Source organism: Tiliqua scincoides, chromosome 3 (genome assembly GCF_035046505.1).
Source record: "Tiliqua scincoides isolate rTilSci1 chromosome 3, rTilSci1.hap2, whole genome shotgun sequence".
Taxonomy (NCBI): Eukaryota; Metazoa; Chordata; class Lepidosauria; order Squamata; family Scincidae; genus Tiliqua; species Tiliqua scincoides.
Genome location: NC_089823.1, coordinates 64,299,177 through 64,443,355, shown reverse-complemented (window position 1 = coordinate 64,443,355; position 144,179 = coordinate 64,299,177). Strand labels below are relative to the sequence as shown.

Here is a 144,179-nt window from a genome sequence, read left to right as displayed (position 1 = left end):
AGCAAACCAGGAGCCTCTTAGTCCTCTAACCAATGACAGATGCCAGAGGTTGTGGTTCTGTTGTGTTCCCCTTGCCAGTCACTGGGCAAATTGGAAGTTAGAACAGAGTTCTTTTCAGGTAGAGGGGATGAGTTACCTGCAGCTGGAACTTCTGGCCATGGGGGGGGGCAGCTGACCTCCCCTATACCATGATGTTCATCCTGCAGGGTCTGTGTATAGCCTCTCGGGGTCCTTAGTCCCTAGTGAATATCTCTTCACAGCAATTAGGCATTATCAGGATGGAGTAAAGGATGAACCTGCATATAGAAATGTTTCATTGTGCAGCCTAGCAAAAGATCAGTTCAAGCTATGGGAAAAGGCATTGAGGAAGCTAGCACCCTATGAGAAAGGATGGGCTGTCTCTATGGCCTGGCCTGGCCTCTACACAGGCAGTTTAGTAAGTAAGGGCCCAATCCTATCCAACTTTCCAGCATAAATGCAACCGTGGCACCAATGTGTGCACTGCATTCTGTGGTGGGGGAGCAGTCATGGAAGCTTCCTCAAGAGAGGGAACGTTTGTTCCCTTACCCCAGAGCTGCATTGTGGCTTCACTGGCACTGGAAAGTTGGATAGGTCAGGGCCATAATAATAATAATGAAAAGAGTTGGGAAATGTTGGCTTTGAGAGGGGCAAGAGAAGAGCACTTAATTTCCCCCATTCCTGAGTGTCTAAAAATCCAACTTTGTTTCCTTTTCATCTGTACCAGGGAATCCTCTGTAATCGAAGAAACTTCACTGCTGATCTAACAACTTCTCAGTGCTTGGAGCTTAAAGGTTTGTACCAGAGAGCCTTCCTGCAGGTGGAGTTTCACAAGCCCCTGCCACTGCTGGATGCACTTAGCACAGTGGTTCTCAAACTTTTAGCACCGGGATCCACTTTTTAGAAAGAGAATCTATTGGGACCTACCAGAAGTGATGTCATGACCGGAAGTGACATCATCAAGCAGGAAAATTTTTAGCCATCTTAGGGCCCAATCCTATCCAATTTTCCAGTGCCAGTGTAGCCATTCCAATGGGGTGTGCATTGCATCCTGTGGTGGGAAGGCAGTCACAGAGGCCTCCTCAAGGTATGGAAACATTTGTTCCCTTACTTTGGGGCTGCAAAGCAGCTACACTGGTGCTGGAAAGTTGGATAGGATTGGGCCCTTAGGCTGCAATCCTACTTACACCTACCCAGGAGTATGTCCCATTGTCTATCATTGTTAAAAACATATACAGAGTAACTTGTTAAAAGTACAAGTCTGTAATGTTTCCCCAAATGTAGTTACATACCATGGTAGCATCAAGTCTAATTATGTTAAAAATAAAATATTGAAATGAATGGGGACCCAGCTGAAATTGGCTCACGACCCACCTAGTGGGTCCTGACCCACAGTTTGAGAAACACTAAACTAGCACCTGGATCACTGTTCCTCCTCACACAATGTCCTCTTTTCCCTTCCTTCCAGCCTTCCCTCGAATGGGAACAGAGCTTGCACTCCTCTGATTGATTCTAAGGATGCTTCTCCCCATCCTCTCAACACCTGATGGTGACTTTAACCAGGACATCTCTCAGCACTGCAAAAAACACTCTGGCTGGCCAGGGGGCATTGTGTGCTCCAGACAGAGAAGGAAGAGACTAAGAAAAGTGGAAGGACGATAGCTTCCTTTTTGGGACATTCAGCATTCTACAGGACCCAATGACAGAACACCTTGTGGGAACGGACAAGGTAAGCGCACAGAGGAGAAGGCGTAGCAAATGTGCCTTCCATTTCAAGCAGGGATGGAGAAAGCCTCCCCAGGGACTATTCCCCTTCAGCTGCATGTGGAAATGGAAATCTATGGACATGGGTTATTAAGATATTCAAAGAGAAGGGTTCAACCTCACCTTCTGGTCCTTCTGATCTTGTGTGGGTCTGTGGAGAGGGCTGGCCACTTTTTAGCCCTTACTTACCACTGTTATCTGTATAGAAACTGGGAGCTCTATGCAGGCTGTTTACCCATTGAAGTCAATAGAAGCTTTTTTTTTTTAGGACAAGGAACATGCACAGGGAGGCCCTGATAGAAACTGCAACAGAAGTTAGGCTTAAAACCTCCCTTGCCTTTCACTGCAACCTTTATCTGGATTGTCCTCAGGCCACATGGTATTTATCCATGTGGATACCAATATGTAGGGGCCAATAAAATGATCAAAGTCATGCCTGTTTGGGTCCAGGTAGCAATGTCCTGTCTCCCAAAATCCCAACTGTGCCATAGAACAAATATGGCCCATTCTGAGAAGAATTCACAGCCAGAAGGCAAGTACAGAAGTAGACATTATAATTTATTCTGGGAACCCCAGCACACAACCCTGACCCATCAAACTCAGCCTCCTCCACTTCTCTGGTGACCCCCCCAGCTCCTTTTCTAAATTAAAGTTTAGAAAAGCATAAGTAATTATTCTCTTCAATTCTCTTCTCCCCAGATGACATTATATAAAAAGACATTGATGAAAAAGAAGAAGGAGATATGAGCCAACATCCAGAAGCTGACTGCCATACCTCAGATCTTCCAGCTGGAGTAATACGAAGACTTTAAGTCTACCATCTAGCAAGTAGGCAATTAGGATTTCCTTAAATCAGGGAAAAATTGGGAGTTCCCACAGCCTAGATGTGGCAAGCTCAGGCTCTGTTCTTCCTCTGTCCAAGAAACCAATTCTCCCCATAAGGAAAAAAACCTAAAAAGAACATTGAATGAACTGGAGGACAACTGAAAAAATAGGGAGAAATTCAGAAAGAGGCAGAAAAAGTAAAACAGAATACAGTGACAGAGAGAAAAGGGCAAATGGGGAGAAAAACACACAGGGCTTTGGAAATAAAAACAGAAGAAAGAGAGAAAGAAAGAGGCCATGTCAAAACTTGCAAGAGAGAAAGGAAGAAAAAATTAATTCATGTGAGTTAGAAGGTGGGAAATTAAGGCCTTGGTCATATGAAAAATGGGTAAAAATGCTGCTCTTTTGCTTAATGCCTGGTGAAAGGCACCCTGCTGGCCCCTATGGGGCTGCAGGGCTGTGGTAGAAAGATTTCAATTAAATTAGTGAAATAGTTCACTAAATAAACACATAATAAAGAGGAATAAAGGGAGGCAGATTGTAGAAAATTGAATCAGGGTTGATAACAGTGGCAATCTGTGGCCAACTTGAACATGTGAGAAATAATAAAAGAGGGGGAGGTGGTGGGAAGTTGAAACAGGACTGAAGAAGGAAAGGAGGAAAAGAGCTAAGCAGTGGGGAGCAGAAGCAAAATTGAAGAAGGAAAGTTGAAACAGGACTGAAGAAGGAAAGGGGGAAAAGAGCTAAGCAGTGGGGAGCAGAAGCAAAATTGAAGATGGAGTAAGGAAGAAGTCAATGGGAAGGGGGGAAAAAGAATAATTCACAGGTCAGGAACGGCCAAACAGAGCTTCGTAACTGAGAAAAGAAATGAAGGAACAAAAGAGACCTCATTGTGTCCACACTGAGCTTGATAATGTAGGGCAAAAAGGCAGAAGAACTCAATGATGGAAAAGAAAAATTGAATAAGATCTGGTTAAGTGATGGTCAATTTTGTCTTGGTAATGTCAGAATGAAAGGAAGAAATAAAAGAGAGCTTAGTGTGCCCAAACTCAGCCTGTGGGAAAGAAACGAGGAAGAGCTCAGTGGGAAAGGAATAAGAAGTGGCCAAAACGAGACAGGTAATGCAAGGCAGAAAAGAGAGAACCAGGAGTGGTCTAACAGAGCTTAATGATGTAAAAAAGTGATAAATAGACCCAATTAGCCTAATATAAGAAACAATAAAGGAATAGAAGGGAACTCAGTGTGGATAAAATGGAACCTGGTAATGTAGGAAAAAATGGATCAATATTGGAAAGCTCTATAGGAAATAAAAGAAGACAACAGAGGTAACTGGAGGCACAACTGGTGATAATGGGTGGTAACATGAGCCTGCTAAATGTAAGGGGGAAAGAAAGCCATAAAATAAAGCAGAGGGCTGACACATTCTGCTTAGGAAAGGAAGTAAGAAACAGAAGAGAGCAAAGTGTGATCCGAGCCTGAGAGTGTAAGGAAAAAGTTGGAATAAGGAAATGCTTATTAGGGCGCAATCCTAACCCCTTATGTCAGTGCTTTCCTGCACTGAATAAGGGCAGTGCAGCTCTGAGGTCAGGGATCAAACATTCCCTTACTTTGAGGAGGCCTCCGTGAGTGCCCCCCAACTGCAGGATGCAGCACATGTCCCATTGGCACTGCTATGCTAGTACTGGAAAGCGCTGACATAAGGGGTTAGGATTGCGCCCTTAGAAAGTTAAAAAAAAAAAAGAGTAACACAATCATATGTACTGAACAAATATAGCCTGATAATGTAAGGTCAAAAAGATGGAATACAAGTAGTGGCCAAATTGAGCCTGATAAGATACTAGAAAGATATTGAAAATAAAAGAATAAGGGAGAGGCCAAGGAAAAAAGGAAGAAGACACAGGAATGTACAGGTCTGATGGAGGTTGCAAAGTCTGAGAAAGAAAAGAAGGAACACTAAAGAGACACAGGTACGTCTTAGCAGAATAGAGCCTGATAATAAAAAAGAGTAAAAAAGAGTTAAGTGCAGTGACGTAGACCTCCTGATTTTAGAAATGGGCTATGTCAGAATGCCAATGCAAGGGAGGGCACCAGGATGCAGGTCTCTTGTTATCAGGTGTGCCGCTGTGAGATACAGGAAGCTGGACTAGATGGGCCTGTGGCCTGATCCAGCGGGGCTGTTCTTATGTAGATCCGGATAACATGGGGAAAATATGGGAAAAGGACATAAGGGCTAAGAGAGAGAGTAAGTGGTGGCCCAGCAACCCTGACAATTAAGAAAGAAAAAGCAGAATAAAAGGGACCCACATGTGGCCAAGTAGAGCTTGATATGGTAAAAAGAAGGAATAAGAGTGAGGTCACTGTGGCCAGCTTGATAATGTTGGCAAATAAAGGAAGAATAATGCAGAGCTCAGTGGGGAAGGAAAACAAGGCATAAGATACAGGTAAGTGGTGGCCAAACAGAGCCTGATAGTGTTAAAAAGAAATTAAGGAATTAAAGCTAAGCAATTAAATATAAGCGGTAGCCACACTGAACCATGTAGACTAGGAGGGAAAAATATGGCACAAGCCTGTATTGGCAATTAATAAAAAGGAATAAGACAAAGATAAGTGGTGGCAAAATGAGCCTGATAATGTAATCAAGAAAAGGGAGAATAAACGAGAGCTACGTTAGATCAACTTGAGCATAACCTAGGGCAGAGGTTCATAAACTGTGAGCGGTGGCTCCCTGGGAAGCCATGGAAACTTGCAAAGAGAGCAACTGAATACCTATGAAAAACCTGAAACCAACTGGGAGGAAGCAGGTTCCTTTGGTATTGGGGTTGCTGTCCCAGGGACCAGAACTTGCCTCAGGTCACTGACACAGGCCCCTTTCCTCAAGTGTGCCAGGCTTCATACCACCCCCAGGGCAAGGGCTGGTCACTGTCCCTTCCCTGACACTACGCTAGGTACCGGCTCCTGACTCTGCCAGTGATTGCTGCAGGAGCGATCCACCTCTCCAGTACTGGACCACGGTGAGGAAACAGAATCTCAAATCAGCTGACCAGCCCACTTCCACTGTCACTGCAAGAAAAGAAAGCCTGATAGTTTCTGAACACTCTCAGAGTACTTAGTCCCACAAAACCAATGAGTGGGGAAAACTAATGAAATTAATTGACTTCAACATTCCTGGTGCTCTAACAGCTATCCTTGTCTCATATCATCTCACCAACAAATTCTGGAGCTCTCAACACGCTACCAAAGCCAGGACCCTCTGACCTGGGAAGGATCTGGTGGCATTTGGGCCAGGGCTGCTGTCCCAGGGACCTGGACATGCGTCTGGGCTCTGGCGCAGCCCCGTCTCCTCCTGTACACCGGGATTCCTTCCTTTCCCATGTCCAGGGCAGATCCCTCACCCTTCCCTGGTCACTGAACCTGCTCTTGGAAAGTCCTGGAGATCTATAACCAGTTCCTCCTCTCAGTTTGGCCCCTTGACCATGAATGAGGCTACCGACAGGGTACGAACACATACCCACCCATCTGTTTACAATCTCTATCACTCCTATATCCCAGGAAAATGTGGCAGGATAAATAATGTGTTCTATGATTGTAAAATATATGAACCCTGTGAAATGATTTCCCTTGTTCCACATATAGGCAATGCCCCCTCCTGGGAAGAACCTGATTGCATGGGGTTTGGGTCTCACTCCCAGGAACAAACAATTGGCTTTGGCTTTTAGTGCAAACCAACTTCCTAATCTGGGCTAGGCCGCTTTCCTCCCTCTGGACTAGGACTGTTCACTCCCCATATGCTGACCAGTTCACTCTACTTGCTCTAGGTCTGTTCTGGAGCTCCGTCCTCAGTCCTCCTTTCAAATCAAATGATTTCACTTGTTCCCGATATTAGCAGCGCTCCCCCTTGAGGAATAACCTGATTGCATTGCGGTCCGGGGCCCACTCCAAGGAGCAAACACTCGGCTCTGGCCTTTAATGCAAACCCACTTCCTAATTTGGGCTTGGCCATTATACTCCCCCTGGACTGGGATTTTTCACCCTCCATATGCTGACCTGTTTGCCGTGCTTGCTCTAGGCCAGTTCTGGAGCTCATTCCTCAATCCTCCTTGCAAATCAGCCTCCTAGCCCTATTTCAGAGTTGGTGCCAGATGGCAAATCCACATAGTTTCTGATCGCTCCCCCAGCCCCACAAAAGACATGGGTCGGGAGAATTAATGTGCTGGAAAGCTCTCCTGCTCCTCGCAGTGACTGTAGCCCCTCAAGGAAAGGACCTGGTTGTGTTGGGATCGGGGCTGCTGTCCCAGGGACCTGGCATTGCCTCTGGGCTCTGGCGCAGTCCCCTCTCCTGCTCTGCGCCGGGATTCCTTCCTTCCCCTTGGCCAGGACAGATGGCTTAACCTTCCTGGGCCCTGGTCACTGAACCTGTTTTTGGACAGTCCTGGAGCTCTAGAACTGGTGCCTCCTCTCCATTTGACCGCCTGACCCTTTCTGAGGCTATCAACAAGCTACCAAAACCCATCTACCTGTTTCGCATGTTTCTCACTTCTGTGTATGCGCCAGGAAACCAATGGCAGAATAAATAATATATTACGGTGAAATATTAATATAGTTATCATGTGAAATGATTTCTCTTGTTCCCGATATTGGCAGCTTCTCCTCCTGTGGAATAACCTGATTGCATTGGGGTCCAGGTCCCACTCCCTGGAGCAAACACTTGGCTCTGGCCTTTAACAAAAACCCACTTCTTAATTTGGGCTTGGCTATTATATCCCCCTTGGACTGGGACTGTTCACTCCCCATATGCTGAGAATAAGAGAAATCACTTCACATGATTACTATATTATCCCTGGGTCCCTTTCAGGGAGAAGGGCGGGATACAAATATATTATTATTATTATTTCACCATATTATAACACATGATTTATCCTGCCATTGGTTTCCTGGGGCTTACATAAAAGTGAGCACGAGGTGAAACGGGCAGGTGGGTTTTGGTAGGTTTTTGATTGCATCAGAAAGGGTCAGGAGGTCAAATGGAGAGGACGAACTGGTTATAGAGCTCCAGGACTGTCCAAGAGCAGGTTCAGTGACCAGGGCCCAGGAAGGTTAAGCCATCTGTCCTGGCCAAGGGGAAGGAACAAATCCCGGCGCACAGCAGGAGACGGGGCTGCGCCAGAGCCCAGACGCAAGTCCAGCTCCCTGGGACAGCAGCCCCTACCCCAACGCGACCAGCTCCTTCCCTTGACGGGTTCCTGCCACTGCGAGGAACAGGAGACCTTTCCAACACATTAGTTCTCCCTGCCCGTGTGCTTTGCCATCTGGCACCAACTCAGAAAAAGGGCTAGGAGGCTGATTTGCAGGGAAGATTGAGGAATGGGCTCCAGAACAGACCGAGAACAAGCACAGCGAACAGATGTGCAGTTCCATGTACAACGTTCAATGTACATGGAAAAACTACATCGTTTCAGACTTCTCCCTCAGTCCTTAGCCCCACAAAAGACATGGGTCGGGAGAACTAAAGTGTTGGAAAGCTCTCCTGTTCCTCACAGAGGCAGTAACCCCTCCAAGGAAGGACCTGGTTGCGTTGGGGTTGGGGCTGCTGTCCCAGGGACATGGAATTGCCTCTGGGCTCTGGCGCAGCGCCCAGATTCCTTCCTTCCCCTTGGCCAAGACAGATGGCTTAACCTTCCCGGGCCCTGGTTACTGAACCGGCTCTTGGACAGACCTGGAGCTCTATAACCGGTGCCGCCTCCTCTCCATTTGATCGCCTGACCCTTTCTGAGGCTATCAACAAGCTACCAAAACCCAGCTACCCATTTCACATCTTTCTCACTTCTATGTATGCCCCAGGAAACCATTGGCAGAATAAATCATGTGCTACATTAAGGTGAAGTAATAATATATCAAAAATGAGAAATGATTTCTCTTGTTCCCGATATTGACAGCGCCCCCTCCTGGGGAAAAACTGATTGCATTGGGGTCCAGGTCCCATTCCCTGGAACAACAACAACAACAACAACAACAACAGTATTTATATACCGCTTTTCAACATAAAGTTCACAAAGTGGTTTACAGAGAAAATCAAATATCTAATGGCTCCCTGTCCCAAAAGGGCTCACAATCTAAAAAGATGCAAAGGAATACCAGCAGACAGCCACTAGAACAGACAGTGCTGGGGTGAGGTGGGCCAGTTACTCTCCCCCTGCTAAATAAAAGAGGACCACCCACTTGAAAAAGTGCCTCTTACCCAGTTAGCAGGGGAACAACACTTGGCTCTGGCCTTTAATGCAAACCCACTTCTTAATTTGGAACAGTGCTTGCTCTAGGCCAGTTCTGGAGCTCATTCCTCAGTCCTCCTTGCAAATCGGCCTCCTAGCCCTTTTTCAGAGTTGGTGCCAGATGGCAAATCCACATAGTTCCTGACCGCTCCGCCAGCCCCGCAAAAGACATGGGTCGGGAGAACTAATGTGCTGGAAAACTCTCCTGTTCCTCGCAGAGGCAGTAACCCCTCCAAGGAAGGACCTGGTTGTGTTGGGGTCGGGGCTGCTGTCCCAGGGACCTGGCATTGCCTCTGGGCTCTGGCGCAGCCCCCTCTCCTGCTCTGCGCCGGGATTCCTTCCTTCCCCTTGGCCAGGACAGATGGCTTAATCTTCCCGGGCCCTGGTCACTGAACCTGTTCTTGGACAATCCTGGAGCTCTATAACCGGTGCCTCCTCTCCATTTGACCGCCTGACCCTTTCTGAGGCTATCAACAAGCTACCAAAACCCAGCTACCCGTTTCGCATTTTTCTCACTTCTGTGTATGCCCCAGGAAATCAATGGCAGAATAAATCATGTGTTCTATTATGGTGAAATATTAATATAGTTACCATGTGAAATGATTTCTCTTGTTCCCGATATTGGCAGCTTCTCCTCCTGTGGAATAACTTGATTGCATTGGGGTCCGGGTCCCACTCCCTGGAGCAAACTTGGCTCTGGCCTTTAATAAAAACCCACTTCTTATTTTGGGCTTGGCCATTATACTCCCCTTAGACTGGGACTGTTCACTCCCCATATGCTGAGAATAAGAGAAATCACTTCACATGATTACTATATTATTATTTCACCATATTATAACCCATGATTTATCCTGCCATTGGTTTCCTGGGGCTTAGGTAAAAGTGAGCACGATGCGAAATGGGCAGGTGGGTTTTGGTAGGTTTTTGTTTGCATCAGAAAGGGTCAGGTGGTCAAATGGAGAGGACGAACTGGTTATAGAGCTCCAGGACTGTCCAAGAGCAGGTTCAGTGACCAGGGCCCAGGAAGGTTAAGCCATCTGTCCTGGCCAAGGGGAAGGAACAAATCCTGGCGCACAGCAGGAGACGGGGCTGCGCCAGAGCCCAGACGCAAGTCCAGCTCCCTGGGACAGCAGCCCCCACCCCAATGCGACCAGGTCCTTCCCTTGACGGGTTCCTGCCACTGCGAGGAACAGGAGACCTTTCCAACACATTAGTTCTCCCTGCCCGTGTGCTTTGCCATCTGGCACCAACTCAGAAAAAGGGCTAGGAGGCTGATTTGCAGGGAAGATTGAGGAATGGGCTCCAGAACAGACCGAGAACAAGCACAGCGAACAGATGTGCAGTTCCATGTACAACGTTCAATGTACATGGAAAAACTACATCGTTTCAGACCTCTCCCTCAGTCCTTAGCCCCACAAAAGACATGGGTCAGGAGAACTAAAGTGTTGGAAAGCTCTCCTGTTCCTCACAGAGGCAGTAACCCCTCCAAGGAAGGACCTGGTTGCGTTGGGGTCGGGGCTGCTGTCCCAGGGACATGGAATTGCCTCTGGGCTCTGGCGCAGCACCCGGATTCCTTCCTTCTCCTTGGCCAAGACAGATGGCTTAACGTTCCTGGGCCCTGGTCACTGAACCGGCTCTTGGACAGACCTGGAGCTCTATAACCGGTGCCTCCTCCTCTCCATTTGATCGCCTGACCCTTTCTGAGGCTATCAACAAGCTACCAAAACCCAGCTACCCGTTTCGCATCTTTCTCACTTCTATGTATGCCCCAGGAAACCATTGGCAGAATAAATCATGTGCTACATTAAGGTGAAATAATAATATATCAATCATGAGAAATGATTTCTCTTGTTCCCGATATTGACAGCGCCTCCTTCTGGGGAAAAACTGATTGCATCGGGGTCTGGGTCCCATTCCCTGGAACACTTGACTCTGGCCTTTAATGCAAACCCACTTCTGAATTTGGGCTCCCCCTGGGCTTCTGAATTATACTCCCCCTGGACTGGGACTTTTCACCCCCCATATGCTGACCTGTTTGCCGTGCTTGCTCTAGGACAGTTCTGGAGCTCATTCCTCAGTCGTCCTTGCAAATCAGCCTCCTAGCCCTTTTTCAGAGTTGGTGCCAGATGGCAAATCCACATAGTTCCTGACCGCTCCGCCAGCCCCGCAAAAGACATGGGTCGGGAGAACTAATGTGCTGGAAAACTCTCCTGCTCCTCGCAGTGACTGTAACCCCTCAAGGAAAGGACCTGGTTGCGTTGGGGTCGGGGCTGCTGTCCTAGGGACCTGGCATTGCCTCTGGGCTCTGGCGCAGCCCCCTCTCCTGCTCTGCGCCGGGATTCCTTCCTTCCCCTTGGCCAGGACAGATGGCTTAATCTTCCCGGGCCCTGGTCACTGAACCTGTTCTTGGACAGTCCTGGAGCTCTATAACTGGTGCCTCCTCTCCATTTGACCGCCTGATCCTTTCTGAGGCTATCAACAAGCTACCAAAACCCATCTACCTGTTTCGCATGTTTCTCACTTCTATGTATGCCCCAGGAAATCAATGGCAGAATAAATCTTGTGTTATATTATGGTGAAATATTAATATAGTTATCATGTGAAATGATTTCTCTTGTTCCCGATATTGGCAGCTTCTCCTCCTGAGGAATAACCTGATTGCATTGGGGTCCGGGTCCCACTGCCTGGAGCAAACACTTGGCTCTAGTCTTTACTAAAAACCCACTTCTTAATTTGGGCTTGGCTGTTATACTCCCCCTGGACTGGGACTGTTCACCCCCCATATGCTGACCTGTTCACTGTGCTTGCTCTAGGCCAGTTCTGGAGCTCCTTCCTCAATCCTCCTTGCAAATCAGCCTCCTTGCTATTTTTCAGAGTTGGTGCCAGATGCAAAGCCACATCGTTTCTGATCGCTCTGCCAGCCCCACAAAAGACATGGATCTTTCTGAGGCTATCAACAAGCTACCAAAACCCATCTAACCGTTGATGAAACGTTCCATGGATCTTTTGGATCAGTCAGAAACTATGGGGCTTTGTCATCTGGCAACAACTCTGAAAAGGGCCCGGAGGCTGATTTACAAGGAAGATTGAGGAATGAGCTCCAGAGCTGGCCTAGAGCAAGCACTGCGATTGAACAGGTCAGCGTATGCAGAGTGAAGAGTCCCAATCCAGCGGGAGTAAAATGGCCAAGCTCAAATTAGGAAGTGGGTATGCACTAAAGGCCAGAACCAAGTGTTTCCTCCGGGGAGTGGGAACCGGACCCGAATGCATTAAGGTTATTCCCAGGAGGGGGCACTGCCAATATCGGGAATAAGAGAAATCACTTCACATGATTACTATATTATTATTTCACCATATTATATCACATGATTTATCCTGCCATTGGTTTCCTGGGGCATACATAAAAGTGAGCACGAGGTGAAACGGGCAGGTGGGTTTTGGTAGGTTTTTGATTGCATCAGAAAGGGTCAGGCGGTCAAATTGAGAGGACGAACTGGTTATAGAGCTCTAGGACTGTCCAAGGGCAGGTTCAGTGACCAGGGCCCAGGAAGGTTAAGCCATCTGTCCTGGCCAAGGGGAAGGAACAAATCGCGGCACACAGCAGGAGACGGGGCTGCGCCAGAGCCCAGACGCAAGTCCAGCTCCCTGGGACAGCAGCCCTGACCCCAACGCGACCAGGTCCTTCCCTTGATGGGTTCCTGCCACTGCGAGGAACAGGAGACATTTCCAACACATTAGTTCTCCCTGCCCATGTCTTTAGTGGATCTAAGGACTGAGGGAGCAGTCAGGAACTCTGGGGCTTTGTCATCTGGCACCAACTCAGAAAAACTGAACTCAGGCTGAGTTCAGTGGGAAGAAAAGGAGGAGGAGACAGGTAAGTAGTGAACAAATACAGTCTGAATATGTAAGAAAGAATGCAATAGCAGTAAGTGTGGCCTCATTGAGCCTGATAACAAAAAACAAAGAGGAGGATTAGGAGAGAGCTTGGTGGTAAAAAAAAGAATAAGACACAGGTAAGTGTTGGCCCAACTGAGCCTGATTATGTCTGAAGGAATAAAGGAGAGTGAATTGTGGCCAAATTCAGCCTAGTAATTTAAGAAAGGAAAGGAGGAGTACAGAAGAGGCAAGAGATGGCCAATTTTAATCTGGTAAAGTAAGAAAAAAGAGAAGGAGAACAGAATCTCTCAGTGGGAAAGAAGAAAGGGGAGAGTTAAGTGGTGACCAAATAGAACCTCATAGCGTAAGGAGATGGAATAAAAGAGACGTAAGTGTGGAGAAATGGAACCTCATAAAACATGGAATGAGGGAGAGCTCAGTAGGAAAATAAATAAATAAGACCCAGGTAAGTGTTGGCCTAATAATTGAGCCTGATAAGGTAAGAAAGAAAAGGAGGAATAAAAGAGAGCTAAGTGTGGCAAATTTGAGCCTGATAACATGGGGAGGGAAGTTGGAATAAGGAAAGCTCAGTGGAAAGGGGAAAAGGGGATTGAGACACAGATAAGTAGTGGCCCAATCAAACCTGGCAATGAAAGATTGAAGACAAGGAATAAAAGGGAGTTAACTGGTGGGAAAGGGGGGAATAAGGGAATAAAGGAGAGATAATTAGTGTCCAAATAGAGACTGATAACGTAAAGAGAAGGAAGAAAAAAGAGCTCAGTGTGGCCACTTTGACCCTTTCCTCATTTCATGAGGAAGCTGCTTGAACCATTCACTAATGAGGCTATACTGTATCTCCAAAACTAGAGGTGATAGGGCAAAACAGATGCCATTTTTGGAATTGGCACCCCAAATTCATATCAAACCACCATACATTTTGGGAAAAACTTTTCCGGCCCTCAATTTTGTAGGCCTGTATAATGAGAGACAGAAAAGAAGAAAGAAAATAGAGCCAAGATATACCAGATTGAGCCTGATACTGTAAGAAAGAAAATGCTGAAAGAAGATAGCTCAGTGTGGCCAAGTTAAGCTCATCTCAATGTGAAGAGAGGAGGAGGAATAAAAGAGCATGACAGTGGTGAATTTAGAGAGGAGGTTGGAGAGAGTGGAGAAAAGGAATAAAAATGCCAAGCAGTAGAAAAGTGTGATCATGAAAGCGAGAATGAATAAGACAGAAATGGAAAGGAAAGAAAAAAAAACTGAGGGGGGTGGTCAGAAACTGTATGGGAGGATGAGAGCCAAATTGGAAGGAAGGAAAGAAAGGGTATTGGGGAAACTGAGGCAGAAGTCAGAAGAAAGATTAAAAAATTCATATCTGAGATTACAGAGGCTTTGATAGGAGAGTGAAATGGGGAGGAAAAGAAAATGAGAACACCTTTATGTGCAGAGAAACTTAACACAACTTCAAGATTTTCAATTCTTTCCAAACAAAAAAGTAAGGTGGAAAAGAGAATAAGCAGTGCAAGAATTAGAGCATTGTGAAAACTACTATCATGTCCCATTTCCATTCTTCCTCTATCTTCCTATAGTAATATTGTGGAGACAGAGGTACACTCCTGTTTTCATGGAGTCCTTGCCTTCCCAATTGTGGGAAGGAGTTTGTGTTTATTAAGACATTGGTACTTTTCTTGGACAGAGGCAAACACAGCCAGGCCTGCAAGCCCTACTTATTGGGCCTTTCGTGCCCAACTTCCCCTTGCCTGCAATACAATATTCTTATAGGGTGACTACCATTGCTCCAGCTGGAAGACATCAAGAAGGGCAGTCTGAGCAATCTCTGGCTGCTTCCACCCTAACTTCTTTCTTGCAAAGCTTTGTCCATGCATAGCAGATGAGAGAGGAAAAATTTACAGCAGGTCTATGTGACCAGCATCCATATAGTTACATTGACTCCTCTGATTCGATTCAAGAAAGGCATGGAGGGATTATAGAAATCCAGTCATTCCCATTTGATCAGGAATTGGTTCAGTGCATATTTGAACAGACACTTTCAACAGCGTATTCATCCAGAGCCTTTATTCCTGCAAGGACAACAGTTGTCACATCACACAATCTCAAGTTGGCCTTCTATCAAAGTTAGCAACAGTGCTGTTGGATAAAAATAGACAAACGTACTCTGGTTTAAAATGGAAACTCATGTATTAAATTTTAATAAAAAGTGATTATTTTTTACATTGCTTGTTGCCTTATTAGATTGTTCCTACCTTTCCATCACAGAACACTAACTTCTCCAGTACAATGGATCACTCAAAAGAGAAAAGATGGTCTCATCTGGCATGTTCTGTTCCATTCAACATCTCTGCCCAGGCACACAAGAAGTTGTCATAAGAACTAACTTACCCCTGATACAGAGAAGAGAGCAAGCAGGAGAGGACATGCTTTACGTGGAAGATGTGATTGACTCTTCCTATCTTTGCCCATGGGGCTATTAATCCCACAAAACTCTGGGAATAGAGGACAATGGAGTAAGATCCACAGCAAACTATAGTCAAGTCTGCTTTCTGCCTGAAAGATGATTATTGAAAGAAAGGATTTGTGAAGCCTGGGGTACATATTTCCATGAGGAGTTTTATCAGGGTGTATAAAGTTTCTTTGGGGTCCCTTCCCAAAGGGGAAGCAGGTGAAACAGAACTGGGGGGGGGGGGAGAGGTAGCAACAGCTAGAATAGTCTTTGGAGTCCAGGTCTACCTGCTCCCACAGCATGTCTAGCTGTGCCCTATATATGCTCAGGCACAGTTCTGAGCATCAACCCAATAATAAATAATAATTCATGTATTTATATGCCGCCTTTCTTGGTTGTCAGATTTCTCCTCAGACTTTATTCAAGGCGGTTTACATGGGCAGGCTGTTCTAAATCCCCAAAGGGATTTTTACAATCAAAGAAAGGTTCTATCTTTCAAGAACCACAACGTTTCAGATGGATCTTTTCACTCTGGTATCACATTCTGGCCTCTGGTTTCCTCCCACGCAAGCTGACAAGCAGCTCCTTCATCTCTCACATGGAGGGCAGCCAAGATGCTTCTTTGCTCACACCAAAGAGCAGGTGGAATAACTCGGCTGAGCTTGTTCAGCTGCTTGAAGGTCTCACCATTCACGGTGCCGGTGACCTCGAACTGGCGACCTGCGGATGTTATCTTCAGGCAAACGGAGGCTCTACCCTCTAGACCAGACCTCCTGCCCTGCATATTTGAGCTGCAATAGTTTCCCTCTCTTCCAGATGCTATCTCAGAGTTATATACTGTATGCCTCTGACTGCCCCTTGTAGTATTTCTCTTTCATGGCACCCACAACCTGTCTTGCTGAGAGAAAAATTCTCCATGAAAAGTCATGGTTATGTAGTTCAAAGCTATAAAAATGCCAATGGCAGTTAAAACAGCAAAAAAAATGTGCCCGGTTTGCACGTTCCATTAGTTCTCTCACAGGCGGCATCCACTTCAGGGCTGATACGGACATGCATAAAAGTGGGGAACGACAGCAGAACCAATGACTCTTGCACACAATTCCCTGCAGTGTCCAAAGTTCAATTCATGTACCTTGATTGTGGCAGGATTCATAAGTTCCTGATTCATAAATAAAACTCCCAGGTGTTGATGACTCCATAAAAGCAGTTGATTTTGCCTTGGGTCATCCAATTTCATGAATTGGGTGCTTTTCCCCACATCAAGTACGGCAACACCTCTCCTGATGCAGAGAATCTGTTCCAGAAAATTAAGCACTGTACAAGACAGTGCTATAGAACGCATTGTTAATTTGTGAGGCAGGAAACGAGCTGATTAGCCCGGCATGCACTTCTCCCATTGGCTGGAATAGCAGTCAATCATTCTAGGACAGTGGTTCCCAAATTGTTTAGCACCAGGACCCACTTTTTTAAATGGCACTCTATCAGGACCCGCCTAGGTTTACCAGACTTTTTAAAAAGGAGATCTAAAAAGAAATACTGTAGTATTTTATTTATTTAGAAATAAGAATAACCAGAAAAAAGAACCTGAAACATTTAACTCCCTATATTAACACAGGCTTGCAAACTGCAGGAGCTGAGCTCTTTGTTGGGGTAATTAGCAGCTACAGTATCTGGTTTTTGAATAGCTTCAGGACTTGAGGCAATTAGTTATCTGATCTTTCCATCACCCTTTGGCAACCCACCACAAATCAGGTCACAACCCACCTGTAGGTTCTAGAACGGTTCTAGAACCCACTGTTCTAGTACAAAGAGAGCTGTAATGAATCACCATTAAGGTAATACTGTACATCTCTAAACACTAGGTAGCGGAAAAGTACTGGGGTGGGGAAGAAAGTAGTAGGTAAGTGGAAGGTTTACTCCTCTCTCTCTCGCTCTGTGAGAGATACTGACCTTGAGAATCATCAGTCTCTCAAATGACAGAATATTTCATTTTGTCCAGAATGTGTGTGAGCATGAGGAAAATAAATGTCCAACACCCCACTTCTCATTCTCTCCTTCATGAGTTCCAGCAATGTGTGAAGGGGAGCATATTTGTGCTGGCCAGTCCCCACTGCCTGTCAACATGTGATTACTACTTCCACACCTATTCTCACACATTGGGTCCAATCCTATTCAGCCTTCCAGCACTGTTGCAGCTGCAGTGCACTCCCAAGGTAATGGAACAAACTTACAAAATTTTCTTATCTTGAGGCGACCTTGGTGACTCTCTCACACACACATACCCCACAGGATGCAGTGCGTGCCCCGTTGGCATGGCTGCATTGGCACTAGAAAGTTGGGTAGGATTGAGCTCACTGAGTGGAAGCTGGGAATGAACCCTACCCATGTACTGTCAGTCTGCAGGTTAGGAAACCCATGTGTGAAGAGCTGTACACACATATTATCCATGCTTGTAGTTCACCCACTGTATGGAGGCAGAGCTGGGGTCCAGAGGCCACACACACATCAGGAATGGAACTAGCCAGCGCAATCCCACTTCCATCCCCTGACTGATCACACAGAGGTGAGTATGACATAAGAGCAAGGTGACCAGATCCAATGGAGGACATAGTGTCCATACCTTTAACCATTGCATAGAAGAGGGAATTTTGGCAGGCGCTGCTTTTTAAACCCTTCCATGTTAGCTACACCTGCCAAAATTCTCTTTTCTACGCAACAGTTAAAGGTATAGGCACTGTGTCCTCCATTGGATCTGGTCACCCTGGATAAGAGTGAAAGTGATTTCTACAGACCATAACTGATAACAGATGTAACTGTATGTCACTGTTAAACAGGTTTTCTTCCAAATGGAATGACAGAAAGTGAAGGGTTTTTGTTTTTTTTAAAGACAGCAGCAAAAAGGTGTGAAAATACTTTGCTGTCATGTTGATTTCTTGCAACACTAAGGATACAATCCACTAAGGATACAATTCTGGTTCCAGAATTTGAACTAGAAATTGAAAATAATTCTTTGCGCACGCACAGAAACGAAGAGCATTTGGAACAAATGAAACACAAACTAAATGGGGCCCAAGCAGCATGTTTATTTATTCAACTAATAGTCTGACTGAGGGCCAACATTTTCCCCTTAAAAAAAACAACAAAAACCAGCCAGAGGAATGTCAGAGATTCTCCCTTTGGCAGTCTCTTGATCACCACCATGTTCCTTGCCCACAATTCCTTGGCTGTTGTATAGAACAGAGACACTGTGTTGGGAAATTTTTGGTTGCCAGAAGAGGCTGCCACTATTTTCTTCATAGTAATACCATAGAACGATGCTGGACCTTGTGTATTGGGGAGAATTCAAACTACCAGCTGCTGGGAGGAGAGCTACTGCCACCACCACAAGCAGTTGGGGGGGGGGAATCATAATTTCAAAAAAAATATGAAAATGAATGGGGTGGAACACAATGAAAGAATAACTACACAGAGGTAAGTCGAAATGAAAGAACCACAAATGATGGCTCTTTATCCACGAAAACAAAAGCAGAAATGAAACGAAAACAAAATCCTCGCACACCCTGAGCAGAAACTCATTCTGTATTCTGAGCTGGAGAAGACCTCTCAAGGCTGTAATGCTGGCCTTGTCTTTGAGGCAAGCATTATGCACTTTCCAAACCAGGAAATGCACAACTTGGCGCTATCGCTAATTCCACTGATAAGACTGCTTGAGCAGTTTCTGGGCTTTGCTCGCTGCTCTCGAGACAAGAGATCCTGGATGGTTCTCGTAAATACAAATAAATGTGTTTGTTTTTTAAAATTATGCATGCTTGAAATTCTCTATGAACACTGCCAAAGGGGTTAATAAATCTTAGAAAACAAATCCTCTCTCTCTCTCTTTAAAATAATCACAGCCCTTCTAACTCTGCTTAACATTTATTAGTATATCCAACGAAGAGAGGTTTTCCATTGCCTTTAGCTCTGTAGTTTCTCAACACTAAGGCCTCTTGAATAACACAGTGTAACCTCATTTTTCTAATCTAGGAGGTCCATGGATTTTTGTCGCTGAAAACAGAAGGAGGAATTTTCTTTGTTAATTCATAAGGAAAAAGGTTCATCCAGGAAGCGGAGAGTAGAAAAAGCCAAAACAACTGACACTGAGACAGAAGTGGCAAATGTTATGGCACACAAGATATTGCCATAACATTTGCGGTATGCCGATGAACTTCCCACTGTTTCCATGAACAGCAAAAACTGTGGGCTGGCTAACTGTGGACTGTGCCCAAATTGTCAGCTGCTGCTACTCGCTTAAAGTAGGAAGCAGAATGATTGCCACCTTGCTGTACTTCCTGCTGTCTGCTGCGTACCTTGGCACACAAATCTGTCACATTGGAAGGCTAGCAACAGCCTGATCCACCTGGTTAAGTCAAAGTACCTCCATTCCAAATATACCCATTTTATTCCAATGGCAATGTTCAATGGTCTTCTCTATGGTCCTCACCTCTTGTGATGTCACTTCCAGCATTGGGGAGACTTTGGATTCTGCAGCTCTGTTTTGGGCCACCAACCCCTACTGATACCTTGAATCCTCGGATACTGGGGATGCACTTTAAAATGTGGGAAAAATAAATAAAACAGCCAAAAACAGAGCTTCTCTACCCTCTCTCATTGAAACAGCTGCATTTAGAGGGCTGCAGGCACTCTTCTGAGCTGCCTTCAGCCTCTATCTGGTCACACCAAGGCTCCTATTTTTACTTATCTCAGGCCAGAATGCATTGCTTTCCCCACTTTTTTAAAGTATGTCCCCCATTATCCATGGATCTGCGGATAACTGAAACTGCAGATGTCGGACCTGTGGAAAACAGGGTACACCTGTAGTTAAAACAATTACTGTCTCTGCTCTCTTATTTTATACTAGGACCTTACAACTTATGAGCTTCCAAGCCACATGTGGTGTACCTGGATTCAAGAAACCATCTACCTAGGACTGGAAATATGGAGGCGGGATGTCAACCACGTATCAGTCCACAATACATGGCTGGTGGGCTACATTCAACTTGACAGGTCACCAATTGTATTGGTTTGTAATACGGTTCTTTTTAGAGAGTTCTTCTTTCGGGGCCCTGGGTCACGCATGGTCTGAGGGCACATGAAAGAGCCAACTTACTGAAAAGAAGCAGGTCTCAATGACGTATCACCTGAGAACTCCATGTATGTTGCCTCGAGTTTTGTGATGAAAGACAGAGAAGATATTAATAAATTGTGCTCATTAAGGGGGAAAATGTATCCAGAATAGACCCTGAAGAACATATGAAGACGACTGCCAATTTTATTTTATTTTATTTTATTTTAGCTCCTGACTCTTTCCTTATCTTGTTATAGACACTATTGGATTTTGTGACAGGAAATAACTTTATTAATTGAATGTGAGAGTTGTGCCAAGCACTGAATAATCCAAAAAATATTTTCAATGAAACTTTAATACTACAGGTAATGTAGCCATTATGCATTCATATAATATCCAAAAAGCTCCATTTGGATAAGGTCTGTCACAGCATTCAGCAATTCTCCAGATGGAACACATTTTGTAACTAAATGAGAAATCAGCAGTTGCAGGTATTGCACCTTCCTCCATAGTAGCCCACCCCTGACTAGCTTATAGAGTACCCAGAGAATGGCAGCAGGTTTGTCAGTAGTAATTTGGGGCCATTGTAAAAACTGTACACCAGCAATTTTCAACATAATTCTTCTCATGGCACACTGATTATTATTATTACAAGAAGATACGTGAAGAACTTATTTTCCCTTTGATTGGCCGACTTTTTGGATGCACAGAACAATGTATGTAAGTATTGTTATCTGATTCCAATCCTATGTTTACATATAGTGTCGCTAAATTTTTTACCGCTGCAATGGGCATTAGGAAATGGATTTTAAATATGGATGAACCTTTGTAGTTAGAGTATAGTCTGCTGGATATAATGGAATTGTTTTAGGGGAGATGGCTGGAAGTTGCTGCTGGGTATTTCAGAACTGTTTTAAACATAATTATAAACTGTTTTATTGTTTTAAATTTAATCATAATATACTGCATATTTTTGTATATCTATATATATGCTTATATATTTTGATATTTCATATGTGACTGGTCTTATGACCGTAATAAAGATTTACTACTACTACTCTCATGGCACACTGACTTCTCTGGTCTTCTCTATGACTTTTGTCTCTTGTTATGTCACTTCCAGCTTCCAGGCCACTCTTCCGGGTTCTGCGGCATGCCTCAGGGAGCGCACAAGACAACAGAAGGCCTGCATCCTGATGCCCTCCCCTGCATCTGGCATTCTGAGGTAACTCACTTCTAAAAGTGAGGAGGTCTGGTCTAGAGGGTAGAGCCTCCATTTGCCTGAAGATTAACATCCACAAGGTCGCCAGTTCGAGGCCACCGGCACCGTGCGACCTTGAAGCAGCCGGCAAGCTGCAGCTGAGCTGTTCCATCTGCTCGGAGCGTGGGAGGATGGAGGCCAGAATGTTAAAACCAGATCGGAGTGTAACATCTTGAATGTGGTGGTTCTTGAAAGAGAGAACCTTCTTTCAATTTGTAAAAATCCCTGCGTGGATTTAATAAGCCTGCCTGTGTAAACCGCCTTGAATAAAGTCTTGAATAAAGACCAAGAAAGGCGGTATATAAATACTGTATATTATTATTATTATTATATTATTAAAATCAGGAGGTTGCACATACCCATCAGGGCTTGTAACCTGTGACGGACTTTTCTTCCAGAAATTTGTTCAATCCACTTCTAGAGGCATCAAGGCCAGATGCCATCACCACGTCCTGTGGCAACTTCCACGGCACACCTGTGGGCCTTTCACACCAGTGTGCTGTGGCACACCAATTGAAAATCCCTGCTGTGGATGCTTCTGACAAGTTTGAATAAAATTAGCATAGATAACAAGACAACAAATTAACATGTATATGCTTCAGATAAACATGAAGAATAAGGTGCTGTGTTTTGTTTCCAGGAAATCTAATGTGTCTGAGGAAAGTGGCATGTACAGTTATAACCTAATTATCCACAGATTTTTCACCCGCGGTTTTATCTCAACCTGATGAGAAGAGCCCTTTAAATTAAATTAAAGGAAAAAAGTCATTTAACAATAGCTTCGTTAATGGGGGAGAGGGCAGCCGGCAGATAATCCATCAATCCTTCTCTCTCCAGGTGCTTAGAACACCTTTACTCCTAGGCAAGTGACCCCTCCCTTCTCCTTGAGGACGTGAAAAAATGCTAAGTGGAAGTGATTATCAACTCCTCCATTCTTTCCCCATGCTGCTGCTCCAGGTGAAGGCAAAGGTCAATGCCTTGGAGTGAAGCCTTTCTAAGCGCCTGGTGAGAGACTGATTGATGCATTGTCTGCCTAATGACTCTGTCTTACATTACAAATGTCAGCAAGGCTGTTTTTAAATCACTGAGAAAAGGAACATTGTTTTTTAAATGCATTTACTTTAGTGTGATTTTTGTCATCCAACACTATCTGGGAACAGACCCCTTGTGGTTCTCCACAACACTATCTATAGCTTCAGTCAGCATGATCACTGGTACTTCTGTTCTTGAAGGACACCTGCATGATTTATAGCAAGCTGCATTAACTTAAAAAGAATACAAAGATAAGTTAGGTTGCCCAAGTCATCAATATTGTAGAAAGACCACATTTATCCTTATCCAAGGTCAGGTTAGGCTGCAATGCAAAAAAGGATAAACAAAGGCAATTATGGGCTGTATTAATTTTTTTTTTTTAAACCCAAACTGGTACAGCCAAGGTTCCACTTCCAATTCATTTTTCTTCTGAAGGAATAAAGTATGTTTGGTGGGCAGAACTCAACCCTGGTGTCAATCAGGACATCTCATTGAAACAATTATCACTTGCCCTGGATTTCACTTTGGCCCATTATGTTTATGCAACACAAAATCAGCAAGCCTGCCCACTCAGGTCTTCTGCAAAGAATGGAAAATGAAACTGCCAGCCATTCTGAACCTGCATGAGTTCAGAGATTCACTTTGTAAGAGAGAGGCTCATGCAGTACTAGGATGAAGGGGAAGGAATTTTGTCCTTGACAGCAAACTGATCCGCGCACCTGTACTGTGGTGTTAATTTTGCTCAGTGCTAGTATTCAGAGACCTTATAGAAAGACTGATAAAACAGTGAATGTTAACATTTTCCCCCTGCAACTTCCTTTCCTTCTCATTAAATTCAGTGAAGAAATGTACTACTTCCTTAGATACAGAATCCAAACGCTGAGTAATTTAAATAAGAGGCAGATTGATCTGGACTTTGGACTAGCTATGAGGTCATTTAGAGCAGGCAAGAAGATTAATCGCTTTTCCCAATTTTCAGACTGCATGCAATTATTCCTTCAAAACTGGATGGGTGGTAGAACATTTCAGGTCCTGAGTCAAGGGCTCCACCTGGGCCCCTGTCTGGGGGCGCACACACGCTTGCCACCTCCCTGCTTCCACTTGCCCCAGTTACAGTTTATGGGGACTTGGGGTCTTAAGGTTCAATTCTATACTCCTCCCCCCTCACAAGTGCAGCTGCACCAAAATACAGGTGTGCAGTATCAGCAGGGGTGGACAGGGATGCTTTGGAGGGGAAAGGAGATTTAAATCTCTTTACACTTCTGTAAGGCTCTTGCTTAATGGGTCTCCTCGGATCTGCAGCACCTCTTTAGCTGATGCAAGTCTGAGGACAGAAAGGGGGCAAGGAGGCTGCCCACAGAGGGGATAGGATCTAGCACACACCATTACTGCCAGACCCACCCCTCCTTCAGTATCCACACCCCCATTCTTGCCCAATTTTGCTCCTGTCCTGCCCCTGATTCGCCCTCCACCTCCTTTCTTTCCCATGACATCATGCAGGCAGCCAAAATACTGCTGCCAAATACTGAACACAGGGAGATATCTGGGGATAAGATTTCAGGAACATGTTGGAGTGGAGGTGGGGGCAAATGTGCTTCCCCTCCAATGTTTCTGGGCTGTGTCAGTGTTCATACTATTAGAATTGCACAATGTTTAAAAAGAATAAAGGGTAATTTAAATGATTCTTCCCCAAAATTACTTTAAGTTGCCCCTAGTTCTCTTTGATCATCCTACTAAACTCAGAAGGAGGGCCAAACTACGCATCACATCAAGTTTGTTGCTGACCGTTTGTTGCTGACCTTTGTATCCTGCTTTGCTTTCATTCCTTAAAACAGGATTTGGACTGCAGCACAGCCAAAGAGGAAATTTAACCCTTTGACCTTGAGAAAATTCTGAGCCAGGTTTCTTCCCCTCCTCATCTGCAACTACAGGTGCAACTTATTTATCCACGGATTTTTTTATCTGTCTCAACTTGAATATGATTTGTCTCAACTTGGATTTGTCTCAACTTGAATAGAGTGGGTGGAACTGAAAGTCACACACAGCTTTGCCTCCTTTGCACTGTGCCGGCTTCTCCATGACTTTCCTGGCAGCGAAAAACACTGCAAAAAGGCTCCGTCTGGCACAGGCAGGGAAATAGCCCTGGAAGAGGCTCCCCTTTCAGGAACAGTAACAGTCCTGAATCCCCTGAGGCAGCAAAGAGGCTAAAGAGGGGAAGAGGGGAAGGGAGGCTCCCCCAACCACTGTAGCCAGAACACATGCTGCAAGGTGGAGCATGCTCTCTCTCTCTCTCTCTCTCTCTCTCACACACACACACACAGGGGCAGGTGCAGTAGTAACAGACGGGATTGCTTTAAAAAAAACCCCTTCAGTGTTTCCCAATCCCCCCCCCTTCAGACTGATAATCACTGCCATTTAGCATTTTTTCACATGCTCAGGGGGAAGGGAGAGTTTGCTTGCCTTGGAGTGAAGCTATTCTAAGCACCTGGAGAGAGAATGCTTGATGGATTGTCAATGCTTGATGGAATGCTTGATGGATTGGCTGCCCTTTCTCGCATTAAAGAGGTTATGGTTAAACGACTGTTTTCCTTTAATTTAAAGGACCCTTCTAATCACTGAGATAAAACTGCAGGTGAAAAATCCATGGGTAATTAGGTGATATCTGTACAGTGAAAATGGCAAGATGTTATTGATCTGGGTCTGCATATTACCAATGCCACTTTTTCTGACCTATTACAACCAGCCAGCCATGCCACATGACCCACTGGCACCAGAGAGTTCCTCAGTGTATAAAATTAGTAGGAGAGGGAAGGTCTCCTAATGCTGTGACCAGAGACTTCAGCAAAATAAACTTTAAACTTCTTCATTAGCAGATTTTCTTGTCCTATCTGCATATTCTTATTTTGACATATATTTATAATTATAAATTATTATTTAAAATAAATTATAATTTAGAGTAAGTTATAATTTATTTAAATATTCCATGCCTATCCCTTCATGTAGGCTTCAATAGCTTTAAGACAAATGTACAAATACAGAAAAATTGAAGTAAAAAATATCCCAGATAAATATAAAAGGTATATTTGAGTGCCAACTTACTTATGTTTAAGTTCGACCTACAGAGCAATTCGATACATGTCTGCTCAGAAGTAAGTTCTATTCTATTAAACAGTTTCACTCCCAGGAAAGTGTGTATATAGGATTACAGCTTTAATGTAGCATGGTTACATACCGCTTTTTTCAGGGAGCTCTTGGGAAAGATGATGGCCTAGTTGCACTATCCCTGTACGACAAATTTCTTTCAAGGATCTTTTCAGATTACAAAAGAATCTTACAGCCAAATCCGAACCTGTCCTAGAGCAGTCAAGCTGTTAGGCCCGGCCCATATCCAGAGCAGGGTTGGGGCTGTTGGGGCTCAGCCCCGGGGCAAGGAGAATTCCTTCTCCGTACTCCAGGTAAGGCTGCAGCAGTCCCAATGGGGTTCCTTGGATCTGTACCACCTGAGAAGGTGGTGCAAATCCGAGCAGCCTGAAGCTGCTCCGGTTCATCTGGGACCAGGATTAGGATCCAGCCAAAGTGCCGGATCCTGTCCCTGCTCAACCCCCACGTGCCCACAGGCTGCCCTCCCTCACCCCAAAACCCACCCTCCTCAAGTCCCCGTGCTGGTCTTACTCAGCCGGTGCAGGCTTATCTTTGTGCAGGCCGAACAGGGCTTGGGCCAGTGTCCGGAGGCGGGCACACGTCCATGCACTTGCCTCCCTGCTTTCCCGGAAGCGCAAAAGTGCCTTGTGGCATTTTCGCAGCACTGTTCAGCTGGCACAAGGGACTTGCACTGGCCCATCTGCCAGTATGGATTGTGCCCTTAGATAAATTTCTCAGTCTACCTCCCACCAAGCCTGATACTTCTTCTTGGCTAAGGTCTTTAGTAAAAAATTTCAAAGGGAGCACCTAAGTGTTCCTGTTGATTACATCACTGATCCTGTAGTGAAAGTCTCAGAGCTGTGCTTTGCCCCATACTTCCCCTCAAATACACCCCTCTGCCCCAGGTCCGCTTATAGGCAATCCTGCTTTCAATTGCCCCTATGGGGCATCCACACAATGCAGCCCCCCAGGGTTCCATTGGATTGTCTTCTCCAGTATTTACACCCATGCTTCACTTATTAAGCATTACTAGAACATGATGCTATTTTTAAGTAAATGCAATGGAGGCAGAGAACAAAAAATGAAAATGAGAAAAAATAGTTACTTGGGATAAGTGCAGCAATGACAACTTTATTTTAAAGGTAAGACTAGTCTCTCTACAGTACATTTGAAACTCACACCTTGAAGGGTTAACACATAGGGACAATACATAATAATTTACTCTCTGAACACTGGAAAGTTTTTTAAAAAATGCTTATTGTAACAATGCTTATTGTTACTGTACCCTTCAAGCTCTTACAGCTGCCAGTGAGAGCTTAGAGCAGTGGCGCTGCTAGGGCGGTGTGGGCCACACCGGGTGACACGCACAGGGGGGAGTGATGCACACTGGGGGGTGACATGCTAAAATCACAGTGGTTAGGACTAATACTAACATGTTATATACCGTTGGATGCAGAATTTACAGTAGAACACAATGAAAAAGACTGGAGTGAAATAGCTCCTTTCTGTAAAAAGTTACGGTCAAAAAACTGGAAAACAAAAAATGCATGGAGCCCTATAGAGAGTGAAACTGAGCCATATCGCAAGGTTACTCATGAGTAGGCAAACTTGCCTTCGTCTGTCGGAAAGGGCAGGCTAGAGGAAAACAACAACACCAGAATGGTCCTGATTCATTGAATGCAGCCCCAAAAAAGAACACAAGAAAGAGGTTCCTTCCTCCAAGCTGGTGAACGTATTGAGCCCTATGGAAAGCGAAACTAAGCCACATGGTCATGTTTACTCACGAGTAAGCAAATGTGCCTTGGCTCCTGGTCAGGTCAGGCAAAGGGGAATGTGCGGCCATCAGAATGGTCCTGATCTGATGAATGTGGAGCTCAACAAATGCTCCAGAAGGCAGCCCCCCTCCCCACTAAAAAGGATAAATACAGAGGCTTCAGCTGATAAGGTTAACTTCTTTCTTTTTTAGACTTGCAAAGCCAGGTGGATCCTTACAGTGATATGGTTTAAACAGGTTAAATTGGGCACTGGGTAGGGCTGAAAACCCTACTGATTGGGGGTTGGCAGGCTATAGAGAAAATTCACTTGGTGAAACAGGGCTGGCTTCCCCTTATTTATTTGTTTTACTTTAATTATTTAGAGTTATTTATTTTAATTTGCTTGATGATATCACTTCAGGCCATGACATCACTTTTGGTGGGTCCTGGACAGATCATTATTCTAAAAAGTGGGTCTTGGTGCTAAAAGTTTGAGAACTGCTGCAATAAGGTGTTATTAAATTGACACCTGGGCGGGGGTGTGTGAAGAAAACCTCATAGAACCCTCCATTTTTCCAGATGTTTCTTGTAATACTTGGAAAAACCTCATTAAAAAATGGGATTTATGTTCAGCTTGCCTATGTAAATTGCTTTGAGTCTATGAGAAAGGTGGTACAGTATATAAATACGAGTACTATATATATATATATATATATATATATATATATATATATATATATATATATATATATATATATATTGTACAGTATATAAGTACAATAATAAATACATAAATGAATATTTATGTTTCTCTCGATACCGAGCTAAACAAACGCATCGGTAAAGCAGCTACCATGTTTTCCAGACTCACAAAGAGAGTCTGGTCCAACAAGAAGCTGATGGAACATACCAAGATCCAGGTCTACAGAGCTTGCGTCCTGAGTACTCTTCTGTACTGCAGCGAGTCATGGACTCTTTGCTCACAACAGGAGAGGAAACTGAATGCTTTCCACATGCGCTGCCTCCGACGCATTCTCGGCATCACCTGGCAGGACAAAGTTCCAAACAACACAGTCCTGGAACGTGCTGGAATCCCTAGCATGTATGCACTGCCTGCGTTGGCTCTGTCATGTCGTGAGAATGGATGATGGCCGGATCCCAAAGGATCTCCTCTATGGAGAACTCGTGCAAGGAAAGCGCCCTACAGGTAGACCACAGCTGCAATACAAGGACATCTGCAAGAGGGACCTGAAGGCCTTAGGAGTGGACCTCAACAAGTGGGAAATCCTAGCCTCTGAGCGGCCCGCTTGGAGGCAGGCTGTGCAGCATGGCCTTTCCCAGTTTGAAGAGATACTTGCCCAATAGATTGAGGCAAAGAGGCAAAGAAGGAAGGCCCATAGCCAGGGAGACAGACCAGGGACAGTCTGCACTTGCTCCCGGTGTGGAAGGGACTGTCACTCCTGAATTGGCCTTTTCAGCCACACTAGACGCTGTTCCAGAACCATCTTTCAGAGTGCGATACCATAGTCTTTCGACTGAAGGAGACTGAAGGTTGCCAACATGATGAAATGAATATTATTCTCTTGGATTCCTCCCTTTTTGCTTGCTGTAAATATGATCTTGAATGCATTTTTTTCAAATCTATTTGAAAAATGATTTTTCAATTTTTCAATCAATATGCTATTAATCTGTCTAATTCAGAATTGTTTTCAAATGTTGATTAGGGAAAAAATGTTCTGGAACTTGACTAGTTTACTCAAGCACTAAGGAAAACATCTTCCAGTTGCTACTTGAGGAGGAAGAGGATATATACAGAGACCCCTCTTGTTTAAATGGGAAATTTTGCTAAGCGTTGTCGAGCTTTCGTGAGGCGTTTGATTCTTTCCTTTAGAGTAATCCTCATACTGGAGGCATCATTTCGCTCCTGAAGAAGAACTGCAAACTGATCTTTATCTTGCAAGAGCTGCAGCATTGCATTCTGTAACTTCTCAACATAATCTTGGAGAACATATGACTGAATGATCAAAGGAATTTGGGTACTAAGTCGGTTTCCTGCACTCTGAAAAGAGAATACAAGGTTTGATTGTTTGTTTGTTTAGGAAGACTTGAAACAAAGGCAGACACAACCAGCATTATTTACTTATCATTACAAGTGATATCATGGATTCTTGACCACAAAAAGAAAGGTTGAGCTTCCAAATACACTATGGCAACGCCAAGAACAGCAGTAGAGTTGGTAGTGGTATCTTTAAACTTCTCAATCCACAGAAAGAATTTTACATAGCAAGTAAACAAAAGCAAGTCTATAGACTAACTCATAAGCCACAGATAATTATAAATTTCACAAATTTGTATAAATTATACCAACTCATTTCTTAGTATGATAATATTATATGTAATATTATATTATAATATGATAAACATATCAGTGCTATGAAAAAAGAAGTTTACAAATAGCTGCTGTCCATTCTGATATTTACCATTCCAACAAAGCATAAATACTTTTTTTAAACAAAAAGTCTGCCACTTTGTTTCTTATCACTCTTTTACTACATCATCTTCATAATAAAAGCTATAATTTTCCCCCCAAACCAGTCATATATAGTAGGGGGTTCTAAAGATGTACTATTTTGTGTGTGAGCTTGGAACATATATCCTTGCTATTGGCACTAACCCTTAATAAACCGAAACACAACATTTTTTGGAGGTATATGAGAGTACCATAGATACTCGCCTATAAGGCAATCTCACAGATAAGGTGAGAGCAGGTTTTCAGTCAAAAATCATGGAATGTTCCATGACCCTTGGATAAGTTGGGGTGGGTGGGTGGGTGTTAAGGTGCTCAGAGAAAGGTGCTTGTGAGCTGTACCTTGCCCTGGAGCCTGATTGAAAGGGAGTAAAGAATTTGAACCTTGCCACTTCTTTTAAAAGACATGAACGAGGTGCTTATGCAGTAATCTGTGCCATTTCCCCCTTCTGCGTAATAGAATAGCCCAGAGAGAGGGAGGAGAGAGAAAGCAAAGGGAATTTTTTTCCGATATGCAGTTGTACTCAGATTGTAGATGGCAGGGTGTAAGACCCAGCAGCAGCCTGCCTGCCTGCCAACACAGGTGCTGGCTTCTCCCCAAAAGAGGAAACTGTTAAAAGAGGCAAAGCATGGCCAGCTGGAGTGTGATATTGCTCAATACCCCTCAACTACCCTGATCTACTGAGTGACCCACAGATAGGACACGATGTTCTACACTTGATTTTTTGGTAAAAATTTCTTGCCTTATAGGTGAGTATCTATGGTATATCGTATGATATTCCTCATTCCAGAAGTCTATTACTATCAGGCTCTCCAAGAAAATGTGTAACATACCTGCTCTGGGTGTCCAACAACACCAACATACATTAGTTTGAATGTTGCTTATATGTTTTAAATGCATGGAAATAAAACACCAATGAAATTGAAGCTTATAAAGTATATGAGATAACTTGGCCAGAGCAATCTGAACCTTCAACTGAGAGGCCAGATAGTGGTGCTGAGCCTTTTTCCTTACTATGGAATTCATCTAGCAATCTGTACTAAGGAAGTCCTCCCTTCTTTGATGGCCCTTTGGATAGTTCTTGTTGATATTGAACAGCCTTGAGTCCGCCATAGCTCAAAAATAACATGAAGCTGGGCCATTAACGGGCATGAAAAGTGTGGTCCTAATGTAGACACTTGGGCATGCGTTCCTAAGGGTCTTGACTATCTCAAGCTCCTTCCTGGACTTTCAATTTTCCCATCATCCTTTTATGGACCACCAGTCTTCTCAAATTAGGTGCTGCCCAGCATAGATGGCCTGATAGAAGTACTGATTTGGTATTTTCCTGGATGGTGATGATGATTATCTAGTTTCTACCAGTGTTCAGATCTTATTTTTCTTTAAAAATACTGTGTAGATGGACAAAGGGGAGGGATAACAACCTCCTAAGGCAATTTAAATTCCAATTTTGGATAACAGGCATCCTACTATGATTATCCATTTTCCTACTATTAGCATTGTACAAGGTGTAATTTTGTGAAAGACTGATGAAGGGAAAACATATAGTAGAAACTTACACTGAAGTAGGCATTCAGGTGGTAACTCATTTCCTCCATGGAGCACTGCTTTGAAGCAACAAAAGCCGTAGGATTTCCTGGTTTCACTCTTGCACTCCTTAAATCTGCACTATAAATATTGTCCTGACAGTATACAACTCTTTCTAGTTTAAACTGAGTGTGGATCAGAGATTCAGCTGCTTCTTCTTGCTGCAGTTTTATATCTTCAATATTGCTCTGCAGGACAAAAGAAACTTTGTATTTTTGCTCCAGGGAGATTAACAGATATGATCCTAAATGCTAAGAAAAAGCACTAACAGCACAATCCTATACAGCCACATTGGACAAAGGAAAGGCAGGGTATAAATCTTTTAAATAAATTAGGCTGCAATCCTATCCTCACTTTCCTGGGAGTGTCCCATTGAACAAAATAGGACTTACTTCTGAGTAGACCTGCTTAGGATTGTGCTCTAAATGTCTACCCTACTCCGATGTATGTATGAGTTCAATGGGACATACTCAGTTCCTGTACACTCAGGTACATGTGAACAGGTTCATAGCCTAAAATTCAAATGTAAGTATATAAAGCTGCCATTTCAAGACAAGCCACTGGTCCATACAGCTCAATGATATCTTACTTCAATCGTTGGCAGCTCCTTAAGTGCTCAGCACACCCAGGGCTGGTCTCAGAGATGCCAGAGATTGAACTATGCCCTTCCTGTCCCCTAAACATTGATGATTATATAAAGCATGGGGTAAATAAGCTTTATAAAGCACTTTCACATACTGTAATGTGCAGGGATGTGCAGTGCAGGTGAGGCAGAACCACCAGACTAGTCTATGGAAGAGCACCGCAGCTGCCCTGCCTGCTTACATCTGCAGAAGCTCTCCTTACACCAGTTTTTTTCAGGTGTAAGGATAGTCTCCTCGGGTGTAAGCAGGCAGGGTAGCTGCGGTGCTTTTCCATGGATTACAATTGGGTGGTTCTGCCTCACCTGCCACACCCACACTGCACGTCCCTGATAATGTGTGGTCATCGTTTCTATGAAGGGACGTGCAATGAACCGACTCCACCATTGGCAAAAACAGTTAATAGCAAACACACTCCAAGGTAACTCACAGAAGAAACACGATCATAAGAAATGTTACAGTGGCACTGAATTATTTCCTGAAAAATATTTCCCCCACTTTTTAAAAGTTAGCTAGCATTGATTATCATAAATACCCCACCTCCATGAAGCCTACTATATTTCCACTGCATATATTACACGGGGAAGGGACAATCACACTTTGTGGTAGGTTCTTTTACTGTTTGGAAAATTCCTTATTTGTGCAATGACAAATTATATTACCACTTGCCTGGGCAGCTCTGAGAAGATAGTAAAAACTGCTGAAGTGTTGGCTGGCCTTTTCAGTAAATGTTTCCCTCACAACTTCTGGAAAACAGGAAAAAGAGAATCTTACAGAGAGAATTTAAAGGAGACCTGTGCTTATAGAAGTTGATCATAGGAAGAACTACATATCAGAAAATATGGGGTCTTGGTCTAAGGCAGTGATTCTCAAACTGATGGGTCACAACTCACCAGTTCATGTAAAGGAGAGACAGGGAAGCGATCCCCAGAATCGCGTCCATATGGGGGGCAAAGGGGGTTGCTTTTCACTCACGTTATTTAGGCAGGGCTGCAGCAGGCTGCAGGAGATGCAGGGAGCCCTTCGCAGCGCTCTCTGAGGCTTGGAACGTTTGGAAAAAGCAGGCGCAAAGCACTTCCATTTTGCAGGAGGTGCTTTGCGCCCGCTTTTAGTGAACGTTCAAGACTCGGGGAGCACTGCGAAGGGCTGCGCAGGGCTCCCCACACCTCCTGCAGCCTGCTGCAGCCCTGCCTACGTAACGTGAGTGAAAAGTACCCCCCCTGCCCCCATACGGATGTGATCCTGGGGGTTGCTTCGCTGCCCTAGCCCCTCCCCCGCAAGAACTTACTGAGGGAGTAAGTCTCCATTAAAGTTTGAGAACCACTGGTCTAAGGGCTTTGCTGACTGGGCATTCATGTCCCACAACTATTGGAATCTAGAGCAGTGTATCCCAAACTGTGGGTCGGGTCCCACCAGTGGGTCAATGAGCCAATTTTTGGTGGGTCATGAAAAGTTTTTGCAACATTAAAAAAAAAGCTTGCAAGCACATACAAGCAAGCACTCTTGCTTGGTTTGCAGAAGAAAATCCTTAGTAGGTATAAGGTAATCTTCATACCCCAAAGTAACATTTCACATTTTCCAATTTTCTCTAGTAATTGGCATGCTGTACTTTCAAACCAAGGGTCGAATAGCATTTATGATGCATGCTGGGGGGCCAGAAGTGATGTAATTAGAAAGGAAATGATGTCATTATATATGTCATTACTAAAAATAAGCACTTTTTCTCACTTAGGACCTTATTAGCTACAAATGACAGAAGAGAAAATATGCAAATCTTGATCATATTTCAACATATGGGAGAGCCCAATTTTCATGTGGGCTGCCCTTCCAGAAGTAACACCTCAGCACTGCTTAGCACTTAAAGCCTCAGGGCTAGATAAAAAGCTTCCACGGGCCGCATCCAGCCCCCGGGCCTTAAGTTTGACATCCCTGCTGTAGATCATGTGTGAACCCAGTTTCAGCCTTGTGTCTGGCCTGGAAGTTTCTGTATACTGTATATAATCTGTACAAGTGATACCCCTATATCTGCATATATGTTTTATTTGAAGCAAACAAATCCATTGTCTGAATGCATTATTTTTAATGCATTGGTTGATCCCCCTCCCCCCACTTCAAGCATTCAGAAGTGAGAATTCCAGACTAAGGGCGCAATCCTACCCTGTGCCGGAACAGGCAAGCCAGGAGGCTTGTGTTGTATCCAGTGCAGGATAGGGGCCGAAACCAGCTCAGCCAGAGGCAAGGGGAAACTCTTCCCCTTACTTCCAGGTAAGGCGGCCTTTCCCCTATGGGTCTTCTCAAACTTGCGCCACCTCTTGAGGTGGCACAGTCCAAGGAGAGTGGAGCGGCTTCAAGCCGCTCCGTTCTCCCCAGGAAACGGGGCTGGGATCCAGCATAACCTCTGGATCCCAGCCCTGCCTCCAGCTCCCCGCCCTCCCTCCCTTACCCAGAAACATCTCCTTCCCACCTCCTCCCCATCCCCTGCCTACCTCAGAGCCTTACATCAGCCCAGACAGGATGACGCAAGGCCCGCGGAGGAAACCGGCGCAGAGGCTTGCGTCGGCCTCCGCTGGCTGGTGCTTCTCTAACCACCAGCCTGGCTTCCTCCCAAGGAGGTGCAAAGGTGCCTTTTGGCACATTTGTGACCCTCCTGGGCTGGCGCAAGGAACTTGCACTGGCCTAAGTCAAGGGCTGGATTGTGCCCTAAATTAGATTAACTCATGAAAACACTTTACATCAGTGGTTCTCGAACCTTTCCAGCTTGTGCCTCCCCTGATCCTTGTAGCCACTGGCCACAGCTCCCCATTACAACACCTCACCTCAGTTACCCCCAAAATGGGGGTGAAGGTGTTATAATTATACACTAGAAACAAGGCTGCCAGCACTCTGAGGCTGCAATCCTAACCACACTTACCTGAGAGTAAGCCCCATTGAACAAAATAGGACTTACTTCTGAGTAGACCTGGTTAGGATTGTGCCCTGAGTTTGTTAGCAGCACACCTGGAGGGTTTTGGAAAGGGAGGGGGAAAGTGATGAATTTGCAGGAGGGGAAGACTTTGTTTTGTGTGTATCTGCTAATTGCAAACTGATGCAAACGGAAACCTAGAGAATCCTAGGTTTGGCTGGAATCCTAACCCATTGAACACAATAGGACTTACTTCTGAGTAGACCTAGCTAGGATTGTGCCTTTTGTCTTACAATAGCAGCCAACAGAGTACCATCCCCCCCAATAAGGAGGCAGCAGGAAAAAGGGATGGCTGAAAAATAGGAATTTTTTTATTTTTAATCAATTTTTGGAGACAAAGCTATCAAGGGTTTTTTTTTTTCTTTTTGAAGGGGGAGGAAAAAGAGAAAGGTGAGAATCCTGGGTTAAGCTGACACAGACCCCAAGCCTATGTAGGTCTACTCAGAAGTAAGCCCCATTTGAGTCAATGGGGCTTACTCCCAGGAAAGTGTGGAAAGGATTGCAGCCACACAGAGCAAGATTACAACTCACCCCAAAGTAGATGGGGGCTGCTCACACACACACACCCAACATGCAGATGCCACCCCTGTTCCCCCAGGCAAGATGGAGGGATGCAGGCTGGGGCATTTGGACACCCCCCCCCCACTAGGAGCAGGCTGGTTCCTTCCTTCCCCAGCAGCCTTGACCAATCCCAGGATGCCCAGGGTGAGGGGCACACTGGGAAATGTAGTCCTTGGGGCGAGGCTGCACACGGGGAGAGCTCCATGATGAGATGAGGCACCTCTGCCTGCCCAGCCAGCCTTCTCTCCCACCTTCCCCCAACATGTTTCACACGCCTTCCCAGCCTCATGATGCCCCACCCACCTCGTTAACAGCTGCAGAAAAGCAGCAAGTCAGCAGGCAGCACGTGCAGCTGAGCAGAGCAGCCTCTCTCCCTGAGATGCCTGGCGACGCCCCTGGAGGCTAGCCATGCCTCACTAGGGTGGCGGGATGCACAGATTGAATACCTTAGCTTTACATAAATCAGGTTTTATGAATAGGATCCAAATTCTTTGCTATAAAACTTACCTGCTACATCCTTCAGCATCTCTAAAGCAGGGGATTTTAGCAACAAAATGTGTTGTTTTACAATGGCCTCAAAGGTTTTGTAATTGATAAATCCTGGGAGTTCTTTACCACGATATTTATTTTCAAAGTTCTGAACTTCATCTTTCATAATATCTCTTACTGCAACAGTAAAACATTGTATTAACTGATTGTATCATTCACTCTGTGGTTCCCTTGCTTCCAACCAAAAAAAGTCCATTATGATGGTACCTATTAAGAAATGTAGAGCCGTAGATCCAGGGACAGCAGTCACTTCTAGATAGCACTATACCCTCTTTTCTGATTGTATAAGTTGCAAATTAGAAATTGTAAGGGAATGTTTAGGACAGAATTCAGACTACTGTAGAAGCTCCCCTTCCAAGGCAAGTACAAGCGGGTCCCTGTATCCACAAATTCGGAATCCACAGATTCAGTTATCTGTGGATCTGCTGATTCACCCTCCTCCCATGCACTCATTGCATTACCTTTGTTTTACTGTAGAAGCAATTGCAGCACTAAAGCTTCTTGTTTAACTGTCTTGCTTAACTGAAGAGTAGAACATGCAGGCAACTAGCCTGCTTGCTAGAGGGTGTCTTACAAGAAGCAGGAGTTCCAGTTTCCTGTAAGCCTTTCTGTAGCGTGCAGACTAGTTGCCTGCATGTTTGGCACTTCAGTTAAGACTGTTCAACAAGAAGCACCTGCGCCGCAAGCACTTCTACAATAAAACAAAAGTAATGGGCACATGCTATTCATACAGGTGTTCCCCCAATATCAGTGATTTCTATATCAGCGGAGTCCCCCTGGAAAGGAACCCCTGAGGATATGGGGGCCTGCCAGTAATTGGGGACTGCATGATCCAGAATGGTAGGGCAAAGGGTTAAAGCCACCTCCCCCCACCATGTTTATGATCTGGGGGGGAATCTTTGCTATTCATAGTTAAACCATTTCTGCCTAACACTGCATATATTCAACAGGGATCAAATGTGTACCCTGTGGGCTGGGCAGAAATGGGTTAAGAAAAAACAAGTATGAAAACATGAAATAAAAGTACAAAAATAAGTTAGTTTGACTCTGATTGAAACTAAAGAGAAAAACGAAGGTCTTGAAACTAGATTTACCATCCAGTGCATTTGTATTAACCTCCTCTTGCCAATTATTAAAGTATTGTCTCAGAATTGTGAATAATCTTGGTTTTCTCTTATCTATCAAAACCTCTTCTCCTTCAACTATGTTTATGAGGTCTTGATTAAAATGTTTGATTTTCTGTAGAGACAAAAGTGACATCGTTAAAGAAACAACAACAGGTTTGTCCAGCTAAAGCATGCATAGTTTGCAAACAACAAAATATGAGCCATTATGCAGGTGATCTAGGTTTGCCACCATTATGTGTGAATGTCACCTTGTAAGAGAACAAGGTGCGAGTGAGTATAAGTCATTGATGGACCACAAGGATTACAATGACTAGGTCATATTGAAATAAGCCAAACCATCTTAAAGTGGTTTGCTAATGCTACTTTTTAACAGGTAGCCAGTCCCTGTATTCACATTGGCACACACATCGGCATCCTTCAGTCTCGGGAGACTATGGTATAGCACTCTGAAAAGTGGTTCTGGAACAGCGTCTAGTGTGGCTAGACCAAGAGGCCAATTCGGGAGTGACAATCCCTTCCACACTGGGAGCAAATGTAGTCTGTCCCTGGTGTGTCTCCCTGGCTGTGGGCCTTCCTTCTTTGCCTCTTTGCCTCAGTCTGTTGGGCAAGTGCCTCTTCAAACTGGGAGAGGCCATGCTGCACAGCCTGCCTCCAAGCGGGGCGCTCAGAGGCCAAGGTTTCCCATCTGTTGAGGTCCATTCCTAAGGCCTTCAGATCCCTCTTGCAGATGTCCTTGTATTGCAGCTGTGGTCTACCTGTAGGGCGCTTTCCCTGCACGAGTTCTCCACAGAGGAGATCCTTTGGGATCCGGCCATCACCCATTCTCACGACATGACCAAGCCAATGCAGGCGTTTCTGTTTCAGCAGTGCCTACATGCTAGGGATTCCAGCTCTTTCCAGGACTGTGTTGTTTGGAACTTTATCCTGCCAGGTGATACAGAGGATGCGTCGGACGTAGTCCCTCTATTACGCAGGTGGCATCATTCAAATGAGGAAACTAGATGTAGCGGCTAAGGGCTGAACTGCAAATCATGACTTCTACCATGAATGCATTAGATGGCCTTTGGCAAGCTGCTTTCTCTCAGTCTCAACTCCCCAGCTGTAATATGAGGACAACAGCACCTACCTTACAGGGCTGTGGTTAGAATGACAAGAAGGTGGTACAAGGATGTGTACCTTGTGACACATGTCTATGCTGTGACAAGGATGACAAGTGGAGCACTTTTTGAATACTCAAAAAGTAAATCATATTCATAATTGGTATAGGATGAAAAGATTTGTCAATATTGGCAGTGAGTGTCTTTCTATCAGTTCCATAATTTGCATAACCTTTAACTCTCTTGTCACTCTCTTGAGCTGGACTCACTATGCAAAAAGAAGAGAAACATCTGGAACAGGGAGAACAGGATGGGGATTACATTTATTTATTTGAAGGAAATATATCAAGCCTTTGGACTGAATAGTCCCCAGAGTTGGGCGCAGAGGGGATTTTGCACTTCGCAGCCTTTTCCTACAATAAAAATAAGAACTGAGAACTATTTATTAAAGTTTTGCTCCAGCCTTAAATGTAATAACCTCCCTAACAGCTTATGGAATGTAGTGAATTGATTGATGTTTATCCCACCTTTCCTGTTAAACATAGACCTAAGGCAATTAACTATAAGCATATTGAAACTGCTAAATCAACTGGGGGTTTTTGCTGCTTATTTGGGCCTCAGAGAAGTATTCCAGTCCCTGGGATTAATGCCACTAGAGCTATTATGGTTCAGGGGGAAGGGCCTCTCACCCTGGCAACTTAAGCTTCACTCAGCTGCTATCTCAGTCACTCACAAGCAAATAATGCACAGGAGGAGAATGGCGATTACAGTACAGGTTTGGTTTGGTATCTGCAGAGGAACTGTTCCCAGATCCCCCGCAGATTTAAAAAAAACACAAATAAAACAATCTGTGGTTAGGCACCCCTTAAAGCCTCCAAAGGTGACTAGAGTTGTGCTCCAATTGCCTCCAGACTCTGTTCTGAGGCCCATGGTGGCCAGCCTCAGAAGGCCTTCTAAGACCTCTGGGAGGCCTTAGGTGACCTAAGGTTTTGAATCAAAACTGGAAGTGACATTTAAAGGCCTTATAAGGCCTTTGGAGGGCTAGAGAAGCCCTCCCAGGCCCTCCAAAGATCTTATAAGCCTTAAAACGTCACTTCCAGTTTTGTCACAAAATCAGACATGACCTTCTAAAGTAGTTTTCAACCTTTTTCATCTTATGGCACACTGACAAGGTACTAAAATTGTCAAGGCACAGTATCAGTTTTTTTTGACAATTGACAAGGCACACCATGCTATTGGTGAGAGGCTCAAGTTCCCCAATGGCCCTACTAATAAATGACTCTTCCCCAAACTCCCACAGCACACCTGTAGTCCATCTGCGGCACACCAGTGTGCCATGGCACAGTGGTTGATAATAGCTGTTCTAAGGCCTCCCAGGGTTTTTAGAAGGCATTCTGAGGCTCGCAGAGGCTTCCACAGGCCTCAGAGAGACTCATGGAGAGCACAGCTCCAGTTGCCTTCAGAAGCTTCAGGTTGGGCAGAATCTGGCTCAACGTGGGTCTGGATGACCCATGTTGAGCCAGATTCACAGATACAAAATCCATGGATAAGTAGGCTCAACCTGTATTTTCTCTAGCCTTTGGTATTCCTACTTGGGCTTCCTCTTACTCCTTAATCAGGCCACAGAGAAATAACCTAGCTCTTGGGGATAATGCTCCTTAAGTAGATATGTAATATTTGTCACATAATATGTAATGTCCGTCTACCTACTTACACTGAAAGAAACTGTTCTCTCCTTTAATCTTCCCCACCAAGCCCAAACGTGTTGTCATGACATTGAGAAGTACTATGCTCGTTGACTGGGCAGCCAGACCTCTCCGTCGATAAAGAGGTGGGATGTAGTGCTCAGGTGGTGGAGGTTCATGGGCAGATCAGGGCGGGTAGTGGTGTGGCTTGAAAGTGGATCTCAGCAGCTCTACTGCATGCCAGATCGTATCCCCATTTTCTGGCCAAATATGCCCAACACTTCTTGGACCTACACCAGATAAAGAGTTGGCCTAGATCTAAGGAGACCCACTGATGGCCAGAAGCCCTGCAGAAAGGTAAATAAAGGAGGCCCTGTCCTGGTCTGTCTGGTCACAACACCCCACCATAGCATGCAGAGCATTCTGTGTTGTCGGTTTCACTGCATAGGATTGTGGGGGGACATCACTGGGGCACTAGTTTTTGTATTTTGTTTTAATTTTCTAAGAATATACATATTGGTCCATTGAAGAATGCAGAAATTGTGAAAACAAAACTAGACAAGCTCACATTCGTTTATTATCCAACCCGTATTAGTGCTTACTTGTACAAGGAAAATCATCTGATCTTCTGTAGTTTCAGGCACATCCTGGCCACATTCCTGTAGCTTTACATTTGCCATCTCAAGTTTGCGCTTTATTTGATTTCCTAAAGTTGGTAGCGATTTCTGAAAGGAAAAAAAGACACTCAAGGGGAAACTGTTCAATCTTAATAATGTTGAATAGCGCTTCAACTCTGCTTGATAGGGTGGCTTCACAGAATTATTTTTCCAGCCCAAGTTGCAAATTTTGCTGCTATTTCTCATCTCATTGATCTGCCCACTATCCGAACTGAAATCACTATTACTGCACTGGCTTATCACTGGTGGGATGGAGAAGCCACCAATTTAAACGATTAGCACTTGTCAAGGCATGCCAGCAAATCTGGCCAAGTGGTCCTTGTTCATATCAAAATCTAGCATATGTACATTGGTCATATGATCTAACAGTAGTGAATGAACTGGGTGGCTGGGGGGGGGGACATGGGTCCCAGGTGGGATGCTGTGAGGGGGTGTCGGAGAGGCTGCCAGCGTGTGGGCACACTGCTTGCTGCTCAAGGTGTTGAGTGCCGCGAGTTGCCACCTGGCCCACTCCCTTGCCCCTGAACAGCTCTGAAATGGAGCCATTCCGGAAGCAAGGGGGTGTAGTGCACATGTGTGTGGAAATGGGGTGACATGAGGGTGACGTTTTGCATCATTGCGTCGCCTGGGCCTGAGTGCCAGGAGGATCCCATTCGCAGCTGGATCTGAAAAATATTAAGATGACCAAGAGGCACAAATATACCCATCATGTCTTGATTGAAAGAAGTGAGGATGGGTAGGAAATCGCTCCCTCCGCAAGTTACTTTTTCTTTTCAAGATGGTCACTGGAATTATGTTTCATGAATGTACGCATCATGTGTGGTTAGGCTGAAGTTACACAGACATGGAATGGCTTGAATTTCCCCCCCCCCCAAATGTTTTTTAACAGATCAAAAGCTGCTTCAAGAGGCTGCAATCCTGAGCGGAGGACAGGGAGGGTGGGGCGGGTGGGTAGATAGAACGCACAATTATCAATCTGGTTTTGTATGTCTTTGCCATCCATCCATATAATTTGAATCTGACCCAAAGTCATTTCTAGTCAGGATGCTAAAATTTTTGTCACATGCAAGATGCCTATTACAATAAAAGTTTACTTCAGTGATTGCATCAATAAGTAGACAAGACCTTACTGTACGCAGAGTGTCCGAGCTGTTATGAGGTTATTAAATGAATCTGTATTTGCTTACATGAATGTGTTCTATCAGCTCCTGTGTAAGCTTCTCTGCCAAAAGTGGAATAGTAGCTCGGCTTTCTTCCAGAAGAGTTCTGACAGGAAATAAAGGACGACAACAGGAAGGAATAACTAAATATAATTAATGGCTGAAAGTATCATTTTTATGAAAGTACCATGTACTCCTGTGGCACCCCTGCGAGCCTTTAGGGGCACACCAATGAGCCATGGCACACCAGTTGAGAATTGCTGTTCTAAGCATTACAGGCCTTTATGTTCGAGATATTAATGCTACACTAGGAGGGAGGCACACTCTGCCAACTTTTCAAAGTGGGAGGTCAGCAGGAGGTCTGGTAAACAGGGCAGAGCCGCCGTTAAGATAACACCCAAAGATCACCAGTTTGAAATCACTGGAAGCTTCCGTGAGCAGTGAGACTTCTAGAAGCAACTATGAAGCTGAGCTGAGCAATTCCAGCTGCTCTTCACTACCCTTAGGAGATGTTTGTCAGTGAGCATGGGAGGTAACCACAGCCAGAATTGATACCAAACTGTGAAAGCTCCATCTGGCATATTGTTTGTTCTTGAAAGATTAGGACTTCTTTGTTAGTGTAAAAACTCCCTCAGGGCTTTAGAGAAAGGCTGCCTATGTGAACCATTTTGGATTTAAGTCAAAGGAGTAATCCAGTAACCAAGAAAGGCAGTATATAAGTAGTGGTGGTGGTTGTTATCCTGCCCTAACTCTGTGAAACATGAAGAGTGCCAGTGTCAAGGAAGAGGAAAAGTTAAAGATCCTGTGAGTGCAACTGTGAGAGAACATTTTCTCACCCCTGGTACACTGGCTTTTGCATGATAAGTACAAAAAGTTAGGTATAGCACTAGTAGGTATATGAAAGCCATTATCATCTGCCAGCTGTCAAATGTGCAGTCTCTCTCCCTCCCCCCACATAAGTCCTCCATCTTCCCTGACCTCACTTCATCAAGATGCTCAAAGCCTCTCATGTATTCCTCTCCCTGCCACACACTATTTCTCCAACATGGTCTGAAACAAACCTGGTAGAACAGGTGCACACATTTCTTACATACATGTTCTTTTCCATTACATTTTCAGCAAAATAAGAATACAGGAACTTTTTCCTATTTGTGCTGGTTTTAATGCTACCTGAAATGGTTGTGTTCTTCAAAAAATTCTTTTTCTTTTTGGATTGCAGCTGCCAAGCCAACATTGTCATTGATGTCTCTTTGCCCACGACATTTAACTATCATGTATCCTTTTTTCAGAGGAACCCTTTGGTTGCGGACTACATCAACCACTTCGGTCTCAGTTCCCTTGTCAACCAAATCAGGTTTTGTCAGGATGCCTGTGAAGTAATTGCAAAAGATAAAGAAGGGATTATTCTATTGGTAAAGGCAAGATTTATCCTGACCCAGGTCTCACTCCGGAATCTCATTTGACTGCCAGGGCCCATCACTGGCCTATGAATCAAACAGAACATGCACTCCTCATCATTGTATAATTGGCCATTCCCTACACTGCTGGCATTAGACAGAAGGGTTTTCACATGAGAAGCAATGTGAGGCCTTCTCATCAACTTTGATCTTGGTGAGCAGTGTATTTTCTTCTGAAATGTTTCATTGTGGGGAAGGACAGCTGCTTCTTCGACAAATAGTTTTGAAAAATTCCAAGTGATATAGATTCGTGAGTAACCCATATAATAACATTTGAGGGAATGTTACAGTGAAAAGAAATCTGTTTAACTTTGAGATAGATAACATTAGGCATGGGATGGATAGAGGGAAGTTCTTTTCCCTCTTGCACAGCACCAGAACCAGGGGACATTCGCTAAAATTGAGCGATGAGTGTTTAGACACAAATTTCCACACAAAAGGAAATATGTCTATCCAGCACGTAGTTGACCTGTGGAACTTCTTGCCACAGGATGTGGTGATAGCACCTGGCCTGAATGTCTTTAAAAGGGGACTTATTGTACAACTTTTGGAGTAAAATTCCATCACAGGTTATAAGCCATGATGACTATATGCAACCTCCAGGTTTTACCCTGAATGCCAGATGAAAGGAAGTGGCAACAGGATACAAGTATCATTGTCTTGAGTGCTCCCTGAGACATCTGGTGGGTCACTGTGAAATACAGGAAGCTGGGCTAGATGGGCCCTTGGTTTGATCCAACAAAGCTCTTAAGTTATGTTCAGGTGATGTGAGTGTTGCATGATGGGAACCCAAGATTTTTTTTCTTCCAAAATGTAGTTGCGAGGTGGGGGAGTGTTTTAACACTTCATGCATCCTATAACTGCTGTTAGCTGTGGGAGGGAAAATATGTGAGCAAATTTCCCTTCTGGAGCTATTAGCAACTTTAGGGGAGAGGAGATGTAAGTTGTAGAATCAGTATGAGGACAAACGAATAACTATTTCCAGTTGCAAAGAGCAGCAAAGAATTACTCACTACTAAGCACTCAACCTGTTGTCAGAAGTGCCAAGGACGTTTATTCATGAGTAATGGATCCAAGGCCTGGGGGGGGGGGGGTAAAGGGGGTAATTTGTACCTGGGCCCAGGGTCAGAAAGGGGGCCCAGGAGCCAAAGGAGGGGGCCCAGAAAGTTCCTGGATCTTACATTTTCCTATCTCACCCAAATTCACTGCCTGCGCATGATGCTGGGGGCACAACTATGGGCATGCGGTGGCAACTGCTGCTGTAAGCCTTACACACCAGGCCCAGGAAAGCATCCATGAACCTCCTTCTAGGAGGAACTGGCCTGCTACAGTTGCTCTTTGGCTTGTGGATTCGATAACCATGAAGGAGTGTATAGGAGATCAGGGACATCACTGCTGGGCTACAGCTGCTGCATAAGTTCATTTTGGTGCGTGCAGCACACTGTCTATTCTAGTGTTAGACCAAACACAAAGATGCAAATTTTCTGCAATGATTTTCTATATTTCAAAGATTTTAAAGAGAGTGTGTTTGGTTTACCATATTACTATATTGAGCTGCCAATGCCACATGGTGGGGTAGACCTGGGCTCCGCATCAAGAAGCCTGGTAGACCTGGGCTCCAAAGACAATTCTGGCTGTCAGCACCCTCTGCCTGCTCTATTTTGCCCTCCATTCTGCTCGACCCCATTGCCCCCCTCCCTGTTTGGGAAGGGGCCCCAAAAGAAACTTTGTACCCTCTGATAAAATTCCTCTCAGAGGCCCTGAATGGATCCATTGGTAAGGATCCTTTCCTGGCCAGCAGAATGAAGTTCTTTAGGGTATTTGTAAAAACATCATGCCCACATTACCAGAAAATGAGTTCTGCTTTACTGAGGACCTTACTGTCCTGAGCCAAACCCAAAAGAGGAATACTAATTGCTGACACCACTTAAGATATGGTGCAATCTGGTGTGAACATGCCCTTAAGTAGATCTTGTGGTGACTTAAAACACCTTTTATTCACAGTCAAACACTAGTGAGGCGGGGCTTTCTACTATGAAGTCTAGGACTTTGCACTGGTAGCAACCTGTCATTGGAATCCGTTTAAAAATACATGTACACAGAAAACTGTGAAATCTGAACTGTGAAAGAACACTTACCAAGTGTTCTTTCTCCCTTAGGGTCTACTTCTTGAGCCATTTTCAGTGCTTCCGTGGTTGCAATATCTACGTTACTTGGCACCACTACCAAGTTGATTGTTTGTTGTTTGTTAATATACTTTTTAATTAAGGTCAAGATCTATAACAAAATTCAGACAATAGGAGTTGAGCTAAATGTTACTTGATAATACCCACTGGCAGAGCCATTGATAATATTAAGGTCTGGAACAATAAAACAACGTTTTCTATAAAGACTGCAGATTTGTAGATATACCAACAAACCAAATTGTTTTTAAAAACAGGAATTTATTATGGTATTCTTATCTTACAAAATTCATTTTTGTGCAAATGTGTTTCTGTCTTGTCACTAAATAGCCTCATTTAGCAATTGGCTTCCTGGCTCTATTAATGAAAGTTGGCACCTAATTAAAAAGGACCTCTGTTTAGTACCAGTTTCATGTAATTATGGTTGGACAAATGTTTCACAGAAGCAGGGCCAGTTTTAACCAAACTGGACTAATTGCTCCCAACTGGGCCCTGTACCTATGAGACCCCCACGTGAGGGTAAAAATAAAAAATAAAATTAGTATTTTTACTAAACCATTTCACAGTCACTAAAATAAGTGGTTTTGTAACTACGTACTTCTCATAGGTAGGTAATCTGCACATTTTGTTTGTTTACTTGTAGGCTTACACATATGCAATTTTATATTACAATTTAGTTAGATCCATTTGGCCCATTTACTCACATGCACTTTTTAAGCACACGTTTGATACTTTCCATTCTACCATAGAGTTATACATTTTATTTATATAGCTAAGATTCTAAGATCCTTGGCTGTGACCCTGGGGCCTTGCAGCTCCTAAGCCCAGCCCTGCACAGATGTCCCTCATGACAAAGAAACTGTATTTTGAATGTTTCAAAAAGCTCTTCCACTGCCCACCTTCACTCTTTTATTATACAGCACCACTTGTTTTACATATCTTTTATTTAGAAGTTTTTGAAAGAATGTGTTTGTTTAACTCCAAAACCTTGTTTAATTGTTTAATTCAAAACTTGCAAATCTTTTGAATAACTGGTCAAATATCTGAGCACTCCTACATGTTCAGCTGGCAGCATAGTCAGGTGTGATGCCTTTTGAGTTGCTGCAACAGAACACATGGAGCAGATTTCCCTAACAATTTTCATCTCATAAGAACATAAGAACATAAGAACAGCCCCACTGGATCAGGCCATAGGCCCATCTAGTCCAGCTTCCTGTATCTCACAGCGGCCCACCAAATGCCCCAGGGAGCACACCAGATAACAAGAGACCTCATCCTGGTGCCCTCCCCTACATCTGGCATTCTGACTTAACCCATTCCTAAAATCAGGAGGTTGCGCATACACATCATGGCTTGTACCCCATAATGGATTTTTCCTCCAGAAACTCGTCCAATCCCCTTTTAAAGGCGTCTAGGCTAGACGCCAGCACCACATCCTGTGGCAAGGAGTTCCACAGACCAACAACCCGCTGAGTAAAGAAATATTTTCTTTTGTCTGTCCTAACCCGCCCAACACTCAATTTTAGTGGATGTCCCCTGGTTCTGGTATTATGTGAGAGTGTAAAGAGCATCTCCCTATCCACTCTGTCCATCCCCTGCATAATTTTGTATGTCTCAATCATGTCCCCCCTCAAGCGTCTCTTTTCTAGGCTGAAGAGGCCCAAACGCCGTAGCCTTTCCTCATAAGGAAGGTGCCCCAGCCCCGTAATCATCTTAGTCGCTCTCTTTTGCACCTTTTCCATTTCCACTATGTCTTTTTTGAGATGCGGCGACCAGAACTGGACACAATACTCCAGGTGTGGCCTTACCATAGATTTGTACAACGGCATTATAATACTAACCGTTTTGTTCTCAATACCCTTCCTAATGATCCCAAGCATAGAATTGGCCTTCTTCACTGCTGCCGCACATTGGGTCGACACTTTCATCGACCTGTCCACCACCACCCCAAGATCTCTCTCCCGATCTGTCACAGACAGCTCAGAACCCATCAGCCTATATCTAAAGTTTTGATTTTTTGCCCCAATGTGCATGACTTTACACTTACTGACATTGAAGCGCATCTGCCATTTTGCTGCCCATTCTGCCAGTCTGGAGAGATCCTTCTGGAGCTCCTCACAATCACTTCTGGTCTTTACCACTCGGAAAAGTTTGGTGTCATCTGCAAACTTAGCCACTTCACTGCTCAACCCTGTCTCCAGGTCATTTATGAAGAGGTTGAAAAGCACCGGTCCCAGGACAGATCCTTGGGGCACACCGCTTTTCACCTCTCTCCATTGTGAAAATTGCCCATTGACACCCACTCTCTGCTTCCTGGCCTCCAACCAGTTCTCAATCCACGAGAGGACCAGTCCTCTAATTCCCTGACTGTGGAGTTTTTTTCATGCTCTAAAGGCGCTAAAATTGTCAATGCACACCCTCAGTTTTTTGACAATTGACAAGGCAGACCACACTGCCGGTGGGGGGGTTCACATCCTCCAATCCCCCTACTAATAAATGACGCTCTGCAAATCCCTGTGGCACACCTGCGAACCATTTGAAAATTGCTGCCCTAATCTGTTCCATTTATCAACATTCTTATCATAAAAATATTTTATTTAAGAGTTTTGAAATACACACTGCTTTACAAAAGCATAACCTCCATATAAGACAAGAGGTAGGTGTACTAAACTTTAAAAAAAATTTGATGATTTTTGCACATATTTATCACTACAGACACCTCACCTAACTAATCTGCCAAATTTGGACTGGGTGGAAATGAGGGGCTGTGCAGTATCTCAGCATCCCATCCTTTTTTGCCTGTTTCATCACACCAAAGAAGCCACAATCTCAAGAGAAGGAAGCTTGCATAGGAAACATGCCAAGATTAGTAAAATAAAAGAGAAACTGAAAAAAGAAAAAACACCGCAGATGTTTGCTGCTAGTGCAGACATACACCGTTATGATGTAACTTCTTGATGTATCTGTTCCAAGTGATTTTCAGAAAACTTCCAGAACACAATCACACTTTAACTTTTAGATAAATAGGTGTATGGCTTACTTGCTAATCAACCTAATAAACTTGAACTTTACCTGCTGTCCAATGTCTTTAGGCTGGTCACCCACAGCCACTCTTGCAATCCCTGGCAGATCAATCAGAGTTAGGTCTGGAACATCCGGGGAGCTAATTTCCAGACTAATTAAGTCATGACTAATGCCCAATCCTTTGCCAGCCATTGCATTCTGAGCTACATACGAGAAAAAAACAAAGTAGCAGGCCATATTACAGGAAGCTCTTGGGGGAATCTGTTCCAACACTAAAAAAAAATAAGCAAATCTAGCATAGATCTAGCACTCACATGCCAAAATTATCTCAACAGCCTAGAAATCTGCTCATTTTTTTTGTCAAAAATGAAAGCTAAGGTTGTTTAGTTACTTGCGATTGGATAACATTCTATAGTGTTTCTATAAGAGTCACAATCCAAAACAACACGCAACTAGGTCTGTATGCTCTGGCATTTGCATTCACCTGGGTCCATGTAGCGCCACGATCACTGCTATGCCATCAGAGCACACCCCTCATGCTTCTGTCCTGCTCCTGCAACCACTTACAGGGTTCCCAACTTCCACAGAGAAGTTTCGAACCACTGCCCTAAGGTGCTCCATTAATCTGCCCCACTGCTGCTGTGGCACTCATGACAGCTTAAAAGTTCTCTTTGGAAATCTTGTGTTGCATGATGACTCAGTGGTGTTTTTTTTTGTTTTTTTCTCCACTTTGTGTGCAAGTTGCACATAGAATGGAGAACATTTCAAAGTTTATTTTTAGGGTGCTGCAATTCCCATAGCAGCCAAGTCAATTTGCTGGTAATGCCATTCTAGGATGGGAAGGGCAAGAATTGCCCTCATCTGCCAAAGACAAGCTCTGGGCAGGGGAGAGTGAAGTAGCATGAGGCTGCTGTGGGGCGGGGAGAGTCTAGCAGTATGAGGCATGCCTGTGGCGAATGGGAAAGAGTACAAAGTGAGGCAAACTGAAGTGGGGTAGTAGGAGAGCAAGACAGGGCAAACTGGGAATAAGACAACAAGGTGAATAGGGGATAAAGTGTGGGTGTGCACTTTGTGTGCAGGAAGAGGGCCCAAGGGTTCTGGCTCTGTGCCTGACGGCAAACCACCAGGGACACCCTCTGTATAAAATGCCTCTCTATCATACACATAGGGGCCATATAATAATTTTAGTTGTCATTTTGGCAACTTTGTGAACTCATCTCACCCACCAAAAGGTAGAAAACACAAGAACAAGAGCCAGTTCCACTCACCTCTTACCACTGCACCTTCCACCTGTGATGGATGAGTCAGTTCTTGCTCTATTTGCGAATACACAATTTTCCCTTTCCACTCTTGGGCATGCTGAATTTTCTTCAGCTTGAGCTCTAAGGGGCATCTGGTAACAATACCTATGTTAAATTCAAAAAAAGCAAAATGCAGAAACGTTTCTTGCAGAAAAACAAAGGGGGAATAAAGCTACACTCCTTCCTGAATGGACTTGCTCCCACAGGATGTGATGATGGCCAGTAGCTCAGATGCCTTTAAAAGGACAGTTGACACATTCATGGAGGGCAGGTTTATTAATGATTAGCAGTCATGATGTAGTCTGAGTAGTCCATGATGTAGTCTCCTGATGCAGACATGAATAGTCCAGGTTCAGAGTGGCATCAGAAATACCAAACATGGCTCAACTAAGCTGGCCCAAGGATAGTGCAAATTCCAAAGAAACTGGCACAATCCCTCACGCTTTCCAAGCACTTGAAGGCATCTGAGCTGTGCTGACTTCTATTGCCACTTCTCCCGCCCTGCCCCCCCATCCCAAGGTTTGCCTTGGGAGTGGCTAGAGCTGGAAGACCTTTGCAAGACCCAGGAATCCCTGCAGGAAAATGATGCTCTGGAGCACCCCCTTCCACTTTCAGTTTAGTCCTGACAGGAAAGAGATAAGAAGTGCCTGTGCTGCCTCAACTGCTGTCAGTGCTTTCCTCCAGCCCCCTGGGGTAAGTGCTTCAGTGTACCTTAGGACTGGTGGAAGGAGAAGGAACAGTGGTGGAAGCAGCTCTCGGGGATCAGGACAAACCAAGCCCTGATTGCCTGTGTGCATTTTTAAATGTGCTCAAGGTTCACCCCAATCCTGCATACATCAATCAGAGGAGCTTGATACTTCAAGCATCACTAGAGGAAGCATGTCTCTGAATACTTGTGGCAGGGGAGCAATGACAGGAGAGAAGAAAGCATTTCTGCTTTGCTTTTGGGCTTCCTACATAGAGCACCTGCTTAATTTTGAGAGCCAGGATGGTGTAAAGGTTCTGGTGTTCAGTTTGGAAGACTGAGGTTCAAATCCCTGCTCAGTCATGAAGCTTCCTGGGTGATCTTGGGCTATCTCTCAGCCTCACCTACCTTCACAGGGTTGTTCTGAGGACAAAAGGCAGAAAGGAACCATGTACACCACCCTGAGCTCCTAGGAGGAAGGGCTGTATAAAAATGCAGAAGAAAGAGAAATTGAGAGGAAATTCTTACCACTGCCCCTAGGGAGCGCCACTCCCGACAACGCTTCGAGGACAGAGCTTTTCCCAGAGCTCTGATCCCCAATCACAGCAATGGCTGGCAACGCCAAGTCCTTTTCCACTCCAAGGGCTCTCAGAGAGTCAATGAGGTCAATACCTGGGCGGATCTTCTCCTCATATTGGCTGGACAAGGCACTTACTGCCTTTGGAAAGAAAAACAAAACCGCTTTAGTGACTGAAGCAATACATGTTTCCCATAAAAACCAATAACGAAGAACGGGTGCTGTTTTTGCAAAATGTTTCCATGCTTACATGACACAGATCCTTTTGGCATGCTTAGTAAAAGTAATGTAAATAAAATACAGGTTCAGCCTATTTATCCACAGATCTTCCCTAAGGGTTTCCCGGAGCCACAGAATGTCTTATAAAGGCAAAAATGTCACTTCCAGTTTCCTGAGGGAAACCAGAAGATGTGGGGTTTTTTTGCACCCCAGGGCCATTCTGAAGCCCACATAGACTGCGGCCGATGCATGTGGCTTCTGTGGGCTTCAGAAAACCCTCAGGTTGCCTTAGAGTTCCACAGTTCCAGTTCCACAGGAAGGGTCCAAGAATGGATCCCTCATGCATACCAAGGCACCACCTGTCAATGTGTTTTCCATAAGTTCATGCTGATGACCCACTGCTTCCATTTATCATTGGAAGAAAATGATCACTGTTCTGAAAATAATATTTACAGAGGGAACACAATATATGAAATTGTTACCAATATTTCTTACCTTACTGTAAAAGTATAGTGTTCAGGAAAACATAAAGGCTTGTGAGACTTGTCAATCTGAATTTGATGTACTTTCAAATACAACAGCGTTTCACAACTTTTTATGACTAAGCTTTCAGGCTCAGATACACAAATGGACTTGGCTGCTGCGCCAAAATATTTGAAGTAAGGCCCATGCAGGGGGTGTGTGTGTGCGTGCGTGTGCAGGGAGTAATTTGTACCTGCACCCAGGGTCAAAATGGGGCCCCAGAAATTTCCTGGGATCTTACATTTTCCCATTTCACCTGGATTTGCTGACTGCACAGGATGCTGGGAACTCTTTCCATTCTAGTGTGAGCCTAAATACAATGATGGTAATTTTAATGTAATGACTTTCTATATTTAAAGGAGTCATTTTGATCTGATTTTGGTGTTTGGTTGTCTAGCTGCTGACGCCATACAGGTAGGTAGACCTGGTCTCTGCAGGTGGACCTAGTCTCTGCATTGGGAAGCATGGTAGACCTGTCTCCAGGACTATTCTGGCTGTTGCCACCTTTCCCCTGTCTGGTTTTGCCCTCTCCACCCCTAATCTGCCCACCCTGTTGCCACCATCCCCAGCTCTGTTTCATCCCTCCCCTTTGGGAAGGGGCCCAAAAGAAACTTTGTACCTCCTGATAAAATTCCTCTCAGTGGCCTGAACTTGAAGGTCTTGTGTCATGGCCTTTAACATTTACAGCGCTACCAAGGAATTAAGTAATGGAAAAGCACTTCCGGTGCCACTGCTGCAATGAGCAATACACCTTTTTCACATGAGTTAAGGCAGAAGACATTTTAAAATGGTTAAGTGTCTGACAAAAAACCCAATTACCCAATCGTGGCATTTTTTAACAAAGGAGTTACCAATTTGTTAACTATTTCTCTTGTTATTTTTATATTTTCACGGAGACTCAGGACCCAATCCTGAACCTTGAGCGCCAGCTCACCACTGGTGCACAGTGCTGCAAATGTGCTGTGAGATATGTCTGCAACAGATTCTGCCCAGCCAACGCAGGCAATGACGGGCACAGCGCAAGCCAGTGTTGGGTAGAGGATAGGTGACCATTGTCCAGCATTCTGTGGGAGTTCCAGGTGGCTGAGAGATAGGTGGGGACGCGGGGGAAGGTCTTCCATGGCGGGGGGGGGTGGAGGGAGCAGGACCAGTGGAGCTCAGTTCCACTGGATCCGGAGCCCTACACTGAACCTCTCAGCCCGAAACGGGATTGTTACTCTGCACCTGCTCAATAGCGGGCGCAGAGTCGAGTAGCCCCATTGAGGGGCTACATATGCAGGGGAAGGGGGCGAATGTCTCCTTCCCGAGGAGATGCCGGTGGCTGCTCAGCACGCTCAGGATGCCGTGGCAAACCAGTGTGCCAGGCAGCTCAGGATTGGGATGCCCATACATTAGCATTTTTATATGTTCTTATGCACATATTATTAGCACACTGACCCCAAACAGCGATACTTTCCTTGCAATGCTGGCTTAGCACCAGTGTCCCATCCCAACTCTGACAGCTGCTAGTTCATCAAGTTCTGGAACAAGGTACTTAAAAAGGTTAACCTCTCATTTTAAAATATATTTTAAATACATTCAGTTGTTTATTTTTCAGTTGTTTACTTTTTTATGCGTTGTAAAATGCTGATATGATTTTCAATATGGATACCTGTAACTCTTTAGGGTTTGTCCTCCGTGGAGATGAGGCATTTTGATGTTTCCCTTTGGCAGACATTTTTCTCAAAAATATGGCGTCAAAATATTTTCCTAGAATGAAAATCAGTTTGTTATGACACATATATGGAGGGGTCATAGCTCAGCGGAAGGTCCCAAGTTCAATCCATGGCACCTTCAGGGAGGGTAGAGAGAACAAGTTCCTGTCTGAAATTGCGTTGCCAATCAGTCTGGGCAACACTGACTTATAGCACAATCCTACTCCCTGCACACCAATACACCTATGCCAACAGGTTGCACACTGCCTCCTGGGGGGTTGTTTCAAGCCGCAAAGATATCGAGGTAAGGGAACTTTTGGTCCCTTGCTCAGGAGTAAGCCCTTACAGCCCTGCTGGGTCTACTTGGACCTGTGCCAGCTATATAGCTAGAAAATGTGAAACTTATTTAATATTCAGGCAATCCTGCAGCCATTTTGTTTGGAATGGAACATCCAAAGTTGCAAGACCATGTGGGGAAAGGAGATGTGGAGATGTCCCAGACTCCAGCCCTTAAGAGTCTGAATTAACATATCTCCCAGCATCTTGTTCTCAGAAATGCCAGCCTAGAAGTCCAAAATGGAGTTAAACCAAGATGGACTTGGTTTAAACTGCACACATGTTGAAAAAGAGATGGTGTTCACAACATCAGAAATGGGGCTACAGTGGAGGATGGAGCTTAAAATACTTCCCCCCCCTTGCCACAGTACTTATCACACACACACACACACACACACACACACACACACAAATTCCACTGGAAAAGAAACTGCTATTTGGCAGCTTATATCTTGGGGCATAGTTTTGCCTCTCCACACAGTCTCAAACCTGAGTACTCCACCCTTGCAGTTGCTCCTGAAGGGAGGGGGGAAACCACATGAAGGGACAAATAAATGATTAATGTCACACCTCATTTGACTGTGAATGGTTTAAAAGAATTTGGACAATCTTGCTTACATTTCAGGTATGTTGCTACCTAACAGCATGCAATCATCTTTAGGGAAACAAGTTTATTAGGAAGTCGTCAATACAGTGTAGTGATATGGGAGTTGGGCTTGGGCCTAGAAGATCCAGGTTCAAATCCCTGCTCAGTTCTGGAGCTTCCTTGGGCTAGTCCTGTGGTTCTCAAACTCTCAGGGAGTTTGAGGACCACAGTTAAGTACTTGCAGGGGAGGGAAGGGGGGGGAGGAAGGCAGTGACATGATCCCCACTGCCTCTCTCCTGCCCCTGCCCTTTAAGGAGGAAGTGGCCAGGGCTCTCAGGCTGGGGCATCGCAACACCCCAGTTTGAATAGTTCTGGGCTAGTCCCATGGTTCCCAAACTTTTTAGCACCAGAACCAACTTTTAAAAACAATAATCTATTGTAACCTACTAAAAGAACAAAGAGATCTAGAAGGAAATATTTATTATAATTAAAAATTATTAATTAATAATAATTAAGGTCCTGTGTTCCCAAGGCTGCTAAAGACCTTACATTGTGTGCCTGTGCGTAGACATGCCCTTGACTTTCCCTAGACTGTTCCCTCAGTCCTTTACAGACATTTCAGAAGGCTGAACAGAGAACAAAGTGTGCAGTTAGAGACTTCCGGTCCAGAAAAAAAGCTGAAACTGGGTTTGCATGTGGTCTACAAATAGAAAATAGGAAAATGTAACATTTTAATTTGGGTGTATGAAGATTACCTCATACCACGGGTTAACAATCCAACTAACAATTTTCTTCTGCAAACTGGGAAAGGGTGCTTGCAAAGTTTTTTTTTTATTATAAGGTATCAAAATACCTTTGCAACCCACCAAAAACCTACTTACAACCCACTGGTTTGGGAAACAGTGGACTAGACACTACCTCTTCGCCTCACCTATCCCACAGGACTGTTGTGAGGACAAAAGGGAGGGAGGAACCATGTACACCACTCTGAGCTTCTTAGAGGAAGGGTAGTATAAAAATGTAAAAAATAAAAGATTTGTAATGCACTAAAATAGCAAACTCCAGGAACTGTTTATTCCTATGTTAAAATTCAAAACTTTAAACAGATCGTGCTTCACTATCCACTGATTTGGCATCCACTGATTTGACTAACAATTGATACCAGGATTCACCTTTAAATGCTTTCTAACAAGGAAAAAAGCACCAAAATCCCATTTCCTACCTTTATGCTGTTAAACTGCACTGGTTGCAAGCTTCTCGGGGTTAAAGATAGCTTTAAAGACCCACTTCTGGCTTTCTTACTCCTTTATTGTCATCCCAGAATGTATGTATGTAGACACAAAACTGCATTCAGCAATTATTTCATTCCATTCGATTCCATTATTCACTCCATCTAGTGGCTGAATCCAGTATAGCAGGGCTTTTCAAACTGGGGCGTCGCGACGCCCCAGCCTGCGGACCCTGGCCCCTGCCCCCTTAAGGGGCGGGGCAGCCTGGAGGCAGGGAGGAGGCAGTGGCGCTATCTCCAGGATCACACCGCTCAGGGGGGCTGCAGAGGCTTGGGTACACGTACCCAAGCCCCTGCAGCCTCCTGGGGGTGCGGGGAGCCCGGTGCGAAAGCAGATAGTGGAGGTGGGGCGCGATAGCTCCACATCTACTTTCACTGCTGCGGGGAGCCCTGCTGCAGGTCGTGCCGGGCTCCCTGCGCCCCCAGGAGGCTGCAGGGGCTTGGTTACATGTACCCAAGCCCCTGCAACCCCCCTGAGCGGCGCAATCCTGGGGATCGCACCGCTGCCTTCCCCTGCCCCTGCCGCCTCCCCCCTCCTGCCCACACAAGAACTTAGTGGCTCTCAAACTCTCCCAGAGAGTTTGAGAACCACTGCAGTATAGCGTCTATACCACTGGTTCTCATATGTTTAGCACCAGGATTCAATTTGTAGAATAAGAAGCTGTCAGGACCCACCAGATGTGATGTCATGACCGGAAGTGACATCATCAAGCAGGAAAATTTTTAGCAGTCCTAGGCTGTAATCCTACCCACACTTACCCAGGAGTAAGTCCCATTGATTATCATTGTTAAAAGCATGTACATAGTAACCTGTTAAAAGTACAGAGCTGTAATATTACCCCAAATGCAGTTGCATACATGGTGGCATCAGGTCTAATATATTAAAAATAAAATATTGAAATGAATGAGAACTCACCTGAAATTGGCTTGTGACCCACCTAGTGGGTCCTGACCCACAGTTTGAGAAACACTGGTCTATACCAATGCATTCTGGGGCTACAATGGCAGAGCAAGAAACCTAGAAGTGGGTCTTTAAAGAGATTTTTCCACTGATTTGGTATCCTCTGATTTTTTTTAATTCATTAAGAGTTCTGGAAAGGAACCCCAGTGGATAACAAGGCACAACCTGTTTACACTGCAGTCCTATGCATACCTACTCATAAATTAAACCCTGTTTAATTCAATGAGACTCCTGGGTAAGTGTGCATCAGATTGCAGCTTTAGAGTATTTCAGAAGCCACAGTGAATTAATAACCCCATAAGAAAACCACTACTTCTTCACATATAACAAGGGTGGACACATAAGTTAAGAGCCACAAGATAAACTTCAGATGTTGGAGAGCCACAATATTTAAGAAGCATTTAAATTCTTAAATATATTTACTCACCATGAACATTAAACTTATGTTTTAATCCAGTGGATTTTCAGTTTATACCTAGTAAACAGCTATAAAGTTTCAACATTTTTAATTTACCTTTTGCATTAATTGTGATGCAAAAAGGAGCTCAGCCAATATATTTCCATGAGCCACACATTACACTTCAATGAGCTGCATGTGGACTCTGGGTCACAGTTTGGCCACTCCTGACATACAGTATAGGCTGCACATGGGGATCTGTGAGGATCATGACATAAATATCAGCAACAGCATTACAACAGAAAGAAGACAGATCTCTCTGAGTCCCCTTTTTTCCCTGAATAAACATGATGGGTAAGTGACTCATCTCACCCTACCCAACAACTAATCCAACCTGCAGCAGGGAGGTGTTTTGTTTTGCCAGGGGACATTTAATTCATACAGGTGTTAACAGAGGGGGGAGCCTCTGAATTGTATCACTAGCTGAAACTTTCTCCCCCACCTGTCAAAAGGCAGTTCACCCCAAAGTTTGAGAAACACTGGATTATTCAGAAGAAAAACTGTCATACCTGGTTTTCCTGGAGTTTAAAGACAATGCTGGCTCCCTGATGTTGCCAAGCCTAGTGCTTCTAATCTGCAAAGCAAACAATCTGCAAGTCACTCCACCTCTGCTCAATGACTCATTTCTGTGAAAACGAAACTAACCAGAAATGACAAGGAAACTGACTTGCATGCTCCAAAGAGGGGAAAATCACTCACTTTCATCGAGTGCATGCCATGTGAACTAGACCACATTTTCTAATCTGCCAGTGTTGTGAGCTACACTGCTGTGAAGCTGCATCAGAGCTGGGAAACGAAACTTAAGACACTGATGCTTCTTCACAATGAGAAGCTGCTCTTTGTTCTAGTATGTTATTGCCTCTTCACCACATCACTGAGCTTCTCTTTCATCCCAAACCAATTACTAACTACAGCATCCAGAATGACCAACCATTGTCCCCTTGCATTTTATCCCATTAGGCATTACATATTTGGTTAAGAATTTAGACACCATGATTTTTCCAACACCCTGCTCAAATGGATTGGCAGCAATTCTGAAGTGCAAAACAGACACCAGCAACTGAAATTTAAATCACATCAAAGCCAACCTCCAGTGGCCAGTGACTAAATATAATAATAAGCACTGATTATTTTTTGCTTGGAAATGCTTCAAGTACTGTATATTATCTCAATAACAGTAAAAACAGCCCAATGCTGAGCTGCCCGGGGCATGCAGCTGCAGTGGCGCTAAAAATGGCTGCTGCCACATCCTGTGCACCCAGGGCAGCCACCAGCGGCACCTCAGGAGAAGGGGACTTTCATCCCCTTCCCCCAGGTAAGCACAGTAGCCCTGCAATGGGGCTACTCGATTCACTGCCAACCCAAAGGTGGGTGGTGAATCAAGAGCCTCCATGTAAGGCAGCGAGCCCTACACAGGGGCTTTGGATCCCGCCTCCCTCCCTCCCTTCCTGCTCCCTCCCCCCAGAAAGCTTCCCCCACCCCATGTCTTCCCGACACACCTCCTCCCCACCTTCCGCTTGCCTATCCCTCCTTGGAACACCTCCTCCCCGCCCTCCCCCTATGCCCCTCTTTACCTCTTTGCTGCTTGGAGGTCCGTGCAACTGCCGAGCAGCGGAGGTTGGGCACTGGCCAGCGCTGGGTTACCACCAGCACTCGCCTGGCTGTATGACCCGCAAACAGTGTGTATCGGCAGTGAGCCAGCACGCTGAGCACAGGATTGGGCTTTAAATCAATAAATGGCTCCCTGACCCCAAAGGGCTCATAATCTTTCTTTTTTAAAAATTAATGCCAGCAGCAGCCACTGGAAAAGACTCCATCCTGAATCTTTTGCTCCATATTCATCTAACTTCCTGAAGAGATCAACCTATTAATTGATCCTGACCCCTCATTCATACTACCTCAACATCTGCACATTGACACCAACAGAAGGAATAATTCTGCGATACTTCTGATAACATTTCACTTCTTCACTGATCTCTCAAATAATCATGATGCAATAAGCTCTCAAATTCGTGTGCTACAGCAGTGCGTGACCGTTCCAGTCTCCGTTAAGTCTTGTCTCGTACAGTTCACAAAATGGAGCCAAATGGAATTTTCTATTATGGCACTGATAATTCACAAAATGCGCAAGCTGATTTGATTGTCACTTTCAAACAGTAATCCTATTTAAATATAAAATACCACACAGCTGTGCTTAAAAATGAAATCTCTTTATTGCTTCCAGAGTAATTCAACAAATAAATACATATACACTTAAGTGCAAATTGTGTTAACTATGAAACCGTCAGCTTCATGGCTAGCTCTGGTTGTAGAATGTTTTAATGAAAAGAAGTGGGAGGTAGTGCATTAACAGATAATTATTTAAAAATCTTCACTGCCAATATTATCTTTGGTTACTAGATCAGGTTATTCCACCGTATTGAGCACTCTCCCAGGAACAACTTGCTAATAAACTAACATGAATGTATGACACTTTACTGCTTGCAATAAGTCGTGTGATATTAACAACAAATTCTACTCTGTTCCTCTTAAGACACAGTATAAAACATACATGGAATAGATTTCCTATTATTCAAGTCTCATAAACTGGGAAAGGGACACACACACACAACACTGCAGGCCTACTGTACAATACACTAAATCTGTAGGTTCAAAGTAATTTTGTTTAGTATATGATGAATAACATCCATAACCATAGACACTGCAATTTATGGGAAAAAGTTTCTTACAAGAACATATGTTAGATGTGAAACACGCTACTGACAATATAGTTCAACTTTAAAATTCAGCTTAATAGGTTTTGTGGAATACAGCCCTCTATCTGGATTTCAGCTGGCCAGCCACTATATCGGTTCTTACTCCTGTCGGAATGATTGATCTGTTTAAGACATACAAAAACCAAATCAATTAATAATTTTAAAATACCCTAATGGCAGAAGCATATCTGAGATTTGCCATGCAAAATAAACAAAAGTATAGCTTAGAATTGGCAAATACAAGAGATACTTTAAAACACATTATGAAAATTGTTCCCAAACATTTTAGCACCAGGACCCACCTTTTAAAACAACACTCTATCTGAACCCACCTAGATTTACCAGACTTTTAAAAAAGGAGATCTAAAAAGAAATTTTTATTTATAAATAATAATCAGAAAAAAGACTCTCACACATTTATATCCCTATATTACTTATGTTTGCAAACTGCAGGAGCTCAGATCCTTGCAGGGCAGTAAGCAGCTATCTTGAAAACTGCAGGAGCTGAGCTCTTTGCAAGGTAATTAGCAGCTACAATATCTGATTTTTGAATAGCCTCAGGGTTTTAGGCAATTAGTTATTTGACCTTTCCATCATCCTTTGGTGACCCACCAGAAATCAGGCTGCAACCCACCAGTGGGTCCCAACCCACAGTTTGGGAACTACTGCATTATCATATAAAATTTATAATAATGCTGCTAGATGTCACTTCTAATGCTAAAGAGAAAAGGGAATGCTACAGCAGAGCAAAGTAGTTCAGTTATTGTTAATTACATAATTTTCCTGTCCTGGAAGTGGGTTACTATCAATGATGAAACAGCCTTGCATGGACAGCCAAAGTTCAGATTCTCATTTAGCACTTTTATTCTTGGCTAAATGAGGCCAAAAAGTACACATTGTGATGTACATGCAGCAGCTGTTGGAAATGGCAGCCCCTCATGTCTAAGGGCCCAATCCTAATCAACTTTCCAGCTCCAGTGTAGTCACAATGCAGCCCCATGGAAAGGGAACACATGTTCCCATACCAAAGAGGCCCCTGTGACTACCCCTCCTTCACAGGATGCAGAGCACACCCCACCGGCATGACTGCTCCAGCACTAGAAAATTGGATAGGATTGGGCCCTAAGTCTACCTCTCTCCCACAACATACAACGTCTATGTTTTGACAACACTGCATGGTACATTTCACCACCATTGCCAACAGCATGCAAACATGTGGAATGGTGGCAGCGAACACAGACAAAATAATTGCAAGAGATCACAAGTGTGATGAATTGAACTTGTACTGAACATGACAATTTAGGCTTAGGCTTATACATGTCTATTCAGAAGTAAGTCCCACTGTATTCACTGGGAAAAGGTTCCTATGCAACAGGCTAGAATTAAAAGGATAGGAGCAGAACTAATTAAAAAATGATGGCAGCCATATTTTAAGGATGCCAATCTAACTTTAATCACACATAGAAATGAATTGTGAGACTGATTTCTAGTTGAGTTCAGAGGCTCAAACAAGTCTTACCTTTTCTTTTTCTATATCATTTGGCAGACTGAAACCTTTTGCAGCTATGAAGGCCCAGCTTGATCTGAATTTTATGTTCCGTATTTCTTTGCTGCCTAGCTCTGCTATTGCCTTTTTTGCATCCTCCTGTAACCTGTTAAAGTAGCAAGGGGGTAAATTTCATTCTGTAATTTCTACTACTCACATTTTCTAAAAGCCAAAGGCTACACAAGGTAGCCTGAAGGTGGCACACAAGGTGGCCCTGAAGTGAGTGGTTCACCTCTATTCCTCTGAAGCCAAGTTCCCTCTGAGTGAGCTGAAACGGTTAAGATTCCAGCATGTCTTGAATGAAATGTGCAAAGCTCCCAGTGAAAGTGTAGCAGCAGAAGACACAACTGTTCTGAAATCTGCATGGCTTTCTGAACGGGAGCTCCTCCTAGCAAGGAACAATATGGTCTCTGGAACATATTCCTGTTACAACTCCAGAAAAGATTCTATTATTTCTTCCCAGTTATCAGTCTGACTTAGGTAGCCCATCCAAGAAACACCAACCATAGGATCATAGTCTTTAAAAGGTGCCCCCGCCTAAGAGTGCAGAATGCGACCGAGAGATGTATGCTGGATGCACACAGGAGTCTGTAAATGTGCGTCACTATCCATGAGGCTATCCATGAGGCTAGTTTACGTGGGTAGCATCAGTAGTGGACTATGAGGGGACAATGGATTCAGGGTGACCCTCACACAGAATCTGCTGATGCCACCTTCTCCCTCCAGCCCACCACTGATGTGATCTGCATTGATCACTTTCCACCTGATATTGGATATTGTGGGAAAAGGTGCAAAGGATCCTATATTGTGTACAAAGAACAAAGGATGGGGCCTCTTTATCTGAGGATTCAAGACTCACAGTTTTACCTCACCATAGGTCTCCAACCAGCGGATATTCCCCACCTGCTGTGCTCTGGTCACTTTGATAGGCCCTTCTAAGGACTGGGGAGGCTATGTATGGCCTCCCCGACCCTCAGGAGGCTTTCTGAGGCCTCTGGAAGGCCTTCGGTTTTTGGTCAAAAACTGGAAGTGCTGATTTTTGGCCTTCTGGAGGCCTCAGAAGGCCTCCTGAGGGTCAGGGAGGCCATGCACATCCTCCCAGGTCCTCAGAAGGGCCTCTGAACATGACCAGAGCACGGCTCCAGTTGTGTTAGGAGGACAGCAGGTGGGGAAATCCATGGATTTAATTGTCTGTGGATTTCTGTATTTGCGGGGGTCTGAGAATGGATCCCTGCAGATACTAAGGTACCATCTGTATTACTATTTTAGCAAAGTACCTAGTATTCACTAGGTGGAGGATATTCTTAGTCAGCTTGTGTCACTCCCTCAAGTATAGATTAAAAGAATGAAAATAGTGGAGCCAAATGGTAATGAAATATGTATGGGTTAAATGTATGTAAGATATGCACAAAGCCAAGTCACAACAGCAATAATTGGTGGTAGCAAAATCCTTAGAGTTGATAAAATTTTTATTTATCCTGTAATGTGACAGAATTAGGAGCATGAAACAAAAAGGATTTTCATGTAAAATCTATTACATGGCATGCTTGAATTTCTTTCTATCTGAATTCCTCCAAAACTGAGTTAAGATATGGTCTGTCTTGTGTGACACTGCAGGCACTGCTAGAAATAATAATTGTTACTAGTTAACATGACCTGGAGACTGGGGTGAGCAGTGAGGTGGCTAAGTTTGCAGACGACACCAAACTTTTCCGAGTGGTGAAGACCAGAAGTGATTGTGAGGAGCTCCAGAAAGATCTCTCCAGACTGGCAGAATGGGCAGCAAAATGGCAGATGCACTTCAATGTCAGTAAGTGTAAAGTCATGCACATTGGGGCAAAAAATCAAAACTTTAGATATAGGCTGATGGGTTCTGAGCTGTCAGTGACAGATCAGGAGAGAGATCTTGGGGTGGTGGTGGACAGGTCGATGAAAGTGTCGACCCAATGTGCGGCGGCAGTAAAGAAGGCCAATTCTATGCTTGGGATCATTAGGAAGGGTATTGAGAACAAAACGGCTAATATTATAATGCCGTTGTACAAATCGATGGTAAGGCCACACCTGGAGTATTGCGTCCAGTTCTGGTCGCCGCATCTCAAAAAAGACATAGTGGAAATGGAAAAGGTGCAAAAGAGAGCAACTAAGATGATTACGGGGCTGGGGCACCTTCCTTATGAGGAAAGACTATGGCGTTTGGGCCTCTTCAGCCTAGAAAAGAGACGCCTGAGGGGGGACATGATTGAGGCATACAAAATTATGCAGGGGATGGACAGAGTAGATAGGGAGATGCTCTTTACACTCTCACATAATACCAGAACTAGGGGACATTCACTAAAATTGAGTGTTGGGCGGGTTAGGACAGACAAAAGGAAATATTTCTTTACTCAGCGTATGGTCGGTCTGTGGAACTCCTTGCCACAGGATGTGGTGCTGGAGTCTGGCCTGGACACCTTTAAAAGGGGATTGGACAAGTTTCTGGAGGAAAAATCCATTACGAGTTACAAGCCATGATGTTTATGCGCAACCTCCTGATTTTAGAAATGGGTTATGTCAGAATGCCAGATACAAGGGAGGGCACCAGGATGAGGTCTCTTGTTATCTGGTGTGCTCCCTGGGGCATTTGGTGGGCCGCTGTGAGATACAGGAAGCTGGACTAGATGGGCCTATGGCCTGATCCAGCGGGGTTGTTCTTATGTTCTTAATATGTTCTTCATATATGGCTGAACATGGGATATATAACAATGCAATGGAAGCAGGGGACTATCCACAGAGTTCTGTTAACGTTTCATTAAAAAAAAACACAAACTGTGTATTGATTACATAGTTCTTTATCATGCCTGATAAGCATGCCACCTGCTCATCTTAGTCGTGATTTTTAACTTTGCCCATGTTAAGATTATAGTGGTTATATATTGCTCAGATCATTAGCTGTTCTGCACTGTGGGGGGGGGGGGGAAATAGAGTGAACCTTGGCAGCAGACCCAGGAAGACATCAGGCAGTGTTCAGCATCACGCTCCCCCTGAACATGTGGGTGCATGTGAGGAAATTGCTTCAACCAACTTCTCTCTGTCCCTTTGACTCACTCCCCAGTTTTAGGATCAGGTATTTTCCTCCCCTTTTCTCCTTCACATTGTTCCTGTTTTATTCTCTTTCTCTTGCAGCAACTGTTACCATGCACATGCCTGATCTTGTCTGATCTTGGAAGCTAAGCAGGGTCAGGCCTGGTTAGTACTTGGATGGGAGGCCACCTGGGAATACCAGGTGCTGTAGGCTTATACCATAGTCTTTCGAGACTGAAGGTTGCCAACCATTCTCTTTCTCTTAAAGTTCTCCCTGCATTAGGAGCTCTTACTTCCTCCTGAGAGAAGTCACTGTTGGAAAGCAGCAACTGCTTATAGTTATTAGCGGCTTCTGATTTTTAGGCTATTGTTCATTGTATTAATTTCTGTTAATATCAGTGGTTCACTTGCAACAGGCTGGACTTTAAATCACTCTCTACCTTTTTCCTTCCCTTTCACAGTACCAGTTCCAAAGGTGTGTGCATTATGATCAATGGTAAAAGATCTCTAGGCATGCATATTTTGGAAATTCATATGAGAGCATGCACACTTCCAGAGTATGGGCTTCCCCACCTCTATGGAGGCCGGTTGCATTGGCAGGGTCCAAGGCACAGCATGCCCACCTTGACGATGCTAGTGAGTGGAGCATCAGGAGCCACACTGGCTCCATCTGTGTCACATTTGACTAGGTCATAAATTGCCACAGTTGTGGTAGCAGGTGAGGCGGCAAATCCACATACTGCAAGACGGACCAAGTAAGCAGATGCAAAGGGCAACTGCGCTTAAAAGTCTGCTGTCAGTCAGTGATGAGGCAGCTGAGAGGGGAGCCATGAGTCCAACCAAGGCCAGAAGCAGCAGCAGTCTGGAGTTGGCATTAAGGGAGGCAGGCCAGCCCAGCTAAGAGGACAATGACTAGGGTGGCTCCAGAAGGATCTCTCCAGACTGGCAGAATGGGCACCAAAATGGCAGATGCGCTTCAATGTCAGTAAGTGTAAAGTCATGCACACTGGGGCAAAAAATCAAAACTTCACATATAGGCTAATGGGTTCTGAGCTGTCTGTGACGGATCAGGAGAGAGATCTTGGGGTGGTGGTGGACAGCTCGATGAAAGTGTCAACCCAATTTGCAGCAGCAGTGAAGAAGGCCAATTCTATGCTGGGGATCATTAGAAAAGGTATTGAGAACAAAACAGCTAATATTATAATACCGTTGTATTTTCTACCATGAAAAACTGTGGCTCTGAAAGGTTAGGGAAGTATAAGAAGACTCATGAGGTCCCAGAGGCCTGGGAGCTGCTTTGGGGTGAGGGGGAATCTGACATCCCTCATGACTAGGAGGTATTTGTTTCTGGTGAGTACGAGAATTACATCCTAAACCTTACTGAACACAATGAGCTTACTTCTGAGTAAAATAAATAACACCATTTTCAAACATCCCTGCCCATGGCATGAGGTGGGAAGAGAGCAGTCCTTCAGGCAAGGCCACAGTACTTCTGAGTCTGGGGCTGTGTTAGAACATAAGAACAGCCCCACTGGATCAGGCCATAGGCCCATCTAGTCCAGCTTCCTGTATCTCACAGCAGCCCACCAAATGCCCCAGGGAGCACACCAGATAACAAGGATAAGCTTGCCCATGGGCTTGATGCAGTTTGACCAATAGAGAACTGCTCCGGTGCAGCTTGCCTACTCTTGGAGATATTCTGGCTCATAAACAGACTCTCCTATTCTAGTACTGGAGTGCAAGTTGTGTGTCTCTGAACTTTAGGTTTTTGCCAGGCCAGGTTTTTGGCCTGGTCTGAAAGGACTTCTTTCCTACTTGGTTATCTTCTGCTCCCTCCCCCTGAAGCCACAAAGACATGAAAGTTTCTCACAAAAGGTGACTATGCAGATGCCAAACTCTGTCTGGGTTCTGATAACAAAGGAAGCACTGTCACATTTTGCCCTTGGCAAATGTTAATCTATGTCACAAACACTGTCATGTTGCTCCTACCAACATGAAACAAATGTCGCCATTTGTTCAACCTAAATTTCGGTGGTACAGCCTTAATTAATCTTCTTATCGGGGCCCCACACCCTAATCAACTTGTGGTTCCCCTTTACTCAAGAAGTTGGTCCACATGTAAGCATCTCAGGAAACTGACATATAAGGAAATTCTTGGGATAAAGGCTTTGAAGTTTAGGGGAAGGTTCCTATTGGTTAAAAGTCTCCCTTACCCCAAGTGTAAAAAACCTATCACTATTCTGACCACAGAACCCAAAGTTGTAGTCCTCCCTCACTCTAAACCAGAGTTCCTGCTTGAAGGGCCAGCATTAAAAGCACCTCCATTTCGTTCTTCTCTTTGGCAACTGTGCCAAGCAGCTGGTGCTGTGAGAATTCATTGGAATGGACTACTCATGATTTGTTCCCTTCTTTTCAATCTCACTCTCTCTCTCTCTCTCTCCCCCTCTCCTCAGTCTCAGGCTAACCACAAACTCCCATTCTAATACTACCTCTCTCCTACTAAGCAGGAGTGTCATACATTTCACTCCATCTCTTCTTACCTTGCATATTTCACTTTCCATTATCACTTACCTTCCCCTCCCTGTTCCATAGAACCACATACACTCTTCGTCTCTTCATCTCCCCATTCACATTTTCCCTCCCTCCCCACTCCACTGCAGCATACTTCAATTCTTTCTCTCCATAGAGAAGCCTTTTGCCACTTATCTGTGTAAGAACAGCATTTTCCCTTCCAGTACACCACATTCCCACCCCATCTCCCCAGACAGTTCACTCCTTGATCTTTGCCTCCCCCATCTTCACTGTCTCCTTCTCTTCATATAACTCAGTGACAGAAGGACAGAGTTTTTTATTCAGCCTAACTGTGATCAATTTTTTTCCTTGCAGTTGGCTTTGCCCTATCCTCTTCATAGCTATGCATTTAACAGTGGCACCTGCAGGCTTACCCTGGTATTGCAACCTATAATGCCTTATTTTCAATTTTAATAGGAAACACTATTTATATAATGCCTCTCTACAAAAAAGTTCAAAAACAGATAAAAGAAAATATTTGTTTACTCAGTATGTCATTAATCTGTGAAACTCCTTGCTACAGGATGTGATGATGGCATCTGGCCCAGATGCTTTTAAAAGTGAATTGGAAAGATTTATGGGAGGAAAAGTCCAACACAGGTTACAAGCCATGATGACTGCATGCAACCTCTGGGTTTTAGAAGTAGTCTTTCTCTGAATATCATGTGCAAGGAAGTGGCAACAAGATACAGGACTCATTTCTGTTGAGTGCTTCCTGAGGTATCTAGTGGGCTACTATGAGATACAGAAAGCTGGACTAGTCTGATCCAGCAGGGCTCTTCTTATGTTCTTATAACTGATTGTGTGATGACGAAACTGGCATGAATTTGCTTACCTGCTGCTTCCATCATCATGGGTCACCATTAGGAGCAGTGATTTTTGGGGAGCCTTTCTGATGAAATCAGTCATTGGTCCAGAGAATGCTGCTCATGAAGGAAAAAGGAGTCTAAACTAGCCAATGTAATGTTTGTTATTTTTCTTCCTCATAAGTCCCATCTCAGTTCTACTTCTCAAATTTGAAGTTTGATATAAAAACAAAGCAAGGATGTTTCTTGCTCTTTTATGATGCCGTCTCCTTCCACTGAAGACAAAGGAGCAAAACTATACAGAAAGTAGTTGGGGTGAAAGCATACTGTGAAGATTGGGTTGAAACAAGCATGTCCATGATCAAAGCTGCATGGCTGTGGACGTGCCCTGTACAGAAGTTCTATGTGACAGAAGTATCCCAGATGTAAGGGAGTAGCTATGGATACTATGTTGTCTTGAGGGCTCCCTGAGGCATCTGGTGGGCCACTGTGAGGTACAGGAAGCTGGGCTAGATGGGCCCTTGGCCTAATCCACCAGGACCCTTCTTATGCTCTTATGATAATTTGAAGTGGTTTTTGTACCATTTTTCATCTGTGATTTGCATACATGAAGCTTGATACAGGACATCCTTGTATATTGCTACTGAACATTTGATTCATTTATTTATATATAAATTTTATATACTACCCTTCAAATAACTACAAGAAAGAGTACTTAGGAGTGATAATGTCATCTAGCCAAGGGAGCAATCCTAACCCACTTTCCAGCACTGACATAAGGACAATGCAGCTCAGAGGTAAGAGAACAAACATTCCCTTACTTTGAGAAGGCCTCTGTGAAAGCCACCCAACTGCAGGATGCTGTACACGTTCCATTGGCACCGCTATGCCAGTGTTGGAAAGTTGGTTAGGATTTGGGCCCAAGTCTTCTCAGAATCCCACAGAGCAACCTGGGCTTCAGGCCATTCCAACCAGATACTTTCTGAGGGTTTCCAAGTACCTGTCAGATTCCATCAGCTTTTGAGAGTGGATCATTCCAAGAGGCCCATTCCATTCCACACAGGAAGAAGATACTGCCAGCGTAACCTCATCAGGAATAGATTTGAAAATGGAGCCAGAAAAATCTCCCATGTTCAGACCAGCAGCCTGACCGCCATGCTCACCCATTCCAATCTTGGTAATGCAGACCAGGTCAGTCCGAGCCTCTTCATGGATGATAGGTATTTTTTTATGGATTTACCTAGATGGTATGTTCCCCACAACCATACTTGAGGGGAAATGAGCAGGGCTCTAAGCCTGAGAAAGAATGGGAAGGGAGCAGAGAGGGGAGTAGGCCTTAAGTATCTGACCTCCCAACCCCCTCACTTAGCTCATGAATACAAACTTGCTCCTTACCTCCTTCCCACATGTCAAAATATTTGGTAGCAACAACCTTTCCAGAGCCATCTGAAAAAAAGAAAATGAGTTGTAAAAATGGGAGCACACACTATATATAGAAAAATTATCCTATAACTTTCCACCAACGTCTTTTTTCATTGCTATACTAGTTTCATGACTGGCTTAATCTATTTTATGTATTTCCATTTCACTAGCCCACTTAGGGCCCAATCCTATCCAATTTTCCAGCGCTGGTGCAGCTGTGCCACTGAGGTATGTGCTGCGTCCTGCAGTGGGGGAACAGTCACAGTGGTCTCCTCCAGGTAAGAGAACATTTGTTCCCTTTCCTCAGGGCTGCATTACGGCTGCACCGGCACTGGAAAGTTGGATAGGATTGGGCCCTTATTTGCCACTCTTTTCATGCACAGTTCTTCAGTGGCCTTTGGTTAAAGGGCAGCCTAATTACCCAACCTTACCACATGAGGGAGCACTCAAATTTCATATTTACCACATCAGCACTAAGAGCTGGAGTCAGCCTTCAACTGAATCGAAATTTCCTTACCGAGTGTCCAAAACCATTGCAAATTAAACCCATTCCCAATCTAAAAAAAGTGTCTGTATATTTTCGCATCTGCTTCTTAGAGTTTAAAAATAAGGCAACAATTAAAATGAGTACCTCAACAGGAAGAATTTGAAAAAAATAATACAAAGAAAGCAAATGATTCAGCACTACATAAGATACAAATGGAAGCTACTGGGCTGACTTGCTTTCAAAAGTCTGAGATGATGAGTAAGCCTTGAGTGCGTTCTTTCAAGATTAAGCACAAAGACTTTCTCATGCCGTGTCAGCTGTTAAGGAGTCTTAAAGTGACTCCCTTCACATTGTGTGGTACCGAGGAACAGTTTTGCTTCCCGCATAAACTACCAGTCCACTATACTGTAAAGGTGCCCCAGGACCACGCAATATGACCTGCATGTGCTAAATATGAATGTTTATGAAATCCATATCCTGCCTACCACAAAACAGACCCTCAGAGTGCTTCACCGTAGTAACATAACCACCAGAAAACAATTAGAGTTTTAAGGGCCCAATCCTAAAGGCCCTCAGCACTGGCGCTGAACTGCAGCGCCAGCGCTGGGTGTTGTAAATATGCCGTAAAGCAGACTGCAGGAGGTATGGGGAGCCCTGCGCAGCAGTCCCCAAGGCTTGGAATCTACAACAGAAGCGGGTGCAACGCACTTCCGTTTTGCAGGAGGTGCTTTGCACCCGCTTCATTTGAAGCTTTCAAGCTTCGGGGAGTACTGTAGAGGGCTGCACAGGGCTCCCTGCACCTCCTGCAGCCCTACATTGGTCCAAGTAAGTTAAAAGCAACCCCCCTCGCCCCCCCCATCCGGGGATTGCATAACTACCTCCTTCCCCTTCCCCCGCCCCTTAAAAGAACGGTGGAAGCATTACACAAACTGGTGGGTTGCGATCCACCAGTTTGAGAACCACTGTCCTAATGTATTGTAAGATGATGATGAGAAAAAGCAGCAGTGATTATACAGTACTCTTTTGGAGTGTGCAAAGTAATTCCTATCCATGATCCTAGTAATCCTTGTAACTGCAACAATGCCAGTTATAAGTAGAGGTGGACGAAAACCGTGATAACGAAATAAAAACTCACGACATCACTTCCTGCGCTTCTCATTTTTGTAAAAAAACAAAAAAACTGCAAAAAATAAAACTGTTTCATTTGGTTTTTATTTATCATGTAATGGGGGGGGTGCATAGGTCATGACTATGGCTGCAAATGCTAATAGTATACCACCCTGTATCATCTACCCAGTATACTTTTAAAGTGATTATAATTGACAATTATAATGTAAATTGAATAAAAACACATAACACTGCTTTCTGCATTTCTAACACTGAAATCCATGAAAAATTAAAACCGTTTTTACCCACTTCTAAGGCACTTACTGTGATCTCGACAGAGGCAAAGTTTCAACAAAGGAATTCTAGTTCACAGCTCAGTTTCTTATCCATTATACTGCACTAGCTTGATATTTGTTTCTGGACACAGCAGCCTTTCTTTAAAAATGTGCAAAATTGCGCCTTTTTACTCACAGTCCACAATGGCAATATTTATTCCTCTTCCAACATTTCCCTTTTGTTCACCTATTAGACTGAAATTGAAATACAAAACGTCAATCTGAGAAGACCCCTAAAATCACTTACTGCAGCCTTTAGGAGGTAAGTAGCTTGATAGAAGATAAGGTGCTCATCTAGAGCTACATGTTACACAAATGAAAGCTTTATAAGGCAATGAACATAATAAAACACAAAGCAACATCCAGCAGAAAAATATACGCTCAGCAACAAAAAAACTACAATATCAAAATGAGAGACACAAAAACTATAGCATTTGGAACACTTCTCCACAGTTTGGTAAACAAAGATTAAAAATGGACTCATGCCTATTTGCAGGGTTGCCCCAATTCCTGGCTCAACTACTGTGATGTCACAGAAAATAAATATTTAGATGACTGAAGAAAAGGACTGGTCATGGTATACATAACATTTCTGACTGCTTAACCATGGCTAAGTAACTAAAAACATACCACATTCCCTCCCCTTAATTCCTGAACCATAAATTCACCATGCCTTTAGCTACAGTTAACTGCCATTAGGGTTAACTAGGGATTCTCTTTGCTAGGGTTTGAAGGATATGCAGAGAAATGGTAAAACTAACCTTTAAGATAAAACAGAAAATTACATGACAAGACACTTAGTCATTACTGTAGATTTTCCGGTACTAAAACAAATAACATAACTTGTTTCCTGCATATGATACCACTGTCATTTAACACATGAAGGAACATTATTTATTAGCTGTGTATTTGTATTGGCAACCTTCAGTCTCAAGAGACTATGGTATCGCGCTCTGAAAGGTGGTTCTGGCACAGCGTCTAGTGTGGCTGAAAAGGACAATCCGGGAGTGACAATCCCTTCCACACCGGGAGCAAGTGCAGTCTGTCCCTGGTCTGTCTCCCTGGCTATGGGCCTTCCTTCTTTGCCACTTAGCCTCAGACTGTTGGCAAAGTGTCTCTTCAAACTGGGAAAGGCCATGCTGCACAGCCTGCCTCCAAGCGGGCCGCTCAGAGGCCAGGGTTTCCCACTTGTTGAGGTCCATCCCTCAGATCCCTCTTGCAGATGTCCTTGTATCGCAGCTGTGGTCTACCTGTAGGGCGCTTTCTCTGCATGAGTTCTCCATAGAGGAGATCCTTTGGGATCCGGCCATCATCCATTCTCACGACATGACCGAGGCAACGCAGGCGTCTCTGTTTCAGCAGTGAATACATGCTAGGGATTCCAGCACATTCCAGGACTGTGTTGTTTGGAACTTTGTCCTGCCAGGTGATGCCGAGGATGCGTCGGAGGCAGCGCATGTGGAAAGCGCTCAGTTTCCTCTCCTGTTGTGAGCGAAGAGTCCATGACTCGCTGCAGTACAGAAGTGTACTCAGGACGCAAGCTCTGTAGACCTGGATCTTGGTATGTTCCGTCAGCTTCTTGTTGGACCAGACTCTCTTTGTGAGTCTGGAAAACGTGGTAGCTGCTTTACCGATGCACTTGTTTAGCTCGGTATGGAGAGAGTGTCGGAGATCGTTGAGCCAAGGTGCACAAAGTCATGGACAACCTCCAGTTCATGCTCAGACATTGTAATGCAGGGAGGTGAGTCCACATCCTGAACCATGACCTGTGTTTTCTTCAGGCTGATTGTCAGTCCAAAATCTTGGCAGGCCTTGCTAAAACGATCCATGAGCTGCTGGAGATCTTTGGCAGAGTGGGTAGTGACAGCTGCATCGTCGGCAAAGAGGAAGTCACGCAGACATTTCAGCTGGACTTTGGATTTTGCTCTCAGTCTGGAGAGGTTGAAGAGATTTCCGTCTGATCTGGTCCGGAGATAGATGCCTTCTGTTGCAGTTCCAAAGGCCTGCTTCAGCAGGACAGCGAAGAAAATCCCAAACAAGGTTGGTGCAAGAACACAGCCCTGCTTCACTCCGCTTCAGATGTCAAAAGGGTCTGATGTGGAGCCATCAAAGACAACAGTGCCCTTCATGTCCTTGTGGAAAGATCTGATGATACTTAGGAACCTGGGTGGACATCCGATCTTGGGGAGAGGCCGTTCCTGCTGACCAGGTCGAAAGCCTTTGTGAGATCTATGAAGGCTATAAAGAGTGGCTGTCGTTGTTCCCTGCATTTCTCCTGCAGTTGTCTAAGGGAGAATACCATATCAGTGGTGGACCTGTTGGCTCGGAATCCACACTGCGATTCTGGATAGACGCTCTCTGCAAGTACCTGGAGCCTCTTTAGTGCAACTCGGGCAAACAGCTTTCCTACAACGCTAAGGAGAGAGATGCCGCGGTAGTTGTTGCAGTCACCCCTGTCACCTTTGTTCTTGTACAGCGTGATGATGTTTGCATCCCTCATGTCTTGAGGTACTCCACCTTCTCTCCAGCAGAGACAGAGGATTTCATGCAGCTCAGTGACGATGATCTCTTTGCAGCATTTTAGGACTTCAGCAGGGATGCTGTCTTTTCCAGGTTCCTTGCCAAAGGCAAGGGAGTCCAGGGCCACGTGAAGTTCTTCTAGGGTTGGTTCACTGTCAAGCTCTTCCAGCACAGGCAGGCACTCAATGTTGTTCAGTGCTTCTTCGGTGACTACATTTTCTCTGGAATATAGCTCAGAGTAGTGCTGCACCCAGCGTTCCATCTGCTGCGCCCGATCCTGGATGACCTCGCCTGTGGCAGACTTCAGAGGGGCAATTTTCCTCTGTGTTGGACCTAGGGCCTGCTTGATACCATCATACATCCCCTTGATGTTGCCCGTGTCAGCTGCTATCTGTATCTCGGAACAGAGCTGGAGCCAGTAGTCGTTAGCACATCTCCTGGCAGTCTGTTGGACTTTGCTGCGAGCAGTTCAGAGGACCTGCAGGTTGCGCTCACTGGGACAGGCCTTGTATGCTGCTTGAGCTCTCCTCTTTTCCTCAATGACTTGTGTCAACTCCTCAGAGTGGGCTTCAAACCAGTCTGCCGCCTTGTTGGTCTTCTTGCCGAATATGGACAAGGCGGTGTTGTAAACGGTATTCTTGAAATGTTCCCATCTGTTGGATGCGTTTGCGTCGGCCGGGCCTGGAAGAGATTCCTCAAGTGCTTGTGCAAATTCCTCCACTTTTCTCTGATCCCGGGTCTTGCTGGTATCAATGCGAGGTCTTCCTTCCTTTTTCGTGTGATACAGTCGCTTTGTTTGCAGTTTCACTCTGCTGCACACCAGGGAGTGGTCAGTGTCGCAGGCAGCACCATGATAACTGCGTGTGATCTTGATGCTGGGAAGGCTGGAGCGTCTGGTGAGGATCAGGTCGAGCTGGTGCCAGTGCTTTGATCTTGGATGTCTCCAAGAGACTCTATGTTGGGGCTTTGTGTTGAAGAACATGTTGCTGACACAGAGACCGTGATGACAGCAAAACTCTAGCAGGCGTTGGCCATTTTCGTTCATCCTCCCAGTGCCAAACTGACCTAAGCAAGTGGGCCATGAACTGTTATCAGCACCAACTCTAGCGTTGAAATCGCCGAGGATGAACAATGGCTCTTTTACAGGGATTTTCTTGACAGTGGTGGCCAGGTCATCATAGAATGACCTGTGTAAACCTCCTTTAATGTTACTTTCATGATCTTCTACAATTTTCCACACAAACTTCATGTATGAAGGTTCTGAAAATTATCTTCAAGATTTTAGGCACAAGTCTTTCTCAGTCCTAATATCTGTGATCTTTTTAACAGAACCTTATGCATGGAAACTTATGCAAGCAAGACACACATAAGTGTGAATTTCTAGTTACCCTGCACATGCCTGATCTCGCCTGATCTCGGAAGCTAAGCAGGGTCAGGCCTGGTTAGTACATGGATGGGAGACCGCTTGGGAATACCAGCTGCTGTAGGCTTATACCATAGTCTTTCGAGACTGAAGGTTGCCAACCATTTAGTCCCCATAAATGTGAATTCTGCTTGAGTTCCTTTTTCTCATACAGCTACCGTTTTGAGTGTTAGTGGAAGAAGATCCATGTTAGTAAATCTCACATGCTCAATTATACTGAACAGCGAAGGTGGCACTAAGCATCAATTGGTACTTACAGTTCATCTTCAAAACAGATTTTTGCCAACTTCTCCTTGCCTCCACCACTGAGTATGCGATAAGCAAAGCTCTTAGGTGGACATGGAGACCAGCGATCACATTTTTGTCTTTTAGGGGGTGGTACTGCAATGGAGAACAGAGAGGAACCAGCCTAGTAATCTCATTACTCTATAAATGTTCCTGTTAAAATTCTACACACTTTTTTCAAGACTTCAATATAAGGATTAATTTAGCCCGTTTGCTTACATTCCTTTCCCGTTATTCTTGTCTTCAGTGATTTCACCTTTATAGGGAAGAGGTTTATATGGCATGGACAAAGAAACGTTGCGAAGGCGTCTGGCTTAGATGCCTTTAAAAAGGAATTGGACAAATTTATGGAGGAAAAATCTATCACAGGTTACAAGTCATGAATACTAGAGGCAGCCTATGCTGAATGCCAGATCCAAGGGAGTGCCAAAAAGATTAGGTTTCATGTTGTTTTAAGTGCTCCCTGAGGCATCTTGTAGGCCACTCTGATATACAGGAAAGCTGGACTAAACGGGCCCCTGGTCTGATCCAGCAAGGCTCTTCTTATGTTCTTATGTACTGGGATCAGTTGTTGACACACTAAAAATGTTTTAGTGTAAGTACAAACCTCCAGAACCTAACCTGTACCTAGACTTAAATAGGAGACAACCTGTGCATCTTTTAAATTAACAGACAAGAGAAACAAAGGGGAAAACATTTCCTGTTTTTCTTGCAGGGAAAAACATTCTTCTTTACAAAGGCCGCAATCCTAACCAATTTTCCAGCACTGACATAAGGGCAATGCAACTCCGAGGTAAGGGAACAAACATTGCCCTACCTTGAGGAGGCCTCCATGACTGCCCCCCCCAACTGCAGGATGCAGCACACGTCCCACTGCCACAGCTATGTCAGTGCTGGAAAGTTGGTTAGGATTGCGCACTAAACCATTCATACTTGGAACAGCACGTGAGGAGAGAGCAGATGGAATGGCACATGAGAAGACATTCATCATTTGTTACAAATGCAAGTTAAACCACAGAAGTGCTTCAGAACATGCAAAAATAGAAGCAGTGGAATGTGAAGGCACACCTGGAATTCTTGGCTTTTCTGCAATGTTCTGAATATTGTTGAAAGCGGTCGTCAGCGAGTCTTCAGGTATGATATAGGCAAACAGGCATCCTAAATACCAGGCGCAAAGAGATGCTAATAAAAATGCTCCTAACTTCACAACATCTGGGGGGAGAAAAGAAACAAAAGATCATTCTTCATGAGATAGAGAAGAAAATGTGCATAGTACTAGAGAACTACAGATGCATGTGTATGCTAAACCTCGAGTCCTTTCAATAAACACAGAAATTACAAGTGGGAGAGAAAAATCCTTAAATTAATACTAAATTAATTAGCAAGTGAGAAAGTCCATGAAGAAATTAGTCAGCAAAATCTCATTCTATGGTAAATTGAGCAACAATGATGTTAATTGATCTGATCCTCATGCAGCTTGAGGTACAATGTGTTCCTTGAATATCCTCTAACAAAATAATCATGCAATCAACTTCTGAGAGCAAACAGAAGATCTGAGTAGAACCATAACAACATAAGAAGAGCCCCGCTGGATGAGGCCAAAAGCCCATCTAGTCCAGCTGCCTGTATCTCACAGTGGCCCACCAAATGCCCCAGGGAGCACACAAGATGACAGACACAACCTGCAGACCGGTGCCCTCCCCTGCATCTGGCAATCAGAGGCAGCCTGCCTCTAAAACCAAGAGCTTACACATACCAACTATGACTTGTAACCCGTAATGAACTTTTCCTCCAGAAATTTGTCCAATTCTCTTTTAAAGGCATCCAGGCAAGATACCATCACTACTTCTTGTGGCAAAGAGTTCCACGGACTAATTACACGCTGAGTAAAGAAATATTTTCTTCTGTCTGTCCTAACTCTCCCAACACTCAATTTTAGTGGATGTCCCTGGTTCTGGAGTTATGTGAGAAGGAAAAGAGCGTCCCTCTATCCACTCTGTCCATCCCCTGCATAATTTTGTATGTCTCAATCATGTTCCCCCTCAGGCGCCTCTTTTCTAGGCTAAAAAGCCCCAAACGCTGTCACCTTTCCTCATAAGGGAGGTGCCCCAGCCCAGTAATCATTTTGATTGCTCTGTTTTGCACCTTTTCCATCTCCACTAAATCCTTTTTGAGATGTGGCGACCAGAAATGGACACAATACTCCAGGTGTGGCCTTACTATAAATGTGTACAACAGCATTACAATATTAGTTGTCCTATTCTCAATGCCTTTCCATATGGCCTTTCTGGACCAGAGCGGACCAGGGTGCAGTGGAGGAGGAAAGTAAAAATTTTCATGACTTACCTCCTTTGGCCAGCATTCTTCCCAATTGGCCCACAAGATGAAGCAAATCCTGTGTCACTATCCCTGCCCTGTGTAGGGCAGCCCCCTACAGAATTGGGTCATTAATGTAATGTGAGCTACATGCTATCTCTCATGCAGTCCTTGAGAAATACATTGGCCTCAACCAGTATTATTATTATTATTATTATTATTATTATTATTAACAGTATTTATATACCGCTTTTCAACTAAAAGTTCACAAAGCGGTTTACAGAGAAAAATCAAATAACTCAATGGCTCCCTGTCCCAAAAGGGCTCACAATCTAAAAAGATGCAAAAAACCAGTAGTATCAAATTGTTTCATATAGTGGGCTGAACAGCATTTATGGTACCTGCTGAGGGCCGGAAATTCAGCACTGCTAGCAAGTCTCTTGATTAGGTCGCTTATAAACCCTCCCCCCTCCGGTGAAGCGTACATGCTCGCACCAGCACATCATCGCACAGCATCTGCAAGGTAAATCCACAATTCCCAAAATTCCCAAAAACTCAATTCTCCCCTCCCCCATCACCACCATTGGAGGGATTAAAAATTGTCTCAAGTTTCTACTACATTGTACATGGTGCAACATGAATCCCAGGAGGCACTGACAAAAGCATTTGTTTATTCACGAACTACTCATCAGCCTCATTTCCTGAGCTTATGTCACCTGTCCAATAACACCTTTGCCAGTATTTACCTTTGACTGCCTGCAAACTTACAGTCTCTAGAGTTTATAAAGAAGTGGATGAAATGTTTGCACACGTACGTTCTGAATAAAGCTCTTTATCCTGCAAAGTCCTATTTAGGAGTTTGCTTTGTGGAAAGTGAACACGCAAAGGCTTTCCAGGAGCATGCTGCCTTGGACCCTTCCTTGCTCTCCCTGCTTTTGGTATTCATCTGCCACGGTGACTCCGTGATTGGAAACTCAGGATGTTCCACAACTGCAATACGGGGGGAAACTCTTCCCATGTTTAATGTACGCCACTGCAAATGCCTAATTAGGCAGTAAGGAGAGGTGGGAATACGATTGTGGATCATCAACAGGGATAGGACAAAGACAGCATACCTTTAGGAAGCCCTCATGTGTTTGCCTCTCCTCTTTTTCAGCCTACTGTTGGTCTTATATGGGATTTTAATGGGGCGATTGGTGGACAGACCGAGGGGCATCTGCTGGAGTCAGAGCCAACTTCCAAACTGGAATAAACTGGCAGTTCCTACACTTCAATGGAATTGAAAGTCTTGGCCACCAATATCTCTCTTGTTTCCCATTATCTCTCCTGAGCCTCAGAAAATCAAAACTCTGCTTTTCCAGCTGCTGGCCTTGTCCAGTTTCCACTGTGCCATCCATACTTGTTAGGCTGATTTGCAGGCATTCCATAGCTAGCAGTTGACAATCCACAGCTTTGAGTCAAGGTGGGCAGGCCTGAAAGGAGAATAGCTGGTCTTTTACTGTCTCCTCTAGGTTAGGTACCTGCACTAAAGGAGATGAGCTTTGAAGCAGGGCCCGCAGTGGGTTTATTTAAGTGTTTATTGGCTTTCAGTAAAATGTGGCCCAAATTCATTTCAAAGCAACTTGTCTCATGCTTTTATTGGGGGTGGAGGGACAAATATCGCTTTCTGTTAAGTCTTGCAATGAGGTAATTTGATCAACACGGCTCTTGGACTAGTAGTTCTCCTAGCCCAGTGATGGCAGACCTGTGACATGTGGGTCAAAGGTAATACGCCACAAAGTTTTGGACGACATGTCAGGTGTTGGTGAACACTGGAAACAACTGAGTTTGTTTTACTCATATTTCATTTTTGTAATTATTTGATGTTTCTTTATATAATACATAATACCACACATAATTGGACTGTATTTTTAAAAATAAATTACTATGTAAAGAATTGTTTTTCTTTTGGACACACAAGCAGAGTCAAGTTAAGCATTTTCCAAGTTTTTGACATGCCAAGTCCAAAAGGTTCGCCATCACTGTCCTAGCCCCAGCCAAATTAATTCTAGTTGCTGCTTCTAGGTGAGTTGGTTCATTTACATTAGAGCCTACCATCCTTATGATAAACAGCTCATTGACAAATGTAGTAATATTGCCTGTGATGTCTTCCAATATTCCTTTTAAAATATTGATTTTAGATTATCTAATTTTGAAACTTTTTTAGGTGCTGGTGAACAGCTCGATGAAAGTGTTGACCCAATGTGCGGTGGCAGTAAAGAGAGCTAATTCCATGCTTGGGATCATTAGGAAAGGCACTGAGACTAGGACAGCTAATACTGTAATGGGATGGAAGAAAGGGGACTTGCACACCTAGTTTTGGCATCTCCTCCACCTGCTGAGAGTCGCGCCTCAAGGGTGAACAGATGACAACACTTTTGGATTACTCCTGGGTGTTTAACCCTGGTGTAGTTGATATAAATGCAACCTGCTTTTTACTCTGACCCATCTTTCTGGAATTCTGAGCAGGAAAAAAACCAGTTTTTATCACAGTGGGGAATCAACATTTTGTTGCTACAAGACGAAATGGTTAAGGCGAAGCTCTAGTTTGCTCAGTGAGTTTTCTTTTTTTAATTATTTAGACCCCAGAGATAAATAACTGAGTTGTTTAAACAAGTAAATTGATTTAGAATGATGCTCTTCCATTCAAATACACACACACACACGCGCACACACTTCAGTTCAGACAGACAAAGATTTTAACAAAAAATGGGTCTGGGTTTGTTTTCCAAATGGGTTAAAATAAAATAAAAAGAAAAAAAGAACTGAATCAAAAAGCTATTAACATCATTTGAAAAACTGTTCCAAGACTAGACATGCTTTATCTGCCCTATCAGCTATTTACTGGATTTTATTGCCCCATGGCATAAAATTGGAGGTTTCTTACATGGCTAAGTGGTCACAAACACTGCAGATTACTTTGCAAGATTGGAATACTATTTGGTTTGGTATTAAGATTGTATTAAACCAAATATACAATCTCTTCCGTCCTTAACATTTTTGACTGGCCCACAAGTGTACACATTTGATCCATGTTGCGTATATGCAACGTTGGGCAGAAATGGTTTAATGTTCTAAGGCAGTTGTTCCACTGTTTTCAACTGGCAGCTCCTTTGTCCTACTATGCCATTCCCTACAGTTTCCCATTAGGACTACAACCCTATACTTTATATAGGTTTTTTGCAAGGATTCCACAGCTCCCCTGGCTAGTTTCTGTGACATGGAGTCACAGCACACAGTTTGAGAGCCACTGTTATAAGGATGACTTGTTATAAGGACTTGGTACCCTTAAGACTTTCAAAAATGTATTCAGAATCTAATATATAATGTCTACTGGAAATGAAGGGAAAGGAGGCAGATTTCTTTAGCTGTTGGTAGTCCCAATTTTGGAAGCAGCAATTTTGGAAGCAGGTATGATTTTCAGAAATTTAAACATACGGATCTGGCCCCATTTCGCCCCACATACACATTTGACGTAAACTCCCTAGTTCAAACAAGCCAATAATATTCATAAGATTATGGAGTATATAATTATGAATTATTATGGATTACAAAACTAGGATTATTTTAGCCAAGTATTAGAAGGCAGCAGCTCTCCTAAAATCTGGAGAATGATCGATGAAACTATGGGAGTTGGCCTGAATGCATAAAAGAGCCTGGTATTTAAAAACTAAGAATAACCCAACAATGAGTTACTAATATCTTTTGGATTGGGAAGAATTTGTGAATTACTTTTTGTTGAAAAGTGGTATGTGTATGTGTATATATACACAAAGCAACAGTTAATTTCAGGGGATCAGTTTCTTTTACTGTATTTCTAATGGACAAGGGGTAAGGAACTGAAGCAAGAGAAGAAGAGAAATGTCTATGTCAGGGGTCTCCAAACTTCGACCTGGGGGCAAGATGCTGCCCATGGAGCACCTCTATCCGGCCCATGGCCAGCCTCTGATCTCCTATGAGCCTCTGGCCCAGTTGATCAAACACAACCAGAGTTGTGCTTGTGGGGTGGGGAAATGGGGGTCCATTTAAGTGTGTGTGCTTTATTTCTTGGGCTGTGTTGGTGCTTGGAGAAATCCTGGACATTTGAGCCCATTCATTGATTCATTTCAGTCATTCATCTAAGTTCCATCTCTAATGTATTTATTTAAATTGTATATTTAATTTTTTTTTCCAGCCCTCGACACCATGCCAGATATTCGGCCGAAAAGTTTACAGACCCCTGGTCTATGTGGTAGATATATACATAGACTCTAGAGCAATGGTTCTTAAACTTTTTAGCACTGGGACTCACTTTTTAGATTGACAATCTGATTGGGACCGGCCAGAAGTGATGCCATTAACCTGGAAGTGATGTCATGGCCAGAAGTGACGTAATCAATTTAAGCTTCAAACCAAAGCCACAATCAGGCAAAGGTCCTTTACATTACACAGTGCGCTGGTGCTGTTATTTTGCATAGCTCGGAATTCAAACATTCCAGTTTGGTAGTCAAAGAAGAAGGCAGACTTGGATCCTTTTCCAACCACAAAGCTCTCCCCCCTTTCCAGCATCCCATCTTCCCACCTATTCTGGGCAAAGCACCATGCCTCTCTCTCACCGGGAGCCCACCCTGCCCAGCAGCTCTGTACCCTATATTTTCAATGGCAGCTGAGCTAGGTGCTATGTGACTCACCTGAAACTGGCTCACGACCCACCTAGTGGGTCCAGCTTGAGAAACATAACTCTAGACTAGAACAATTTATGTGTTTCTTGTGAGTTTGTTTTTTAGTCTTATGTTGTGACAGCCAGCTTTTATCGCGGATGCCTCTGACCTTTTCAAGTTTTGCTAAATGGAAGATTCTCACCTACCTGTCTTAGGGCCCACTCCTATTCAACTTTCCAGCATCTGTGCAGCCACAATGCAGCTCTGAAGTAAGAGAACAAATGTTCTCTTACCTTAAGGAGGCCTTTGTGACTGACTTCCCACCACAGGATGCAGCGCATGCCCCATTGGCATGGCTGCACCAGCACTGGAAAATTGGATAGGGTCGAGCCCGTAACGCAGTGATTTTCAACCTTTTTCATCTCATGGCACACTGACAAGGTGCTAAAATTGTCAAAGCACACCACCAGTTTTTTGACAATTGACAAGGCACACCATGCTGCTGGTGGGGGGCTCACACCCCCATTGGCCCTACTGATACATGACCCTCCCCCAAACCCCCGCGGCGCACCTGGAGACCATTCGCAGCACACCAATGTGCCATGGCACAGTGGTTGAAAATAGCTGCCTTAAAGCCTGGAAACAGGTACAGCCTCCCCCCTCTTGCAGCCCCCCAAAGTCTTTCTATGGGGGCAGGTTGATAATGTCTGAAATGAAAGGTGCCAGGCCTTCCTGTCCAGAAACTGGCTCACAGATGACCTCAGAAACACACAAGGCTAGACGCCTGCTAGGCTGCGACTGTTCAGTGCAAAGCGCTTTGCACATGCCCAGAGGTACGCTTGATTTTTCCTTCCATTCCAAATGAGTCCAGGGTCGGAGAGCAGCTGAACGGGGTGCCAGATGAGCAGGGTGGATCCCAGCAGGCGCTGCCAGCAGAACAGAGGCGAGGCGAGGAGAGGGGACGGGGGGAGAGAGGGAGGATCAGGCAGACCCGGGGACCGGGCGCTACTCACTTTTGCAGCCGACCGGCCCCCGCATGGTCCTGGCTCGGACTCTCTGCAACGGCACAGACGGAGCGAGGCGGGCTGGGCTGGGCTGCGGCTGGATTTCGCTCTCTGCCAGCAGGTAGATCTCCGTTGCGCCCGGGAGGGGGAGGAGGCGCCCGGACCGCCGCACCTGCCACCCGGCCGCGTACGCAAACAACCTGCAACTGGGCGCGCCCGCTCCTCCGCCGCTCCCTCCAGGGGGCTGCACAGCGCTTGTTGCCCGGGGCTGGTGCGAGCCGGTCCGGCCGCTCTGCGTCTGCTCCGCCTGCCTGGCCTTTCCTGGGGAACAGGCTGCTAAACAAACGGAGCGCCCGGGCGCCTCCCTGCCGCTCTTTCCTCCTCCCCGGGGAGGTGTGCTGCAGGCACGTTTTCGCAGCGGAGAGGACCGCGCTCGCCTTTAGGCTGCAGTCCCAGCCACACTTTCCTGGGAGGAAGCCCCACTGACTCGAATGGGACTTACTTCTGAGTAGGCATGTCGAGGACTGGGCTCTTAGGCTACAATCCTATCCACACTTTCCTGGGAGTAAGCCCTATTGACTATTATAGGACTTATGTCTAAGTAGAAAGGCATAGGACTGGGCTGTTAGGCTGCAATCCTAGGCACACTTTCCTGGGAGTAAGCCCCATTGACTATAATGGGACTCACTTCTGAGTAGACATGCATAGATGGGGCAGCAGGGCTTTCCAAACTTTTTAGCACCAGGACTCACTTTTTTTTAAAGCAGGGGTCTCCAAACCCCATCCAGGGGGCCAGATGCGGCCTGCAGCAAGCCTCTTTCCAGCCCTCGGCCAACCTCTTGTCCCCTGAAAGCCTCTGGCCCACTCAACTGAGCATGACCAGAACTGTGCTCTGATTGTGTCTGAAGGGTGTTCTGAGGGCCAGAGAGTTTGAATGAATGAGCCCATTCATTCATTTAGTCACTCATCTATGTTCCATCTCTAATTTATTTATTTAAATTTTATATTTAAATTTTTTTTTCCGACCCTCCACACCACGCCAGATATTTGATGCGGCCCTCTGGTCAAAAAATTTGGAGACCCCTGTTTTAAAGCAACACTATGAGGACCAACTGCAGTTTACCAGACTTTGAAGAAAGGGGATTTAGAAAGAAATAATATTGCATTTATTTATGATAATAAGCAGGAAAAAAGACCCTCAAACATTTATCTCCCTGTATTTACACATACTTGTAAACTTCAGGAACTCAGCTCCTTGCTGGACAATGAGCAGCTATCTTGCAAACTGCAGGTGCTAAGCTCTTTGCAGTGATCTTGGCAACTACAGTATCTGATTTTTGAATAGCCTCAGGACTGGAGGGCCCCATCCTATCCAGTTTTCCAGTACCAGTACAGCCGCAATGCAGCCCCAAGGCAAGGGAACAAATGTTCCCATACCTTAAGGTGGTCTCTGTGACTGCTGTCCCACCACAAGATGCAGTGCATGCACTGGTGCAGCCACACTGGCACTGGAAAATTAGATAGGAGTGCATCCTGAGGCAGTTATCTGATCTTTCCATCACCCTTTGGCAATCCACCAGTGGGTCCAGACCCACAGTTTGGAAACCACTGGATTAGGATCTTTTAAATTGTTCTCAGAAGGAAGGAGGCTCTGCTGAATGCTAAACTCTGTGTCCCGACAGGTCCAGGTCTGGGTGCTTCAGAGCAGCTAACGGTAGACCAATTGCTTATTATTGCAGCATTTCATTAACTGCTGATGACAGGACAACATAAAGAAGTTTCACCCACTGGGTGGGAAGACGTGCAACTGCTCAGGCTTCTCCAGGAAATGACTGTGGCCAGATCCGTTTTTCCAAGGAAGACAACAGCTTGTGCAGCAGCCAAAGATGGACAAAAGTATTCCTGGCCCTGGTTGTCGGCCTGCCCCTTCAGAAGTAGGGCCAGATTCAGGAGCACCTCCAAGCTACAATGCAGCTGCTTTTTCCAAGGAAGTGGAACCACATCAAGGATGCTCTGAATTCCCATTCTGGAAGCAGGTCTCCTACTGCCAACAAGCACCTTCATCTATTTTTTAAAATTATTTATACCATAATGTAAAATATATAATTCATAACATCAGCCACAAGACATCACAAAACAAATCTCTGCCTATAGCCAAAACCAATACAGCATCATCATGGTAAGCTCAGTCCAGATTTGGACCTTGTTGTTCCAGTATTAGATAAAGAGGTACATTTTCTGAGCAAAATTCTCCATCCCAAATAGTCTTCCCTATCTCACTCTACCCAAGTTATGGCCGAATCCTAACCAACTATTGACCAGCAGAGTGTGTGCTCCTCTGGTGCCCCAGGCTTCCGTGCTGTCAGGAAAGCACGATAAAGCACTCCACCAGTTAGCAATGTGAGAGGGTAGAACAGAGCCTTCACACTGGTGTGTGGAGTGATGCCTGTTGGAGTAGGTAGGTCCAACACAAGGGTGGGAGAGGGCTAGAAAGGGGCAGGGGAGGGCTGTGACAGGGTGGACATATTGGGCTGGGGGGTAGGATTGGTGGTGCCAATGTTCACCATATCCTATCCTCTTCCCAGACCTGGTCTGATGACATGGATCAAGGCAGACTTGTGCCAGCAATATCACTGGCACAGGTCCGAGTTGATCCATTGTGGCTGCTGGGGATTACCCCAGGGTAAGGGGGAAAATGGCAGAGACTTCCAACAGCGGAAATTCCCCTGTGGGTTACATCAGTGTGGAGGAATTTATGTAGGATTGGGCTGCTAGTCAGTTTTACCCATGTATGCCTGGAAAAGCGGAATACAAATCCTTCAAATAAATAAATCCATTTTCTGTTGGGAGTTACTGGTTTCTTTCAGTTCCAATTGAAAGATTTCCAATTTACTTCTCTTAAATCCTGCAATATCATTTCAGTATTTCTGGATTAAATTCACAACAAGCCCAACACCACCTCCATTCAAAATGTCAGCGCCTCCTTGGGATTAGATGGTACAGCAGGATAGCGCTGGGTCTCTTCTGCCTATTGGTGACACTTCAGCAGTAAAGCAGCATGGGGGGCAATAGGAAACAAAAGCTACAGATCATGGGGCTGAGCAGCAGTTCCTTACCAACACCTTTTGTACTCTCCGCACCCAATAAAGATGGGAGGAAAAAAATAAAGCTCACTTTTTATTATTTTTTAAATTATCTTATTTACAGGACTGAACAACGTAGGAAACAATATAGATGGTAATAAAGTTAGTATATATTGATAATACTACAATTTAGTATAAAAATATTTCACTACTAGGTGCATATTTCAGGTAGGAGTTGTATACATATCCAAATGTGCAAATTGTTGGAGGAAATTCTTAAAAAATTGGTTTCCTCTTTAGGGGGGAAGCAGAGTAGCTTCAGCAGCAGATCCCCCCCCCCTTTGCTGGGAATCAACCCCAGGGAAGCTCCCACACCCGACTGTCTGCTAATTAATAAAAGACAAACGACAATGGCTGCTTGAAGTTGCAAAAGAAGTCATTTACTCACAGTTCCATAGAAGCATGTTTACAGCATCTGATTATGATCAGAGGTTACACTAAACTTGAGATAACAAGGCCCTGGAGCTGGCTTGTCCTGTGTGCCATGTGGTCAAGATGGTGTCACCAGCAGAGCCCTGCTGGGTGCCACCTTGTCAGGTCAGTGGTCGGTGAGGAAGAGAGAGGGCGTGCTCAGAGGGAAGGGAAGGTTATAGGGTCTGGACCACACCCCCACATAGGTCACCAAAAGGGGACAGGTAAAGAGCCGGGTCACTGGGCCATGGCTTAACCCTTTCAGGACAGTATCCTGCCACCTCTGGACAGCAGACGGAGTTGCACCAAACTCCAACACAAATCACCTGGGAAACGCACTCTTACACAACCCAGACGAAAGTATTGAAGCTCACTGAAGAAAACAGAAATCCTCTTGACCATCTCAGAAATAATGAACATCTGAAACTGGCCAATTTTTGCTCATTGGTTTGCATATTGTGGCTGATCAATGCACAGTGCTTTGCAAGTTTGAGGTAAGAAAAACATAGTGTACAGCTGTCAGTTTAGTTTTGGTTTTTTTTACAATTGATAAGGCACACTGCATTGCCAGCAGGGGGCTTACATCCCCCAATGGCCCTAGCAATAAATTACACTCTCCCAAACTCTTGTGGCACACCAAATGGTGCAAATTGTACAGCAATTGCTGCTGTAGAAGAAAATAATTTCACATTTTGAAGATTGTGCAAGAGTGCCACCTTGTGACCGATAGCATGTACAATGCACCAAATACCTATAAATATAACAAATTTCAGTGGAAACCAATTAATTTGCACATAGAGTTACGCTAGTCTCATTTTATATCTGAAACCCTGGCTGCAGATGATGATAAAATTAGTTAGCAGTTTGAGATCAGTAACAGGATTAAGTGCACGTGCACACATTGAAGGGATTAAATTCATTTATTAATTTAAACCATCAGGAAAAACTGTTTTTACATAGTGCACATCTGAAAACAGAGGAGTTAAAAGTACAAAAATAGCAACATTTTAGACACCCGTTAATGGCTGACTAGTTTTCTGACATCATATTACAAATACATCTTGAAACATTGGCCTCATTATGTTTTGATTTATATTTGATTTCTTCAACCCAACTTTGGGATACAAAGGGTAGTTTTCGTGTATTTTAACCTTTCCGACTTGCTCCTATTTTATCCCATTTTAGGATATAAGCTTAGTTATAATCCATTTGCAGCTTATGTAGTTCATGTAGCTGATTAAGTTGTGTAGCATTGATTTAATTTCTTCGCTGGTCTGAGACAGTAATAAAGATTTGATTGATTGAGCTCTTAAAGTGGCAGCTGTATTAAGTTCTCATGCAACTTAAGTCACTGTACTTACTTCTCAATACCAGTAATTCAGTGGTTCTCAAACTTCCTGGGAGATTTACTCCTGCGGTCTTTGTGGGGGCAGAGGCAGCGAAGCGATCCCCAGGATCACGCCCCTGCAGGGGGGGAGGGGGAGCTATTTTTTAACAAAACAGTGCTCCCAGGGTCCAGAGGGTGTGGTGAGCCCCGTGAAGTGCTTGCAGGGCTCCCCAGGGCTTCTAAACAGTGAAAGTTGCAAGCGCAATGAAACCAGAAATTCTACTTCTGGTTTAATCGTGCTTGCAACTTTCACTGTTTAGAAACCGCGGGAGCCCTGCAAGCCCTCCACGGGGCTCCCCACACCCCCTGGACCCTGGGAGCATGTGTGTTTTGTTAAAAAAATAGCACCCCCTCCCCTTCCAGGGGCGCAATCCTGGGGATCGCTTTGCTGCTTTCCCCCTGCCCCTAACCCTTAAAGGGAATGGGGCATCGTTTACAAGAGCTGGTGGGTTGCGACCCACCAGTTTGAGAACCACTGCAGTAATTGGTGAGGCTGCTTCCCATAATGCAGTTCACATGGAAGCCACTTAAAAGAGTTTCTGTACAATGATTGCTGCGTATGGCAAGCGATGTTGTCCACAGAAGCTTGCCAGAAGGACTGCCGTGGATTATTTCCATGTGGCAGGCTGGCACATATAGCCCAGTTTACCACATGGAGAGGTCGCCATGCAGAGGCAGTAAGAAAAAAAAGAACATGGTTGTTCTAGCTGTCCATCATAGCAACGGACAGCAGGTCTTCGTTAACAATTTGATCTTTGGAACAACAGGATCTTTTTTTCCAATTACTCCCCTCATTCTGGAACACAATTCTACACATCTTGTCACAGCTGGTTAATCCTACTCTTGCTTAAGAGTAACCATTCCTCTGGTGTTCAGGTGTCTCTAAGATGGTTTGCAGAATGATCTTCTCCTTTTTCACATCTAAAAGGAAGACTTATGACAAAGAAATAAGAACAAAAGAAGAGTCCCACTGGATCAGGCCAAAGGCCCATCTGGTCCAGCTTTCTGTATCTCACAGTAGCCACCAATTGCTTCAGAGGGCACACAAGTCAGAATTTGCACCCTAGTGCCCTCCCCTGCATCTGACATTCTGAGGAAAAAGCCAATAGTTTAACCCTTAATTTATCTTTTAAGAAAATTTTAAAATAATTGTCTGTGGCATAGCAAACCAAGACACTGCTTTTGTTGTTGATCTGATAATTAAATTTGTGGGCCTATTAGAACACCTTCTAATATGGCCCCTTCTTCTGATTTCATTTCTGGTGTGTTTCAGTTCATATAATTCCTGCAATTCTTTCCATCAGCTTCTGTTCTTATCAGGTTTAGGCAATGTACCTATAAGCTGGACTGTACCACTTCTGACAATAGGTGGGGAATCAAATATTGGATCACATATTATGTGATTCTTAATGCTTAGGAACCAGACAAAGGTATAAACTTTCTTCCTGACACACTAATTTTGTATATGCAGTTTTTGTTTGCTTTTTAAAATGTGGAAGTCTGAAGTGATGAAGTCAAGTACGAGGTAACATGTGAGATTGTGAATCATATAAAGTCCTAGGACAGGGGTGTCAAACTCGTGTCATACAGAGAGCTGAATGGCATTCATGATGCCTGCAGAGGGCCGAAAGTGATATCGTTAGGCAGAAAGTATTGTCATTAAACAGGTCATAATCAAAAATAAGCACATTTTCTCACTTAGGAATTCATTAGCTGCAAATAACAGAAGAGAAAATACCTAAATCTTTATCATATTTCAAGATATGGGAGAGCCCAATTTTTGTGCAGGCTGCCCTTTCAGCAGTAACACCTCAGCACTGCTCTGCAGCTGAGAGCCTGAGGGCTGGATAAAAAGCTTCAGCGGGCTGCCTCCGGCCCCCGGGCCTTATGTTTGACACCCCTGTCCTAGGACTTCAAGGAAAAGGTAGATTTGCCCAAGGTTTTCAAATGGAAAAGTGCTGGAAAAGCACATAATGCGGGCAACAGTAAGAGATTTTGGAACCAAGCAACTTTTCTTCTGATGCCCCAAAGTGACGTCCCCTGCCTAACACGCACACATGAAGGTCCACTGATGTTAGAACTTACTTCGCTGGAATGTACTCAAGAAGTATGTAAACATATGAGTAACAGTAAACATAACTTTAAAAATTAAAAATTTGCAGGCATGCCTGCAAATCCTCCCTCCCAATTCACACATATTTTGGAAAGATGTATAACAGATAAAATAACAGATAACACGTTATAGCAAATTTCTTGACATTGGAAAGCTATGTTTATTCTCCATTTTGAAGTTGTGTTTTTTTTTTAATCTTTCCTTTATTGGAAAGTTTTCATATAACTGAGGGCCCAATCTATTCAGCTTTCTTGCACTTGATGCAGCTGTGCCAACTTTGTATTCTGCAGTGGGAGGGGCAGTCATGGAGACCTCCTCAAGACAGGGAATGTTTGTTCCCTTATGACAGAGCTGCACCTTGGCTGCATTGGTGCTGGACAGTTGGATAGCTTTGGGCAATAGATTTATAACGTTGAAGAATCAGATTTACAGATGAGTTTATAAACCTCCCCAATTGGAATTAATGTTCATACTCACTCAGATGTTGTAGAAACAGTTACACATTTTTGTTTTGTCTGGTGGTGTATCACATGTAACTCCTAAGAACATACCAAGCTGGTTGGCCATTCCATTTAAGAATTACTCTGCCAGATACTCACCATCCCCTTTCCAATTTTAGTGGACAGTTTCTTGCTCTTTAAATTTACATTTAGATAAGAAAACAAATGCTTATCTGGCACTATTATCTATTCTTGTTATCTGTGGAGTCATGTTAATTGTCCAAAAGATAAATAGCAACCTCATGAGCTCTAGCCATTGCCAAACAGTATCATTTTGATTGATAATCACCAGAACAAGCTTCCCTCTCCCCAACAGAAGTTCCCTATAGGTACATACAAAATCAGGATGACCAGATGTCATAACTGCAAAAAAGGACAAGGCACCCCAAAATGTAGGACATCCAAGAAAAATGTAGGACATGATGAAATAAGTTAAACACACTCATACTGATTACATGTGGTTAAACACTATATTACTTATTAAATTTAAAACTATATAACATATAATGTATTAATTACATAAAGGATATGCACTGCTGGCAGAGGCCTGCTCACAGAGAAAAGAAGAATATTTAAGTTCTTTTCCAGGACACAAGGCTGAGAAAGACATGTCCTGGAAAAAAAGAGGACATCTGGTCACCCTGTACAAAACTAGCATGCCAAAGAAAAGGTTCTAGCGTAACCTTCCCCCCCCCCCCCACATCCTAGTTTGGAATACGCAAGAAGTGCTGGGTCGTTGTCCCCCAAACACAAGAATGCATTCAAACTTCTGACATTCTGCCTGCAATCTAAAGTAGTACATTCCACCAACAGATACGCCATGCATTTTCCCCCCTAAGAATGCATACCCTCTTGTGCTACTCCCTAGCTACAGTATGAATCAACCCTATGTTGGGACTCCCACATAATATTTGCACAAAAGAAGTTGGTAGAAAAATTAAGCTACTCTACAAAGTGAAGAACTTCACATTTATGGCAGAATGTGGTGACTATGACTGCAATCCTAACCAGTTTCCTGAGAGTAAGCCCCATTGAACAAAATAGGACTGAGTAGACCTGGTTAGGATTGTGCCCTAAGAGCAGTTTCATGATCTAAGCATTTTCCTATTTTAAGATACATATTTTATTGGAAACCCCTTGGCTAATCAACTAGTCCTCTTACTCAAAAAGCTTTTCCCATTGTCTTTGGGAAAAACAAACATCAGGACAGAAAAGACATGTCAGAAGAGACAAAGAGCCAGACAGAAAAGTGAAGCCATCTTTCAGAGATGTTCAAGTGTACCTCCTTCATGTGTTTCAGGTTAAAAATGTAACCTTGTCAGAATTACCACTGCAGTTTCAGTTGCCAGACCAACAGAGGTGTAACTACCTGCATACCTGCTACTGTTAAGCCTCAACTTAGAAGGATGGATGGAAATAGTGCTATAAGCAAGCATCGGGCCACAGTATCTTCATAAGCCATGTTCTGCTGGTAAGGGATTCCAGGAAAACTACAAACTGGGTTACTATTTCCTGGATTATTGTTATGTAATTCAAGCTCAGCAAAGTAATCAAAATTAAATACAAACAAGCGAGAGAGTATTGAGATCTGCAGCTCAGAAATTGGACTTTTTTTTCTGCATGGGGTTGTTCTCTCCTTTAAGGTTTCAGGTTCATGATCCAAGGGTGTTCTTGGTCCAGCTCTAAAAGAGCATGGTCAGGTATTATTATTAACAGTATTTATATACCGCTTTTCAACTAAAAGTTCACAGCTTTTAGTTAGGTAACAGGTAACAGCTGTTGCCCAGAAAGTCTCTAGCTGGCTTAAGTTGGCATATCAGTTACCTTGAGCCAGGAGTTGTGACTATGTCACATCCCTGTTGTAACATCTGCATTGGTTGCATACATGTCTCCAAGAACAATTCCCGGAGCTAGTGAAGAACTATAAAACCCTTAGCAGACCTAAATACCTGAAGGGCATCAATTTGCTTGTGTTGTGAAGTCATCAAGGAAGGTTCTTTGGCTGGTGTCATCACCCTTAGAGATGCAGCTGGCAGTTACTTGTGCAAGACCTTCTCTGTGGTGATGATTGGCTTTTAGAACTCACTCCCCCAAAGGAGTTAGGGCTACCCCTTCTGCGTTGGCATTCCAAAGGGTTGCTGGTAGCTAAGACTCCTTTATTCCACCGAGCCTTTGTCAGATTTACTTTGCTGGATGGATTCTATTGGTTCAAATTGTTTCTGTTGCTTGACTTTCTGTTGTTCTAGTTTGTTTTCATTATTGCATATCATGTTTTACTTTAAAGCTGGGAGCTGCCTTGGACTTTCCCAAAGAGTTAGGAAAATATGACATATACCGTAAATGCTTTAAACTTAATTTACTGTCTCTGAACCCACAACGCGGAAAATGTTAAGAGGCACAGATATATAATATTGTGAAGTGAAAAACCTCTAGATTAATTTTAATTATTACAATACCAGTGCATGATGCTCATTCATTTGCCAGTCCAACTTTTTTTTCCACTCTCAGAAGAGTCAGTAGACACATTTCAAGGTTCTTCCCCATGAGAACACCTTGCTACTTACTTGTATTGCTGAGAGTCAACAATATATGTAAAAATACTGAATGCTTAAGAAAAATTACAAATGTAGGAGACTTAATAAAAGAGATTCTCATAACTTTGAAAAATCAGAAAAGGTTTGGCTTTGAATCTTAGTTAAAATCAAAAGCAACAGAACAGCATAATAAACTGAAAATTTACCTTTCTGATTGGAGAATAAAAAACAATTATAATGGCTTGAGTTTTGGAAGCGCATAACCAACTAGAAATTATCGGAATCTACAGGCATAATGTTATTCTGTACATCAGTGGTTCCCAATATGAATATCATGACAACATGGGGTGTTGCGAAGCACTCCTCTGGACTTCGAAGGCCCACCACTCAGTAGTAAGCCCATGGCGGGAGCCTGGCAAGGCAGGCAGAACTGCTATGTGCAAAAATTGCATGCTCAAAAAAGCCTGTCTGCCCTAGCCCCCTCCCTCCAATTGCTATTTTTAGGCTCCATTTAGCTTCTGAACCCAGAAATAAACAGCCTGTGACATCAGCCCATGATTTACTAATCTGTGAAAAGTTGTCTTTTCCCATTAAGCTGCTTGAACACCAAAAAGCCCATGCAAATGTTTAGTCACTTCTAGCATGTGAAGATAACTGGATCAGGGGAAGCAGGGAGAGTATGTACCATCTCCATAACAGTTAAAGACATTTCCAGTAGAACTGGATTGTGTGGTATAGAGGAAAATGTATTTTGAAAGATAGAATAGCTTTGCTGATCTCAGCAAACCTGTATTTTGAGGATTAACTAGAAACTCATCCAAAGACTCAATTTTGATTTTGAATGTATATTCAGTTTCACTGGAAATACCCTAAATTATGGGGTGTGGGGGAGGCAAAAGAAACTCGGCCTGTTCCCAAACCAGCTGTAAGCATGCTGTTGTCATGTTCTAAGTTCAGCACAAATTTGCTTTTAGTACACCAGACTCAGGGCGCAATCCTAACTGGCAGTTATGCTGGTATAGGTGGCCCTGGAAGGTCTCAAACGTGCCATAAAGCAGGTTTGCACTTCCTTAGGCGGGAGCTGCATCGGCACATTCAGATGCGCCGCCACACGGATGGAGGCAGAAGCTTGTGTTGGCACGAGATAAGTGGCAAAGGTAGGCGCGGGGGGCATGGGGAGGGGGCGGGAGGGGGTGCTACTGGGCAGGGGGAGGGCGGACCCAGTGGCAGGTGCACGGGGAGCTGGGGGCGGGGCTGGAACCCAGCAGTTATGCTGGACCCCAACCCCCGTCCCCGGGGGTGAGCAGAGCAGCTTCAAGTCGCTCCGCTCTCCTTGGACTTGCGCCACCTCCGGAGGTGGCGCAGGTCCGAGGAGACCCATAGGGGCGCGCAGCCCTTACCCACGGGTAAGGGGAAGAGCTTCCCCTTGCCCGTGGCTGAGCCGCTGCTCGCTGCAATCCCGCACTGGATGCAGCACAAGCCTCCTGGCTTGCCTGCTCCAGCGCGGGTTAGGATTGTGCCCTCAATGTGTACAGGTGAAAGTTGGCATGGGCTGAAACCATTGTGTGATTAAGCCTGTAGTGCCCTATTTCTGCCACACTGAAGTTGTTTCCAATAGTCAGTTTTACAAAAGTTCTCATTACTCAAATGGCCAACCAGCTCATTCACTGTTTATTCATAAAAGGGCCCTTGGCCTTTCCCAATGGTTGCCTTTGCCAAATGGGCCACAATTCAGTTGAGATTTGCCTTACATTGCATTGTTTTCACTTCAGTCTCTAGTCCTCAGAGACACCCAAAAAGGTGTAAAGAGAGACACTTGCCCTTATAAGCCCATCTGCTTTGCAGACTGCATGGACAAAGGCTTGAAGAACCCATCCTAGCATTACTTATGCATGAATTCAGAAAACAGGATGCTTAATGTGGGTGGTAAAGTCAGATGTTTTCAAATGTCATTCAGTAGAAAAAATGTTCTGTGTGAGAGCTGAAAGAAGCTAAGCAGTTGTGCTGTATTCCCCTGGAAAGAGATCTTTTCTATTTCAAGAACAGTTCTACCAGCATCATACTTGTGAATAGCACGCTTGTAAACTCAGAGGTAGTCTTGTTTTATATTAAGGCTGCACAATAGGTTTTGGTTTCAATGTTTTTTTCCCCTTTTTCATCTCTTCCGATAGTCTGGATCACAAAGAGAGATCCACCAACAGTAAAAGATACTCTCTTCCATCTGAAAGACATAAAATACTTTCTTTAGCCAGACTCGCTTTCTTCTTCTGCACAAAGGACTAATTCTCCTTTCTGCCAACCAAAACAACAAACTGCATTTCTTTAAATTCTGGCTAATAAGAAACACAAAGATGAGTAAGTCTTTTGTTCATAATTCTGATATTCAGAGGCTGATTAATCTCTAACCAAAATCACAACTATTTTTGTTTGTTTGGATGGAGGGTGAGAAGTCCAAACTTTTTGGGACTATGGAGTATGTACTAGGAACTTAAAGGCTCCATGCTGACAATGTCAACTGGAAACAGCAGAACAGCACTTGCAGTGGTTATGTGTGTTTGGTTCAAAAATCAGTGTTAGAAAATAAAGCTTAAAAATTATAGTGTAGCAAAACTGGAGGACATCCTGTGGTGCACCGTGTTGCTTTTTTCATAAGGAGCTAGGCCTAGATTTCCACCTTCAGTTGGATAGTTCATATGCAATTCCGCTAAGGCAGAGTTCATGTGTGATTCTTCATTTCCATCGATGCCGTACTAAGGACGATTCATCATTTACAATGTCACTGTCGGCGTGACGCTGACAACACCGATGCGGGAAGAGCAGTAAGATAATTAGCACAAGAAGAACAAGTCCACAGAAACCCATAAGTGCGTATGACACAATCCACAACAATGGTTCCTGGAAGGAAATGGTGGCCACACAGTTGCTTGTAACATCTTCAGTTGTGAAAGGGCCTTCAATCTCGGAAAATGGAAGACCATCAATTTCTAAAACATCGCAAAGAGAAATATTTAACAAGGAAACTAAAAAACTGTACAATATACAAATTTTAACCATTATACATTAGTAGGCAGCTAGTGTTGCATGTTCCTTATCACCATGAAACTCAACTTTGGGAATATCTACGTTTCAGGACCAATCAATCATACAGCAACCATGTGCAATTTTGCCTTAATCAAGCTTTCCCTCTGTGCTCATCATCATACTACTCCTACACAAACAGATACAACAAGCAGAAGACATTCACTCCACCGTGCTAATTCTAATAGCAAACTCGGGTGGTCAAGTGCCTATCAATCTGGAAATGAAATAGGGCCACCTAAATGAAGGGTGATGATTTCAGCATACCTGGGGGACCTTCTAGGTATGCATAAATTTGTAAATCAAAACATTTTTTAAAAATACAAATCTTGTTTATTTGTGAGCTTTTAGGACCTTGAATTTTGGGGACTTAAGAAAATGTTGAGGGTCACTGTCAGGTTTGGGTCTTTTGCTTTGGTTTTTAAAAAGGGAAATGGAGGATAGGATAGTGAAAGAATTTCCCTGCTTAAGCCTATGGAAGAGGGTGGCGAAAGAAGAGAGATTTGCCCAGTAGAAAGTCAAAGTAATGGGGCCAGCCATATCTCCCCAGGACATAAATTTCAGAGGTGCAGAGGAAGCTATATAAGAATGTTTCAAGAGGAAAGGAATGGGGCAAAATATACATTGGTATCCAAAGCCTCACACACATCCATGTTATATGCCAATGCTCAGGTTTGGGACTGATACCTAACCCCCAAACTGATCTTCTAAAGCTTTCTTTGGACAAGAACAGGGATGCCCTTGCATATCTTCCTTCTTTTTTGAGCTTTTACTGTGATATTTTTAGGAGTTTTACAGTGCAATCCTAACCCCTTTCCAGCACTGACATAAGGGCCATGCAGCTCTGAGGTAAGGGAACAAACATTCCCTCACTTTGAGGAGGCCTTTGAGGCCACTTTGAGGCGTTGAGTGACACTCAACTCCAGGGTGCAGCACATGCCCCATTGGCACTGGAAAGCACTGACATAAAGGGTTAGGATTGCACCCTTAATGTCAGTGCTGCTTTTAATGTGATTTGATGGCTGTAAGACTGTGGTTTTCACTCTAAGTCCTTGCAGGGGCAGGGGGAGACAGCAGGGACGGGGGAAGGCAGCGACGCGATCCCCAGAAGCACATCACTCAGGGGGCTGCAGAGCTTGGCTGTACTTACCAGAGCCTCCTGCAGCCTCCAGGGGGTGCGAGGAGCCCTGCGCGACCCTATGCAGGCCTTCCCGAAGCTTCAAAAGCTAAAGTGGAGTGAGCACACCCTGCCTCTGCAAAACCGGAAGTGGAGCTTGATCGCTCCACTTTTGCTTTTGAAGCTTCAGGAAGCCCTGCAGAGGGTCACGTAGGGCTCCCCACAACCCCTGGAGGCTGCAGGAGGCTCTGGTAAGTGCAGCCAAGCCCCTGCAACCCCCTGAGCGATGTGATCCTGGGGATCATGTCGCTGCCTCCTCCCTGCCCCCACCCCTTAAGGGGGCAGAAGCCAGCACCCTCAGGCTGGGGCGTCGTGACGCCCCAGTTTGAAAACCCCCGCTGTAAGCCCTTGGAGTGCTCCTATCAGCAGGATATAAATACAATAAATAAAAGTTATAGTTATAGAGATTTAGATTTTGAATACAAGCTGGGATCCAGAACTACTGCAGGCCTCCAGCTCGGTGAGATATACTTTTTAAGCATTTCTTCTCTGACCAGTAGATATGCCCATGGTCTATAACAAATGAATTTTGAGAGTTCCCTCAGTTTCAATTGTATTATGGAATAGAAGCCAAACACTTCCCTTGAGTGCGTCGAAACAGTTGTAGCCTGCCCCAGCCCTGCAGTGTGCTGGTTAGCTTGGACAAGTTGTTATCTCTCTTGCTGGCCTACTTTGCAGGACTATTGTTCTTGATGCAAAACCAAGCTCTGTCTCTCATACACACACAGCCAGAAAAAATTTCATTTGCAGATTTGCTAGTGTTACATGATGGGTTAATTAGGCAATCTGCTACCTTAACAGTTGGGTGGTTCACATTCAGAACAGATCCCTTACCAGCACATGTACTTAATGCAAAGCCCACTCTCTTCTGAGCTCTGTCAAAGATGACATAGAAACCCTCCATCACTGTAGCACCGATGACCAGGGCATTGGCAGAAGAAGAGATGCCAAACCGATAGCACTCTAGTTTCTGCCCAAGTTGCATAACAGGCTGAATGTAAAGCTGTTGATTTCAAAGAAAAATAAACTATTAGAGAACAGCTGCAGACGTTGTTTAGCTGAACTGAAACACAATATACCAAATGCATTAAGAACAGTTGTAGTGACATGACTTGACTGACCACACAAGTGCCAGAATTTAAGATGAGTGTTGTCACTTGCAAATAAATAATAACTGCATGCAATCCCCATGTATATTTCCGACAGAAATTTTTATATTACATCTCCTGGCACCATCTTCCCTGTCGACATTTGCCTAGGCAAATTTGTCCTCTCCCTTTCAGCCTTCATGTCAAAATTCATAAATGAGCTCTGCCCCCCCCTGCCCATTTTTGTACAAATTTGGTACAAATTTACTGGCTCTAGCTAAGTAATTGAAATAAGGAAAGCAAGTGTGGTTTCAGGCAGGAGATATTATGATTTATGCACTTACAACTGAACCAGATTCTGTATCAGTATCCATGGCCTTCCCCTAAACCAGGGGTGCCCAAACTCCGGCCCTGGGGCCACTTGCGGCCCTCGAGGACACCCAATGTGGCCCTCAGGGAGCCCCCAGTCTCCAAAGAGCCTCTGGCCCTCCAGAGATTTGTTGGAGCCTGCGCTGGCCCGACGCAACTGCTTTCAGCATGAGGGCAACTGTTTGACCTCTCGCATGAGCTGTGGGATGAGGGCTCCCTCCACTGCTTGTTGTTTCATGTCTGTGATGCAGAGTGGCAGCAAAGGAAAGGCTGGCTTTGTTTTCTGCCAGGCCTTTTATAGGCCTTGAGCTATTGCAAGACCTTCATTCATTCATATAAGTTCATCTTTTAATATATTCATTTATGTAAACCTATGTAAATTTATTCAAATTTTAAATGTAAATTAATTCTTTTTTTCCCCGGCCCCCGACACAGTGTCAGAGAGATGATGTGACCCTCCTGCCAAAAACTCTGGACACCCCTGCCCTAAACATTGCAACAGGGCAGCGAGATGAATAAGTACAGACTAAACAATGCAGTCAAGGCAAGAACAGATTTTGACTTTGCTTGGCTACTCATTGAATGTTTAAGCTTGTAAGTCATTGGCTAGAGGCCATTTCCAAGTTACATTTGCTTTGTTAAAGCAACTTGAAAGCACTGGCAAGTAACACTTACAATTACGGAACTATTTCAAGATAATCAGATTTGCATGAATCATTTCCATACCCTTGGCAAACAGTTTCACATCTTGGCAAAGTTAAGATGATAAAAACATAACAGGATTACAAAACTTCAGTTTGTTAAAGCCTTCTTAGGACCAAAGGCATTTTTAATACCTCTCCTCTCATATAAAGCACTGATCCACAAATCTATAGCCGGTCTAAAAACAAGTTGTCTTACAAACTATCCTAGTCTATTGAATCCAGCCTACTACTACCACAATGAAACACACGGCAGGTTCAAACAGCATCAGCCCCTGTGCAATCACACCAAGGCCTGCTGTTTGATTCCTGCCAGAATGGACTCATGCGGAGGTGCCCTATCTAGATTAATGGACATATGCCTGGACACACAATTACAGTGCATTCCAGAACTCCCCAACTCGAATACTGAGTTCTGCGCATAATGAAGCCGGGGTGTATGTGTGTGTGCACATGCACAGAGTCACAACTGGTGTTTGTACTTTGCCATGTGGGTTGCATGTGGCCTCCCAGTTTCCTCAGAAGCCTCCCAGATGTGACTAGAAGGCACTTCTAGTTTGCACCGGCAAACCGGAAGTGCCTTCCAATCACGTCTGGGTGATATTTTGAGGAGGCCAGAAGCAGCCTCCCCACATCTCAGAACACCTCTGGACACCACTGGAAGGCACGTCCCGTCACATCTGGGATGTCCTGCGAGACACCCCAGCCATGGGTTTGGCCTCCGTGGATACCAAGCCCACGAATAAGGGGGCCCCACTGTATAAATACAAATTCAGCTTATACAAAGTCAGATTACTGGTCCATCTATCTCAGTACTACCTACCCTTATTGGCAGCAGCTCTCCAGAGCCTTGGGCAGGGCTCTTTCCTTTTTACTGAAAATGTCAGGGATTGAACATGCGACTCTCTCTATGTGAGGCATATGCTCTACACCTGAGCTACTGCTCCTCCCTGTAGACATCTGGCTACCGAGATTTCTATAATGAAACTGTTGCTGGATGGCTACACAGACACAGAGGACTGTAGCCTCAGGCTGGTTGTGTACTTTTTTTTTTTTTTTTTAACATGATCTCACAATATAAAATGGGGGCTTCCAGACCTGTGGACGGATAGTGATCTTAAACGATCTGCTGACATTTTCATCTCTCAGATAGATTGATATCTTAGGAAATAAGGTCCAAGGTTTTTCGGTTTTATCCCAACAAGCAAGTTGTGCACCAGACCAAAATCCAGGTTCTTGGATCTATACAAAATAAGAAAACGTAATAAGCAACATATACTGAGCATTCAGAAGCAATATAATTTTTCTCCTCACCCCAGTTATCTATTCCCTATGCACGATTTGACAGGCTGACCAGTAATGAATGATATCGCAGCAACTACGACATTTGTAGCTCACCAATAAACAGGTCATGCCTTTAGGATATTACTCAAATTCTTCTCACAGAGCACACATCCTCATTAAGGCTTGGCATACTTCTGCATTTTCTCAAGTTACATTCAGAACACCCTTTATGGGACCTTTAGGGGATGTACATGTACTGAGAAACAGAATTGGATGTGGATTTACCTGCTGCAAGACAAATTCTACTCCATCCTTTGCAGCTCAAAAGATGTGTGCACAGACTCCAGACCTAGCCTAGATTGCCTTTTCCTGTTTGTCCACCCATTTGGCAGGCTATTTGTTGTTTTCTTTTCCAAGTTCCTTGCATATTTATCTGGTTTGGTGTCTTCTTGGTGCTTACTTCCAGTCTTTTATGACCCAAAGAGAGAGAAACAGCTACCCTCTTCTTTCCTTTCTACTAATTTCTTGGAAATTTACTGACAATTTAAGTCCCTCATTATAAACAGATTATATTTTGATACTGCCCTGCTTTCTGCCTGTAGCACAGTTTGACTAGGTCAGTGGTGTCCAAACTTTTTGGCAGGAGGGCACATCATCTCTCTGACACTGTGTCAGGGGCGGGGAATAAAAAAAGAATTAATTTACATTTCAAATTTGAATAAATTTACATATATTTACATAAATGAATATATTAGAGATGGAATTTATATGAATGAATGAAGGTCTTGCAATAGCTCAAGGCCTATAAAAGTCCTTACATAAAGTAAGACCGGCCTTTCCTTCACTGCTGCTGCTGTATCACAAATGTGAAACAGCAAGCAGTAGAGGGATCCCTCATTCACAGTTCATGCGAGAGGTCAAACTGTCGCCCTTACACTGAGAACAGTTGCATTGGGCCAGCAAGGGCTCCAGTAAGTCTCCGGAGGGCCAGAGGCTCATTGGGAACTGGGGGCTACTCGCAGGCCGAATTAGGAGTCCGCAAGGGCCGCAAGCGGCCCCCGGGCCAGGGTTTGGGCACCCCTGGTCTAGGCTGACAGAAGAGGGAGAGAAGTACTGAAGTGGCTGCCAAACTCTGAGCCATGGCTCCCTGGGGAACTGTGGAAGCTAGCCAGGTGAGCCACAGAATTCTTGCAAAAAACCCACCACCCTATACAATGTACAGCTGCCCTAATGGGCAACTATTGCCAGTGGCCCAGTAAGTCAAGGCAGCCAACAGTCAAAAAAGTTTGGAAACCACTGGGCTGCTGGGTCAAGTCTTGTGGCAGAACTTTGGACATGGTGACTTCATTTTTGGATTTTCAATATATTTTTATACAGCCACACATTTTCAAAACCGCATATACCCTGTAAGAATATACTGGCCAATGTAATTCATGCTCTGCGCCTTGGGCCATTCACAGACAACAGTCCATTAGAATAAAAGTGCCATCTGCTCTAGGAAATAAACTTGTACTATCAGCAAGACCTTATGCATGTTATCGATAGTGAACAATAACCAGCACTGCACAGCCAAAACACTTATGCTATGAATGGCTGCCAAAAAAGCAATTAGTTTTTAGCCTAAGTCCTCCATGTTTGGAGAAAGGCAGGATACTCGTGCTTTTCAAATACCCTGGAGCAAATCAGAATTATGCCATTTGGATGGCTATTAATCTTTAATTTACACCTTTCCCCAATGGAGGACTGAAACTAAATGTACCTCTTTCTGTGTAGGTGGAGGCTTCTTAGAAGAGAAACACTCTTGTCCTAGGACAACTACTACACGATTCCTATAAAGAACAAGCTGCCTCAGAAGACAGATTTCATGAGCCAAAGCTTACCATGAATGTACGTGTAATTGCTCTCACGACAGCACTGAAGACATTTTCTGGCAGGCGGAGAAGAGTGGTGCCACTGTCTACGATGGCTTTGTCTGCATTGTACTAAGCAGGGAAAGACGAACAGCAACACACAACACACAGTTTCAAACAAATGCAACCCAGCAGCACAATTCTTGCAAATTGTTCTTGGGAGGGCTTCAGTAGGTTAGGGGAGAGCAGAGCACAAGGACCCAGTGAAGGGTCTTCTCCATTCCATTTAAAGGGAGCAATGGCATCTCTGAGTACCTCAAGCCCAAGATATGCCACAATTCCCCCAGCATAGTCCAAGCAGCAAAAGTCAACCTGAAAACCAACTGGAAATCAGTTAAGTTGTCCTAAAACTGATATGATATGCTCCATTATATGCTTCTGTCCAATACACTGGCACCTGCAGGTACATTATGTACATGCAATTGTTTCTTGGTACTCTTCAAAAGCAACTCCACAGATAAATTACTACAATAGCCCAATCCATTGTTTCTCAAACTGTAGGTCGGGACCCATTAGGTAAGTCGCAAGCCAAATTCTGGTGGGTCCCCATTCATTTCAATATTTTATTTTTAATACATTAGATTTGATACTACCACGGTATGTGACTGCATTTGGGGAAATGTTACATATCTGTACTTTTAATAGACTACTATGTATATGCTTTTAGCAATGATAGTAAATGAGATTTGCTCCTGGGTAAGTGTGAATAGGATTGTAGCCTAGGATTGTTCAAAATTTTCCTGCTTGATGTTGTCACTTCCAGTCATGATATAACTTTCGGCTGGTCCTGACAGTTTCTCATTCTAAGAAGTGGGTCCGGGTGCTAAAAGTTTGAGAACCACTGGTCTAATCTGTGTGCCACAAACACATGAACTACCATGGCTAAATCATTCCCATCCAGGAAAGGATGCAACAGCCAAAGGTGGTTAAAAACCCACACTTGACCATCACCAAGATCTGAACATCAGAGAAGCACTGGATCCAAGACCACACCCAAGAAGCATACTTGAGTCTTAAGGGGAAGTACAACCCTACTGAATATCTGCTCCAGAAACAGACATATTCCCACCTTGTCTGGATTAAGGTTGAGTGGTGCTGCACAGAAAAACCCTTGAAATCATAAAACCAGAAACTTGTGAGAATATTGAGTAAGCTGCTATTACAGTTATCACATGCCTTATCTACTCTTCCCTTCTTCACAGTGGCAAAAATGTTGACTGTTCTATTTGCTCCTGAGCACTTCATTTCATTAGGCTTGTGCTGGAAAAGTTCCCACTGAGTTCTGTCCACTATTGCTAAATCTAATAACCTGTCAACCCGCCAAACAAGTTTGGATTTCATACAGTAGAACTGATGTAATGCAGGCTCAGGGGATATTCAGATATAGAGACAGTGAGAAGTTCAGATAGGTGGGAGTGGTTATAAGAAGCTATTGAAAGGACAAATGAATAGGAAGCTTAACAGGAAACAAATTGAAATTTAATCCAGACAAGATGGAGACAATTTCCCATTGGAAAATTCTGCCAATCTGGCTAGAGGTATGCAACTATTCCTTGACAAGGTTGTTCTCTCTGAAGAAGAGAGTGCCCCCCCCCCATCTTTGGCTGCAATCCTAACCACAGTTTCCTGAGAGCAAGCCCCATCAAACAAAATAGGACTTACTTCTGAGTAGACCTGGTTAGGATTGTGCCCTTTGTCATGTAATGATTTAATTGTATTAATTATATTAATTACAAATTAATTGTAATGTAGTAATTTAATGCAAGTAAAAAACTGGGGGTGTGCCTTGACAATTTTAGTGCCTTGACAGTGTGCCATGAGCTGAAAAAGGTTGAAAATGGCTGCCCTAAGTGGAAATGAATGATCTAATCTCAGTTATTCATGCACTGGTGACATCTGGATCAAACTACTGTAATGTGTTTCATGCAGCAGTGTTGCCTATGAAGAGGGACCAGAAGTTTCAGGTGACTCAAAATGCAGCTCTCAGACTGCTGGGAGGGGCTAGGCAGTTTGTGTGCAGTACACCTGACATGAGCTACAATGCTTGTCAATTTGATTCTGGGCCCAACTGATTATGATGAACTTCAAAGCCTCCATGACCCTGGACAGGGTTATCTTAAGGAACATTTGCACCAATATGAACCTACCCAGATATCCTAAGGTCCAGCTGTCCAATATGTCTCTGACAGCTTCATCTGGTGGGGATCTAGGGACAGCACTATTTCAGAGGTGGTGCTGAGGTTGTGGAATTCCGTCCCTGGGGGGACACTTCAGGCCTCTACACTGGCTAGTTTTCAGTGAGTCCTGAAGACACATTTTCTGAGCTTTGCTTTTAAACTGACTAGCAGCTACTTTTAATGCTAGTTTCCACTGATTTTATTATTTAACTGTTTTATTCCATTTCTTGCTTCATAGTTCTTGCTGAAATCTTTACTGTTTTTATTGGCTGATGCTCACCTATTTGTCAAACAATGTTTTTAAAACATATACATTCAATACTAATAAATACAACAGGACAATGTCGGTCCTGAAGGTGGGGCAAAATGCTATGTTGCTCAAGCACCTGTGTAAAGTGGCCCTTCCTCAACTTCAGAGCCATTTGCAGCTGCAAAAGCGAAGTGGAGGCATCTCCTCCACTTTGCTTTTGCATCTCCAAATGTCTCTGAAGAAGAGGGGGAGGGTCCAATTTACACAAGTGTTCAGGTGCCTGAAAAAAGTATAGGAGCCCCTATATCCACAGAACCCATATCCATGGACCAGGTCTGGGGCACCCCCTGTGCGTGCCACCCCCAGATCTCTAATGCCTTATAAAGCATTAAAAACATCACTTCGGTTTCTCCATGAACCAAAAGTCACGTTTTGAGCTCTAAAGCTCAAAAGCCCTCTGGAGGCGAGCAGAGCTCCCTTCACTTCTGGAGGGGGGGCAGCCCCCCGTATCCATGGTTTCAGCTATCCATGGGGGGCTCCAGAACAGAACCCCCATGGATAATGGGGCACACCTGTAAATATTTGATGCCCATCATCCTAGAAGCTCATGGTGGATACATGGTTCCCCCCAACCCCCGTTAATCCTCACAAAATTCTGTGAAAAACATTAGGCTGAGAAAAAAGTAACTGAGTGTCAGCTTTATGCCTGAATGGCAATGTAAACTTGAGTTACCCTGGTTCTTGTCTGACACTCTAGCCACTACACTGCACTGACTTTTAAGATTTCAATAGTACTTCATTTGAAGTATGTTTAGGACTTTATAGCAGTTGTAATGGAACAGAAACCTATTGATCAATAGATTCCTGGAATTCTAGCTTACAAAAACAGTAAGAAAGGAAATTAGTTTCTTGTTATACAAACCTCTCTGCAGTCCAAATCAAGGGGTTGGCCTCCAACTTCCAACTTAAGGACTTCAATCTGATAATACCACTCTTCTACAATGGGTGTATACCAGATGTCTCCCTCATAGAGGCTTGGCTCAGTTCCACCCAGAATCTGTAAAGAAACACAAGTCATTCATGCATATAAATTATGTCCTATCTATACCCCTTTATACAGAAATTACACTGAAACCAGAGTTTAGATCTTGGAATCTAGCAGGCAGTTTACACAGGCAGCCCAATCATAACTAGTGCTGGCACAGCCAGGCTGTGTGGCCTACGCTGTATCCAATGCTAGCTGGGAGCCAGTGGGAGGTCTCCTTTGGGTAAGAGGATATTTTTCCCCTTACCCAGAGTAATGCCCCAGTCAGGCCTATAGGGCTACTTGGACCTCCACTAGCTATTTAGCTGGTGGAAGTCTGAGCAGCCTCACCTAGAGTTACCCGGCCTGGGAAGGGAGTTAGGATATGGTGGAGGGGGCATCTAATGAGCTCATCTGGGCTGGATCCACCCCTGTTCTGCTCTCTCCACACCCAGAAATGCTCTCTCCCCATGTCCCCGCCACCCCCCTGTGCCATTCAGCACCTTACCTGTCTGTGCTGGGGGCTTTGAATGCCACACTGGCAGGGCAGCAGAGACCTCCCCACCAGCATAGCACTATCCAGGTGCTGTGAATGTGCTTTATGGCATGTTTGTGACATCTCCAGCCAGCACAGTGATGCTGCACTAGCTGAGCAAGAGCTTGTGCTACAAGTTGATTTTCAGTCTGAAAGACTTAACAGTAAACTTCTAACCAGCCCGCTGATATTAAACAGTGACTATCCAAGGTTTGGGATATTTTAAGATTGCTTAAATTTTGAAAAAAGAAAACCTGGATGGTTATACCTTTATCTTAAACTGTACAGATACTTAATTTGACATTGGATGAATCATTATAAGAAATCTAATATTGACAAACATGAGAAAATTATACATTTTTCTAATGGCTTGTATAAAACATTTTGATCCTGTTGTCATGTTGTTCTGGTTTCTAAAAAGTTATGCTAATAAATTTCCAGGTAAACAGGGTTTCATTTCACTGCATTATAGTTTTATTATAAAGGTGACCAAAAAAGCCATGCATATTCTCCCTTTTGCATAGATGGATACCTACAAGGCTACCTCCGCTATCAGTTACAGAAAGAGGCAAAACAGCTCCACACATCTGTAAGGAAAACACGTTGGGAATCCCTGCTTCTTTCACAAGGGAATGAAAAAAGGTCTCCACATTACTTGAGGGCTGCAACAAAAACAACTGTAGGTTAATTTAGGTACTCAATAGCAGTTTTCATTTTTCCCTTTTATGCATCCAAGCAGATCACTTGGCTGAATAAAAGGAATTTTGATATCTAAAATAGCAAAATTATCTGTTGACAAGCCATTATTAAACTTGCATCTACTAGATAGTTTCTAGAGCTCTCACACTGGGGCAAATAGGATTACACTATCTCCAGTTCCTCCCCCACACACATAATGGGGAAGTATGAGTGAATCTTACCTCCTTGCCTGCCTAGCCTGTCTGATCCACCTCTGCCATCCATGCATGCATGTAGGGGCACAGTGTTCACAGTAAACACACACATACAATCCAATATGCATAGGCTCATTTCATGCCCTTAATTTCCAATGTCTTTTCTGACTCTGTTTCCTGGTCTTTCACTGACATCAGTTACATCTTTTCTAAATGGGTAAGAAGTGTACCCATTTAGATTTTAACTGCTTCCTTTTAACTAGGTATTTTGTTTGTAATTCTACATAAACATGATTCAGTACACGAAGTCACACCTCATAACCCCCAGTTACTTATATAGAAGGCTGTAGTACATACAACCATTGCACAAGTAGGAGTGCATACAAGGCTGGATACTACAACCACTTGTTTTTAGGCTGATTCACAACCGAATGACTGGGATACCCCAGTAGACAAAGTGGCTTTTTGAAAGAAGACTTGAGAAACTTAAACATGGATCAGGGGCAACAATAAAAGGATAATGTCCTGAAAGGAGGCATTTCACCTCTCATCATAGGTGGTGTCAGAGGTCAACCAGATTGGGCACTCAATGAGGGTACACACCTTGCAGGTCCACCTGACCAACCCATGAAGATCCCAAAGTGTCTTCTTCACGGTGATCAGCAAGGGAGCAATGTACTTGCTCTATCACCACTGATCATGATTGGCTGAAGGATGGAGCAAGGAGGAAAACTTCACACAGGTTCATGAAGAGTGAGTGCAATTGGTAATGATCAATGTTTTCCCCTATTCCCCACTGACCTCAATTGCTCCTAGAACCTCTCTGTAAGAAGAGCCTTGCTGAATCAAGCCAAGAGTCCATCTAATATAGCATCCTGTTTCCCACTGTGATCACCAGCTGCCTCTGGGAAGCCCACAAGCATACAATCAAAACATGACCCTCCCCGACAAACAGGCACACTGTCGATGAAACTGGAAGTAACGTATAGCCATCTTGACTAGCAGCCATTGATAAATTCATAGAGGACAACTCTGCCTAACCCCCTTCTAAGGGTATTTAAACTAGTGGCCACCATCACATTTTGTGGGACTGAATTCCATTCTATTGTTCAACCATCTTCACTTTTAGCTCAAATATATAGTCAATAGTGCAAAAGTTAATTACTCTGGCTAAGGTAGAATAAGCTAGTCCAAGAATCCCTTGCCACTGAATTCCAGTTAAAAAGAAGTTTTCAGATTCAAGGATGGTAGCAATGTTGACCGTGTAAGTGCCGTTGATACCAAGGATCGCAATAACATCAGTGCCAAGATTTCCAGTCCAGCTTCCTTGGGTATATTTAACAGTGACCTCAGTGTTCAATGACTTGTATGTGCTTGACCTAGGACAGAAAAGAAAGAAGCAATAAAGCCTATTGTTAAAATCTATTGTTAAAATCTATTGCTCTGTTCTCAGGCAACCCAAATTCTGCAACAAGAAAAGATAAATTCTGAAACCTGTACATATTAGGCAAATTCTACAAACTTTCACCTTCCGCATATAGAATGTGCTGCCATTTTCAAGTGCAGTGTTTTGCTTCCTGATCTGTTAATCAAAAGAAAAATACTGCATGCCACAATAATGAATTGGTGTCAAAATAAAAACATTTTCAGGCCTGGCTATGTATTGTGATTTCTTTAAAACTTTCTTTGCAGGGAAAGTGTCATGAATAACTGGTCCTCCTATTCACAGATGGATTTGACCAACAGCCCAATCCTATGGACTGAAAGCACTGGTGGAATCGCAACTACTTTCTGGAAATATGCTGAGTAGGATGCCCACGGAGGTGCACAGGATGACAGGGGAAGCAGGAGAAGGGCATAATGGGGGTGGGTAGACTGCGGGAGGGGGTAGAGCCAGCTGCAATGGTGCACAACAGATCCTATGCCTTCTAACCTCAGTCTCCCTGCTAGTACAGGTCCAAGGAGACCCACTGTGGAGCAGGAGACTTACATGAGGTAAGGGAATTTAAATCCCCTTAAATTTAAATCCTGGAACCACCTGATCCACTCTGCCTATTGGATACAATACACCTGCTTTAGGCATGACTGCACCAGCTGGGGAGGAGGGGGAAGCATAGGATTGGGCTGTTATCCTCCAAAAAAACAAGCCACTAGATGGTTTGCAAAATCGGAGACTACAATAAGAGAAGGCAACTCACAATTCAATTACAAAATAATTTTTCCTTAAACCATTTCTACCCAACGTTGCATATATGCAACAGGGACCAAATGTTTACACCTGTGGCCTGGGCAGAAATGGGTTACTACCCAATTAGAACAGAACGTAGTGCAACTGCAAAGTTACTTTGTCATAACTGCATTGTGCTCTGTCTAGTGCATTTCAGTATTTCTTTGCAAAAAAGGTTAGGCTGTCCTCTTTTACATTTTTAACTGGAATTTCACTTATGCCCCCAATATCTCCCTCCAATTTTGGAAATCTCTTTTTTAAACTAAGTTCTCCTAAGAACTTTCAGCCTTCGTCTGCCACAATATGTTGAAATATGCATTTACTGTCACAACAGCATTTCATTATCTGCCTGTATGTTTGTCTACATTTGTTCATCGTGTATCACCCAAGGTGTGCCACTGGGCAAAGAGGTGTGTGCCAACCACAGAACAAGTAATGACACATCATCTCTCTCTCTCTCTCTCTCTTTCCTTTTGAGAGCCCAGTCTATAAGGATGCCATGTAGAAAGAGACTGCTTAATAGCCATCTGACTAGTTCTATCCACCATTGTTACAAGATTAAGGATGTCTTCTGGGCTAGGAATTAAAAGAAGAATTCCACTATACTCTTAGCATCCAGGTCCCATAAGCTGATTAATGCATTACAGCCATGGTACAGGAGGATTACCTTTGCCACTGAAGTAACATCTGGATGCAGGGTTGGGCCAATACTTAGTTCTCTTGCAAATACTGCTTGGTCAGAAGGGAGGTCAATATTTGGATGGGAAAGACAGTATCATAAACCCCACTTACAGGATTCTGACATAACCCCAAATTTACAAGGATGTGTGGATGAATAGTTCCCAAAATAGGAAAACTCAAATGCTCACAATGCCAAACTGCTTGTAAAGAGGAGTTTCTATCTACCAATCACCCATTGTCTTTTCATGACAAAATCCAGTGCCCTTTTCTGAGCATGGTGCGGTGGAGGAACCAAGAGACTCACTTGTCTGTCCTGAAGTAGGTGGTCACATCTGCATCTGGTGCACCTGCAACTGCAAAATTGCTGCTTCCAGTGTCAACCAGAATATTAAGCTGTAGAAAAGAAAGATTTCTTGTATTAGTTCCATGGCGTTCAAAAGTTTGTGTAATTAGTAAGCAGTATATACCATTCAAACTTACTAAAATTAGACATTCACAGAGTACTATTTTGCTAATAGGAGGGTTAACAGACCTTTGTTGTTTTATGAGTATTACACATTTTAAAGCAATGTTTTTATACTGAGGATCCCCTTGTGTCTATAACCAGACACCAGGGATCCCACATGGTCCTTCTTTTCCTACATTTTTGGCCTTTACAACAGATTTATAAAAGCAGCAAAGAAAGAGTAGTGAAGAGTTGGGACTGAAAAGTCCCATCAGGTCTGATGAAATAGCATTAGAAAAAAGTGGATAATTACATGCTGGGCTATTGCTAGATTTCCTTTCCTTGTTAGAGTCTTACTTGTAAGAACAATTCTGGACCCCCAAATCAAAACGTGAATAATTATGCTTTCTAATTGTCTTCATCAGGAACATAATTCTGACTGTATAGGGTCATTACCAATTTCGAAAATCATCTATTTAATCAAACTAAAGATCACAAATTAAAAAATAAATCACTGGAGTGGTACAGTAATATAAGTGAACACCCAAGCAGTTCTGGAAAATATTTTGACTAGATAGCATTTGAGTCTAGCATCCTAAAGAGTTATAATTTACTAGCCATACAGATAATCTCAACAAGATCATACACATTTTCTGCTAATCCTTGAAGGGGGAGGGGGAGAGAGTGAACAGAACATAAAAGCTGTGGTGCTTCTCACTTTGCAACAGTTTTAAAAACAAAAATCTGGCATTTTTAAGCAATCAGTTCCACACATTTGTTGTGTGGGATTGCCATGATCCACTGCCATCAAAACAACAGCTATCAAAACACCACATCACCTACATGAAATCATGTTTCAATTAAAACTACCAATCCCCATGCAGCCCTGAGCTGCAACTCCACAAGATTCAAATCCCTGTGTTGTAAATGGAGTAGCTGACTTTTCCCTGAATAATCAGTACAGCATTCACCAGGCCTCGGTCTTGAAAGAAATCATATTCGCCACAAGAACCAGAATGCCACACAGTAGGATCTCAAAGCTGCAGCCCACTCTAGTATAAGCAGGATTCACATGGCAAATTGCTATTCAGACTGACATTTCATATCTATATAAATCTGGAATAACTAGATGCGGGCAGTGGAGGCAAACACTGAACTATTGTAATCTGCACAATGGCACTAGTTCAGTATACAGAGAGAATTAAAAGTGAGCAATTGACTGTTTCTGATTCAAAGCTTTCCTTGGTCCCCTGCATACTTCTCATAAAGGAAACCATCAAGAGGGCAGGCAATGTGTTTTTTGTCCAAACAATAAAGGCAACACAAAGCCAAGTGAAACTGGTTTGAGGAGAGTTTTTTGTACATATTTTTTTATGAAGGTCATATCAGCATTCCAGATTAGTCTCTAGTAAGGTCCAGAACAACATGTTCGTAAGTTTATTTATAAGTGTCAGAGACAAATCCACAAGGTTTGAGAAAACGAAAAACAACATTTTTCATGGCTCGTTTACAAAATATGACATTTTACCAATATTCTACAAGGCTCATTTTTTTAAATAAAACATTTTTAAATTAACCTAATCATCATAAGCAGTATTCAGCCAGAAGAACAGAAACCATTACAGCTGTAATTTAATAGTAGAAAGTGATAATGAACACACTAAATTTAACACATTCCATTTGATTTCAAAATATTAAACGAAAATTAATGCTTGATTTTAACATAACTATACCACCAGCCAGTTTGTCCTGAACTATCTGAGGTACGAATCATCCATTTTATTCCTAGTATTTGTGCCCTGCCCTTCAAACAAGATTTTCCAGGGCAGTTAAAATAACCTTTTTTTTTAAAACAAAACAAAAAAAACAGGAAGTATTTTCTAATGTAAATAGTTTCTCTTTCTACAAAGACGTCAACCAGTCATGGCTCTGACTGTTGCTCTATTTCTGGATTATTGGCAGAAGTCTTACTTGGCAAAGACGCCAACCATTGTTTACCGATGAAACCGTCAATACGCTTCAAAGAAAGGCTACATTCGCACACCACACTTCTGATCCTCCAAAGTATAGTTTGTACCTTGGCTTGGATAGATCACACAAGACACAGTTTGAGGAAACTGAAGTGCAAACATAGGAAAAACCCTGTTAGATCAGACCAAGTTCCCACCAAGTCCAGCATTCCAGAGGACAATCAGGTATCTCTGGGAACCTGCCTGGGTGACTACCTGAGCCAATTTCCAATTCAAACCATAGTTTGAAGAATCAGAAATACAGAAGCATGTGGCCAGAGTCTCCTCTAGCAAACCCTTATGCTGCATTTTTCCCATCAAAGGCTTCTATGCAACTCACCCAATATTTTTGCTTTAAAGTAAAAACTAATTTTCACATTGTTATTACTGAGGTATTTATCAATTTTACCAAAAATAAAAAACACAATGAGATGGCCCATATAATTTATGTTAGTTATTTATTTTTAAAATGTATACTTTATTTCCAAGGAACCAGGATCATTACAAATAAAAATTAATACAAAACAGCAGCACCAGCAACAATAATATCAGAGATCAGACAGACAAAGAGCCTCAGAAACGCACATCAAAAGTCTGCCAAAAAAAGGAGGTCTTCAGACTATGACATGCCAACAATGAGAAAACTTGCCACACCTCTCAGGACAAAGAGTTCCACAGGGTGGGGGCCACCACCAAGATGTCTCTTGCCAAATGTCTCACTCACCCAGCCCATTTGCCACAGTAGCCAGCCAGGAAGCTCATAAGCAGGGCATAAAGACAATGGCCTTCCCCCAATGTTGCCTGCCACAAACCAATATTCAGCCACATACTTCCTCTAGGCCTAGGAGGTTCAATTTAGCTACCATGGTTAATAGACAGTGATAGGACTTTGGAAATTTGATTGATCCCCTTTTATAGCCATTCAAGTCAGTGGACATCATCCATCTTGTGGTACTGAATACATTAATCAAGCACTGTGTGAATATGCACATTCTTTTGTCTGTTAATACCAGTCACAGTGGCACACAAATGTCTCCTGAATACTTATTTTCTGGCAGTCCAAGCACAGAGTTCTTAGATTCTAGAGTTAATGATCAACATCCAGTCTTCATTCTAATGTAATGAGTTTCAAAAAGGACAAAAAAAAAAAGCTGGTTAATAGGTAGGAAAATTAGCAGCCAATTTAAATACTGCCTCATTTAACACGATTTCTAATTACATTATCAACCCATCTGGAAGGACTGCTTGCAACTGATAAAGCATTCTGCCTGTATAATGTGTGCCATTTCCCACGAATTACAGCATGCTATAATTAACACCCAGTTTGTAAATACAATTCTGCCTTCACAGTGCTCACATTGACTTTTGGGAAACACAGAATCGGGGAGCATAATTTTGTTTATTATGAGAAACTAGAATACAAGCAACATCTACAGCATCATTTTTTAAAATCAGAATACATTATTTTTACTTTTGATCTTCCAGGCTGTTTTCACGTCTGCCATGTGTTGTTCTTGCAAGTCCAAATGTGGACTAAGTCAGAAGGAAATTATTCATATATAGAATTTATATTTCACCATCCCTTCACAAAGATGCCCATGACAGCTAACAAAAATAAATTTTAAAAGATTTTCTTAATAAAAGTATACATTACATAAAACAATTACACTTGACCAGAATTTCATATTGTATTTGGAGTTGGCTTACGAAAGAAAAGCCACTTCAGAAAGGGGAGGGGACATGAATGACACAGATCAGAGACAAAGTCTAGATCTAGGGAAGAATGGTAGCCAGAAGAACACGTGGGAGTAGGATTACACCTCCCTAAGGGCCACTGTCTCTGGTCCTGGGACATTCCACATCACTTTCTGGGATGCAGCTCCCCATATATAGATGTTGCTATGCAGTGAAAGCATAGTGCGAGCTTCGGTACAACAGCAGTGATATTTTGGCTGCAGCCACACTACCTTTAAACAACATGACAGTCATAGCTAAGGCTGTCAAACAACAGAATGAAATGGCAGCATAATAAAAACACACACCATAGCAATGTAAACCTTGAGCAGCTACCCCACAAAGCTCTGCCTGATAAGTTTCTACAATGTTTTAAAAGATTGCAGAACATAGGCCAAATTACACATTACTCAGAGATCTGTAATTGACCTCCTGATTTTTTTTTACATAAGAACATAAGAACAGCCCCACTGGATCAGGCCATAGGTTTTTCCCTAAATGCAACCACGGGAGGGGCACCCTGTCCAGCTGGTTAGAGGACAGTGCTTTGCTTGGAAAGTTTCCAACTACATGTTGATGTTCTCTTGCTTTATGAGTCCATACCCCCTCAAGATTGTCACCATCTGAGATTTAAAATTTGCTCTTTTTCATTTTTAAAAATACGGAAAATTATAACTGTGTGCACAGTTAAACAGAGCCCTAGAGATGGGAAGAGACAGAACAGTCTTTTCCTCACAAAGTGCTGCCTTGTGGTTGGCTTCTAGCTGGTAATCCTGGGCTGATATTTAAGAGGAAATAGTTCTCATGGGTGGGAACTAAGCATACAAAGGATTTCCAGATGTAAGGTGAGAGTTCAGTGTACAACAATAGAGTGCCAATATAAGGTGTAAGAATCCACAATGGTTCCGGTTCCACCCTCTTCCCTTACCCTACCTACCATAGGGAGAAAGCCAGAAGCCTGTTGCTTCACCACTGTCAATTCGGGGGAGTTTTGTTCTGCCTATCCCACTTTCTGGGCTTGAAACTGCAGGGAGGAAATTAATATGGGTCATTACAGCTGATTACATAAATCTGGTTCTGATAGGCTTCCCTGGGTCTCATTGCATGACATTTACAGAGTGATCTTCCAGCCATATTTTTCTCAAAAGCAAGAGCCCCAATGATTTAAATTGGACCAACTTCCAGCCGCGGCGCAGCCTTCTCTGAAAAGATGTTTCACTGCATTTCAGATATTTTGTTAACAAAAATATGTTTAGGTACCCTGATTTTAGAAGCAGCAAAGGAAAGTGAAGTAGAAAGGAACTCGGCTAATGTTGCCCTGATTGGACACATTATGGCTTTGCCTGCTATTTCCTTCCCATCTCACTCTAATGCATCCCCAGATATTTCCAAGTAAAATAATTTGTTCTGTTAACCTTCACAGAGCCATCATGGACACTTCAAGCCATTATAGGTTTTTTCTCAAGGCCACAACAGATCAGGAGGCACTGAAGAAACATGATTGCTGTTTCACTTTATAGCATGGAGCAAGTCTTGCTTAAGCTGCGCTGTGAAATCTCACCGTCTCCCATTTCTATCTGAATTTATTAACAAGGAATAATTAAACACATAACGCTTACAATCACAATTCATACACTACTCATTCAGTTCTTGGGGAGGCAAAAAATTTAGTAATGGGATATTTCCCCAATGGCACTTACACTGCAATCAGAATCATATTTACTCAGAAGTAACTCTCACCAATTTCAGCTGAACTTATTTCCAGGTAAGTATGCCTAAAAATGCAGTCTTAGGACAAAAACAAATGGTAATGTAGGACATTCACAGCTGAATCTGGTATTTTCATTCTTGGTGAAGAAGGGCTCCAAATTTGATGGGATCAGAAGCGCTGGGAAGCGGGACAGTTTACTACTTCTCCCTGCCTGTACCATTGTCCTGATCTAGATAGTGACCCCAAAGCTGTTAGTTGAACTGCAGCAAAAAACATACATAGTCATGTGACACAGGTCAATGAATGTTGAGTCTTATGGCACAGTTAATGAAGATCCATAATTAAGTATAATCTGCACCAAGGTAGAGGAGACAGGACACTTTTCACGCTATGATTTATAGTGCATTAAGCTATGCAGTGTACCTTCAGCTCATTACCCAAACCATTATGTCCACCAGGATCTTATGCGCTGTCATGGTGGAGAGGTTGGTCGGGGGGGGGGGATGAGAGTCATTATGCTTATGTGGTTGTTCCAGCTGCTACATCACTCCCTATGGGACGCCTCTGATGTAAACCAGCTCTGTTGCTGGCATAGTGCTTTGCAGTCATTGGGGGCATGTCCGTCATCTGCAAACTCTGCTTGGTCCCACCCCACTCTCCTCCCTATTGCTGCCTCTCTGTTTGCAGGGTTGCATCACTGGTCAGTCTCCGCCCCATTAATGGGGGTGCACACCTTTCTGACTGTTGTGCTGGCATCCGAGCACCACCCACTGGTGAAGGGGCTTCTGCATTGGCGAAGTTGTCTTTGCATTGTTGTACGCGGTGGTATGCTGCCATTTCCCATGGTTACTAGGATTGTGCCTTTAGGACTCTAATCTCCCTTGACCCCAAAGCCCTGGATAACAACTACTTTATTGAAACACATGCCATTAAAAAAAGGAGACATTTCAGCTCACTCCAGCCACTAATTGTTCTCCAAATATAAATGTCCAACATTGTTTCTGCATGGAGTACTAATTTAGGCTCTGCTGCTGTCCTGGTGTTTCAAAAGTGGGAAATAGCAACGGAAACACCTCCCTCTGTGTACCCAACATGCCATTCCTATTTCACACATGGTAAGCTCAGTAGAGGACTTAATTTAACTTGTCAACAGGCAAATTAGCAGGGGAGAATTAGGCTCTTACTCGACCTCCAGTTTCTTCCTCCTGGGATCCACTTCCTGATACATCGTTCTTTCAAGCAAAGGCACACAGTACTGAGTGGAATTGAGGGTCAACAGAAATTGTCACAGAGGGAGAGTCTACATTTACACGCCTCATTTGCCCCTCCCTTGATTTGGCTGTGCCTCGGTAGGACTCAACAGGGAGTGATATCCATCATCAGTGAGATTGGATAACTGCGTCCTTCCTTGAGAGGTGCTTTTATTACTGCTGCTGGACATTTTTGGCAGGGTGGTTTGGCTCTCTTCAGATTATCAGCACATCAGTTCTGCACATTAACCTAAGAGCGAAACCCTCTGAATTTGGTGGTACTTCGTGCCAAGTAAGGAATGCATAGAATCAGGCTGTTCGTTTCAGATCCTACTTCCTGCAAATCATATTTTACTTCATAGCCTTCCTTCCCCCTGTTGTCTTTTACAAAAATGACCTCTAGCATAATTACACTCAAAACTATCCTTGGTGATTTCAGAAATGGCTGTTCCTTCCATTTGAATTAATCCCCTTTATGGAGTTTACAGGAACAATAAAAAATTAGAGAGACCCCAAAAGGGCAAAAATGGGCAATTCCAATGCAGTTGGAGCCATGTCAAAATTGATAAAAGCCTGGCAAATAAATACATTCAATATTTTTCAAAGTCTCACCCAAGAACCTCTTTAAAAGTTAAGCAGGACTGGCACAAAAGGGAATATCCTTTCACATATCAGCAAGAAAATAGAAGACTGATACACCTCTTCGGCTTTTCACACACAAATTTAACATCAACAAGCACAAAACACAGAGAACAATTATACTAATTATAACTTGGATTATACATTCTCTACTACCTATTAAAATACATTATATCTTTTGAGTTATTGTGGATGCACTACAGCATTGCAGCCATCAAAAAAGTAAAACACAGTCAAGGCTTATGAACAAAGCAACAGAGAATTACAAAGCTGAAATGACATTTCTGTTTGTTGAGTGCAGACAACAAAACTCATTCAAGTCCCAAAACTTTGACATCAACGTTTGCAAGTTGTGATTGGCTCAATTAATAGATTGAACAGAGCATTGACTGAAGAGAAAATCTGTTACCAACATTTACATAAAACAACATCCGAGGCAAATTAATCTCAGCTTTAAAATATCATAGTATTTACTTGTATTGAAAGTGCCTATTTAACACCTATATAGCACCTAACTCCTAATATAATGCCTATCTAGCACCTATACAGTGCCTATATAGCGCCTATTTAACACCTAACACCTATCTAGCACCTATCTACCTATCTAGTGCCTAACACCTACATACCACCTACATAGTGCCTATATAGCGCCTATATAACGCCCATATAGCATCTAACACCTATCTAGCACCTATCTAATGCCCATATAGTGCCTATCTATTTACTCCCATTTACTATAATTGTTAAAAGAATATACATAGTAGCTTGTTAAAAATACAGGGTAGATGGGACTTGTCAGCCTGGGAAGGCAGCTCATCTAAGAGAAGGAAACTCTGACCTCAAACCTCCACTGCCTTGTGGCTATATCCAGTTGTGGAAAAGGCTTCAGGAGTCAACCTCGAGGCAAAATCCAGAGCCGGAGCCCCTGAGACAGTTTGTGGCTGCATACAGTCACACTCTGGCAACTCCTGCAACGCCGCTGGAACCAACCGTATTGGCTTCTGCCTTTCCATTGGACCATTCCAGCGACGTGGAGAGAGGGGATTTGCTGCATGGGTAACAGCCTATCCTCTATGCCTTCTTTACCCAGGCTTCGTGCACTGGAGAGGACACTCCAACTTCGCCATACGGCGTCGGCACAACACGCGAAGCAGCAGTTTACTGGTTATAAGTCTTCACTCGATTGGCATAGAGCGTGACGCCAGGGGTTGCTTCCGATGGTGGGAGAGATCATTGCATTTCATTGGGCAGCTACCGCCCGCCTTAAGCTGGGCAGTCCAGCCAGTAAGGTGCTGCCTCACCACAGTCCGTTAACCTCAAGGGGTGCGTGGGGTTTAGGGTGAAAACCGACAAGCGGATCGACAACTCTGCACCATGCAACAGAAAACAGAAAACTCCTGCCCTAAAGCTGGGCACCTGGAACGTAAGGACAATGACACCTGGCTTCTCTGACGACCTGCAAGAAATAGACGATGCACGCAAAACACCTGTCATTGACATGGAACTGAGCAGACTGCAGATGGACATCATCGCCCTTCAAGAGAAGGGGCTGCCGGATTCTGGATCTGTCAAGGAGAGAAATTTCTCATTTTTCTGGCAGGGAAAAACACCCAACGAAACCAGGGAACATGGCGCTGGCTTTGCGGTCAGAAATACCCTGCTGGTATCCATCATCCCACCTACTGCGGGAAGTGAAAGAATTTTGTCCCTGCAGCTCCAGTCATCAGCAGGACCTGTCACTCTCATCAGTGCATATGTACCAACTCTGTTGTCTCCAGCAGAAGCCAAAGACAAATTCTAGATGACCTGGCCACCACTATCAAGAAGATCCCTGTAAAAGAGCCATTGTTCATCCTCGGCAATTTCAATGCGAGAGTTGGTGCTGATAACAGATTGTGGCCCACTTGCGTAGGTCAGTTTGGCAATGGGAAGATGAACAAAAATGGCCAACGCCTGCTAGAGTTTTGCTGTCATCACGGTCTCTGTGACAGCAACACGTTCTTCAACACGAAGTCCCAACATAGAGTCTCTTGGAGACACCCAAGATCAAAGCACTGGCACCAGCTCGACCTGATTCTCACCAGACGCTCCAGCCTTCCCAGCATCAAGATCACACGCAGTTATCAGGGTGCTGCCTGCGAAACTGACCACTCCCTGGTGTGCAGCAGCGTGAAACTGCGAACAAAGCAACTGTATCAAACAAAAAAGAAAGGAAGACCTTGCATTGACACCAGCAAGACCCGGGATCAGAGAAAAGTGGAGGAATTTGCATGAGCGCTTGAGGAATCTCTTCCAGGCCCGGCCGATGCAAATGCATCCAACAGATGGGAACATTTCAAGAATGCTGTTTACAACACCACCTTGTCCATATTCGGCAAGAAGACCAACAAGACAGCAGACTGGTTTGAAGCCCACTCTGAGGAGTTGACACCAGTCACTGAGGAAAAGAGGAGAGCTCAAGCAGCATACAAGGCCTGTCCCAGTGAGTGCAAGCTGCAGGTCCTCCGAGCTGCTCACAGCAAAGTCCAGCAGACTGCCAAGAGATGTGCTAACGACTACTGGCTCCAGCTCTGTTCCCAGATACAGATAGCAGCTGACATGGGCAACATCAAGGGGATGTATGATGGTATCAAGCAGGCCCTAGGTCCAACACAGAAGAAAATTGCCCCTCTGAAGTCTGCCACAGGCGAGGTCATCCAGGATCGGGTGCAGCAGATGGAACGCTGGGTGCAGCACTACTCTGAGCTATATTCCAGAGAAAATGTAGTCACTGAAGAAGCGCTGAACAACATTGAGTGCCTCCCTGTGTTGGAGGAGCTTGACAGTGAACCAACCCTAGAAGAACTTCACGTGGCCCTGGACTCCCTTGCCTTTGGCAAGGCACCTGGAAAAGACAGCATCCCTGCTGAAGTCCTAAAATGCTGCAAAGAGATCATTGTCACTGAGCTGCATGAAATCCTCTGTCTCTGCTGGAGAGAAGGTGGAGTACCTCAAGACATGAGGGATGCAAACATCATCACGCTGTAAAAGAACAAAGGCAACAGGGGTGACTGCAACTACCGCTGCATCTCTCTCCTTAGCGTAGTAGGAAAGCTGTTTGCCCGAGTTGCACTAAAGAGGCTCCAGGTACTTGCAGAGAGCGTCTATCCAGAATCGCAGTGCGGATTCAGAGCCAACAGGTCCACCACTGATATGGTATTCTCCCTCAGACAACTGCAGGAGAAATGCAGGGAACAACGACAGCCACTCTTTATAGCCTGCATAGATCTCCCAAAGGCTTTCGACCTGGTCAGCAGGAACGGCCTCTTCAAGATTCTCCCCAAGATCAGATGTCCACCCAGGCTCTTCAGCATCATCAGGTCTTTCCACAAGGACATCAAGGGCACTGTTGTCTTTGATGGCTCCACATCAGACCCCTTTGACATCTGAAGCGGAGTGAAGCAGGGCTGTGTTCTTGCACCAACCTTGTTTGGGATTTTCTTCGCTGTCCTGCTGAAGCAGGCCTTTGGAACTGCAACAGAAGGCGTCTATCTCCGGACCAGATCAGACGGAAAGCTCTTCAACCTCTCCAGACTGAGAGCAAAGTCCAGCTGAAATGTCTGCGTGACTTCCTCTTTGCCGACGATGCAGCTGTCACTACCCACTCTGCCAAAGATCTCCAGCAGCTCATGAATCGTTTTAGCAATGCCTGCCAAGATTTTGCACTGATGATCAGCCTTAAGAAAACACAGGTCATGGTTCAGGATGTGGACTCACCTCCCTGCATTACAATCTCTGCGCATGAACTGGAGGTTGCCCATGACTTTGTGTACCTTGGCTCAACTATCTCCGACACTCTTTCTCTCCATACTGAGCTAAACAAACGCATCGGTAAAGCAGCTACCACGTTTTCCAGACTCACAAAGAGAGTCTGATCCAACAAGAAGCTGACAGAACATACCAAGATCCAGGTCTACAGAGCTTGCATCCTAAGTACACTTCTGTACTGCAGTGAATCATGGACTCTTTGCTCACAACAGGAGAGGAAACTGAACGCTTTCCACATGTGCTATCTCCAACACATCCTTGGCATCACCTGGCAGGACAAAGGTCCAAACAACACAGTCCTGGAACGAGTTGGAATCCCTAACATGTATGCACTGCTGAAACAGAGACGACTGCGTTGGCTCGGTCATGTCGTGAGAATGGATGATGGCCGGATCCCAAAGGATCTCCTCTATGGAGAACTCGTGCAGAGAAAGCGCCCTACAGGTAGACCACAGCTGTGATACAAGGACATCTGCAAGAGGGATCTGAAGGCCTTAGGAATGGACCTCAACAGATGGGAAACCCTGGCCTCTGAGCAGCCCGCTTGGAGGCAGGCTGTGCAGCATGGCCTCTTCCAGTTTGAAGAGACATTTGGCCAGCAGTCTGAGGCAAAGAAGGAAGGCCCATAGCCAGGGAGACAGACCAGGGACAGACTGCACTTGCTCCCAGTGTGGAAGGGACTGTCACTTCTGAATCGGCCTTTTCAGCCACACTAGACGCTGTTCCAGAACCACCATTCAGAGCGCAATACCATAGTCTTTTGAGACTGAAGGTTGCCAACTAACATACAGTTCTAAACTCCAGTGTCACTAGCCTCTTTGTTAACAAAGGTTAATGGCTATATTAATGGCAAATTACAAATGGCAAAATTAATGGCTATAAACATGGCAAATTAATGCCATGTTAATGGCAAATGGTTAATGGCTATATTGTGGCATTGGCTCAAGAAGGTTATAAGCAGGAAGGACAAATAAGCGGGGAAATATGAACAGGAAGAATGGTTTGTTTCTGTGTAACAGTAGCAATGAGGGTCATATCCAACAAGCTCAAAACAAAGCAAAATAATTTATCCTTCCAACATAGTGTAAAGGGACCTTTGGCTATAGGTACATAGATTTCACAATCTGCACCCAAGCCATATTTAACCATGACTGCTAGGAAATGGTGCAAGAAGCATCCTCTAAGGCAGCGATTTTCAATCTTTTTCATCTGATGGCAAACTGACAAGGCACTAAAATTGTCAAGGCACACCATCAGGTTTTTGACAACGACAAGGCACACCATACTGCCAGTGGGGGGCTCACATCCCCCATTGGCCCTACTAATAAATGACCATCCCCTTAATTCCTGTGGCATACCTGTAGACCACTTGTGGCACACCAGTGTGCCACGGCGCAGTGGTTGAAAATGGCTGGTATAGACATTCTTTTTTGTTGCACTGTCACCCACCCTGGGCCAAATCAGCTCGGGCATCCCAGAGTGCACAAATCCAGTCTGGCACGAACCTCTTCCTGGATTCTCTGAGGCTTTTTGTCTGGTGTGGATGACAGTGGTTGAAAATGGCTGCTCTAAGGTCTATTCAGGACATGCTGTAAAACTTTTCTCTGGTCTGAGGCCACATCTCATTGACCTTTGGAGTTAACAGACATTTTCAAGGAAAATATTGTTTTTCCTGTATTCACTAGTAGCCTTTCTCTATGTAGAAACTTGAAGAGATTTCTTATTGTATCAAAAATTGAACCCCAGGACTTGATAGTCTGAGCAGCACCCATCTGCAAACACTTCAAATCTGAAGAGGAACCAATTCACTGTTGAGCCCCTTTATTCTAAGGCCTGGACCCCAAAATATTAACCTGACAGTATTACTAGGTGTGGCAAAATAGGCATTCAAGAACAGTATCCAGAACAGCCTGTGGGATTCAAAGTAACACACAGGATAGGTTTACAGTGCTGTCATCTGCACCCCTTTGACACGTCAATTACTAATCCTGAATGCAGTCTCTTCACTGGGATTGGAAAGATCCCATTGCTGTAAGGAAAACTGCATATCAGAATCTGTTTTCAATTCATAGAAAATATAGAGTGGCAAAGTGCACTCTGAGGACCTGCCAACTTGCAATGTGTGAATAAGGGAATGGTTAAAGTGCATTGAGCATAACAAACTTACATTGGTGAAACAAGTATGCACACCAAATGCAAGTTCAACACTAACCTGTGGTAAGTTTCAACTTGAGAGTCAAATGACCCATGTGCATAAATGCGTGTGCTCAGATCAAAAAACTTTTTTTTTTAACAAGTAACTTCAAAAGGAAGCATGAAACAGCCAGAACCCATGATGGGAGAGTGAGGGGGCTTGAGCGCATAGGGCCTCCCACATACTATTTATAGGTTAAAGAAAAATTTCTTTAGAACTTCTTTTAAACTATCAATAGGATGCTGGAAAGGCACAATCAGGCAAGAAACCTCATGCTTCCCCCCCCCCCCCCATGATTTCAGGCCACTTCACTTGAGTTCCATGTCACAATTTCAAAGAAAAAAATTCTGAGTCTAAAGCATGTATTTCCAGTTTTACCACAAGCTGCACAGAAAGTTTCTGGAAGTTATTTCCACACCATGCTCACAACCACTTAGCAAGACCAGGCAACTAATATTTCTTCCAATACTGGACTACTAGTCAACATACAAGTGGCCAGCTATAGTCGTGACTATAGGAAATAGGAAAAAAAATAGGAAATAGGAAAAAATAGGGGGAAAAATAGGAAATAGGAAAATAGGGAAAAAAATATACACTAATAATGAAACTTCAGCCATCCACAAAACTAAACTACACTTTATGTAAATGTTAGAAACAGAAAGAAAAGCTGTATTTGGTGTAACCTTCAAGGGTGCTCTTCAATCTTTAAAATGTCTGCTTTACATACGTACAGAGTATTTTCCAAATGTGACAGCAGTTTGTGCTGATGTTGGACAGATAATTTCACTGTGTTCACCCAGACAAGCTATTTTCACTTGTCAAAGTTTCAGGGAACAAACAAGGGGCAGAAAATAAAAATAAATAAAGGCTGATGAATTCAATTTTTGAAATAGGCAAAAATTTAAAAAACCATCACAGAAGAGTGACCATCGTTTTTGACAAGAATCTTTCTATGCTACTGCCTTTTTTATTACTTCACATTCATTCTGTCTGACAGTAACTATTTATTGAGCAATTGGGCTTTCATTTTGGGGGGGGGGGTTTGGTTTTGCACACTTCTCTTTCACTAATTGCTAACTTTATTATGTAACAGGGATATTTTCCTAATATAGCTGATGTTCAAAAGAAGTACACACTGTATAGGAAACAAATGTAATGGAGGATAGGAAAGAAAATGGGGAAAAAAATACACAAAAAAAAAATCCAGGCCCAAGTACTGGGTCAGATAAACATTACAGATACACACAGTGGGAGTTCAAGTTATGCTCATGCATAAATCCCAAGGGTGGAAGGAAAAACAAAGATCTACTATTGGCAGCTGACAAATAAACGAGACGTTCAGAGTGGGAAATCTTGAACGTAGGAAACAGGAGCCAGAAGTTAATGTATAACCTTCCTTTTTAAAGGGGCATAATTAATCCATTTACCTTTTATGAGACACAAAGTTAAGCTGCATCTATAGGATAGAGGACAAAGGAGATTTTAGAAACAGTTATCTAGCAGGCATGAATATCTAAAGCCTACAATCCCAAGGACATGTACAAGGAGCAAATCGGATTGGCCTGAGTGGGAATTTCTTTTGAGCCAAGATGCCTAGGCTTGTGCTGTGAATTGTCTTAGTGGTGACGAAGAAAAAGTGTTAGAGAGACACTTAAACTAGGAACACCTAAAAATGGTATCGTTGTGGGATAGATGTCACCAAAATAAGCTTCTGCAAAGGAAGATGAGAAACCATCTTACAGTCAGATCACTAGTCCATCTAGGACAGTAGCTTTCTACAGTTTTGGACAGGAGTCTTTCCCAGCCAAAGCTGCAGATACCAGGGATTGGACACAAGTCTTTCTCCATGTAAAGCATGTGCTCTACCACTGAGCCATGACCTCATCCCCACAGCCAGCACCTGCTACAGCAGTGAATCCACTCAGACCACTTGCCACAACTTGCAATACTGTACAGCAAAAGCACAAGAAGGTTTTTTTTTTTTTACACTGACCTACTATAGAAGACAAAAAACATATGGCAGCAGATTGTTAAACCAAAACCATTGCTAAACATTGGTGTTCAATGGTTCTAAGCAAGAAGAGCAGTTTTCCTTCAAATGAGATGCCACGCTTACTGCCACTATTGAAGGTTTGTGATGTCGTTTCCATAGTAAGTAATAAATGTGCTTTATGAAATGGAGAAAAAACTGGAACTGAGCTTGTTCCCTTCATCACCACCTCCTGACTCTCCCAGTCTACAAGGGTACCTTCCTACAAATTCCCAATTTCAGACTGTAAAGGCCTCTGATACTTTAAAAAATAGACAGAAAGCCCCGAAGGCTTTCCGGAAACCACAGCCCACTTCTCAAACTGCTTCTCCAACCCAAGATCTGTTTTATACGAAGGGGCATTGGGATACTGAAGGCCTTTGAGAATTACACACTTAATCCTCATCATCTGACTAGTCACCCTGCCCAGCAATGCTTCACCTCCTCATGTAAGATCCCATGACACAGCTGAAAAAGCTAAGCCTTCAAGACTTTTCTAAGAACAGAACACAAAGCACACACAGAGGAAGCTTGCTTTGCTGAAAATCTCAAGACTTTAAAAGAGCATCTGGTTAGATTGTGCTAAACACCAGGTTACTTTTTGACAACAACCCTCTTCTTTTTTTAAATGAAAATGTCCTGAGTCAAAGAATTTAGCACAAGAGAAAAAGAAAAATTTGCATATGCTTCTATATGAAAAAAGGAAAATGTTTTCTATGCCCCCATCAGTTACTGAAACTGATGTACATCAAAAGAAGTCGATAACGCTTTGATAGGCTTAGCTCCAATTTGAAACACACATAAACACAAGTTACAATTCCATGCAAATTTACCTGGGAGTAAGATCCATGGTACACAATGTCCATGCACATACTTCCCTAGGTAGGTCCTTCTCCCATCTTCAGAAGCACGAACGGACCAAAATGTTCCTTATGTAATATAGTGGCTAAGAATGTGACCTACGAACCAGAAAGGGCTCGATTTACAGGTACTGTCTGCCGGCACACTTTCTAATGAATACAAGTAAGTAAGAAAGGATCCTGTCACCTCCACCCCTTCCATGCAATTTCATTTCACCCTGCATTAATGTCTCAAAAGGGCTCTCATTGATGTGAAACAATGTGAAAAATACAGGATGGCACCTAACAGTACAATAAACTTAATAAATCTAGCCATTACTCCCTTGCTTCCTATATCAAAGGAACCATCCTGACACAGAAGTGAAGGAAAGCACAAAATCATCAACATGACTATTTTCAGATCTTGCTATCACTACCTGCAAGCATAAAGATAAAGGAATAAACGTGCAGTAAAGTTTGTTTTCCTTCTTTTTCCATCTCTAGCCAAAATACTAAAAGTACAGGAAATGAATGCATGAATGTGGAAGGTGAACCTTGCTCCTTCCCCAAGCCATTTCTTTACACAGGCCAACACTCACCCTGATATGGCTCCAAATGCTTGCAAAAGTAGTTACACAATGGGAAATCATATAATGTTAAGAGTTGGAAGGGATCTTAGAGGTCATCTAGTCTAACTGCATGCTTAGGGCAGGCAATCACAGCATCCCTGACAGGCAGCCTTCTGCTTGAAAACCTCCAATAGGGGAGAGTCAACAACTACAGAAAGCAGACTGCTCTAGTGCCAGAGAGCTCTTATATAACAAATTCTTCCTCATGACTATTGTCTGAATCTATGGTACTTCCCTGTAAATTTAGCCCAGTGGCTCAAGACCTGCCCTTTGGAACCACAGAAAGTAAATCCTTCTCTGAAACTGCTCCAAATGATCAGTGTTGTTTGGGCCCAGCAGTGCATTATCTTTTTTCCAGTCACATCACACTGCTGACTTGCATTAAGCTTGTGGTCCACTAAGGCACCTAGATATTTTTTCACGTGTTGCTGCCAAACCAGGTTCCTCCCATCCTGTAGCTATGCCTCTGAGTATTTGTTCCTACATGCAGGACTGAACTTCATCTTGTTAGTATGAGCCCAATGATAGAGTCAGTCAAGATAGTTTTGAATTGTGATTCTGCCTTCCAGGGTGTTAGCTACCTCCCCTGCAAGCTTTGCTTCATCTGCAAGCTTGCTAAGCATTCCTCCCCCCGCCAATTCAAGTTTTTTATAAATATGTTGAACAGCACAAGGCCCTCAATATCTTCTTCCAGGTGTACATGGAGTCATTTATTAGCACTCCTGGGGAATGGTTGTTCAACTAACTATGAACCCACCTAACAGTAGCATCCAGAGTTGGAAACTCGAGTCAGTGACTCAGACTTAACTTGTGAAAATGCATGATTTTGGGTGACTCGGTCACTCGTGAATCACGTGCGTGGAAGACGCTGAAAAAGACTTGAGTCAGGGCCCCCCTGACTTGGCACTTGTCCCCACGCGTGCATACTCAAGTCTGCCTGTATCTGGGGGTCCTTGCTTACTGTTTTCGCACCATGAAAAACCTTGTGGGGCCAGCATTCCAACAGGTGAGCAGCAGGGGAGTTCCAGCTGGGAGGCAGGAAAGGGTTATGGGTGAGCAGGGGGGGAGGTGGGACTGGGCTCTTTTTTCCATGACCGATGATCACTGGACAAAGGATGGACATGCTCATATTTTCATGGCTGTGGGAGGGCAGGAGCCCAAGGGGCATTCTTGCCTTATGACTGGCTGGGAAGGTAAGGGAGGCAGGGATAGCAGTTCATAGAGTTCATGCTTTCCATAAAGGCTGGCGAGGAGCGGGTACCCTCACTGAATGACTTGCTAAAGTGGGACTATTTCTGAGTAGGGCTGCAAAGGATCGCGTTTTCCTGGTAAGCCTCCCAGCTGCTGCCTGTGACCCTCCTTTCTCTTGCTGCTCCTGTCCTGGCTCTCTCCCTCCCATCCCTCTCAACATCAGGAGAGCGTTCAAAGAAAATTCCAACAGACACACACACTGAGCCTGGCAGCAGCCCTGTTTTTTTCTGCAACAGGCTTTTTAAAGGGGGGCGACTTGACAGAAGTCTTTTAGAGTCACTAAAGGCTGACTCCCATTAGGACTGTTTTTCAAGTCAAGTCACAGGCGCGGTGACTCGGCAACTCAACTCTAGTCAAGTTACACTGGAGTTTCGCATCCCTGGTAGCATCTAGCCCACATTTTGCCACTGTATCCACAAAGATATCATGGGAGGCATTGTCAAATTATTTCCTGGAGTCTAGGTACGACGTGTCCCCAGTGTTCCCACTGTCTATGAGTCTAGTCATTCTATCCGGGAAGGAGATGAGATTATCTGGCACAATATGTTCTCAACAGCCAATGTTGGCTTCCAGAAATCACCTCATTATTTTCTAAAGGCTCACAGATATTCCACTTAATAATTGGTTCCAGAATTTTCCAGGTATCAAGATCAGGCAGACTAGTCTGTAGGTTCCAGGATCTTCCTTTCCTTAAAGATAAGGGCAATATTTGCTTGTCCCTGGCCCTTCACCCATTCTGCAGAAGTTCTCAAACATTACAGACAATAGCTCTGAGATCACATTTGCACACTCCTTCAGTACCCTGAGGTGTTGCTCATCTGACCCTGTGAACCTAAATTCATTAATAGACCAATCTTATCCTGGGCTTAATATCCACTGCCATAAGTCCAGTTACAGCAGTGCAAAAGGCTCATCACCAGAGGGTGCACTGGAAATTCTTGTGCAAATGACTGGAGGCTCCATGTGCCTGCAAACAGCCCACCCAGGCTTCACTGAAGGAGGGAAGGCGACAGTGGGGGCAGGCCATGGGAGGACTGGGACAGGAGTGGATTTCAGGAGCAGCAGCATGCACCAGATCCTATCCTCCTTTCACACCTGGACCTGCCCTCTCCTCAGACTTACACTAGCAAAAGAGTTGGTTTGGATTCGAGGACATTAACTGACAGCCAGGTGGTCTACAGAGAGGTAAGTATAAAATGATTTTACTTACCTCTCCCAGACCAACTGATCACTGCCCCCCCAATTGCATGCAGTGCATGCTGCGGACTGGGAGGGATAGTACTGAGATGTAAAAGCAACTAAATTCATTTGAAGCTCCCTTACTATCACTTCACCTATCTTGAATCACAGTGCCCCAGATCTTCATTAGTCCAACTGGCAGACTGAACCACCTTCCCTTTGTGGGAGAAGACAGTTGCAAAATAAAACTGAGCAGTTCTAATGTCTGTTACCATTTCCTATCTTCTCCAGCAACAGGTCTACCCATTCCTCTTCCTGTGAACATAACCAAAGCACCTCTTTGTTGCTTTTGGCATCCCTCAGCACCTTCAACTCATTCTATGATTTAGTCTTCCTGACACCATTCTTGGAGGTGCAGGCTGTACTTGGGTAATAAAAGAACAGTACACACTCCACTTCGTGTACATGTTTCTCAACATCTCAGAAAGCTTTTTGAGCAGTCACACTAGTTTTCTCTTTGCATTGGAAGTGTTTGAGATATTGTACCTTCAGTGTTTCACATTTCTAAACATCCCATCCCCCTGGGACCACTTTCTCTCCTAACATTTCATGCCACTGAATATTTATTTATTTACTTACTTAAAAGATTTCTACCCTGTCTTTCCTCTGCTGAAGGCAGATGTCCAAGATGGCTTACAATTTATAGATTTAAAAAAAATTCCAATATACAGTAGAGTATAAAAATATACAACAAAATAAAAAGGAAATACAATTGGGGGGACACCAAGTGGAAGAGGGCAAAAATAACTCAAGGAACAGCTACAGAGGTACAGGAGGCAGACAACCCAAAAGCAAAACAAAACAAAAATGTTTTAAGCCCTCGCCAAAATGCCAAGAGGGAGGGGGAGGTAGATCTTAATTCCCCTGATAAGGAGTTCCATAACTATGGCACCTCTACTGAGAAGGCTTGCCCCTGTGCCGCCATCCCCTTAACTTGGGAGAAAGGCGGCACTTGCAGGAAAGCTCCCTCAGGTGACCTAAGAGGGCAGGCTGAAATATATGGGAGAAGGCAGTCCCTCAGATAATGACTTGATTGTCCTCTAAGTCCATTAAAATCAGATTTCTTGAAATCCAGAGTACGTATCCCAACTATCTTAGCTTTCCTTTCCTGTAAGCAACCTGATCACAGACTAGAACCCGGTTCATATTCTTAGGCCTTAGGCTTCAGCCCTTGTTTAAACATGCGAATGTTCTAATGGTGAGGCTAGGTTGGAGGGGCATGTTTATGCTAAGGATTTAAAACAATGTCCAGACTAATTATTATGGCAAGAAACCCTAGCAACTCTGCAAAGGAGCGTAGAGGGCTCTAACAAATAATCAGCAATATTTTTGTAGTACCGCTTTATCAACTTTTGTTGAAAAGTGCTATATAAATATTCTTAATACAGGAATAGGTTTCTAAAACAATTGTTCCCAGAATTCTTCAGTTCAGGTTGGCTTAAAATTTCCAAAACATGAATGCTCTTAAACAAGAACTTTAGAGATTCTGACAATATAGGAGAGAGCCTGTGTGTTTCCAAATAGGAGTCTTATGTTAGACCCTGAACTGTCAACCTAACATCTGTCAAACGAAGTTTCCACCATCTGTTGACCTTAATGCAGTATATAAGAAAGGAAGACAATGGGCAGAAGATGGTCCTTCCCCCCCCCCACAAATATATATAGTACAACTAACTAATATAAACACTGTATATTGCCTATATCTCCCCAACACTCATTCTCTGATCTAAATTGCCTGCAAGCTGCTATTAGTTCCAAGAGAGAAATACAGGTACCCGCATCATATCAATTTTTCCCCCAGAGGGGCTAATAGATAAGGATACTTGCACAAGGGGAAACACCTCACTCCCCCACACAGCTATCCTAGTTCGATTTGAACTCTGTGGTTGCTTTAAACTAAAATAAAAGTGCTGGAAGATTTTGTAATGTGTTGATCCCCCACATCATGAATGCCAGTTTTCATCTTGGAAGAAGGCTGTGATGTATAGGTTCTCTTGGTGGGGAACTATGATGCAATTCCCCATGTGATCTAAAATTCCATAAAGATTCCTACAAATGAACAAGCATATTTTTCAGTTTTCAGTAAATACTGCAGACACAAAACTTCGTTGGTGTTCAACACTTTGTGTTCTTGCTGCCATCATTCCAGCTCTGTCTATCCCCAAATCAGTTCATTGCACAGTAATAAGAAAGGCACCAAGGAGTACAAAAAGATTGAACATATGGTGTGCTGTCCTCCTGACTGGGCAATGCTCTCTAGCCTGTGCTCACAGTTGGGTAAGTTGTAACTAACCCTTGTTGTCAAACACACCTTTCTGCTCAATGCTGGCATCCTCTCAAGCTTCTGCAATTCTCTCAGATCTGCTTACGCATGCCCTGCAAAGTCAATGTAACTAGCAAGCACAATTATGCAAATCAGGATGTTATTTCTTAACTTTGGCACAACCAATTCCCCCAGTCTCCCTCCCCATATCGATGCTTGCAAGAGATGGAGCAATTCAGTGACCAGCTGACTCCTTACCTACATATTGCCATGACAGCTCTTCTAAAAGAGCCAGGGAACATGAATACACTTAAAATGTTTATACTTCTGCAAACCAGAACTTTACATCACGCTAACGGGGCAGAGACACCTTTAAAAAGTGTCTGCCCTTAACAGAGGAACAGCACCTGTCCCTTTTCACCCCAGTATGGCGACTTTTTCACTGGCTGTTGCTCACAGCCATATGTCTCTTCTGCATCTTATCTTAGACTTTGAGCCTTCAGGAACAGAAAACTATTTATTGATTCATTTTGGTACATAAACCGCTTCGTAAACTATTTTTTGTTGAGAAGCAGTACAGGCATATCCCTGTATCCATAGGGGTCCCACTCCCCCCTATGTGGGTACCTCAAATTTGCAGATATGGAGAACACACTTTAAAAATGTAGGGAAAGTTTTAAAAAGCCAAAAATAGATTTTTCCACAGCAAAACCACTAAATTTTGAGGGCTGCAGGCAGTCTGCCAATCTCTCAAAATTTAATGGAAACAAATAGTATTTATATAGTGCTACACATACATCCCTAACAACCACTTTAAGGTAGGGCTTTTACTTGACTCATCTGGAGTAACATCAACCAACACAGGGGGCCCAGAAACACCAGACCTTTGTAACCGACTCAAACCTGTGCAAAGTTCTGTACTTTCTGAAGCAAGACTTAAACAGGTATGAGCTGGAGCACAGAGATGGGTGGGTGATATTTGTGCACAGACGGGATTGAGATATGCATGACATTTGGCAAGAAGCTGGAGGGAGGAGAGTCAAAGGCCAGCCTGAGCAATGAGTAGAAAGTCTCTTCACCTCCACAAGAGAGGTCTACCTCACTCTTTCAACATCCAGTCATGAGACCGTAGTTTGCATACAAAAGCATGAGCTCAGAGGCATACATACATTAGCAAGAACACTAATCCATACAATCACCTTGTTGGCATACTTCCTGAGGAGCAGTTGTTGGCTCAGTTTATCCTGTGCTGGCAATTATAAAGTATTTTTAGTGGTGTGCATTCATTATGCGCTTATAATGTGTGATGTTTTTGTTTGTCTTGGTGCTTTGAATTAGCTAACTTGGGAAAATATTAATTTTGAAAAGGTGGGGATACTACACTTCCACTCAACCTTTAAACTATAGCAACTTTTGTTGTGTTACAAGATCATCAACAAAGCTGGACCTCATAATCCAGTTGCAGTCACACAAACAAGAGCACATTAAATACTCCTGTAAGGGTTTTTCTGGAATACTGACTTCATTCCGATACTGAACTTCAAACCTAGAACATCATCCTTGGAACAAATATAAACAGACTCCTTTTTAAACAAAGAATGTGTGATTACATTCAAAAACAACTTTACTTCCATTACAATGTGAGGAACCTGAATTAAATCAAAGTAAATTCTGAACCCATCATGGTAACTGTTGTACAAACACAGTTGAAAAAGAAAGGGATCAATCCAGGTCTCTTTTTGATCTTCCAAGGGCTCAACTATTCGAATAATCTAGATCAAGGCTCCATACACATTTTATAGCACCCAATACAGATATAACCTAATTATACACAGATTTTCTCACCCACGGTTTTATCTCAATGCAATGAGAAGGGACCCTGAAATAAAAGGAAAAAAGTCATTTAACAATAGCCTCATTAATGCAAAAGAGGGCAGCCGGCTAACAATCCATTAATCATTCTCTTTCCAGGCACTTAGAACAGCTTCACTCTAAGCAAGCAACCCCTCCTTTCCCCTCCCTGAGCACGTGAAAGAACGCAAGTCATTATCATCTCCTCCATTCTTTCTCTATGCAGGGTTCCTGGGGAAGGGAGTGGATCGCTGCCTCGGAGTGAAGCCTTTCTAAGCACCTGGAGAGACAGATTGCCTTTGTGTTCATTACAAAAGGTCAGCAAGGCTGTTTTAAAATCTCTGAGCAAAAGGACATTGCTTTTTAAATGGATTTGCTTCAGTGCAATGGATTTTTGCCAACCATGTGAGTTCTGGGAATGGAACTCACATGAATAATGAGACTCAACCTACACATTTGGGTATTTGTGTAGCCACAATCAACCCACAATCCTGGGGCATTTGGTGGGCCGCTGTGAGATACAGAAAGCTGGACTAGATGGGCCTATGGCCTGATCCAGTGGGGCTGTTCTTATGTTCTTATGTTCTTATGTACACAGTAAAATACTAATCAAAGGTATTTCCATTCTCAGTGGGAAGAGAGGCAACCTGAAAGACAACTGAGGGAGAAATTCAAATTTTCCTAAGACACACTACAAAACAGCCCAAAGTTTTCAAGGAAATTCACAACACAGAGAAATCTGTATGACTGGGTAATGGTTTGGGTGTGTTGAAAGCGCTTACGCAAATGAGACACCCTGCAGACCCAAATCCTGCAGTTCATTATTATAATGCCTTTGGTCACACACATCTATGGTATGACCTGGAACACCTGGAATACTGTGGGCAATTTGGTCATTTTCTCAAAAAGAATGTCGTAAAGCTGGAGGAGGTACAGAAATGGAAGACAGAGCGATCAAGGATGATGAACACCCTCACTGCAAATAAAGGCTAAAGCAGCGATTTTCAACCTTTCTCATCTCATGGCACACTGACAAGGTGTAAAAATTTTCAAGATATACCATCAGTTTTTTGACAATTGACAAGGCACACCATGCTGCTGGCATGGAAATCACATTCCCCAATGACCCTATTAATAAATGACATTTCCCCCAAACTCCTGTGGCACACCTGGGGACCATTCATGTCACACCAAGGTGCTACTGCACACTGGTTGAAAATTGCTGGACTAAAGTGTTCGGGGTCTTTTAACTTGGGGAAGTAGAAAACAAAGAGGAGTCAGAGATTCATAAAATTATGCATGGTGTGCAGAAGGTAGCTTTTTCTCTTTCTCTCCTATCTCAGAATCACCAAGTGAAACCAATCAGCAGTAGAGCCAGCACAGAGAAAAGAAAGACTTTTCACATAATGCTTAATGAATTTATAGAATTTTAGCTGCCACAGACTGTGGCAATGGCCACTAGCTTGGATGGTTTTAAAACAGATTCAATGCATTCAGAGGGGACAAGCCTATCAATGGCTACTTGTCATGATGGCATGCTGCTCTTTCATGCTTAGAAGCAGCGTATTCCTAAACATCAGTTGGTGAGGCTGCAGGAGTGACTTTACGAGGAGGAAGGCAAGCAGAACCCTTTGCTTCCAGCAGTGGCGTAGCTAAGGGAGTGCAGGGGGTAGCAGTTGCACCAGCCAACAGGCTTTAGAGGGGCAACAAGGTGAGCTTGACACATGGCCAAAATGTGAAAATCTTGGTATGTACGAATAATACCATCATGTTATATATCATTGGAAAGGTAATTTAATGCAGAATGCAATGCAACAAACGACACTGGAATATCCATTTTCTATCAAAAGTTATGGCCAATTAACCAGAAAACAGAAACACAACTGCCTTATGGAACAAAAAGCAGAGTGCTTTAACTCAAAACTGACCTATGAGACTGATGGTTTTGAGAGTCAATGAAATGCTATTATGATACAGCATGGACCCAATATGGTGTTAATATGAGTCAGCTCTCATTTCCATGTATCATAATACAGCTACTCTTGCTAACTGGTAAAGAGGCACATTTTCAAGTGGTGCTCCTCTTATATTTAGCAGGGAGAGAATAGTTCCCTCTTCACCCCAGCACAGTGTCTCTAAACAATAAGGGGCACACTTTTTATTTATTTACTTAATTAAATTTAGTGGAAGGGGGCTACAAAATCTTCTTTGATCCCAGGTAGCATATAGATGCCTTAGTTATGCCACTAGTTGGGGAAAGGTGGCAGATCAAGTGGGTGGTGAACTGCTGGGGGGAGGGGGCAGGTTTCCCTCCAATTTGCACTTTTTAAAAAGTCTAGGTGTGATGTCACTTCTGGTCATGACATCACTTCCGGGGCATCATTTTGAGCTCTGCACTGAGCTACACGTTCACTAGCTACGCCCCTGGCTTCCAGTGGTGGGTTGGGGGAGGTGGCATCTGGCAGGGAGTGGCCCATACCTGCCTGCTCTCCTGACCCACCTGGCAGATCTACCTGGCTGCCCCATCTTCCTCCCTTCTCTCCTATGCCACTCTCTTCTTTGGAGAGTGTGAGAAGAGAAGAGAAGGGAGACTTACTGACTTATCCTCCAGTTCCATCACCGCAGTGCCACCGCAGTTGTGGCACAAAAAGGGTTGAAGACCACTGGGCTAGAGGACTAATTCACAGCTTCCCTTTGCACTCTCAAGGACTGCATACAAGGGGAGGATGGTGCAGCTAGGCAGAGGTGCCAGGCGCAGGGCACCCCCACCTGAACCCCGGCCAGGTTCTTATGCTCCTGGCAGGGGCACATACCGATGAGTCCTGCAGCCACTTACCCCTAAGAAGCGACCTAATCCAAGTCCAGGCATGGGATGCTGAGATCCCCCTTTGACAAGCCACGTGCTGGGCAGGAGTGGGGGGCTTCCACCCCCCTTTGGTGAGCTCGAGGGAACTCGGCCCCCCGCCCCACAGTCGGGCGAACTCCTACCTGCTGCGGCGGGGTCCCGATCTGCAGCTCCAGGTAGTAGCCGCGGCCGGAGTCTCCCTGCAGGTTGTCCACCATCGCGGCGTAGTTGGGGGCGCGGCCCGCGTCCGAGGCCAAGGCCAAGCCGTCCGGCTCCGGAGGCTGGCCCCCCGCGGGGGGCTGGAGCTGCCCGGGCCTGGGGACGGCCGGCCGAGACACGCGCAGGGGGAAGGCGAAGCGCGCCCGCCCGCAGCGCCCGGGGGCCGCCGCCAGCAGCAGCAGCAGCAGCAGCAGCGCCCACGGGGTGCCCATGCCTGGCCCGGGTCGCAGCCGCAGAGCCCGCGGACGGAGCAGCCACCAGCAGAGAAGGCGCCGGGCGCTCCGCGACGCGCAGGCTGCTTCATCCCGCCTGCCCGGCAGCGCCTCCTCCTCGCGCTCCTCCTCCACGCCCACTCGCGCCCGGCCGGCAAAGTTTCTTCTGCGCCCGGCCGCGCCCTCGGCAAACCATGAGCGGCCCGGGAACTTCCCGAGCCCCGCGGGAGGGGCCGGCAGCTCCGCCAGGCACACTCCTCGCCTGGCCCGGCTCCTCCTGCTGCCGCTTGAGACCAGAGGGGAGGGCGCCCAAAGCACCACCAGGCAGCCAGTTGGATTCTGTTTGTGGAAGAGTTTTCCGGTCACACGCAACTGTTCCTCCCAAGCGGCTTGAAACACAGGTCTGTGTTGTTCCAAACTTTACACACTCCTAGTATGCTAGAAGTCACAGACCAAGAGTTTCATCTCCACCCTGGTGCAGCCCAGGAGTTGCATTCGAAGTTGACCAGATCACCGACGCAGGGCCCAGGCCTATCCAATTTTCCAGCATCAGGGTAGCTGCAATGCAGCCCTCAAGTAAGGGGACAAATAGTCCTTTGCCTTGAGGAGGCCTTTGTGACTGTCTCCCTAGCACAGGGTGCAGAGCACACCCCATTGGCACCGCTGCACCAGCCCTGGAAAATGGGATAGGATTGGGCCCTATCCAATTTTTCAGGGCCAGTCCAGCTGTGCTAATGAGGAGTGAACTGCATCCCCTGGTGGAGAGGTAGTCACAGAGGTCTCCTCAAGGTATGGGAACATTTGTTCCCTTACTTTAGGGCTGCACTGTGGCTGCACCAGTGCTGGAAAGTTGGATAGGATTGGGCCCTGAGAGCCCAATCCTATGCATGTCTACTCAGAAGTAAGTTCCTTTATTGTCAATGGGGCTTACTCCCATGTAAGTGTGGATAGGATTGCAGCCCGAGGGCCTCCTTGGCCAGTCTGGTTCATTAACCTTCCATACTGGTGGCAGTGGTAGCACCCTAACAGGGTGACCAGTTACAATGGAGGACAGAGTGCCTATACCTTTAACCACTTTATAGAAGAGGGCATTTTTGCAGGTACAGCTCAACATGGAAGGGTTTAAAAAGCTGCACCTGCCAAAACATCCCCTTCTATACAATGGTTAAAGGTATAGGCACACTGTCCTCCATTGTGTCTGGTCACCCTGCACCCGTAAGCACCATCAGGAGATGCCCTGGGGACCCCAGGGTAAGGCTTTGCCCAGAGCCCCCCAGCAATCTTGTGCCAGCATTGGCTTTGCCCGGAAACTGTAAAGAAATACCAAACTGTCTCTGAGCAGTTGTAGTTGTAGAAAGCACATATTTTCAACGTCTGAAATACTGAGAGATGCCACTGCACATCCAGATTTCAGCAGAAGGCTTTTATATCAGGTCATGGTGGTGTCACCTGGCACATTCTGTGGCACACTTTGCAGGTGTAAGTGATGGTGGATGCATGCAAGGAGAGCATGACCCAGGCTAGTCTTGTGGCATTTTGAATTGGGCTGAAGACAAGGTGCTTTAGGTTCCACAAGTCTTAAGAAAAAAGACAAATTTTGCATTTTCAGAGCCCACCACTCAAGCTGGCTAGCTTAAGCCTCACCTGCCATTTCTTTCGAAAAATTTTGTGACAGACCACACCAGTGAGCTTTTGGTCAGCTCATTTTGAACCTGTAAACAAGCAACATCCTGGGAGTTTCATGAGTTGGAGCAATGTGGTCATTAGTGACACAAAAGTCAGGCCCCCCCCCCACCGTCTCATTTCTCACAAACTCTGTAGTCAAATCTAACCAAGAGTTGCCCATTAATTAACACACCAGCCTCCTGAACCTTGGCAGAGCACAAAAGAGTACATAAGAACATAAGAACAGCCCCACTGGATCAGGCCATAGGCCCATCTAGTCCAGCTTCCTGTATCTCACAGTGGCCCACCAAATGCCCCAGGGAGCACACCAGATAACAAGAGACCTCATCCTGGTGCTCTCCCCTACATCTGGCATTCTGACTTAACCCATTCCTAAAATCAGGAGGTTGCGCATACACATCATGGCTTGTACCCCATAATGGATTTTTCCTCCAGAAACTCGTCCAATCCCCTTTTAAAGGCGTCTAGGCTAGACGCCAGCACCACATCCTGTGGCAAGGAGTTCCACAGACCGACCACGCGCTGAGTAAAGAAATATTTCCTTTTGTCTGTCCTAACCCGCCCAACACTCAATTTTAGTGGATGTCCCCTGGTTCTGGTATTATGTGAGAGTGTAAAGAGCATCTCCCTATCCACTCTGTCCATCCCCTGCATAATTTTGTATGTCTCAATCATGTCCCCCCTCAAGCGTCTCTTTTCTAGGCTGAAGAGGCCCAAACGCCGTAGCCTTTCCTCATAAGGAAGGTGCCCCAGCCCCGTAATCATCTTAGTCGCTCTCTTTTGCACCTTTTCCATTTCCACTATGTCTTTTTTGAGATGCGGCGACCAGAACTGGACACAATACTCCAGGTGTGGCCTTACCATCGATTTGTACAATGGCATTATAATACTAACCGTTTTGTTCTCAATACCCTTCCTAATGATCCCTAGATCATTCCCTAGTAGAAAGACCCTTCTCCAACCCAGAGTGAGCTATCAAGACATAGAAGAAAGATCCTTGAGGAACCCCCTCCACACTAGCCCCTATGCCACCCTATGGGAACAGAAAGTATCTAAAGGCAGGTCACAGACCTTTTGTGATCTTTGTTCAACCCTCGGCCCCTAGTTTTGTTGCTATCACTTGCAGACCCATGAATGCTGTGGTAATTCCTTTCCCTCTGCTACCCATGAACCACTCAGTCTACAGAGAACAAAGTCTCAGCTTCAGCTTTGTATTGTTACTGGAATCTTGGTATTCTCCAGCAGCTTCCTCTTAGTTTCCCTGGTTTTCATCTTCTCCCCCACCCAGTTCCTCAGTACCTGTTCCCCTAGGAAACCCCCCTGATTTCCTTATGTCTCCCTTCTCTCCTCCTTCACTTTCACTCCATGCAAGGATTTCTTCTTTCTTCTCTTTTTCTAGTTAGAAACCACTTATGTTTAGGGTTTAGTTGTGTGAGTGATTATTGAATACATTGCAATGCAATTTATTTTTGTTTCCCCTACCCCATTATTGTACTATTATTCCCAAATAATGAAAGTTATCTATTATGGCACCTTTAACTCACCTCCCTCCTCCTTTCATGCCATTCTTCCATTCTCATCCAAGTGAGTTGTTGGCCCCTCACTTGGTCCTGGTGCACACAATAGATTTCTTCCATGTGCACCTGTTACACATAGCCTAAAAGCAAACAAAGTGATGATGTTTGCAGACAAGCCTAGGCCCCAGCACCTATCTTTCTAAACATTAAGCATGTACCTTGCCTACTTATAGCTCTTTTTCTCTGGGACCCACATACCAACAATCGATCATATCAAAGTTTTACATGTAGTGTCTGCAGTATTAAGGCATAATTTTTGCAGGAAAAAGGAGATACATATGCAGGGGGAGATGCCCATTCCTTCCCCCTCAGATTTGTTCATGATGTTTGGCTGGAGACGGAAGGAAGCTTTGTAGTGAATAAACCAGATTGCATGAAATGGACAGGAGTGGGGGGTTGGGAGAGCTGGTGTCACTACAGCAAATGATTGAGGTTGTGTGCCTGCATATAATTTATCATTTGTTTGCCAATGCACAAGACACCAGCATGATAATCGCTTATTCCAAATCCACATTAAAATCCATCTCTGTATACCTACTGTTCTCTAGAGTGTTAACCTCCCTAACCAGGCAGTCCTGAAAACACTCCACTTAATGCAGTTTTTATTGCTACCTAAGGTCACCCATCCTGTTAATTACAGGGGAGCAGATCACATTAGTAAAGGCAGACACACACCTCAATGCGACTGCCATGATAATAGTGAATATTTTCCTTCCTTCTCCTTTTTGTGCATTCAGGAAGTACAGGATCCTTGCCGACTTGTAGTTTCTCATTTGGCTGTCAAGCGCCAAGCACTTTCTGTAGAGTGTTCCCAATGCATAAGGATTGTCATTCCCAAATTTCAGCAGCCATTCTGCATGGTGTAGGCAGGGGACATCCTTTCTGCTTCTTCATTTTCAAGATGTGAGTAGACAGAAATAGCTTGCTTGGGGTAAACAGCTGGACTGAAACAGAGATGTGGTTTGCCATAATGATAGTGCAACAGTAGGAAACTAACAGTGCTGAGCACTGATCTCAGGCCAGATAGACCAAAGGAAAACGGAAGGAGTAATTTAGTCAACTTTTACCCCATCTTTCTCCCTGCAGTGGGACGCCCATTCAGCTCATATTGGCCAAGTTGAGCACTAAGATCCATGGGGGAATAAAAAAAAAATCAATATAAAGGAAGTCTCCAGCCTCTATTTCCTTGGCAAACCTACAAGTAAACAAAGAACAAAACTGGGATGGACTTGGGAGGGGCACGGGCTGTAGAAACTGTCAGTTCCCCAGTGAAACTGTGACTTGCCTCACTCTTTGAAAACTGGTTATAAACCAATGTGCAGCCCAATCCTGTGCATGTAAGTCAAGAGTAAGTGGAACTGCAGGAGTAAAAGAGCTTACTCTTAGGTGCATATGTGCATAAGATTGCACAAAGGCTGCAATTCTGTGTGTACTTACTTAGGAGTAAGTTGTATTGAACTCCCCTTGGATTTATTGCTAAGTAACCATGCACAAGACTGGACAATAGATTGACTGATGAAGCCAACTGTCCCAGTGTACCTCAGGCCATGTCAAGAACATTTGCTTATTAAGACCCCAGTGGATAAACCCGCTCATTAATGCATCTCAATGACATTTATGGGATTCACAAGTAGAGTGGTTGGGGAATATAGCAATATAGCCAGCAACAAGATTTGCAGGAAGACCAGTCTGAGAAAGTTGCTGATAAGTTACTGGGCCAAGGTCTTAACTCCACCCCTTTTCCAACAGGTGCCACAGTGTCAGCCCTCCTGAAAACCACCCAGAGTGAAGTGGGTGTAGGCTTGCAGGTTGTGCTATAAAGTTACCATTGTGTGCAGTATAAAAACATTCAGCGTTGATGTCCCGGCCACTATATCTGCAAGTGCTTGTCAAACTGGTTTTGCATATATATCCCGGAAAAGCCAAAACAGAGAGCCAGGAGTACAACCAACAGTGGTGCAATAGGTGTCTATTCATTTTGGTATGCCTGTCACAGATAACTATGTCACAGTACCTATGTAAAGTTCCATAATGTCCACCTATTGCCTGATGTACTTTTTGAATTATTTGAAAATGTATTTCTGTTTAGTATATTAATAAATGAGCATGTTCATCAACCTTTAAAAAGAAAGACAGTATTTGCATTAGGAGTGGAAATAGCCAAAGTTGCTTGTGATTTGCTCTAGTCAAGTTCACATCTCTTTTTAATTACAGTACAGGTGGGACCTCAGTATCCACTGATTTGTTATCCACTGATTTGACTCACTGCTGATACCGAGGTCCACCTTTAAACGCCTTGTACCAAGGAAAAAAGAACCAAAATCCAATTTCCCTTCATTGTGCTGTTAAATGATAATAGTAATAAGAAGAACTGGTATTTGAATGATTATAATTACATTCTAGATTCCATTATTCATCCTGTCTAGTGGCTGAATGCAGTATAGCATCTGTACTAATGCATTTTGGGGCAACAATGGAGGAACAAGGAACCTGGAAGTGGATCTTTAAAGCTATTTTTCCACTGATTTGGTATCCACTGATTTTTTTAATCATTTGGGGGTTCCAGAACAGAACCCCAGGGGATA

At 44.1% G+C, this 144,179-nt stretch overlaps 3 protein-coding genes and 1 pseudogene across 4 annotated transcripts; 1 reads left to right on the top strand and 3 right to left on the bottom strand.

Annotated features, from left to right (window-relative positions):
• Positions 1 to 28,252: 28,252 nt before the first annotated feature.
• On the bottom strand, positions 28,253 to 57,937 carry LOC136645697 (interferon-induced GTP-binding protein Mx1-like). 2 transcript variants are annotated; one of them, XM_066622069.1, is made up of 14 exons: positions 57,876 to 57,937; positions 53,696 to 53,793; positions 51,255 to 51,444; positions 50,009 to 50,146; positions 48,789 to 48,943; positions 45,672 to 45,810; positions 43,247 to 43,445; positions 42,104 to 42,182; positions 40,842 to 40,964; positions 37,425 to 37,569; positions 36,289 to 36,447; positions 32,928 to 33,004; positions 31,590 to 31,805; positions 28,253 to 29,561 (listed from the first exon to the last, which is right to left on the bottom strand). In XM_066622069.1, the coding sequence occupies exons 2-14, from the start codon at positions 53,759 to 53,761 to the stop codon at positions 29,331 to 29,333; spliced, it is 1,917 nt and encodes a 638-aa protein (XP_066478166.1). In that variant the 5' UTR covers positions 53,762 to 53,793; positions 57,876 to 57,937; the 3' UTR covers positions 28,253 to 29,330. The 2 variants fall into 2 exon arrangements, with proteins under 2 accessions (XP_066478166.1, XP_066478167.1); XM_066622070.1 differs by lacking the exon at positions 57,876 to 57,937 and adding an exon at positions 57,424 to 57,494.
• A 2,214-nt stretch (positions 57,938 to 60,151) lies between these two features.
• Positions 60,152 to 83,765, bottom strand: FAM3B (FAM3 metabolism regulating signaling molecule B). Its single transcript, XM_066622238.1, has 8 exons — positions 83,693 to 83,765; positions 76,753 to 76,896; positions 75,657 to 75,780; positions 71,593 to 71,651; positions 69,501 to 69,551; positions 68,135 to 68,222; positions 61,642 to 61,774; positions 60,152 to 60,244 (listed from the first exon to the last, which is right to left on the bottom strand). The coding sequence occupies exons 1-8, from the start codon at positions 83,715 to 83,717 to the stop codon at positions 60,152 to 60,154; spliced, it is 717 nt and encodes a 238-aa protein (XP_066478335.1). The 5' UTR covers positions 83,718 to 83,765.
• On the top strand, positions 64,823 to 64,942 carry LOC136646721 (5S ribosomal RNA; annotated as a pseudogene).
• An 11,344-nt stretch (positions 83,766 to 95,109) lies between the features above and the next one.
• Positions 95,110 to 138,254, bottom strand: BACE2 (beta-secretase 2). The gene is made up of 9 exons (XM_066620853.1): positions 138,044 to 138,254; positions 111,470 to 111,558; positions 109,423 to 109,636; positions 107,901 to 108,026; positions 106,728 to 106,862; positions 103,349 to 103,450; positions 101,283 to 101,426; positions 98,861 to 99,029; positions 95,110 to 96,755 (listed from the first exon to the last, which is right to left on the bottom strand). The coding sequence occupies exons 1-9, from the start codon at positions 138,116 to 138,118 to the stop codon at positions 96,502 to 96,504; spliced, it is 1,308 nt and encodes a 435-aa protein (XP_066476950.1). The 5' UTR covers positions 138,119 to 138,254; the 3' UTR covers positions 95,110 to 96,501.
• Between the last annotated feature and the right edge of the window lie 5,925 nt (positions 138,255 to 144,179).

Bases quoted from the DNA above. Each gene is read 5' to 3' on its own strand.
- LOC136645697 (XM_066622069.1), bottom strand. From the start codon at position 53,761: ATGTCTGCCAAAGGGAAACATCAAAATGCCTCATCTCCACGGAGGACA. The intron at 43,446-45,671 runs GTAAGTGTTCTT...ATTACTTCACAG, and splicing joins TAAGGGAGAAAGAACACTTG to GCATCCTGACAAAACCTGAT. The intron at 29,562-31,589 runs GTAAGTTTCTAC...TTCTCTTTTCAG, and splicing joins ACCTGAATGCCTACTTCAGT to AGTGCAGGAAACCGACTTAG.
- FAM3B (XM_066622238.1), bottom strand. From the start codon at position 83,717: ATGCGGGGGCCGGTCGGCTGCAAAA. The intron at 76,897-83,692 runs GTGAGTAGCGCC...TTCTCCCCCCAG, and splicing joins GGGGCCGGTCGGCTGCAAAA to ATGTTGTGAAGTTAGGAGCA. The intron at 69,552-71,592 runs GTGAGTAAAAAG...TCTTTTTTTCAG, and splicing joins AAATATTGCCATTGTGGACT to ATGGCTCTGGAAAGGTTGTT.
- BACE2 (XM_066620853.1), bottom strand. From the start codon at position 138,118: ATGGTGGACAACCTGCAGGGAGACTCCGGCCGCGGCTACTACCTGGAG. The intron at 109,637-111,469 runs GTGAGTCTCTTG...TTTCTGTCCTAG, and splicing joins ACCTACTTCAGGACAGACAA to GTCAAGCACATACAAGTCAT. The intron at 99,030-101,282 runs GTCTGGAAGCCC...TGAAATCAACAG, and splicing joins AGATCACTATCCGTCCACAG to CTTTACATTCAGCCTGTTAT.